The sequence below is a fragment of the Squalius cephalus genome, assembly GCF_949319135.1.
Source record: "Squalius cephalus genome assembly, chromosome: 9".
NCBI lineage: Eukaryota > Metazoa > Chordata > Actinopteri > Cypriniformes > Leuciscidae > Squalius > Squalius cephalus.
In genome coordinates, this window is record NC_137130.1 from 42336513 (window position 1) to 42459431 (window position 122919).

A 122919-nucleotide genomic window follows, 5' to 3' on the forward strand; every position below is an offset into this window, starting at 1 on the left:
ATGCACGGCAAGATACGCAGTACTCGTTCCCTCTACTAGAGAGAACCGAGGTTACGTTAGTAACCGAGAGGTCTCTCGTACTGTGTACGATATCTTACGCTAGGGCACCCAATGCAAGACGCCGTGCGTGCTGGGATCTGACACCAAAGACCCAAGGGCGAAAGCCCGGGGTTAATATAGTGCACAATCACCCAGGGAACTCACAGGGAGTCCGGGAAGAGGGAGGGGCGAAGCCGCACTCTTCCGCGTATAGCAGCACCGCTTAGACGCGAATTACATCATACAGACAGGGCGGGGTACGGCCTGAACTGATGGGGAAATGTGGGTCATATACAGTTTGCCCAAAACACATCTTTGTGCTGTTTTTTTTTTTTTTACACTGTCGATCATTGAGCTGTGCTCAGTAGACGCAGCATTCTGAGCTGATAGCCTCAGGACAGACAATACTGGTTATCTAAACCGACAGCAGCCTGGCCTGCAGGGCGGGAACCTCTAGGTTGTAAAACCTTATAAATGTAGACGGGGAGGCCCAGCCTGCCGCCATACATATATCTTGCAAGGCAATCCCACTTGACCAGGCCCACGATGAAGCCATGCTTCTCGTGGAGTGCGCTCTGACACCCAACGGGCATGGCATGCCCTTGGAAGCGTACGCTAGCGCAATAGCGTCAACTATCCATCTGGATAGGCTCTGCTTCGACGCGGCTAGTCCCTTAGAGCGCCCACTGAATGAAACAAAGAGCTGCTCTGTCTGTCTGAAAACAGATGAGCGAGACACATAAGCTCTTAATGCCCTGACTGGGCAGAGGAGGCTCGCGTCTCCTTCCTCATCAGGGACCGGTAGGGCTGACAGGGAAATGACCTGCGCCCTAAACGGTGTGTTGAGGGATTTTGGAACATAACCGTGCTTAGGTTTGAGTATAACCCTTGAGTCATTAGGCCCAAACTCCATGCACGTCGCACTCACTGAGAGCATGTGTAAGTCCCCTATGCGCTTCACTGAAGCGAGAGCCAGCAGAAACACAGTCTTGAAAGACAGGTGTTTCAGATCAATCGTCTGTAAAGGCTCAAATGGGCCACGTTTCATGGCTTCCAGCACCGTAGAAAGGTCCCATACGGGGACTGAGGGAGGTCTTGGAGGATTCAGTCGCTTAGCCCCTCTAAGGAAGCGGATGACTAAATTGTTCCTTCCTATTGACTGACCAAGCGTTGTTCTCGAGAACGCTGCTATAGCCGCCACATAGACTTTGAGCGTGGAAGGGGTCCTGCCCTTATCCAGCAGCTCTTGTAGGAAGGAAAACACCTCCGTCACCCCACAGTCTGTGGGTGGTACGCCACGGGCTGTGCACCAGCCCGAGAACACTGACCATTTTCAAGGAGTAGAGACGTCTCGTAGACGGAGCTCTAGCCTGCGTGATCGTGTTTAACACTCCTTTTGGGAGTTCAGCGGGTACCCGTTGATGGCCCAAACATGAAGGGACCACAATTCTGGGTGAGGATGCCAAATCGAGCCGTGGGCCTGGGAGAGGAGGTCTCTCCTCACTGGCACTGGCCACGGGGCAGTGCTCGCTAGCTGCATCATAACTGGGAACCAAGGTTGGTTTTCCCAGCACGGTGCTACGAGCAGTACTGAGCATCCTTCTTCCCTGATCTGCTCTATCACCTGAGCCAGGAGAGAGACGGGGGGAAAAGCATAGAGCGGGCGGCGGGGCCATACATGAGCCAGCGCATCCCTGCTCTTGGAGAAAAATTCCAGACAGTGAGCGTTTTCTTGAGACGCAAACAGGTCTACTTCCGCTCTGCCAAATTTCTTCCACAGCAGTTGGATTCGCCTGCCGGAACATTGTTCCTGGACAGTCTGTCTGGTCCTATGTTTAGGAGCCCCGGCACGTGCGCTGCTCTCAGCGAGCGCAGGTTGCGCTGAGCCCATACCAGGAGGCGTTCTGCTAGCCTGTGCAGGTTCCTGGACCTGAGGCCGCCCTGGCGATTTATGTAGGACACCACAGACATGTTGTCCGAGCGGACCAGGACGTGGTGTCCTTTTATTTGGGGACAGAAACGCGTCAGCGCGTTGTCTACTGCCAACATTTCGAGGCAGTTTATGTGCAGAAGCTTCTCCCGTTCTGACCATTGGCCGAAGAACGGTCTGCCCTCGAGCAGTGCTCCCCATCCCGAGGTGGATGCGTCCGTAGACACCACCCTCACCCTCGAGGAAGTCCCCAGGCTTTCACCTGATTGGTACCAGTCGTTTGCCTTCCAAGGTTTCAGAGCTGTGATGCACTTCTGATTGACCTTGAGATGAAGCAGACCGGAGGTCCACGCTCGGCGTGGCACTCGCGCTTTCAGCCAGAACTGCAGTGGGCGCATGCGGAGCAAGCCCAGCTGAAGCACTGATGATGCTGAAGCCATGAGACCTAGCATCTTCTGAAATTTCTTGAGCGGGACAGTTGCGCCGCAGCGGAAAGAGCCCGCTGCGCGCTGAATGTCTACCGTGCGCTGTGGTGATAGCTGTGCTATCATGGACAGCGAGTCCAGCTCTGTGCCCAGGAAAGATATCATCTGACTGGGGGACAGAGAGCTCTTCGCCCAATTGACTCTGAGACCCAAATTCTCGAGGTGATCGAGTAAAATGGCCGTGTGCTCTGTGAGCTCTGGGCGAGATTGAGCTAGAATCAGCCAATCGTCCAAATAGTTCAGTACTCGCATGCCCCGCAGTCTGAGGGGTGCGAGCGCTGCATCCATGCACATCGTAATGTACGGGGTGCTAGGGATAAGCAGAACGGCAGGACTGTGTACTGATATGCCTGGCCCTCGAAGGTGAATCTCAAAAATTGCCTGTGACGTGACTCTGATCTAATCTAAATCTGTATTTGAAAATACGCGTCTTTCAGATCTATTGACACAAACCAATCTCCTCGGCGAATCTGCGCGAGGATTTTTCTGGTCGTGAGCATCCTGAACTGTCGCTTCACAAGCACTCTGTTCAGTTGCCTTAGATCTAGTGTGGGTCTGAGACCCCGTCTTTTTTCGGCACCAGGAAGTATCTGCTGTATAGCCCTCCTTCGCTCTGAACTTGAGAGAGAGGCTCTATGGCCCCTTTGTTCAATAGTTTCGCCACTTCGGCTCGAAGTAAATGTGCTACTTCTGTTTTCACCGTGGTCTCGACGCGCGCCAGCGAATAGCCTCCTTTTATAATGTCTAGCACCCACTTCAAAACCCCGGGCAGCTTTGCCCATGCGTCTGCATGAATAGCTAGGGGTTGAATACGAAGCGCGTTCGCTCGCAGGCTTGCTCACTGCAATATTGACATTTCCAGTCGCTGAACTTCAGAGGGGAATGAGAAATGTGTGAGAAATGGAGGTCGGCCCGGCCGCAGCGGGACTAAAACACCCTCTTCTCCTTTCGCCCGTGATGCACGGGAACCATAGGAACGGTGTTTGGGTGCAGGCGAGCGGGTTGTACAACGGGCTCGTTGGCTGCAAAATGCACATCTGCAGTCGCCTTTCATGGAACTGACAGAGCGAAGCATTGGCGGCATAATTTATCTGCCGTTAGACCGGGATTCGAACACCGGTCTCTCGTGCGAAAAACCTAAGATTCCACCACTGAGCCACAGGGGGGGAACACAAAGGCTTTCAGATGCACGAGCATATAAGAGAGCGTCAACATGTTTTCTTCGGCGTTTGCTTGCAGGCGTGCTTGTAAAATAACAGGCTCGTTTGCTGCAATATTGATATTTCCAGTCGCCTGATCAGGGAACTGAGAAATGTCAGAAATTGAGGTCAGTCCATCCTCGGCGGGACTAAAAAACACTCCTTTCTCCTTTCGCCGGTGAGTGACGCATGAATGGCGCGCAGGGGCAGGGTAGCTTTCTTGTAACGTAAAGAAAAACTAACCCCGACCGTCAGCTTCCAGCCTCCCTTGTGAACGGCGCAGTTTGCGCGGCTCGAACAGAGGGAGAACAGGTATCGTCCCCCAAGCAGGCAAGGCAAGCGGGCGAACCGGCGAGCTTTGCGGGTTGGGGGGGCGGAGGAGCAGTCTCGGAGAAGGATGCCAGGTGAGTCCTAAGAGTCACCATAGGCAGTAACTAGCTCGCAGTGAGGGCAGTCGCCGTCCGCGATCGCGAGAGCTGCGTGATACTCAGGAAAGGGGCGTCTTGAAAAAGACACCCGGCTCTTTTAGTGCAATGAGAGTGTGTGTCGCGGTGGCCAACGGCTTCAGTGTGTCGACTCGTCTCGCTGAAAGGCTTTTTCAGACGGCGCGGCTTCTCTCCAGCTCCAGCGATGCGTGTGCTTCGCTTGAAGGATGAAAAAACAGATATTAGCTGCCTGCGAGCTGTATTTATAGGCCTAGACCACGCCCGTTTCGGCGGGATGTGACGCAGCGGGCGCGAAGCGCCCTCATTGGGTCTGACGTCACCCCAGGCCTCGCTCGATAGGCTTCTGCAGTTGCCGCAGAACAGCCAATAGGCGCGCGAGCTGTCTCGCCTATGTCTGTATGCTGCCGCAATGCGTTTTGCATTATTAAAAAATTAAGGATAATTTTTGGCTTCAATATCTCACGGAAAAAGGATTTCCCCTAGCGTAAGATATCTTACGCAGTACGAGAGACCTCTCGTAAGAGAACCATACTTAATGAGTTCTTCTTGATATTTCCCAGGTTTCCTACAGTGGTCAACGGGGTCTGGTTCTTATGTTTAGGAGAGGTACACGGTTCAGGGGACTCAGGAAGACTGTTCACAATATCCTCAACATTTTTAGACTTGCGAATTACAAATGCATCCATGTTTGCTGTTGCGGTTTCCACGCACAGTTGCGTGCTGCAGTGATAACTACCAAGCAGTCAAAAAACCCAGTCGGCTTGGTGTGTCCCTGGCTGAAACGTTGCTTTAAGTGCAAACTTCAACTAGGAATATCTTCTCAGATGAGCCTTTAGCTACAGTTCGGTCATGTTTATGAGTCAGCTTAGTGTGTAAAACCTGCCAGACTAGTACCTAAGCAGTGCTTCTCAAACTGGTGGCCGCACAGAATTTCTACAACTTTTTTTTAATAATTGAATTAAAAAGATGTAAATTAACTGTTCAATATTCAAATGCATTTACTTTGGATAGTATATTCATGCTCTATATTATTCACTTTTTGTTACGGGCTGTGTAGAGTAGCACCTGCACTGGTAAACCACAACACATTGTGTTGTGCATTGTGCCCGTGAATGCTGTTTTACAAGGATATCAGTACAACGCTTTGTTCACTAAAGAAATGGTCATTTACAGTTACATCACGACCATGGAAACATTTGGATTTGTGCCGAATAGAGGTATAGTATGTGTGAGCACACAAACTATAACAGACCCATATGTCGGTTTATTCTGTTTTGTGATTTTCCACAAACGTAACAATTACCCATTCCATGAATTAGCTTGTTCCTCTGGACTTGGAATCTCTTGTTTCTTTTCCCAAATCCTCACTCACACATTAAAAGCTAAAATTCACCCTTCTGACCTTTTACAATCAGTGTTCATTGCTTTGGACCATTGGGAGAAACACACAGCTATTAGACAAAGCGCATGACAAAGAGCGTGATATACGACCAAACATTTATCTCTGTGGGGAAATATAATTAAACTTAGCTTACTTCCAAAATGTAGTGTAATTTCTATTGCTTTCCATGTTCAAGGACTTTACTTATTGTTTTTATTTTTAATGCACTTTAAAAGTTTGAATCACATTAAAAGCATAATTTCGGCATTGCTCATTTCTGCATAAATATTGCCACCGTCGTTTTGTTGCACTTTTCCAAAATGAAAATTTCTGAAACACTCAGTTTCAACGCAATACCATTTCGAACTGTCAAAACAGTTTCATGACAAATTGTTCCATTTTATGAACTATAATTTATCATAAATTGTGTAATAAAACATCAGAGGAATAAGTCTACCAACCAACAGAATTGATGTTTCAGCATTGTATAATTGAATTGCTTTGATTAAAATTGTAAGTTTGAGGCTGTTTTGTGTCATGAATTTTCTTTGGGGCCCCAAAGTGACAAACCTTCACAAAGAGCCTTGCGCTGAAAACGTTTGAGAACCACTGACCCAGACTAAACCAACTACCTTCACAAGTTTGGATATGAATATTCAGTCTGCATTTAAGCCTGGGAAACACCATCTCGGGCAATGTTGGGTCGTTTTTGAGCGTCGCCGACGTAGTCTTTCAGTGTGTTCCGCTCTTTTGCCCCGTCGCAGGCGATAACACAGTCGGCTTTCATCAGCGCTAGTTCTTTGGCGTCGGTTTGGTGTGTCCCTGCCCTTACTTGTAGTTCTTTATACTAGTACAGGGATGGGCAACTTCGGTCCTGGAGGGCCACTGTCCTACAGAGTTTAGCTTCAACCCTAATCAAACACACCTGAACAAGCTAATCAAGGTCCTCAGGATTACTAGAAAATTACAGGCAGGTGATTTTTTCAGGGCTGGAGCTAAACTACATTAGTAGGACAGTGGCCCTCCAGGACTGAAGTTGCCCATCCCTGTACTAGGGGCTTCATGTCTGGCATTAGCCACATGTATATGGAAGGCAATAGTCTGGTTCAGTTTTTCTGTCTCCTCACAAGACAATAATACCATGAGCTGTTTTGATTCAGATTTCAGATATTTGATTCTTGTTTCTAGAGCCTGGTTACTGACCGAAGTTTGCGCAACAGTGGAAAACATTATATCTGAGGCTATTTTGTAGCTTAGCAGTTATTTAATAATTATATATTTTTATTTTTACAAGTTCACAAACATAAAACGTGTCATTAGATGGTTTGCTGTAGGATGATGGATTGAGGTGTTTACATGACTTCAGTAATCTCAGATCATTCATGCTTTTAGCAAATATGCCAGAAAAATGCATTTTTTCTTTACATAGAAATTTCTTATTCATAGTCAGATTATTGCTGTCTATGTAAATGTAACCAATTTGAGGACTTTTGAGTTTCAGTCAGAGTACAGCTGCCAATGTTCAATTGTCCAATTTCCATTCCTCATCAGAAAAAAAAAAAAGAAAAAAAGATGTGGTTCGAGGTGTTATCTTCAAGAACCTTTTAAAAGGTTGTCTTTACATACAGACTCTTGTTACTGGAGGTTTGCATCTATGGAACCATCATTAAATACATTTTCAGTGCAACATGAGAAAGTGATCATGTACTGTATATAAACATCCTACTGTAAAGTGCCTACAAGCAACACAACATTACACATTCAAGGTAAAAAAGGTGCAAACATTTCTTTAGATGTATAAAAACAATCGATTTAAAAATTAAAATACATAAAAATGTATATCATGCATTTTGTTCTTCAGGACGTTACCCTTCTCAGACCTACATCTGGCAAGCTAAAATTCATATTCATTTTTTTTTTATTGTCATTTATTTGTTTTACTTTATTTTTTACAGTGCAGAAAATAAAAGTGCTTTCTTCAGATTAGTTGAAATGTACATATTGCATGTCCCTACGAAAGAAAAAAGTATTGAAAGATAATCCGAGAGGTCAGAGGAGAGCGGACAGTCGGAACGGATATCTCCGTGTCGTAGATCGTGTACGTTTATATGTGCCGTTCAGTCAGTGTTCATGTATACTTGCATCAAAGGTCCTGCACCTGACTATATAACTGTACATTGACACAGCGATCTGCTGATCTCCAGACCAGTCTGAGCTGCCGTGGTCGAGTGGCACAAGCACAGGAGAGAAGAGTCGAAACTGGACCGTCTTCGGGTTAAATTACGTTAACAAATAGTTTTCTTTTTGTATTCTTAGACTTAGATTACTAAATATATATTTACATAAACTCCGGGCATTATAGTCGTAATAGATCACATTTGTATATGCACCTTGTAAATGCTTTGGAAAGGAAGCATCTGTACATAGTAGTGAAGTCAGTCCCAATCCGAGAGCAACACACTTCATTTACGTCACGTCTGAACGGATTATTGGCGAAACTACTTTATCCAGGCCGAAGGAGGAAGATTCCTGCAATCAGGAGTTTCATTCGGCTCTACACATTCAAAATCGCTCAACACTCTTCGTCCTGCTGACCACAAGCCTTCCACACACTAACGGAGATGATCTGCGCTCTCGTGGTCAATAGCACAAACCTAACGAAAGCATCACTGCTGCTTATTGGGAATGCCCTGAAGTTTTTAATTGCATTGATCTTTTCACATAGTTCGTCTCGTCTAGTTTGCTGCACTACTTGTCTTCCTATGTTTTCCGTGGCTATGTCCTGGACACGAGGCAGTTTGTGATCCCAAATTTGTTATGAGAAGTGTCAGTGTATTTGTTCTTTGTGTGGCTAGACGTTTTGTGTTTGTATCGTTGCCTTTCTTAGATGATGTGTACACACACGTGTTTCACGAAAATCAGTTTTGCTTTGGTGCAACCTAAAGTGAAAGTGTGTGCTGGTGTGATGCCTGTGTTTGCTTGATTGCACGGGTGTGTGTGTGTGTGTGTGTGTTTCAGTTTTGTGGCCCCTGGCCCCAGCCTCCTGCACTCGGGGGACGGCTCGGCTCTCCGCTCCCTGATTGGTCAAGCTCAGCGCTGTCACAGTCCGAGTCCTCACATAATGCGCGAGTCTGGGAACAGGAATAGAGAGCATGATTAAAGTCTTGAACACGTTATATATGATGCTCGTAAGATTGACTACTCAGCGGTGGACTAAACAAACACAGCCATTGAGAAAGAACTGTAAAAAGAAGGCAGAGTTTTTCAGGTCTGGTCCTGGAGGTTCACCGTCCAGAGGTGTTTCACGTACAACGGCGTAACTCGCTGCTTAACTACTATAGTACGATGCATCATTGAAGAAACCAACTAGCTAATCACGACTGTTTCCCGAAACCATAGTGTCGCAAATTGGTGGTTCAACCATGTAATAACTACTGTTAATGAACCTGTTTGAGATCTAACTAACACTAGATGTTTTACTGTGAATTACGGACTGGCATCTGAGGACATTCTCATATTTTTCTCAGTTATTTTGCTTTATTTCCAGATTCAATCATAGGCTTGTTCTTACGCACCAGAGCTCGTTCGCACACGCGCACTCTTTAGAAACAACGCTTTAAATCTCTTGACAAACTAAAAGACATAAATGACATTTGCATGTATTCTAAATTAAAGATACAGATTGTTCTGAATGTCCGCTTGCTTATTTTGCTCAAGATCAGGATTTATTGAGTCCACATGTCATGCAAACGAGAAACTCTTCTTCTAACCACAGGTCGAGATCTGTCGCTCCAAACACACAACTCTGCGATGCTGTTTGCGAATGTTCGGTTTCGGGAAACACCGACTCGTTGAACTATGCTGACAACGACGGAACTTGCGATCATAGTTGGCAAACAATGTTTTCGGGAAACACACCCCTGATCAAACTCATCTACCTCTAGTTTTCCAGTCATCCTGAAGACCTTGATCAGGAGTGTTTAATCAGCTAAACTGCAGGACAGTGGACGTCCAGAGCCAGATCTGAAAAACCCTGCAGCATTTGTTTTTCTCACGGCGATGTTATTAGCTGCGTCTACATGGACCCTAATGTTTGTAATTGAACTAGTAGCCCAGTTCCAATAAAAAGTCACATGTAACCATGTTAATTGGAATGAATTGGCCCAATCCTGTTCTAACCCATTCGATAGGATATGTAAACACTTGATCGGATAGAAAAGTTGAAAAATCATGTAGAAATGGTGAAATGACACACGGAACGAGCTGCTGTTGCTGAACATAGTCTGTCGTGTCCGAGCAGTCCTTTGGATTCTCATCCACAGATGGCTTGTTTTGGGCAGGGACTGCTTGATAAATATACGCAGCGCAGCACAAAGCTTCATGTGCTCGTCATCTCCTAATTAGGACCCAAAATAGATAAATATAAAAAAAATAAGCAATGGTAGGAGGATGGCTAGTATGTGCATTTCTAAACAATGGGAAGCTCTTTATATTGGTGCATTGTGCACATGTCAAAAGATCATACATATAATAGCACACATTAAACCAATCACTTTATTTAGAGTTGATCTAACCCAAGTCTGGCCCTCGAGATCCACCGCCCTGCAGAGCTCATCTCCATCCCTGATCAGACTCACCTCCCTGAAGCTTTCTAGTAATCCTGAAGATCTTGATTAGTTTGTTCAGTTGTTTAATTGAGGTTAGAGCTAAACTCTACTGGAAAGTGGATCTCAAGGGCAAGAGTTAGCCACGCCACGTTCAGATTCATTAATTTCATTCTGACTGAAGCAAAAGGTATCCATGTAAACGTGGCTAGCATGTTAAATGGTTTTACGCAATACTAGTACCTCCAGGATATTTTGCTCCAGGTCAAAATTGGCTCTCTCCTGTTCGAGGGCAGCTGCCTCTCTTTCAGACAGAGTGGGGTCTGTAATATCCACAGGGATCTCAGACCCTTGGGAGATGAGGTCATCGCTGCGGTCGTCCAGACGCTCGTCGGTGTTGGTGCTGACCACGTCTGGTGTGCCGCTGTGGGAGTGGTCAGTGGTGTGGCCCTCCTCTCCCTCTGAAACCGACAGGTTCTCTGAGCTGAAAGTGGATACTGATTGGCACTTGGTTATACTGGTTGGCCGTCTGTAAATTGGACATTAGAGAACATGCAAACAATTAAACAAGGATATATTCAAATAAAAATTTGGTAACACTTTATTTTGTGGTCCACTTTAGTCATTCTACTAACTATAAGTAACTTATAATGGGTTCCATGTCGACCCTATGGGTCGTATCTGAATTAGCCCCAGTATGGGCTCTAAATTGGTTTGTCACATGGAATCGATGTTGATGGCGTTGATATTCTGCAGCAGAGCGATGACATCTCAGATCATTATCTAGTCTCATGTATACAAATATGGTAGAACTATCACATCTACCACTAAAGAATGCTATGGAAATAGTCTTCCTGATCAGTTTCAAGTCCTCAGCATACCAGAAGAACTCAATGTTGCAACAGAAACTATTGAGTCTCTTTTCCAGCACTTTAGACACAGTTGCTCCTTTGCACTTCAAAAAGATTAAAGAAAATAGTCCAACGCCGTGGTATAACGAGCACACGCAGGCCCTCAGGAGAGCAGCCAGAAAAATAGAGCGCAGCCGGAAGAAAGCAAAACTAGAGGTATTTCGCATTTCGTGGAAGGACAGTGTTACTGCATACACAAAGGCCTTAAAAACTAAATTAACGAGAAATAAAGCTTCAACTTCGGACGTTTCCAAACAGCACAGTAGTAATGACTTTATGAATTTATTTAAGATTGATACTATTACAGAAAGAACTATAACTATGCAACCGTCTACTACAGTATCCAATCAGACGTCATGCTATAGACCCCTGAGTAACAATTGCATTCATTCTTTGCTATAAGAAAGAAATAATTGTCTAAATTTCTTAAATCATCAAAATCAACAACATGTTAGACCCTATACCGACTAAGCTACTGAAAGAGATGCCTCCAGAGGTCATAGATCCTCTTCATAATATCATTAATTCATCTTTGTCTCTAGGATATGTACCAAAACCTTTTAAGCTGGCAATTATTAAACCTCTCATTCAAAAAGAAAACTTGATCCTAAAGAATGTTAATTACAGACCGATCTCGAATCTACCTTTTCTGTCGAAGATACTAGAAAAGACAGTATCCTAACAATCCTATTATTCAAATCCGTTAAAGGACTGTAAGGCTGCTTAAATTAGGTTAACCGGAATACGGGAACACTTCCCATAACACCAGATGTACTTGTTACATCTTAAGAGGAATGGCATCTATGTTAATATTAGTCTGTCTGTCTCATTCTTATCCTGAGGTTACCGTAGTCAGCCGTATCCGGGCCGTATGCAGATCAGAAGGTGGACCTGCACCTAGACACGACCTCTTTGCAGCCCTGAATGTCAGCAGAGACTGTGTCTACTAGACAATCCCCTGTGAAGACCTCGTTGACACGGCACAGATCCTCAGCAAAGACCGCAAGAACCAGACAAGTCTTCTGCACAGACCTATGGTCAGCTTCATCTCCATACCAGCGTGATGAATTTGATCTTCAAGCAGAAGGAACTGGATAAAATATTTTGAATGCTATGATCTGACTTCTGACTTGTGATGCAGCTCGAACCATAATCACACCGTGTTCGTTCGTTGGCCAGAGGAGAACTGGATTCTCCCAAGGGTTTATTCTCCATTTCTCTCTAATGGAGTTTGGGTTCCTTGCCACTGTCGCCTCTGGCTTGCTTAGTTGGGGACACTTAATATTCAGCAATATTACTGATTTGACTACACTGACACTATTGGATGAGAAATCAACTGGACGATGCTTTCTGCAGAGCTGCTTTATAGCTGAATTTAAGTCATTTCATAATTGACGTACTTTACACAGTTATCGAACCTGGTCACCTGGTCATGTCGGCCCTATCTGAATTAGTATGGGCCCTACATGAGTTTGTCCATGGGTTCCTTGTTTGCTCTATGTGGATTAGCCCCAGTAAGGGCCCTAAATGGGTTTGTGCGTGGGTTCCATGTTGGCCCTATCTGAATCCCCAAGCCCATATCGTGCCTACACTGGCCCCACCATCAGTTCTCAGGATCAGAATATCTCATTTGAGTCAGGCAAGCAAGCAGCCTTTAAATATCATCAGCTGGCAACATAACTAATGATCAATACCAGTTATCTTCCATCAGAGTTTCCCATCGTAGTGAAATTGCTATATTGCACTGTAGTGTCTGTACTCATATTATAAATATAACCATTTTGATATAACTCAAAATACACAACACTCAATCAGCCTATTTTCATGTGCATTTGCCAAAGCAAGAAGACATTATTTAATTATGGATTTGGAAAGGCAGCTTTACAAATAAAGCAACTTCCAACTATCATAATTCACAAGAAAATACTCATCTTCATTTATATAGCGCTTTTAACAATGTAGATTGTTTCAAAGCGGCTTTACAGTAACAAACGGATAATTTTCATTATTCCAGAAAGAATAAATAATGATGTTCTTACCGTCTTCTTGGTAACTCCACCTCACTGTCCACTTCACCCTCTTCTTCTTCAGAGGAAACACCACGTCGCTGGGGGAATTCAACACACTTCGTTCAAAAAATGTTCACATGATTGAATAAATATCCATTACATGTGTTTACAGCAGGGTTTCTCAAGCTCGGTCCTGGAGGGCCACTGTCCTGCACAGTTTAGCTCCAACCCTGATCAAACACACCTGAGCAAGCTAATCAATGTCTTCAGGATCACTAGAAACTCACAGCTAGGTGTGTTTGATCAGGGTTGGAGCTAAACTGTGCAGGACAGTGGCCCTCCAGGACCGAGTTTGAGAAACCCTGGTTTATAGGAAAAAGGGCAAAACATGCTTAATGACTGAGGCCCAGAAAAGCACAGAAAAAAAAACAAAATAACAAATGTAAATTCCATGTTTGGATTTTTGAACAATATTTTGTATTTTTGCTATGTTTTACTATGTTTTTTATTAGTGTGAAACTTGCAGTTGTACAGTAACTTTTGACACTTTGGTCATGTAACTTGCTTCATGTGGTAACATCTAAATTTATTGGTTTTACTCAAGTTAAATAAAGCTGAATATCAATTGAATTAGCTGAAACAGTTTACGGAGGCTCTAGTTAACTTGAGCAATTCTGAGACAAATAGATAAAAAAAAACTGGCATTACACTCTTAAAATTGTTGACCAACCCCTGAATGTAAATCCTGCAGTTTTTTCTGCACAAGAGGAAATAGAAAAGGTGACGAAAAATGGTGACGGACCTTCCCTTGTAGATCTATTGAAATCTGAACTGAAAGTATGAATATGCAATCTTTTGTCGAAGGAGTAGAGAGATGCGTACCTGTTTGCGTGTGATAGCAGCTCGATACAGTATGGCTGATGGAGTCAGATGACTTCCGCTGGATCCTCTGGGCAGTCGCACGGCGCCGGTGCCCTCCTCTCTCTCCTCGGCGTGGGTTCTGCCCACCGCTCCACTTCTGCCACAGCAGGGGGAATCAGGGCTGCTGGAGAACGGCAGGGAAGCAGCGTCCTCACTGGCCGTGTCACTTCTGGGTGGAGTCTCGTCCAGACCGGCGCCCGCTTCAGCCCCGCCGCTGGTCTCTCTGACCAGGGCTTCAGTCGTGGCGGCACCACTGACTCCATCTTCAGCGTGACGGGTGGAGCACAGCAGATCCGGGCTGGACGAGGACAGCTTCAGCGGGGGTGGCTCCAGCTGGCCCTCCCTCATGGCGCCCACTGAAGCCGTTTCAGCGAGGGGCGCGGCGGGCGCCGTCGTGTTGGACAGCGGGGGCTTTCTTTCTTGGCTAGCAGGGGCAGACGGGTGCTTAGGCCCGGACAGATCCCCACTGCTTCCTTTGCCACCCCTCCGATGACGTGTTTTCACCCTGCGGTTCCGGCTAGGTGAGGTAGGTCCTCGGTTTGCACACGGCGGGACGGTCACCTGCATCACACCGGCGTCCATCTTGGGGAGAATGATCTCTGACCTCAGGAGGTCAGGTCTGGATATGGCAGTTAAAGAGGAAGTCATCAGTTACTCAGTATTCTTTTTGGTGGCACTTTACATATTACAGTGTCCATGTCAAGGCAAATTCACATTGCACTGACAGATGCTGTGTAGTGTAGTGTAGTGTAGTGTAGGCTACCTGGGTGTTTAAAACATACAGAGCCGACAGACATGTTGCAAATACAGTTGTAGTCTAAATTATTCAACCCCCATTGCAAGGTTTATCGGCAAAATGTACAGACGTTCAGCTGTTTGCAATGAACAAATCAAACAAAAGTAATTGAAATTTACTCAACACAACTAATTTTTCAAGTGGACTTGGTCGCCAGAAGTCCTTGAAGATTTTACAGTGGCATCACAGTCACATGACTTGAGCTCCATAGAACATCTCTGGTGGGATTTGAAGAAGGCGGTTGCAGCGGCAAAGCCAAGAATATTACTGAACTGGAGGCCATTGCTCATGAGGAACGAGCTCAGATTCCTCAGAAACGGGGGTGAACAATTTCGATTACAACGTTATATGCAAAACGCATCAGTAATGTCCTTTTTTTCAGTCCTTTTTTTCAGTCCTTTTTTTCTTTTTTTCCACGTCTTTCATAATTCTGCATGTCCGTGTTTGTAGAAAATGTTGAAGATCATTCTTTGTATCTTGGACTTTCTCTACAACTTGCAGTGAAGCAGACTGTTGCTGCGCTGTTTGTTTTATACACAGACACGTTCATACAGTCACATCGAAGACAAAGCCTTCCTACCCTACATAACACTGTGTGTAAGACAGACTATAACCCTGACCCTGTTATATGTCCATGTTATATGTTGTAGATATGACTGAATGAGACTCCTCTTACCTCTTGCCGTGAGACGGCAGTTTCTGAGGGACGCTTCTCTTCTTGATGAGTTTGTCCACTGTGGTCGAGGGGTGATGTTTGAACAGACCGGGATATTTCTTATCCAGACACTGTTCCCTCCTTAATAAATAACACCATAGCATTAGCACTTATAAATAAAGATAAATGTATCTAATTTGGATGCATTTCAGTTATCTGAAGTGAATGATGGGAGCCCTTTCAGACCGGTCGGTCAAGAACACCGGAAAAGAACAAGCATCTTGAATACACACTGCCCATCGCTACAGTAAACACAGTATCTTTGTTCAGTGGTTTATAGTCTTTAGATCAGTCAATAGGCGTGTTTCCATTACAGATTTGCGCAAAACTTTTGCGATTTTTTTTTTAAATGTCGACAAAAAACTATTGTGAATTGACTGCGTTTCCATAAACTGATGTTATGCGACTAAAACTTCATTTTTTCCTCTCGTGATAAGTTAAATCATTCCAAAATCATGGCAACAGATGTTGGTAGGATTATGTACTAATCCCAGCCACTGCACTGGCCATTATTATTAATCGAAGGAGACGTATGTGTGTTTTCAAGCATTAATGGTAGGAACGACCCTTATTATACTTGTGAGCGGCACATATGAGGTGTTTCTGGGTGTTTCTCCCTCATTTCTGCTCTGAGGTCTTGATTGTGGCATTTCTTTGAGGTTTAGAATCCAGTATTCCTGTAATTCTTTCGTCTTATATGAGTTTAATAAAGAACTCTGTCTCGTATTCTGTCCCAAACACACCGCATCATCTACATCAGGTGACCTGTAAATGCGCAAAAACTGTTTCCATTGCAGTTTTGCGAAATATTACTTTTTCGAATTGCCTGAAAAACCCCCTCATGCGAGCGGAAAAACTTTTTTGCGATAAATGGGAGTTTTTGCGAAATTGACGTGTTTCCACTGGGCGTATCTTCAATTCGCAATTTCAATTTGCGCAATTTGACGGGTAATGGAAGAGCGGCTAATCTCTTTTCACTATCAGTTCACAGGATATGAGGTGTAATTAAATTATTATGGTATAGTAATATTGAAAGGGTGAAAAACAGTGTGAATGTCGCGTTTGAGAAGCTCTATTATTATGTTTATTTGCTATGAATCTTCACTCCTCTGCATCTAGAGCTATCAGGACGTCTGGTGGACGCTGTCATGTTGTAAAGGTGATGTTAGAGGAACAGGGAATCACCTGAGCAGCTCCTTCTCTTTGAGCTCCAGCTGCAGCATGACGGCGTTGAGCTCCATGTAGAGGTTATTGGCTCTCTCCAGCTTTCTCTCGTAGTGTTCTCTGATGTCCAGCGCGTGCCTGTGGACATGAGGCGTGCTCAGCAACATCACTGCTCTTTCCTCTCGCTCTTATGACACAGTTCAGGCTCAGCCCTCAACACCTGCACTGACTCTAAACATCGAGTCTACTGTATAACCTCACTATAGAGACGCTTCATATATAGAACCTTTTCCATCATGGGATCATTTTATCGATTTAGTTTTAATTCATTCATTTTGTTTTGATTGATATTTTCATTACAATTCAATTTTATGAATTTAACCGCTTGTAAACATACCTTATCACTAGAAAAATTTAAAACCTGTCAAATATTATAGTATTATGCAATCATTCAAGATGTTTCTTCTCATATAGAACCTTTTTGGTTCGGGATGCACCGATATGAAAACTTTGTCCGATACCGATAATTCTTTATATTGGAAAGCTGATAACCGATATATTGGCCGATAAGTCTAAATCCAAATTTTGGTAACACTTTAGAATACTGTTCCTTCATTAATGAATAACTACACAGGAACAAATGAGTAACGCATTATTAACATTCTAGTAACTACTATTAACTAACAAGAAACTCTGATTAACGAATTAGTACGTCATAGCGCTCAGTTGAATGTGGTAGTTCACTATTAGCTAATCAATAACTACTATTTTTCATACCTCACTGAAGACTACTAAGAACTACTATATACAGGTTCATAATTAATATTAATAATGCATAATATATAATAAGGTAATGGTAACCCACTAGTAATGACTCAAGTATTACTACATCTTTCTAAAGGAACTACTAATTATTTGGATCAGTCTCTAAAGTGAAAAACATGATAACAACCTAATATTGACTGAAGTCACTGTAAGCTTTTAAGGCTTTTGTAAGGTTTTGGATAGTAATGACTAAAGTGTTACCAAATCCATTGGAAGGAATTGATATTCAAAATCTTACAAAAATCTCAAAATCTCACAATGACTTCAGTCAATATTAGTAGTTATCATGTTTTTCACTTTAGATACTGATCCAAATAATTAGTAGTTCCTTTAAAATGATGTAGTAATACTTGAGTCATTACTAGTGGGTTACCATTACCTTTTATTATAAATTATGCATTATTCATGTTAATTATGAACCTGTAGTTAGTAGTTCTCTGGGAGGTATGAAAAATAGTAGTTATTGATTAGCTAATAGTGAACTACTACATTCATCTGAGCGCGATTACTTACTAATTTGTTAATCAGAGTTTCTTGTTAGTTAATAGTAGTTACTAGAATGTTAATAATGCGTTATTCGTTTGTTCCTGTGTAATTATTCATTAATGAAGGAACAGTATTCTAAAGTGTTACCCAAATTTCTATATAATTTTTGAGAGCCTGATTACAAAAACAAAAGCCTCAGCATTAAAAGCCATGTCCCAAACACACAATTATAATGTTCTCATTATAATTTTATGTAGCCGATATTACAGACTTGCTATGCACTTTACTGTATTTTCCTTTTTTGAAGTGATTTCAGTCATATTTCAAGCAATTCAGATCCATCATGATGAACAGTGCGCATCTGAAGTGTCTCAGCTGGAGGAAATAATACATTATTTATCGGCTTTAATATATCGGTCCAATTCTCTTATCAAGCCAATAACGATAACATCAAAAATGAACATATATCGGCCAATATCTATATGATTGCTGATATATCATGCATCCTTTTTTCTGGTATTAAGAGTTCTTTAAAACTGAGTCAATAACCTTAGAGTTCTAAATCAAACCTTTTTTTCTAATATTGAAAAAAAACATGCAAATGAAAAAAAAAAACCTTAGGTTTCTGTGATTATTTGCAATGTATTAAAATGTTTAATCCTAAAAATATTTACACACTGAATCCCTAATTACTGTAGAATCAAAAAAAGCAGTCATCTGCTCTCCTCTGTTCATGTTTCGCTCCTGATCGGCTCTATTAAGGCTGTTTAGGGTCACGTGATCGTTGCTGACCTGAGTTCCTCCCGTCGCCGGTTAATCAGCTCTTCATCCAGACGGTGCAGACACGTGCCCTCCGACTTAATCTTCTCAAAGTGCTGCTTCACCTCCTCACGCCACTCCGCCTAACACACACACACACACACACACAGATTATCATCATTAAATCACTGATCATCTCTTGCTTTAGCTGCACCGTTACAAGGACCAATGACACAGAACTCATTTTTTGTCCTTTCTATTAATGCAGTGACTTCTATGATGAGGATGTTTTTAATTTCTGGAGAATCATTTTTAATATTTGGGGCGATACTTGTCTGCCGCACGTCTCACCTGTGATTTGAAGTAGGTCTCCTGTGGCGTGGACAGCACGTCTGCTGAGGCGATGTCCAAGTGCAGCAGAATCTGCCTGAACGACGGCCGGTTCCTGGGTTTGCAGTTCCTACACACACACACACACACACACACACACACACAGACACACGCATTAGTTTATCGTGTGAGTCCATTAATCATATTATTCTCGTCGCCATCTTTTCCTTGTCATCTATTTCCACATGGTTCTCTCCTGTCTTCTTTCTTGTGACAAAAAGTACACTTTAGCAAACTCATAGGTGCAGTGTGTGATTTTTACTGGCATCTAGTGGTGAGGTTGTGAATCGCACCCAACAGAAGTTACGGTGGCCGACAGGAAGTGATGTCGTCGTCTGAGACAGCAGAGAGTAGCCAGTTAATCAATGAGCTTTCTTTACAAAGATAAATCAAGAAATTATGTTTACTTAATTATTCAGTAAAACGATATGTTATTGCAAATATTATTGTTACTTGTTCATCATTGTGTCAGTGTTTTATTCGCTGACTTTAGCTCGCTTCTCTGCACAAGAACAACAGAGTGACGAAACGCATTTTGTCCGTTTAGGGCCACCGTAGAAACATGTCGATGTAAGCGGACCCGCGGTGTGTGTAGAGAGAAATGACTCATTCTAAGGTAATAAAAACAACGGTTCATTATGTTCATTATGTCTTTACACACCACTGAAATGTTTATGATATTGCATTTCTGTCAACAGATCCTCCTAAATATTACACACTGCACCTTTAAAAAGAGTCTTTATTACACTTCAAAGCAATAAACTCTCTTTCTCTCTCTCTGTCTCTGTCTCTCTCGGTCTCTGTCTCTCTCGGTCTCTCTCTCTCTCTCTCTCTGTCTCTCTCTCTCTCTCTCTCTCTCTCTCTCTCTCTCTCGGTCTCTCTCTCTCTCACCAGCACTGTCGGAGCAGGATTTTGAAGCCGTCCGGGCAGCTGTCAGGAAGAGGGAGCTGAAGACTGTTGTTTCCCACACCCCATATGATGGCGGAGGAGTCCACGTCTTTATACGGGATCTCACCGGTCAGCATCTCCCACAGGACCACACCGAACGACCTGCCGACACCAGATATGATGCATTCATCACCTCATTCTCTGCTGGATTCAACACTTTTATGTTTGATATTAAAAAACATTATATGCATGTCTATTTTCTTTGTAAATTAGGTTCATTATAAGGGGCTTTTGCACCGGGTAATCCTGGTTTTCCTGGTTGCGCCAGTAGGAACTCTGACGTAAGCCGCGCTTGTTGTCGGGACTTTTATTTTGGCAGTGCTGAGAACGCCAGAGCCTGAGCTCACAGCGCTCGCATTCTCCGTCTTCATTAGTTTCCGATCTGTCTAACAGTCCTGTATAATATACGTTATTAGATAGAACTGTCACACACAGAAAGTAGACAGTAATGAAAAGTTATTAGCGTATGCCATGTGGTTGATGTCCAGTGTTGCTGAGCAGAAATACATAATCATGTTTCTCTTGGTCTCCTCAAAGTTGTGTTGGATTTTCTCCTCAGCGTAAAGGTTTAGAGGTCCATCTATCACTGTTTTCCATATTCGTAGAGTTAGTTTGTGGAGTAAATATATAGGCTATAATCTGTGTGTTTACACAGTCTTTTTTAAAAATGGCGGGTACTGGTGTTTCGCGTGCATTCGGCCAATCAGCGAACACTAATGTCACGGATAGTTCCTATAGTGCTGGTTTAGACCCGACTCTGAAGTAAGAGTAAATTAGTTCCTCCAAAAGGAGTTCCTAGAACTAAGATCGTTCCCAGTTCCTGCGGTCCGAACACGCCAAAATCAGGGAACTTCCGCCAATAGTTGTAGGAACTATGAGAAGGTTCCTCCGGTGCGAAAGCCCCTATGGAGAGCACTCCTTTCACAGAACAGGAGCTCTGTGGGAGGCTTGTGCAATAACACAGAGTAGCCGGGGACAAACGCTAACATCTGTGATCTTAGGAGACGAAGTGGTGTTTCACCAGAAGAATGAGCACCTGTGGACAACACACTCCCAGTGTTTCCTTCAGCAGAGCCTCAAAGAGACAACGCTGTACCTTATCTACTTTAATATCCATGTAGTTAATGAAAAAGACGCATTGGGATTGGCATTTGGAGACTCTACTGGAGTTAGACAGAGCATAGAAATGCGCTGGAGGAGGAATATGAACCATTCTGTCATCATCAACTTGAGTGTTCATTTACCAAATCTGATGTGCGTTCACTGTTCAATGTTTATGTGTGAATGAAAGTTTTTGAATCGTCAGAGTTTTGGTTGAACAGGCTGTCCATGGTGGGAATGAAATATGAAATATCTTCATTTGTGTTTCTTACGGTCTGAAACGACATGAGGGCGAGTAATTCATGACAGAATTTTAATTTTTGGGTGAATTAACCCATTTAGGTAATACTAAAATTAGATTTTTACATTTTTCTTCTAGTGTTGATTGATGGTCAACTGGTCTGGTTATCCTAAATTAGGTTTATCTGCTTTAAATTATTGTTTGTATATGCCAACTATAATGTTTTAAATATCTGTGTGAGCTTGCTGCAAACTACTGTCCCTACGGGGATGAATAAACATTACTACTACTTTTATTGAACTGCGTTAAATCCTCCCAGACCCAATCACTACTAATGATCGTACCAGATGTCCACTTTCTCAGACACGGGCTCGTTGCGGATGACCTCCGGCGCCATCCAGGCCACGGTGCCGGCGAACGACATCTTGGTGCTCTTGTCCCTGAGCTCCTTAGACGTGCCGAAGTCTGAGATCTTCACCAGGTCGTCGTGTGTGATCAGCATACTGCCGGGAGAGAGGGTGTGTTATCAGGCGTGCGGGAGGAGGGGACAAACAAGACTACAGCTAGTCAGGCGGTCATACTTGGGGGATTTGAGATCTCTGTGGATGATCTTGTGCAGGTGGAGGTAGTTCATGCCGCCGGCGATGCCCATGGCCCAGTCCACCAGCAGGGAGGGTGTGATCTTCCGTCCGGCCCTCAGGACCTCGTAGAGCTGGCCCTGCGCACAGTACTCCATGAGGATGCAGTAACACGGGGCCTGCGTGCACACGCCCCTGAAACACACACACACACACGCTTTCAACACGCGTCTGCAGAAACGGACTGTGCTGAGAGTGTTTGCTGAGTATCAGCTGCTGATGAGAACTTCAGTTGACCTGTGCTAAGCCCCGCCCCCTTATGTCCTTAATAATGAGTTCAACCAATCATCTCTTCCTTCTATTAATTCATTCAATAAACATCAATGAACATCAGAAGGAATGCTGTTTCAACTGTGGAAAAACATCAATACACACACCATTTTTCAAGTTCAAGTCCACCGACGTGAATCTACTAACTCTACTGTCTGGTTTGTTTGTCAGACAAACATAATATTGGCATTATGATTGGTCAGATTGCCTGTCAAACCCTCTTTAAAAAATTACTGTCAGGATTTACTAAAGACACACAGTTAAAAATTTGCGATAAACGCATAGACAGTTATTTTCACGTATGCGTTCGTAGTTTTCCTCTCAAGACCGCTAAATTTATTATATTGTAGTTTATATCATGAAAAAAAGTGATTTACTAAGGTTTGCGCTAGTCTATTTACTGGTATTTGCGCCGTTAGAAAAGCATGTCTGGACCCAGTTTGGCATTAACATGCTGCGATAGTTTTTGTAGGAGGAGGAGCCGCAGAGAATCTTCTCCACTTGCGCTCATTTATTTGTAATGCCAGAGGACGAACATATCGTTTGCCAAGCTGTGTTATTGTTAATTTGCAGCGTCGGTGTTATTAGTAGATCACACTAATTACCATCAGCTCTGTTTGTGACCTAATTTGCGCCACCAACTGTGCACTGACGTTTATGCTAATAACTTTTGAAAATTCTGATTTCTTGGAATAACATAATTCATTTTACGCCATGCAATTTTTTTCGAATTCATCCAATTGTCAATTGTCATCAAAATTGGTTCAAATAATCTTTAGAGTTCAGACCATGATGGCAAAAAAGTTCTTAAAGCTTTTTCATAACATGAATACGTGAATAATACTTAAACAAATTTAACGAAGAGCATGTGAAATAGATGTGAGGCTATATCTCCACAACGTTTAGCGCATCAAGATTAGTCTGAGGCATTACATGTAGCGTTTTGGCACAGCGCCACCTACTGGTCAGGAGAAATGAAAAATAGCTATTTTTGTTTATAACTATTTTTGGTTAGCCCAAAAATCATAAAATTTGTCTCTTTTTTATTCAGTGCAGCATAGTGGCGAATGATACCCAATTTTCCCTTGTCTGCCATTTTGTGCTTCAGCTATTTTGAATTTCATCGTAAAATTCAGCATTATCGTATCATTACGAAACTTAGTATTTGTCAAGGAACATGTTTGTATGTGTAAGGAACTGAAGAGTTTCGGAACAATGCCACCTTTAGGTCCAAATTTATAATGAAATAATAAATAATAAAATGTTAATGGATTTTTTTACTTTTGCCTATTTCAATTAAACTAGTCTTAATAGACTAACATTGAACAATAAACAATTACAGATTATCGAAACTGCTGTCTGCAATTTTTAAACTAACTCCTAGGCCATTGGTCCGATTTTCGTCTTAGATCATCTTCAGACCATGCCGACATAATGTTATAAAAAGCTTTTTGATTGATCAAACCACTGTGTTTTAAATAACACATTAGCAAAGTTGTTGTCACTCTTGAGGCTGTATCTCTGCAATGCTTTGGCATATTGACACCAAATTTTGTGTCATTATCTCCTCACACTGACCACACCACATCAATTTGGTAACAGTGCCTCCTATTGGTCAAAAGTGATCAGCAATTAAATCATATCACTAGTGAGTTTTCAGCCATTTTGCTTAAAATCATCTAAAAATGTCTTTAATTACTCATTTTTGTAGCTATTGTGCTTGGCCCCATTATTTGCTGCTTGCAACTATATATATATATATATATATATATATATATATATATATATATATATATATATATAAAACATATTGTGCTGTGCGTTTCAAAACAAAATGCGCACTTTGCACACATGATCAGTCTGTTGATACCTCACCTGTGTTGTGTTTGATGCACGTCATCTCTTGTAATGATCTGCGAACCCCGCCTCTAAGCTGATTCGACAGATTTCATAGGTCATTTTATTTACAGTGCTGATTGCTTACACACTTCTGAAATAAATACTAATCCCTAACCTAAACCCTGACCCTAACCATAGTATAGCATTGGTAGCACATCATGATAGATAGCATTACTGTTTGTTGTGATTGGATCCATCCATGATTGTTCTGAGCTGAATCCATGAACTCTCTTGACAGTGATTGAGTTGACCAATGAAATCAGCTATGGGTGAGATTTACACGTAAAAAACACACAGATCATTCGCTGATCAACCGAATCAGGTTGCACTCTGTCTTCCGGAGTGCTAAGTCCAGTTGCATAAAGTACATGCTGGACAAAGACATAGTCACGTTACCCATGTTTGTTAGTCTGATTTCTCAAAAACTGGACTAACTTGAAGCTTGCACATGCCATTTTAAAAGTTAAAGAGGACCTATCATGCTCTTGTACAAAGTCTTGATGTTGTGTCTGGTCTCTACTAGAACAGGTTTTCCTGCTTGAATGTTGATTATTTTCCTCATATTCTCCATTGTTGCGGCTCCTCTCTTCCCAGTCTGTCAGTAACGCTCTGTTTACTTACTGTCTCTATGAAGCCCCTCAAAAATGCACACTATGCTCTGATTGGTCGGCTGGAGCAGTGTGTTGTGATTGGTCAAGCGCTTTGAGAGTGTTTGGGAAATGTCCCGCCCCTTACCATAACCCCAGTTTAACACACTACTAACTCAACCAGGCCCCGCCCCTTTATTCTGCGTTTTAATTATTATAATGAGGAATATTGTGACGTGTTCATTCCTGGAAGAAACGTTCACTCACTTGAAGGTAATGATGTTGGGGTGTTTGAGCTTGCGCAGATGTTTGATCTCAGTCTCCTTGATGTCCCTTACTTTCTTCACAGCCACGTCCTCACCATGAAACTTGCCCAGGAAAACCGCCCCCTGCGCCCCGCTGCCAACCCACTGCAGCTCGGAGATCTCCTCGAACGGCACCTCCCAGGAATCTGGAAGAGACATTTCATTATCCCCGCCTGAAATGACTCTGGGCCCTATCATACACCTGGCGCAAAGCAGCGCTAGTGTTTTTTGCTAGTTTTAGCCTGACACATTTTCACGTCCTGCGCCACATTGTTTAAATAGCAAATGCATTTGCGCCCATCTGTGCGCTCATGGGTTGCTGGTCTGAAAACGAGGTGTGTTCAGGTGCATTGTTGGTGCGTTGCTATTTTGAGGAACTGAAATAGACTCACAACACGTGTAAACTCTGCTTATTACACACACAGGGACGCCGAGCAGCACACAAACATGCCAAATATAAAAAATTCAAGGATTACAATTTAAAAGATTATTATTGTGTACATAAAGATATGGTGGAATCCGGCTTGTCCCGTAGATGGTCTGCTTGCACACTTTAACCTTGCACAAGAGCTTATCCGTTTCCTCTCTGGAGACGCGTTCAGTCTTTCCGCTTGTAGAATCCTCAATGCTAATAGCGAATCCGCAATGTTAATAGCGATTCTGCCATGGTGCGAATGCAACTGGCTTTTAAAGGGAATGGGAGATGAGACCCTGATTGTTTTTTTGCACGTTACGCCCCAAAACACACCCTTTACTCATTAAAAGAATAGGAACAACCCTTTTAGACCATGGGCCGGGACCGCCAACCATTTTTGCCATCGTTAAACTAACAAAAGTGGATTCGGACACGCCCTAAGTGCACTTGCGCTGTGCGCTTTAGACCAAGCGCTTAGATGATTAAAATAGGGCCCTCTAACTCTTGTTGCTGCTTGCTGTCTCCGATTGTGGTACTCACCCTCATGGCTCTGCTTATGCTCTGTTGAGTAGGCTTTCCCTATCATCGTCCACACTGGCTTCAGGCATCCAAACAAGCCTTCCAGAAAGCCCCCTCCGCCCGCCTGCAGCCGGAAGCTGTCGGACTGGTTGCGCACGGCTCCGCCCTCGGCTCCACCCTCCTGCAACTTCAGCACACTGTTGGAGAAGTTGGTGGGCTCGTCGCTCAGGGTGGGGCTGTTGCTGTGGGTGCCGCTGCCGCCCCCGACGGGGTCGATGGAGAGCACGTTACGGAGGACGCATTGGGTCGGGGTGAGTTCGGTGTCTGGGGTGCTCGCCGGCACCTCCGAATCCGGCCGGCAGAAGGGCGGATCAGAGAGTGGGGTGCTGAACCCGGAGAGGGAGGGGGAAGGGGCATGTTGCTCATGGACACAAGCCATGGGGGCAGAGGGGGCAGAGGGGGCAGAAGGGGCGAGGGTGGCCCGCGAGTTACCCACCCTTCAGGAAAGTGGCCCTCACCACTCACTCCGGAGTACAGCTGCTCGTCAACACACCTGGAGAGGGGAATCACAAAGCAAGCCATAAGATTCAAGAAAGACCTTACTTATTACTTATTACTTACTAGGAAAGGCAATCAAATACAATCGCGTATTAGAGATGTGTATTATGGTGGATTAAATCACTATCATTGTGTAGCAATGCCAACAACACGAGGACGCGTTTGTGTATTTAGGAACTGGGGCTGTCAAAATGGCTGAAAAATTAAATTAGAATTTCTTTCTTAAATATTAGCAAATTTTGCATTATATTTGAATTCTGAAGGCAATACTTAAAAGTTAGAGGGAAAAAAGTACTGTTTTGTCTCTTATGCCCACAAGAGGGCGAAAGCGAGCTAAATAAGCAAATATAAACCAAATCAAGCATTGCATCTTTTTTTGAAATGAAATGAGTTTCACTTTTTAAAGTGCATTAACTTTTGAAACAATTGTACTTAAAATATAATTTCCTTAATGTGCATGTAAGTGCATCAGTAACCTGAGAAAACATGCTTCAACAGAGACAGCATAATGTACTGCTTGAACACAAAATAGCAAACTCATTTGACTGGATCAGTCAACAAACACGGTGAGTAATGTCTTCTCCTGTTATTGTCACTTGCACTTCGTGTCACATGTATAGTATAGCATTCTCTGTCAGCAGTGAGGACTTTACATGTGATAAATGCAGGGAGATGTCAGGCTGACAGAGAAGATTTCAGAACTAGAGACACACATCCAAACTTTAATCGAGGTTAATTGTAAGAGTACAAGGGCTTTAGATACTGCTTTGGATGTGCCTAGCTTAGTGAACTCTTCCGCAAAATAATATAGAATTCATAGACAATTGGAAAAGTTTTTGGGGCAGACCTGACCTGTGGAAAAGAGATGGTATTCATCCCTCCTGGGATGGTGCTGCTCTTCTCTCTAGTAATATGGCACATAGTCTTAGAGCTCAAACATGACAATCTGGGGCTCAGGTCAGGAAGCAGACAGACTGGCTAAACCGACCGTCTGCTAGCGGCCTCGCGTCACCCAGGTCAGATAAATCCCATCACATAGAGCCTCTTTCACCTAGCTATCATCATATAGAGACTGTGTCTGTTCCCCGAATTAGGACATACAAAAAACTTCCAAACCCATTTAAGGGTAAACATTTTATTGATGTTCAACAAATAAAAAACAGATATAATACGGATGAACAAATTATAAAGCTTGGGTTGCTGAATATTTGATCGCTTACTTCAAAAACACTTATTGTTAATGATATGATTACAGACCATAATCTAGATATGCTGTGTTTGACAGAAACCTGGCTAAAACCAAACGATTACATTACTTTAAATGAGACCACCCTGCAAGATTACTGTTATAAACACGAGCCTCGTCTGAAAGGCAAAGGGGGAGGTGTTGCTGTAATTTATAGTAATATCTTCAGAATTACTGAGAACCCTTGTTTCAAATATAATTATTTTGATGTGTTGGTGATTAATGTAACACTATCTAGTGTAAATGATAAATCACGTTTGAAATTTGTGCTGGCTACTGTATACAGGCCACCAGGGCAGCATAAAGACTTTATCAAAGAATTTGCTAATTTTCTATCAGGGTTAGTACTGGCTGCAGATAAAGTACTAATTGTTGGTGATTATAATATACTGTACATGTAGATAACAAAAAAGATGCATTGGGATTGGCATTTAAAGACATTGTAAACTCTATTGGAGTTAGACAACACGTGTCAGGACCTACTCATTGTCGTAATCATACTCTAGATCTAATATTATCACATGGAATCAATGTTGATGCCGTTGAAATTCTGCAGCAGAGCGATGACATCTCAGATCATTATCTAGTCTCGTGTAAACTTCATTTAGCCAAGTCTGCAAAGCCGACTCCGTGTTTCAAATATGTTAGACCTATCACTTCTGCCTCTAAAGATTGCTTTATTAATAATCTTCCTGATCAGTTTCATCATCTCAGCATCCCGGATAGCTTAGAAGAACTAGATATTACAACAGAAACTTTTGACTCTCTCTTTTCCAGCACTTTAGACACAGTTGCTCCGTTGCGCTTAAAGAAGATTAAAGAAAATAATCCAACGCCGTGGTACAGCGAGCATACTCGGGCACTTAAGAGAGCAGCCAGAAAAATGGAGCGCAACTGGAAGAAAACAAAACTAGAGGTATTTCGCATTTCATGGAAAGAGAGTTCGATTGCATACAGAGAGGCCTTAAAAGCTGCTAGATCTGAAATAAACAAAATAAACAAAACCCTAGGTATTTATTTGAAACAGTGGCAAAATTAACACATAATAAAGCTTCCACCCCAAACATTTCCAAGCAGCACAGCAGTAATGACTTTATAAACAAGATTGATAATATCAGGGAGGAAATTACAACTATGTAGCCGTCTACTACAGTATTGCATCAGGCAGTGCATTGTAGTCTCCCTGAGGAAAAATTAAATTCATTCATTGCTATAGGAGAGGAAGAATTATCTAAACTTGTTAAATCATCTAAATTGACAATATATATGTTAGAGCCTATACCAACTAAGCTACTGAAAGAGATGCTTTAGTATGGAGTACCACAAGGCTCAGTACTAGGACCGTTGCTGTTCACTCTGTACTTGTTACCCTTAGGAGATATCATTAGGAAGCATGGAATTAGTTTTCACTGTTATGCTGATGATACTCAGCTCTATATTTCTTCACGCCCGGACGAAACTTACCAATTCACAAAATTAATGTAATGAATAGCTGATATAAAAACTGAATGACTAGTAATTTCCTGCTACTTAATTCTGAAAAAACAGAGATTCTAATTATTGGACAAAACTTCCTCACATAATAATCTGTCTACCACTTGATGGCTGCTCTGTCAGGTCTTGGTCGTCGGTTAGGAACCTGGGTGTGCTCTTTGATAACATTCTTTCATTTGAAAGCCACGTTTCTAGTATTGACAAAAAGGAATCATATCATGTGACGTCCATCAATCCATCAGCTGTTCTTCAACAACAGTCTTGGTTACACTTTATTTCGATAGTCCTCTTTAAAAATGTTACTAACTATAAGTTACTCTTATAAGTTAGAGAAGTAGTAGACTCAGACTGAATAAGCTGACATGTAGTTGTCTGTTGGGAGTAGTGGTTCAACGGATCACAAAACCCATGGTTCGGATCATACTACAGTTTTTAAGTCACGGATCGGATCATTTTTCGGATCAACAAGAAAAAAAATGGGGGGGGGGATAGCTTTACTCTCCATTTATTAAGTACTCCGATACCACAGCACAAACTACTTGCCTAACCAAAGTTATATATAAATTTATTACATGGCTTGGCTGAATTCCAATGTAGAATGCGGTCTGTTATTTCTTGATAACAGACCGCTGCAAAGTATAACAGACCGTTGCCATGAAAAACAGCACGTTGCTATGGACGCGGAACGGACTATTTTCTTTAGCGGAAACAATACAATCGTTTTTAAATCAATAAACTCCTTTTTAAATAAATAATTTGTGTCAAATTATTTATTTATTTTGTAGGTAGATTCAAGATCCCGTTCAGCCTGTCGGGGTTGTTATTCACTATAACAACCGGCTCACTATACATTATCCCTTACATAATAATTAAATGTAAAATAACACTATGTTCACTGTATAAATTGAATATAGATTAATCTTTGTAAAAGCTGTGTTTTGTTGTTTGATTAACATGACAGACAACAGCAGGTATTTTATTTCTGACTTGTGGATTTTGATATATACACTCACCTAAAGGATTATTAGGAACACCTGTTCAATTTCTCATTAATGCAATTATCTAATCAACCAATCATATGGCAGCTGCTTCAATGCATTCAGGGGTGTGGTCCTGGTCAAGACAATCTCCTGAACTCCAAACTGAATGTCAGAATGGGAAAGAAAGGTGATTTAAAGGGTTAGTTCACCCAAAAATGAAAATTCTGTCAGTAATTACTCACCCTCATGTTGTTCCAACCATGTAAGTCTTTCGTTCATCTTCGGAACACAAATTAAGATATTTTTGATGAAATCTGACAGAATTTTGACTCCTCCATAGGCTTCCAGTGTGACCGAAACTCACCGGCCCAGAATAGTTATTAAAACATCAATAAAATAGTCCAAGTAACTACAGTGGCACTACATTAAGTTTATCATGCGACGACAATACTTTTTGTGCGGAAAAACAACAAAAATAACGACTTTATCCAACTATTAGTGTTCCTCAATGTGGGCCTCTGACGAGAGTTCACGGGAGCGCCAGGACGCATGCGCGAGAACTGAGCTTACGGCGTTCTTCTTCTACTACTACTTGTTACTGACTGCTCACTCCTTGGGAGTATTACCGCCATCTACTGTACAGGATGATGTCCCGACATTGCCAGGTGCGCAAAACGGTCAGTAACAAGTAGTAGTAGAAGAAGAACGCCGTAAGCTCAGTTCTCGCGCATGCGTCCTGGCGCTCCCGTGAACTCTCGTCAGAGGCCCACATTGAGGAACACTAATAGTTGGATAAAGTCGTTATTTTTGTTGTTTTTCCGCACAAAAAGTATTGTCGTCGCATGATAAACTTAATGTAGTGCCACTGTAGTTACTTGGACTATTTTAACGATGTTTTAATAACTATTCTGGGCCGGTGAGTTTCGGTCACACTGGAAGCCTATGGAGGAGTCAAAATTCTGTCAGATTTCATCAAAAATATCTTAATTTGTGTTCCGAAGATCGACGAAAGACTTACATGGTTGGAACAACATGAGGGTGAGTAATTACTGACAGAATTTTCATTTTTGGGTGAACTAACCCTTTAAGCAATTTTGAGCGTGGCATGGTTGTTGGTGCCAGACGGGCCGGTCTGAGTATTTCACAATCTGCTCAGTTACTGGGATTTTCACGCACAACCATTTCTAGGGTTTACAAAGAATGGTGTGAAAAGGGAAAAACATCCAGTATGCGGCTGTCCTGTGGCCGAAAATGCCTTGTTGATGCTAGAGGTCAGAGGAGAATGGGCCGACTGATTCAAGCTGATAGAAGAGCAACTTTGACTGAAATAACCACTCGTTACAACCGAGGTATGCAGCAAAGCATTTGTGAAGCCACAACACGCACAACCTTGAGGCGGATGGGCTACAACAGCAGAAGACCCCACCGGGTACCACTCATCTCCACTACAAATAGGAAAAAGAGGCTACAATTTGCACGAGCTCGCCAAAATTGGACAGTTGAAGACTGGAAAAATGTTGCCTGGTCTGATGAGTCTCGATTTCTGTTGAGACATTCAGATGGTAGAGTCAGAATTTGGCGTAAACAGAATGAGAACATGGATCCATCATGCCTTGTTACCACTGTGCAGGCTGGTGGTGGTGGTGTAATGGTGTGGGGGATGTTTTCTTGGCACACTTTAGGCCCCTTAGTGCCAATTGGGCATCGTTTAAATGCCACGGCCTACTTGAGCATTGTTTCTGACCATGTCCATCCCTTTATGACCACCATGTACCCAGTGTTGGGAAAGTTCACTTTCTACATGAACTACCGTATTTTCCGGACTATAAGTCGCTCCGGAGTATAAGTCGCATCAGTCAAAAAATGCGTCATGAAGAGGAAAAAAACATATATAAGTCGCACTGGACTATAAGTCGCATTTATTTAGAATTTTTTTTCAGAAAATCCAAGACCAAGAACAGACATGTAATCTGGAAAGGCAAGTTATTCAACTACACAGTAGCACACAGAACAACAGGCTGAGTAACGTTAGGTGTCCGGTATGTTAACGCAACACATTAACAGTTATTCAGCTACACAATAGCATAAAGAACATATACCTGGGAGGCTGAATAGGCTAAATTAACATAAGCCAGCGAGTCCAACAAGCAAGTTACCAGTAAACAAGTTCACAAGCTCCCGCGATCTCATTCCACATCATTTTCTTCATCCTTGGTGTCGCTTCTGAACAACTCCGCCAACTAGAGCGCCCTCTCGCGGCTGTAGACGGTAATGTTTTCTTTTGGTTCATCTCAGTCTGAATTAATTTTGATATATAAGTCGCACCTGAATATAAGTCGCAGGACCAGCCAAACTATGAAAAAAAGTGCGACTTATAGTCCGGAAAATACGGTAGTTCAAAGTTCAGTTCACAAATTTTAAAATGAACTAGTTCAGTTCATAGTTCATACTTCAAAATTTTGAACTAAGTTCACAGTTCCAAAAATGAACTAGTTCATAGTTCTTTTTTTCCATGTTGCTGCGAGATATTATTTTTCAAAATGATTGACTGGAAGTGTCTATAGAAATCTGGCACTCTATTTAATGAAGTTAAACTGAGAGAGCGTGCCGTTCACAGACACCAAAATGAACGTTCATTAGGCAGTAATACAGTACGTTCAGTTCACGTTCACCCAAAATATGAACGCGTTCAGGCACAACACTGCATGTACCCATCCTCTGATGGCTACTTCCAGCAGGATAATGCTCCATGTCACAAAGCTCGAATCATTTCTTGAACATGACAATGAGTTCACTGTACTAAAATGGCCCCCACAGTCACCAGATCTCAACCCAATAGAGCATCTTTGGGATGTGGTGGAACGGGAGCTTCGTGCCCTGGATGTGCATCCCACAAATCTCCATCAACTGCAAGATGCTATCCTATCAATATGGGCCAACATTTCTAAAGAATGCTTTCAGCACCTTGTTGAATCAATGCCACGTAGAATTCTGAAGGCAGTTCTGAAGGCGAAAGGGGGTCAAACACAGTATTAGTATGGTGTTCCTAATAATCCTTTAGGTGAGTGTATAGGCCAATTTATTTATCTATGAGAATGTATTTGTAATTATAATTGTTTTTGATGTTGTTGTTGTTTTCTACAATATAGTTTTGTCATCATTTTGAGAATGCAAGACACACACAAACACATGCCTATCTTCATAATTCTAGTTTTGACTTCTAAAGTTTTTTGAATTTGACCCAAATCCAAAATTTCACTTGCACTGCACTGCAATATACAGTGAAAGTCCAAAGTTTCAATACTGCTAAACACCATTTTTTATTCGTGATTAATATTGCATTGCATATAATGTGTGCTGGTCAACTAGTCTAAAATTAAGAAATCCCTAGAAAACAGTAAAAAAACAAAAACAGGAACATTGTGTGCACATGTGATTTATTTTCAATTGGCTACTTAATTTATTATTCCAATATGCAAATATGATACTAAATCCCACAGGGAAAAGGGGATTTTCTATTTGTGACGTGCTGTCTTTGCATTTGAACATTGCACATTTTAAACAGGACACGCATTAGCTAAATAAACGTTAGCCAATACAAACTAAATTTATAGAAATTTATAGCAAATAGTTGACAATGAATAGACAGGAGTCCTGTCACAGGACCAATAATAGCAAAACGAATCACTTATTCTAAAAAGAATATGAAGTATAAGTTCGAATAAGACGAATCCGACATATAATGAGGGCTGTGTTAACAGTGAAGCGTCCGTCATTTAACGAATTTTAAAAATACGGATGGATAATACAAAATGTTTTCTGACATTTTGACAGAAAAAAACACAAGCAAGAACAAAATTTAAACTTAGCCTGTCAATTTTCATTTTACAATTATCTTCTCTCTCTGTGTGCGCACGTCCGTGTTCACGAGTTCACACTTACAGACAATTAGAGAGAGTAAAGCTTAATGCGTATTTGGCGTGGTGTCTGGGTAGAGACGTCTGCCCCCCCCCCCCCCCAACTGTACGGTCCTCACTTATGACATCAGTCAGACGGCGGGAGTGGAAGGGGGATCGAGCGGAATTCTTTATTGCTGTCGATTTTCAGTCTCTTTTTAATGATAGGCCTTACGCATCTGTCAATCATCCCCGCTTGCTATTTGGGGAATGAACTCAGCGCTCTGATTGGTCGAACTCTTCTTCTTTTGCTGTTGCTTGATTCGAGGACTGCACGCGCACAGAGGCGTCACCAGGTTTTTGCATAGTTTCGAGTGGCAAATCGTACCTGCCTACTTTGAAGTCAAAATGCGTATCCGCTACGCAAAATGCGTACAGGTTGGCAGGTGTGCAAGATGTCCATGTCTGTCTTTCTTCAGTGGAGAAGAAATGAAGGTTTCTGAGGAAAACACTCCAGGATGTTCCTCCATATAGTGTATTCAATGGGGTCCAACGGGTCGAAGGTCCAGATGTGAGTTTCAGTGCAGCTTCAAAGTCTCGACACGATCCAGCCGAGGAATAAGAGTCTCATCTAGACAAACCAGCGGACATTTTATAACAAAATAAACATTTATATACTTTTAACCACTAATGCTGGTCTTGCACTAGCTGTGATGATCCACACATTGTGGATGATCCACGTGATCAGGTTGAAAGGTCAAGCGTGACGTAGGTGGAAGAACCGACCCAGTGTTTACAAAGAGAACGAGCAAAGACTGAGTCAAACGCCATTGACAAAAAAAAAAAAAAATAAATAAAAGGTAAAACAATGATGTCGGACGAGTTTGAAGTTGGAGGAGAAAATGAGAGGGAGTTTATGCCCTACTCTACGTTTTCCGCCTACGTCACTCGTGACCTTGCCAACGTGATTACGTAATGTGTGAAGTCGTGGATGTGCAAGACCAGCATTTGTGGTTAAAAGTATATAAATGTTTATTTTGTAATAAATGTCCGCTGGTTTGTCTAGATAAGACTCTTATTCCTCGGCTGGATCGTGTCGAGCCTGATTCTCAAACTGTGGTACGCTCCCCCTTAAATTTCACAGGTACGATCACACCGGTGTGACTAGAACGATCAGTGCATCACGTGATCAACTGCTACATTTGGTCTAAACTCATTCTGCTAAAAACGGACACGCTCATCGCTTGTCATATATTTATATTAACTATTCAGTGTTTTCAACAACATAATGTTTATTTTAGGATTCACATCAGTAATAAAAAACAATACATTTAGAGTTACACACTGATATCTATGGAAGCTGAATAATAATCCTTTCCATTATAATTAGACGACGTAGATGTTTTATTTATATCAGATACACATTGTGTAAGTAACTTTAAAGTTAACTCTGGTTAATCAGGTTGATTAGATCCACTGTCTGTCCTTTTCTCCTGCAGCTGCACAGCCTGTGTTAAAGTTGTTTTATCTAGTACAGTACTTTTTTTTTTTTTTTTTTTTTTACTTAATATTTAGTTTCTATTTCACTTTTAGGTGCAATTCATTTTCATTTAATCATTATTTAAGTTTTGTATTTACCTGTATGTAAGCAGCACAGTGCAGTGTTAATGTTCAAACTGGGTTTTTACACTGTATAAAAAGGGGCTGACAATAATAAATATTGTTATTAGAAATAAAACTGCCTGAGTTTGAGCTGTGCATAGCTATAGCTGAACAGTTAGGCCCACTACACTACTGTATTTAAATATTGGGCATTATGGTGGTACTTGGAGTAAAAAGTTTGAGACCCACTGGCGTTGAGACTTTGAAGCTGCACTGAAACTCACATTTGGACCTTCGACCCGTTGGACCCCATTGAAGACACTATATGGAGAAACATCCTGGAGTGTTTTCCTCAAAAACCTTCATTTCTTCTCCACTGAAGAAAGAAAGACATGAACATCTTGGATGATGAGGAGGAGAGTGAATGGTCAGGAAATGTTCATTCTGAAGTGAACTCCTCCTTTAAAAGAGCAGGAGCTTGTACAGTAGTGCTGTAGTTAACCGGTGAACTCTGACCTCTGAGGATCCTCGTGAACAATCTGAGCAAGAGTTCAAGCATACAGGAACATGATTCATCTGCACATCCACACACTAGCACAGCCTTTCATCATATTGTTTCGGTCATTTTGTTGTGTTTTGTCATCTTTATTAATTTTTTTTTTTTTAAATATCTAGTACTTAATAATGAGAAATGTTGCATTAGCATCCAGCTGAAGTAATTTAATTAATAGTTTTATTTATTTCAGCAATTATTTTATTTCAAGTACTGTATTTCTATGTTTTTAGTTTTAGTTAACAATAATAAACCTGATAAGAGGTGTGTATATATTAATCACATCCAAAATAAAAGTTGATGTTTACATAATATGTGTGTCACACTATGGGATTAATATATACACATATATTAATATGTGGTTTATATATCAGGTTTATAATATACATGATAAGGTATACATTATATAATGTACTGTGTATAATTATTTTGTATATATAAATACACAAATGTGTTATTTATATATAAAATATTTAGCTCTATATTTAATATAAATTATATATAAATACATATACAGTGTATATATGAAAATATGTATTAAATATATAAATGCATGTGTGTGAGTTTATATATAAATAATTATACACAGTACACACACATACATTATGCGTAAATATACATTTTTATTTTGGATGCTATTAATCGTTGCACAGCCCTAGTTCGTTTCATATATTGTTGAGGTCTTGTAAATTTTATCACAGTTACAGTTTTGTATTGTGTTTACATGGACTAAATGTTTCTACATATTTATGTTGGTAGCTGACATGCAAGTTTCAAATATTAAGCTAAAACAATTTTAAACCCCATGCGTTTGTCCAATTGTACAATAAGATTGTTATGGACTCATATTAATCACTTGCTAATCCTGTCACACTTCTAATTATAGGAACTGCTGAACAAATGAATGGTGACCAGTCATAGCACCTATACACTTATCCCTTACATATTATTACACAATCATGTTATTCCTCAGCTATAAACATCCTCGAATCTACACACGCATCTGCATGAGATATATTATGAATATTGACGTGCCGTACAGAAATCACGGCGCTTCTGCTCGACGCTCGCGCGCGCGTCACGCCGCTCTCTGCACAATATGGCAAAATTGCATAACAAACGCACGCGTGCGCTCCTGAACGACGCGATTCTTCGCGCGTGTCGTGTAATTACACCATTGCGCGTGAACAGGCAAAAACAGCGCACAAACGCACGCGACGAGAACGCGCGGATGAAAGGCAGTAAATGGACGCGTTTGTTGAGATGTGATGTCATTGGCGTCAATGGCGCGCGCGAACGCGTCCAGCCGCGCGAAGTACCGCAATGAGTGAGGAGAGGATGCACACACACACACACACTGCACGAACACACACTGATCTGATCTGATCTCTCCCGCTGGCGTGTACAGGCTGTGCCGCGCGGAGAGGCACGCGTCGCGTCGCGTGTGTGTGTAGATGAAGAGCAGTACCGTGTCTCTGGAGGATGGATGCTGTTGTCAGTGACGGGCGGTTGATCCGATGTTCCGCGGTAAACGCGTCTCTGTCCTCGATCCCCGCGCGCGCGCGCTGTTCTCTAGGCTCGGCGAGGTGTGTGTGCCGTGTGTGGTGTTTTGGCCCGGTCCGGTTCGAGCTCCATCGGCTGGTGTGCGCGATCACGGATTCGGGTCCATTAGTCGAGCGGAAGGAGCTGTTCTCCTCTACGGTGCTGAAGTGACGTCACGGGGCGCGATGACGCCCGCTAGAGGGCGCGCGCGCGCGTTACCGTGAGAGCGAGCATGACGTCAAAGCCACAAGCGCTGAATGTGTGTGTGTAAATACGGCCTGACCTTCAGTTTATATTTTAAAGCGTTTAAAGGAAAACCTCCTGTTTTTATTGTTGGTGCACGCGATAAATATGACGCACGTCACGCGTGACGTCGAGAACGCTTGGAGAATCTGTTCCAGTGTGAAAATAATGGATGTTTCATACACACACATGCTTTACTATCCAAAGAGATTTCTGATCATAAAAACAGCGCATTTGTCCATAAACTGCGTTTGATTCTGCTTCATATCACGGTGTTATATTCAGTGTTTATTTAATAGTGTGTTTAATAAGGTTTGCTTCTGGGTCATCTCATGGCAGATCTCCTCTGTGTGTTTCACTAGAGAAAGAAATACATAAATGTTGATGAAAGCTGACCTTTATTTACTAAGAGCTTATAAAGAAAACATTTTAAATGATGTTAAAATGACATATTTTGTTGAAGCAAAACTAGAGTAGAGGACTAAAACAAAACGGCTGTATCTTCATTCATTTTCATGTATTTGTAGGCCTGAACAAATGAAGTAGCTGGGGGTCAAAATCAGTAAAACACATTTTCTAGTGTTTATAATATGTATATTCTGGTTCAGAACAAACCTTTCTGTTGCTTAATATATATGTGCGACTCTGCATGGATTGCTATTTTACACTATTTTACACAGTCTCAATGATTGAGAAAAGGTCGTCCTATAAAACAGAGGTCGTAGCCTACACTGCAGATCTTTGAGAGCGTAGTAGTTTAGTAAATGGTGTGCTGGAATCATAAAAGTAGAATGTTGATAATATGATAACTGTGATGAAACATTGGCTTGTGTGTAAAGTTACTATACAAAACACAGTTTGTAGAAGAGTTAAAATAGTTTTGAATGAAGTGTTTGCTTTAGAGATGTGTGTGTTTTGCATCTTGTGTGTGTGTGTTTTGTGGCCTTAGTTTTGCAAAAATGAGCCATAGTTTCAGAAATCTCAGCAATTTAAAAAAAAAAAATGTAATATAGCTGTTCTCTATATCTAATAAAGTGTAATTTATTCCTGTGATCAAAGCTGAATTTTCAGCATCATTACTCCATACTTTAGTGTCACATGATCCTTCAGAAATCACTGTAATATGAGGATCTGATGATCAAGAAACATTTATGATTATTATCAGTGTTGAAAACAGTTCATACTTTTGTGTAAACACAAAATACATTTTATTTCTCAGAATTGTTTGATGAATAGAATGTTCAGCAAACAGTATTGATTTGCATTTATTAAATTTATATATTAAAGCATGTTTTAAATAGAAATCTTTTGTAACATTATAAATGTCTTCACTGTCACTTTTGATCAATTTAATGCTGAATAAAAGTATTAAATTCTCTCTCCTTTTTTAATCTTACCTGTAATGTTTGAACATTGTTGAAGTCGTCCACTTTCTGCTTCCCGCAGCGACTCTTACTCAGGGCTTTCTGTCTTTACTGCAGATGAAGATGAGTATAGATGTATTTCTCAGCATGTGTCAAATAAACAGACGCTTAAATAAACAGGAAGACTTTCATTCAGTTTATTTACTGCTTAATTCACTAGATGTACAATGTATGAATGTCAACATAAGCGTATTCTTTTTTTATCTTTTTTTATTAATTTTCAGTAAGTGTTATACAAATATTGACAAAACCACACACGATACCAAACGCAAACAAGGTGTAAAAGACATAATACGTACAGCATACAATGATTATTTGATATTATAAAAATATATATATAGACAGCCTGTATCACACATTCAACATAAAACAAATAAGAACAGTAATTTACAAGACAATAATTTTTTTTTTAAAAAACATAAAATAATGGGGGGGGGGGGACTCAATCCAGAGGCACTCGGTGCCAGAACCCCTCTCCACTTCTGATCTCCCCTGCCCCTGCCGTCAGTTATTGTCATACTGACGGGCCAGCTCATCTACACACCCCACTATCCCTGTGTTATGTCTTCTAGGGTCTAAATGAAGTCCAAGTGCATTAAAAGAGGTGCGGCGCAGGGGGTAGAACTTATTCAGAACCACCTCAAGCACCACCCATTTCCCTACCTATTGATTGATTGTGTGGTTGAATGTGTGATATGAGATGCATTAAAAAAGAGGTGGGGGGCAACAGTGCAGGACCTCTTCAGGCCCTCCACACAGCACACCTTAATTCTTAAATAGGAATGTGAATGTTGGCCATCTAGCATGAAGAGCATTAAAAAGTGAGGTGTACAGAGTAGAGCCGGCCCCAGCAGTTGCAGTGGAGGAGGAGGTCCGTGGAGGTGCGGTGAAAGGGGAGACATGTTCTCCCTCAAGATAAACAAAAAACAACAACATATTGTATGAAATATAGTGTTGCTAAATGTTGGATATTTAAGTAATTTTAAGATAAAAACAACAACATTTTGTCATAAATATAATACTTTGATTTTTTACTAAAATAAATGTAGATTCTGGGCAAACAAATTACAATAAAGTGTTTGTTTTACACCAAGGTGGAGACAGTTCTGTTTGTAATATGAGGCCAGAACAAGTGACAGGTGAAGAAGTGACAGGTGAAGAAGTGAGGTGAAGAAGAGACAGGTGAAGAAGAGACAGGTACAAGAAAAATACACACACTTTATACATACATACACACACACACACACATATATATATATGGTCATGTTTTAGTTTAAATTTCCAATAACACTAGTACTCCACTTTACTTAGTGTATGAGGCTGATGATACTGGTGGAAGGGAGAGACAGAGAGATATTAGGGAAAATGAAGAGAAGGAAAAGGGAAGTAAGGGAAACTAGGTAGTTCGTGGGAATTTTCCCATTCATTTAAGTTGCCATTGTCACCCTAGGCACTCCGAAGTCCGCGTGCTCGAAATGGACGACACGAGCTGCTTAACCTAATGGTGACGTGGACGTTTTCTAAAATCGCATATAAAGTAGCCCGAATTAGCATAAATTACCATAGGCCCTGTGTGGACGCCTCTGGGGGTGCCAGTGCACTACGGGCAGGTCCACCAAGTGCTTTTGGGGTCCGCCAACTACCTACTCTTCACCATAGTCCTCCTCAGTGCCACGAAGCCCCTATTTGGACCCCTAACCACCTATTTCTTCTTCATTGCCACAAAGTGCCTATGGTGCCCCCTGACCACCTAAACTTCACCATAGTCTTCCTCATTGCCCACGAAGCGCCTATTTTGACCCCTAACCACCTATCTCTTCTTCATTGCCACAAAGTGCCTATGGGGTCCCCTGACCACCTAAACTTCACCATAGTCTTCCTCATTGCCCACGAAGCGCCTATTTTGACCCCTAACCACCTATCTCTTCTTCATTGCCACCAAGTGCCTATGGGGTCCCCCTGACCACCTAAACTTCACCATAGTCTTCCTCGTTGCCCACGAAATGCCTATTTTGACCCCTAACCACCTATCTCTTCTTCATTGCCACAAAGTGCCTATGGGGTCCCCCTGACCACCTAAACTTCACCATAGTCTTCCTCATTGCCCACGAAGTGCCTATTTTGACCCCTAACCACCTATCTCTTCTTCATTGCCACAAAGTGCCTATGGGGTCCCCTGACCACCTAAACTTCACCATAGTCTTCCTCATTGCCCACGAAGCGCCTATTTTGACCCCTAACCACCTATCACTTCTTCATTGCCACAAAGTGCCTATGGGGTCCCCTGACCACCTAAACTTCATCATAGTCTTCCTCATAGTCCACGAAGCACCTATTTTGGCCCCTAACCACCAAGTGTTTTTTTGTGAGTGTGTGTAGACGTTCCCCTCTCTGTATGTTTTTGGGGGCCGTGTGACGCAGCTTTCTATGAAGTTTCGGGCCCCTAGCACCTCCAGGGGCCGAACGAGGTTCGGTGTGGTCTGATCGCCGTGAAACTGACACACGCGTCCCGTCACGGGCCCCTGGGATGGTGCCCAGAGTTCCGTGTCCCTCTGACCTTTTTTCGCGCTAATTGGCCACCAACAGCCCAATAGAATAAGTTGCAGGTGGGACGTCAAACAAACAGGGGCCAAAAGGGGTCAAAAGGTCGCAGCGACCCCAAATTCGACACGGTGCTAGTCCAGGGGCCCCCGGTTCTAGATCATGGGTCGCAGGGTTCTAGATCGGTTCTAAGTGTGTGTTTCAGCCAAACGGTTTGAAGGAAACGCCCGATCGTCCCGAAACTGACATATGCGTCCCGTCACGGGCCCCTGGGACGTATTCTAGAGTTCCGTGTCCCTCGGACCTTTTTTCGCGCTAATTGGCCACCAACAGCCCAATGGAATAAGTTGCACGTGGGATGACACATAAACAGGGGCCAAAAGGGGTCGAAAGGTCGCGGCGGCCCCGGATTTGACACGGTGGCAGTCCAGGGGCCCCCGGTTCTAGATCATGCGTCGCGTGGTTCTAGATCGGTTCTAAGTGTGTGTTTCGGCAAAACGGTTTGAAAGAAACGCCCGATCGGCCCGAAATCGACGTATGCGTCCCGTCACGGGCCCCTGGGACGGGTTCTAGAGTTCCGTGTCCCTCGGACCTTTTTTCGCGCTAATTGGCCACCAATAGCCCCATGGAATAAGTTGCACGTATGACGTCCAATAAACAGTCGCCCACAGGGGTCAAAAGGTCGCAGGACCTCGAAATTCGTCACGGACGACCGCCACGGGCCCCCGAGTCGGGCCCCAGAGTTTCGTGGCTCTAGGTGCTGCCTGAGCCTAGAGGGCCCTCTAATCCTAACTGCTGAATTAACCCTAGCAGACACATGCTCCCATAGAGATCAATGGGAGACAGAGAGGTGCATAAAAAATAGCAAAAAATAAACCGGGCGCGTCTCGACCTGGCCCGCTCGGTATGTCGCAGAGGGCCACGTGACGCAACTTTTTGCCGAGTTTGGGGCCCCTCGGACCCCCGGGGGCCGCGCGGGAGCCACTAACACGTGCCACTTATCCCATTCATTTTCATAGGCGTTTGGTGAACATCCCACCTGTAACTTATTCAACAGGGTTCCTTTAAGCTGTCCGTGGACATGTCATTTTAAGGCTAATTATGCATAATTATGAACTGTAAAGAGCCCCAACATGTTAGATTGTCTTCCCTGTGCACTGTACTGCATGTTTTAAGTAATAAAACATTAATAATCATGAATTATGACCCATTGATGCATTGACCACGGACAGCCTAAAGAGGTCCCGTCGAATAAGTTACAGGTGGGCACTTCCTGTGGTCTTACAGGAAGTGCCCACCTGTAACTTATTCAACAGGGTTCCTGTAAGCTGTCCGTGGATATGCCATTTTAAGGCTAATTATGCATAATTATGAACTGTTAAGTACCCCAACATGTTGCATTGTCTTTCCTGTGCACTGTACTGCATGTTTTAAGTAATAAAACATTAATAATCATAAATTATGACCTGTTAATGCATTGACCACGGACAGCCTAAAGAGGTCCCGTCAAATAAGTTACAGGTGGGCAATTCCTATGATTTTACAGGAAGTGCCCACCTGTAACTTATTCGACAGGGTTCCTGTAAGCTGTCCGTGGACATGTCATTTTAAGGCTAATTATGCATAATTATGGACTATAAAGTACCCCAACATGTTGCATTGTCTTTCCTGTGCAATGTACTGCATGTTTTAAGTAATAAAACATTAATAATAATAAATTATGACCTGTTAATACATTGACCACGGACAGCCTAAAGAGGTCCCGTCAAATAAGTTACAGGTGGGCAATTCCTATGATTTTACAGGAAGTGCCCACCTGTAACTTATTCGACAGGGTTCCTGTAAGCTGTCCGTGGACATGTCATTTTAAGGCTAATTATGCATAATTATTGACTATAAAGTACCCCAACATGTTGCATTGTCTTCCCTGTGCACTGTACTGCATGTTTTAAGCAATAAAACATTTACAATATGAATTATGACCTGTTAATGCATTGACCACGGACAGCCTAAAGAGGTCCCGTCAAATAAGTTACAGGTGGGACCTTCCCGTGCCCACCTGCAACTTATTCGACAGGGTCCCTGTAAGCTGTCCGTGGACATGTCATTTTAAGGCAAACTCTGCATAATTATGATCTGTAAAGTACACCAACATGTTGGATTTTCTTCCCTGTGCACTGTACTCTATGACTTAAGCAATAAACCCATATCTTTCCAAAAACTCACCCATATCTTTCCAAGAACTCTCCCGTATCTTTCCAAAAACTCACCTGTATCTTTCCGAAAACTCACCCGTCCATATCTCTGCACCTGGTGTCTATGATTTATGCAATAAATCTTTTAGAATTATGAAATATGACCTTTTAATGCATTGACCACAGACAGCCTAAAGAGGTCCCATCAAATAAGTTACAGGTGGGCCCTTCCTGTGCCCACCTGCAACTTATTTGACAGGGTCCCAGTAAGCTCTCCGTGGACATGTCGTGTCCACAGACAGCTTGCAGGGACCCTGTCATATAAGTTACAGTTGGGCACAGGAAGGGACCACCTATAACTTATTTGATATGTCCACGGACAGCTTACAGGGACCCTGTCATATAAGTTACAAGTGGGCACAGGAAGGGCCCACCTGTAACTTATTTGACATGTCCACGGACAGCTTACAGAGACCCTGTCAGATAAGTTACAGGTGGGATGCTGTTTTATATTTTGATGGCAAGATTGATTCAAAATTAATAAAATTGATTAAATATCAATTGTATGGTCATCTTTGGGCCCCCCTGAGCGATTTGCAGCCTTCAGAACCCAGAAATTCCACTGTCCACGAACAGCCTAAAATTTTGAATGGGATAAGTTGTAGGTGGGACGTCCAGATCTCAGCCCCTGGACAGAATTTGGAGACGAAACCTGCGCTCCTGCGCTCGTCTGGACGTGCCCCGACAGCGCTGTGAATTTCAGGGAGTTTGGAGAAACTTGAAAATCGGACTGAAAAATTCTCCAAGGGATACAAAATATAAAAAAGATCCCACCTGTAACCTATATGACAGGGTCCCTGTAAGCTGTCCGTGGACATGTCCATTTAAGGCTAATTATGCATAATTATGAACTGTAAAGTACCCCAACATGTTGCATTGTCTTTCCTGTGCACTGTACTGCATGTTTTAAGTAATAAAACATTAATAATCATAAATTATGACCTGTTAATGCATTGACCACGGACAGCCTAAAGAGGTCCCGTCAAATAAGTTACAGGTGGGACCTTCCTGTGCCCACCTGTAACTTATTCGACAGGGTCCCTGTAAGCTGTCCGTGGACATGTCGTGTCCACAGACAGCTTGCAGGGACCCAGTCATATAAGTTACAGTTGGGCACAGGAAGGGCCCACTTGCAACTTTTTCGACAGGGTCCCTGTAAGCTCTCCATGGACATGTCGTGTCCACAGACAGCTTGCAGGGACCCAGTCATATAAGTTACCGAACGGAAGAGCCCCCACTGCATTCGAACGGGAGAGCCCCTACTGCATCCGGACGGGAGAGCCCCCACTGCATCCGGACGGGAGAGCCCTCACTGCATCCGGAAGGGAGAGCCCCCACTGCATCCGAACGGGAGAGCCCCCACTGCGGCCGAATGGGAGAGCCCCCACTGCATCCGGATGGGAGAGCCCTCACTGCATCCGGAAGGGAGAGCCCCCACTGCATCCGGACGGGAGAGCCCTCACTGCATCCGAACGGGAGAGCCCTCACTGCATCCGAACGGGAGAGCCCCCACTGCGGCCGAATGGGAGAGCCCCCACTGCATCCGGACGGGAGAGCCCTCACTGCATTCGAACGGGAGAGCCCTCACTGCATCCGATCGGGAGAGCCCCCACTGCATCCGAACAGGAGAGCCCCCACTGCATCCGAACGGGAGAACCCCCACTGCATCCAAACGGGAGAGCCCTCACTGCATCCGAACGGGAGAGCCCTCACTGCATCCGAACGGGAGAGCCCCCACTGCATCCAAACGGGAGAGCCCTCACTGCATTCGAACGGGAGAGCCCTCACTGCATCCGAACGGGAGAGCCCCCACTGCATCCGAACGGGAGAGCCCCCACTGCATCTGAAAGGGAGAGCCCCCACTGCCCCCACTGCATCCGAACGGGAGAGCCCTCACTGCATCCAAACGGAAGAGCCCCCACTGCATCCGAACGGGAGAGCCCTCACTGCATCCAGACGGGAGAGCCCTCACTGCGGCCGAATGGCAGAGCCCTCACTGCATCCGGACAGGAGAGCCCCCACTGCATCCGGACGGGAGAGCCCCCACTGCATCCGAACGGGAGAGCCCTCACTGCATCCGAACGGGAGAGCCCCTACTGCATCCGGACGGGAGAGCCCCCACTGCATCCGGACGGGAGAGCCCTCACTGCATCCGGAAGGGAGAGCCCCCACTGCATCCGAACGGGAGAGCCCCCACTGCGGCCGAATGGGAGAGCCCCCACTGCATCCGGATGGGAGAGCCCTCACTGCATCCGGAAGGGAGAGCCCCCACTGCATCCGGACGGGAGAGCCCTCACTGCATCCGAACGGGAGAGCCCTCACTGCATCCGAACGGGAGAGCCCCCACTGCATCCGAACGGGAGAGCCCCCACTGCGGCCGAATGGGAGAGCCCCCACTGCATCCGGACGGGAGAGCCCTCACTGCATTCGAACGGGAGAGCCCTCACTGCATCCGATCGGGAGAGCCCCCACTGCATCCGAACAGGAGAGCCCCCACTGCATCCGAACGGGAGAACCCCCACTGCATCCAAACGGGAGAGCCCTCACTGCATCCGAACGGGAGAGCCCTCACTGCATCCGAACGGGAGAGCCCCCACTGCATCCAAACGGGAGAGCCCTCACTGCATTCGAACGGGAGAGCCCTCACTGCATCCGAACGGGAGAGCCCCCACTGCATCCGAACGGGAGAGCCCCCACTGCATCTGAAAGGGAGAGCCCCCACTGCCCCCACTGCATCCGAACGGGAGAGCCCTCACTGCATCCAAACGGAAGAGCCCCCACTGCATCCGAACGGGAGAGCCCTCACTGCATCCAGACGGGAGAGCCCTCACTGCGGCCGAATGGCAGAGCCCTCACTGCATCCGGACAGGAGAGCCCCCACTGCATCCGGACGGGAGAGCCCCCACTGCATCCGAACGGGAGAGCCCTCACTGCATCCGAACGGGAGAGCCCCCACTGCATCCGAACGGGAGAGCCCTCACTGCATCCGAACGGGAGAGCCCCCACTGCATCCGAACAGGAGAACCCCCACTGCATCCAAACGGGAGAGCCCTCACTGCATCCGAACGGGAGAGCCCCCACTGCATCCGAACAGGAGAGCCCCCACTGCATCCAAACGGGAGAGCCCCCACTGCATCCAAACGGGAGAGCCCTCACTGCATTCGAACGGGAGAGCCCTCACTGCATCCGAACGGGAGAGCCCCCACTGCATCCGAACGGGAGAGCCCCCACTGCATCCGAAAGGGAGAGCCCCCACTGCATCCGAACGGGAGAGCCCTCACTGCATCCGAACGGGAGAGCCCTCACTGCATCCGAACGGGAGAGCCCCCACTGCATCCAAACGGGAGAGCCCTCACTGCATTCGAACGGGAGAGCCCTCACTGCATCCGAACGGGAGAGCCCCCACTGCATCCGAACGGGAGAGCCCCCACTGCATCTGAAAGGGAGAGCCCCCACTGCCCCCACTGCATCCGAACGGGAGAGCCCTCACTGCATCCAAACGGAAGAGCCCCCACTGCATCCGAACGGGAGAGCCCTCACTGCATCCAGACGGGAGAGCCCTCACTGCGGCCGAATGGCAGAGCCCTCACTGCATCCGGACAGGAGAGCCCCCACTGCATCCGGACGGGAGAGCCCCCACTGCATCCGAACGGGAGAGCCCTCACTGCATCCGAACGGGAGAGCCCCCACTGCATCCGAACGGGAGAGCCCTCACTGCATCCGAACGGGAGAGCCCCCACTGCATCCGAACAGGAGAACCCCCACTGCATCCAAACGGGAGAGCCCTCACTGCATCCGAACGGGAGAGCCCCCACTGCATCCGAACAGGAGAGCCCCCACTGCATCCAAACGGGAGAGCCCCCACTGCATCCAAACGGGAGAGCCCTCACTGCATTCGAACGGGAGAGCCCTCACTGCATCCGAACGGGAGAGCCCCCACTGCATCCGAACGGGAGAGCCCCCACTGCATCCGAAAGGGAGAGCCCCCACTGCATCCGAACGGGAGAGCCCCCACTGCCCCCACTGCATCCGAACGGGAGAGCCCTCACTGCATCCGAACGGAAGAGCCCCCACTGCATCCAAACGGGAGAGCCCTCACTGCATCCAGACGGGAGAGCCCTCACTGCGGCCGAATGGCAGAGCCCTCACTGCATCCGGACGGGAGAGCCCCCACTGCATCCGGACGGGAGAGCCCTCACTGCATCCGAACGGGAGAGCCCCCACTGCATCCGAACGGGAGAGCCCCCACTGCATCCGGACGGGAGAGCCCCCACTGCATCCGAACGGGAGAGCCCCCACTGCATCCGAAGATAAACAAAGATAAACAAAAAAAAATATTGTATGAAATATAGTGTTGCTAAATGTTGGATATTTAAGTAATTTTAAGATTTATTCTGAAAAGTTTGAAGGCTGCGGAATCGAAAGGACCGATCATGAAGCCGGAATCGACTTCTTTTTAACGAGGGTCTCTGCTAAATCTGACTGTAGATTGTCACAGATTATACCATGGTCTGGGTGAATACTCGATTCTGATTGGCTGCAGGGTGTCCGTTAAAAAGTAATAATGGACACCTAGGAAAGGCGTCCCGTCAATTTGCCTGATGACAGTTAAAAATGATTGCGCTGGCTCAAACTCACTGATCAACTGCTGCGGTCGGGTCGCTGTGGCCACATTACTTGTTACGCCTGTATACGGGAGATATTAAATAGTGCGATCTGCACCTGAAAGATGTGAAAGTTGGGCGAGAGAGTGGCTGGAGTGGAGGTGTCTGACCAGTGTAGGTTGCAGAGGTATGAGAATGAGAAATAGGAGGAAAAGAAAAAAGTGGGACCGACTGCGGAGGCATCCTCACACTGTGGTCTTTGCCAGAAGGAGAGGGAAAAGGTATGGGGACGGGATATTCAGCGGAGGCAAGATAGCCGAGACAGGAGCGGACGTGGAAGAACGAGCGGTCGCTATGGGAAGTGGCAGCTATTCTGATGAGGTGGGGAGGAACAAAGGGCTGAGGTGCGTTGAGTATGTTTTTTTGGTGAAGGTACAGGAGGGCTGGGGGAGTTTTTTGGATACCAGAATTAACGGTCCATTTTGAAATAGGGGTCTAAAGGGGTCTACGAGTAGGTAGAGATGAAGTCTGAGGAGGAGAAGGAGAAGAATGTGAGACAGAGGAAGCTGACTGTCTTGAAGGAGGAGGAGAACACGATCTTCTTGACCGCGGCTTGTACGAGCGCTTCAGCTGACGGTGGATAACGATCCGAGGTGGAACGACCTGGTCTGGGTTGAGGATGAAAAGCTCTGGGACGCTGAAGAGTTCGTCATCTGACGGGAATAGCTGGAGCTACGGAAGATCCGACATGTTTCGGTAATGGAAACTTCCGGAAGACGCCAGAACAGCTGATGCCGGAGCGAGGTGAGCGGCTGCTTATGTGCTCTGACAGTTAACTGAAAGATTAGATGGGTTCACTCCTCTCGATATTACATTGTGAAAATAGTATAAAATAATTTCCCATAGTAAAAAAATAATATTATATATATCACATCATTGTTTGCAGGATTTACACAGTATACTCACTGTTCCATTCATAGCAGTGTCAAATCATTTTTTTATCAGCAATTATCAGCATTTTAAGACCTTTATGGCATCTATGAAAATTAGAAATTTAGGGCTTACACCTTAAAAATGCACAAAGAAGAATACGCTAAAACACACACACAGGCTTGATAATACTTGATACACACTAAGCTTGCTTACACACATGCACACACATTTTATTGTAGATACAGATATTGGATCTAAATGATGGGTAACAAAATGTTTACAGCAAATCTCCTCTGTTTAACACCATTTTCAGGTTTCACATTAATCATAATGAGGCACAATTGTTGCTCAGTAGCTCAGTACAAATAAAGTGATAAACTCTGACAAAATGTGAATGTGTTATAATAGTGATTTTATAATTCAATTGATTGATATTACAAATATATCAATGAGTAGAATTATGATTGTAACCAGCAGATGGCAGCAGAGGATCACTTTCATTTTAAATGGGTTTTTCTAACAGTAATCTCCACTAAAGCAACACACACACACACACACACACACACACACACACACACACACAGACAGACAAATGTTTTCAATGTTATTGGGGATATATTGTAAAAATATATTTTAATCTTTCATTGTTAATTTCATGTGTTTCTTTCTTGTATTATATTGGTACTACTGTTTGTTATTTGCATCTGTGTTCTTATTTTTAAGAGCAAGTGAAGATTCACAACTCTAGTGATTAAAAGTGTGTTCAAAGTTTGAGACTGACCTGTTAACCTGGGGCTTCTTCTTTTTTTGCGTCATCCCGGATTTACTCCAAATCACACAATAGCCCAGAAAGAGATGAATGAGATCTTCTACTGTCATGTTCATTTACATTTTTATGCATTTGGCAGATGATTTTATCCAAAGCGACATTATATTTCAAGGTACACATTTTACATTCTTATCAGTTCTTCATTTCAATTCATTTTCAGTTACATAGAAGACAAAAATAAATCTCCAAAAGGGTCAAATAATAAAAAAAACACACACACAGGTTAGTAAAATAACATTATGCACATTTATTGGAGTGAAAATATAGATATAAAAAGCAATAATTACTATAAAGATTAAAAAAGATTATCAGAAGTCAAAGGAAACCTAACTCTCCCATTAAGTTCCAATGGAAAAGGGAAGAGGAGGAGTCAGAACAGGAAGTTCATGGACACTAGTATTATATTTCTCCTGTAGAAGGGCTCATTTTCTGCCATGTTGCTCCTCCATCTTGAAACTATATTAGCCAAGGAGGGACAGGTCTGTAAATTCAAGCTTCGCCTTTTGCGTTTTACACTCAGTGACACAGAGACGAATGCGAGGGGGAGATTACTCGCGACTGCCGGCAGATTTGAAAGATTGCTGATGGAGGATCACGCCTATTTTCGAGGACATGTAGCAGAGTCACCAAGGAAGCAAAAGAGAGAATTAAAACGTCAACGCGACAGGCAAATCAGCAAGACCAAAGTCAATATTGGAGTAACTTTTCCCAGATGGAAAGAGCTCATGAGGAGCAAAGATTTTAAAATAGACGCCGAAGTTGCCTGCTTTCTTCTCGAGGTAATTCAGCCTATTTGTTAAATTCAAAGTTTTATAGTTGCTTGTCTAACCATGGCGTGGTTGTGCATAACGCCAGAACGACCTCTAGTATAACTTGCGTTACTTTTCCTCGTGTCAATGGTGAAAAAGTATTGTTTACCTTGTAACATAAATCTGTGCTGCGACGGATCACAGGTGATAGTTTTAAAGGCGCAATTGGACGAAGTCGAACTGGAAGCCATGTTAATCTTGGAATAATACGGCCACCGTAGGAGTTAAAACGCCCTCGAAATTGAAAGGAACAGAAACTAATATTCACTGGGTAGTCATATACAATTTCACCGCTAGATGGGGGAAATTATCACACAGTGTAGCTTTAATGAAACAAACCCACACAAACCCTTAAACATGTAATTAGCATAATAAGCCTATCTTAGAATGACTATTTGCTCTGACATGTGCCAGACCAAAAGCTTAATCTGCAGACTTATTAATAGAAACCATTCACTGCATAGTTTCATATCAAATACACGTGAGCTTGTCTAATCACTCTTCTCTACACTCTTCTATTATTAGTACAGTTCAGAGTCAGTGTCACACGAAAATGATCAGACAGATCTATTTTCTTAAGTATTTCACAACTTTTGACATATTTCATATCATTCTCCAATATGAAAATATAGTCTAATCTGGACTCTGTTCCACTGAAATGCTTGCGCGTGTATTTACACATTCTAGGATGTTTTTTTCTAAAGACATCTGACAATTTCAATACACTCAATAACGCGTTCAGTGTTTTTCTCTGTGCAGCGTGTTTTGAGTTATCTGAGGTTGCATCCAGTTTAGGGTCAAGTGTCGTGTTAAAGTCTCCACCAATCACAAGCCTGCATGTAGAAACATCTAACCCTTTTGTTAAGAAGCTGTAGAAAATCTCCAGCATGAGATTACCTATCACATTAGGACCACGACTATGATAGTACACACTAACAAACGTGTACTTCTGCCCATCAATCTCAACATGAACCCAAGCATAATCTCCTCCCTCACTAAACGATGTCAGAAGTGTGTGTGGTTTATTGACAAGAATGGCGACTCCTTTGCTGCGTGAGCTGAAGTACGTCATGTACATCGTCGGAATCCTCGTTCTCGTCCTCCCTCTCGTCTCCTCCTGGATGTCAGCTCTTTCTCTGTGTATCTGATCTTCCAGTTTTTCTGGGGCATATTTCCCCAATAAGTTTGTACTACCAATGCGAGTCTCTTGCAGAAGAACAATATGATATTTGTCAAAGATCTTCAGTAGGTGTTTTTTTTTTTCAGGGTCATCAAGTTTTGCTTTCAGGCCATTAATATTCCAGCAGAGAACTTTGATGTCAGACGCCATTATGAGGAAGATGTTTTGATGTTGTTTGTGAAGTTTACTGTAAACACACAGACACACACACTTTATTTAATATATTGGTAACACTTTACAATAAGGTTCATTGATGAACTAACAATGATCAGTTTGTTACAGTATTTATTAATCGTTGTTAATGTTAGTTAATATAAATCCCGCTGTTCATTGTTTGTTCATGTTAATTCACAGTGCAGTAACTAATGTTAACAAATACAACCTTTGACTTTAATAACATATTAGTAAATGTTGAAATTAATATTAACTAAGATTAATAAATGCAATAGAAGTATTGTGCATTCTTAGTTCATGTTAACTAAGGTAGTAAACTAATGTTAACTAATTAACCTTATTGTAAAGTGTTACCAATATATGTTTGGTAAGTGAGCTGAGATTCAACACTAACGTTTATTCAGATTGAAGTTTAACTGTATTTCTCACTGTCATTTAAGATTCTTGCTTGTAGTTTAGTAGTTTAGTAGTTCAGTAGTTTAGTAGTTTAGTAGTTCAGTAGTTTAGTAGTTCAGTAGTTTATAGTTTATAGTTTAGTAGTTTAGTAGTTCAGTAGTTTATAGTTCAGTTGTTCAGTAGTTTAGTAGTTTAGTAGTTCAGTAGTTTGTAGTTCAGTAGTTTAATAGTTTAGTAGTTTATAGTTTAGTAGTTTAGTAGTTTATAGTTTAGTAGTTCAGTAGTTCAGTAGTTTAGTAGTTCAGTAGTTTAGTAGTTCAGTAGTTTAGTAGTTCAGTAGTTTGTAGTTTATAGTTTAGTAGTTTAGTAGTTCAGTAGTTTATAGTTCAGTTGTTCAGTAGTTTAGTAGTTTAGTAGTTCAGTAGTTTGTAGTTCAGTAGTTTAATAGTTTAGTAGTTTATAGTTTAGTAGTTTAGTAGTTTATAGTTTAGTAGTTCAGTAGTTCAGTAGTTTAGTAGTTTAGTAGTTCAGTAGTTTAGTAGTTTAGTAGTTCAGTAGTTTATAGTTTAGTAGTTCAGTAGTTCAGTAGTTCAGTAGTTTAGTAGTTCAGTAGTTCAGTAGTTTATAGTTCAGTAGTTTATAGTTTAGTAGTTTAGTAGTTCAGTAGTTTATAGTTCAGTAGTTCAGTAGTTCAGTAGTTTATAGTTCAGTAGTTCAGTAGTTTAGTAGTTTAGTAGTTTAGTAGTTCAGTAGTTTATAGTTCAGTAGTTTAATAGTTTAGTAGTTTATAGTTTAGTAGTTTAGTAGTTTATAGTTTAGTAGTTTAGTAGTTCAGTAGTTCAGTAGTTTAGTAGTTCAGTAGTTTAGTAGTTCAGTAGTTTATAGATTAGTAGTTCAGTAGTTCAGTAGTTTAGTAGTTCAGTAGTTTTGTAGTTTAATAGATTAGTAGTTCAGTAGTTTAGTAGTTTAGTAGTTCAGTAGTTTAGTAGTTTAGTAGTTCAGTAGTTTATAGTTCAGTTGTTCAGTAGTTTAGTAGTTCAGTAGTTTGTAGTTCAGTAGTTTAATAGTTTAGTAGTTTATAGTTTAGTAGTTTAGTAGTTTATAGTTTAGTAGTTCAGTAGTTTAGTAGTTTAGTAGTTTAGTAGTTCAGTAGTTTATAGTTTAGTAGTTCAGTAGTTCAGTAGTTTAGTAGTTCAGTAGTTCAGTAGTTTATAGTTCATAGTTCAGTAGTTTATAGTTTAGTAGTTTAGTAGTTCAGTAGTTTATAGTTCAGTAGTTTATAGTTCAGTAGTTCAGTAGTTTAGTAGTTTAGTAGTTCAGTAGTTTATAGTTCAGTAGTTTAATAGTTTAGTAGTTTATAGTTTAGTAGTTTAGTAGTTTATAGTTTAGTAGTTTATAGTTTAGTAGTTTAGTAGTTCAGTAGTTCAGTAGTTTAGTAGTTTAGTAGTTCAGTAGTTTAGTAGTTCAGTAGTTTATAGATTAGTAGTTCAGTAGTTCAGTAGTTTAGTAGTTCAGTAGTTTAGTAGTTTAATAGATTAGTAGTTCAGTAGTTTAGTAGTTTAGTAGTTCAGTAGTTTAGTAGTTTAGTAGTTCAGTAGTTTATAGATTAGTAGTTCAGTAGTTCAGTAGTTTAGTAGTTCAGTAGTTTAGTAGTTTAGTAGTTCAGTAGTTTAGTAGTTTAGTAGTTTAGTAGTTCAGTAGTTCAGTAGTTCAGTAGTTTAGTAGTTCAGTAGTTCAGTAGTTTAGTAGTTTAATAGATTAGTAGTTCAGTAGTTTAGTAGTTCAGTAGTTCAGTAGTTTAGTAGTTCAGTAGTTCAGTAGTTTATAGTTCAGTAGTTTATAGTTTAGTAGTTCAGTAGTTTAGTAGTTTAATAGATTAGTAGTTCAGTAGTTTATAGTTTAGTAGTTCAGTAGTTTAGTAGTTTAATAGATTAGTAGTTCAGTAGTTTAGTAGTTTAGTAGTTCAGTAGTTTAGTAGTTCAGTAGTTTAGTAGTTTAATAGATTAGTAGTTCAGTAGTTTAGTAGTTTAGTAGTTCAGTAGTTTATAGTTTAGTAGTTCAGTAGTTTAGTAGTTTAATAGATTAGTAGTTCAGTAGTTCAGTAGTTTAGTAGTTCAGTAGTTTAGTAGTTTAATAGATTAGTAGTTCAGTAGTTTAGTAGTTTAGTAGTTCAGTAGTTTAGTAGTTTAGTAGTTCAGTAGTTTATAGATTAGTAGTTCAGTAGTTCAGTAGTTTAGTAGTTCAGTAGTTTAGTAGTTTAGTAGTTTAGTAGTTCAGTAGTTCAGTAGTTTAGTAGTTTAGTAGTTCAGTAGTTCAGTAGTTCAGTAGTTTAGTAGTTCAGTAGTTCAGTAGTTTAGTAGTTTAATAGATTAGTAGTTCAGTAGTTTAGTAGTTCAGTAGTTCAGTAGTTTAGTAGTTCAGTAGTTCAGTAGTTTATAGTTCAGTAGTTTATAGTTTAGTAGTTCAGTAGTTTAGTAGTTTAATAGATTAGTAGTTCAGTAGTTTATAGTTTAGTAGTTCAGTAGTTTAGTAGTTTAATAGATTAGTAGTTCAGTAGTTTAGTAGTTTAGTAGTTCAGTAGTTTAGTAGTTCAGTAGTTTAGTAGTTTAATAGATTAGTAGTTCAGTAGTTTAGTAGTTTAGTAGTTCAGTAGTTTAGTAGTTTAGTAGTTCAGTAGTTTAGTAGTTTAGTAGTTCAGTAGTTTATAGATTAGTAGTTCAGTAGTTCAGTAGTTCAGTAGTTTAATAGATTAGTAGTTCAGTAGTTTAGTAGTTTAGTAGTTCAGTAGTTTAGTAGTTCAGTAGTTCAGTAGTTTATAGTTCAGTAGTTTATAGTTTAGTAGTTCAGTAGTTTAGTAGTTTAATAGATTAGTAGTTCAGTAGTTTAGTAGTTTAGTAGTTCAGTAGTTTAGTAGTTTAGTAGTTCAGTAGTTTAGTAGTTTAATAGATTAGTAGTTCAGTAGTTTAGTAGTTTAGTAGTTCAGTAGTTTAGTAGTTTAGTAGTTCAGTAGTTTATAGATTAGTAGTTCAGTAGTTCAGTAGTTTAGTAGTTCAGTAGTTTAGTAGTTTAGTAGTTCAGTAGTTTAGTAGTTTAGTAGTTCAGTAGTTTAGTAGTTTAGTAGTTCAGTAGTTCAGTAGTTTAGTAGTTTAATAGATTAGTAGTTCAGTAGTTTAGTAGTTCAGTAGTTCAGTAGTTTAGTAGTTCAGTAGTTCAGTAGTTTATAGTTCAGTAGTTTATAGTTTAGTAGTTCAGTAGTTTAGTAGTTTAATAGATTAGTAGTTCAGTAGTTTATAGTTTAGTAGTTCAGTAGTTTAGTAGTTTAATAGATTAGTAGTTCAGTAGTTTAGTAGTTTAGTAGTTCAGTAGTTTAGTAGTTCAGTAGTTTAGTAGTTTAATAGATTAGTAGTTCAGTAGTTTAGTAGTTTAGTAGTTCAGTAGTTTATAGTTTAGTAGTTCAGTAGTTTAGTAGTTTAATAGATTAGTAGTTCAGTAGTTCAGTAGTTTAGTAGTTCAGTAGTTTAGTAGTTTAATAGATTAGTAGTTCAGTAGTTTAGTAGTTTAGTAGTTCAGTAGTTTAGTAGTTTAGTAGTTCAGTAGTTTATAGATTAGTAGTTCAGTAGTTTATAGATTAGTAGTTCAGTAGTTCAGTAGTTCAGTAGTTTAATAGATTAGTAGTTCAGTAGTTTAGTAGTTTAGTAGTTCAGTAGTTTAGTAGTTCAGTAGTTCAGTAGTTTATAGTTCAGTAGTTTATAGTTTAGTAGTTCAGTAGTTTAGTAGTTTAATAGATTAGTAGTTCAGTAGTTTAGTAGTTTAGTAGTTCAGTAGTTTAGTAGTTTAGTAGTTCAGTAGTTTAGTAGTTTAATAGATTAGTAGTTCAGTAGTTTAGTAGTTTAGTAGTTCAGTAGTTTAGTAGTTTAGTAGTTCAGTAGTTTAGTAGTTTAATAGATTAGTAGTTCAGTAGTTTAGTAGTTTAGTAGTTCAGTAGTTTAGTAGTTTAGTAGTTCAGTAGTTTATAGATTAGTAGTTCAGTAGTTCAGTAGTTTAGTAGTTCAGTAGTTCAGTAGTTTAATAGATTAGTAGTTCAGTAGTTTAGTAGTTTAGTAGTTCAGTAGTTTAGTAGTTTAGTAGTTCAGTAGTTCAGTAGTTTAATAGTTTAGTAGTTCAGTAGTTCAGTAGTTTAGTAGTTCAGTAGTTTAGTAGTTCAGTAGTTCAGTAGTTTAATAGTTTAGTAGTTCAGTAGTTCAGTAGTTTAGTAGTTCAGTAGTTTAGTAGTTTAGTAGTTCAGTAGTTTAGTAGTTCAGTAGTTCAGTAGTTTAGTAGTTTATAGTTCAGTAGTTTATAGTTCAGTAGTTTATAGTTTAGTAGTTCAGTAGTTTATAGTTCAGTAGTTCAGTAGTTTAGTAGTTTAGTAGTTCAGTAGTTTATAGTTCAGTTGTTCAGTAGTTTATAGTTTAGTAGTTTAGTAGTTTATAGTTTAGTAATTCAGTAGTTTAGTAGTTCAGTAGTTTAATAGTTCAGTAGTTCAGTAGTTTAATAGTTTAGTAGTTCAGTAGTTCAGTAGTTTAGTAGTTCAGTAGTTTAGTAGTTCAGTAGTTTAGTAGTTCAGTAGTTCAGTAGTTTAGTAGTTCAGTAGTTTAATAGTTTAATAGTTTAGTAGTTCAGTAGTTCAGTAGTTTAGTAGTTCAGTAGTTTAGTAGTTTAGTAGTTCAGTAGTTTAGTAGTTCAGTAGTTCAGTAGTTTATAGTTCAGTTGTTCAGTAGTTTATAGTTTAGTAGTTTAGTAGTTTATAGTTTAGTAATTCAGTAGTTCAGTAGTTTAGTAGTTCAGTAGTTTAGTAGTTTAGTAGTTCAGTAGTTTATAGTTTAGTAGTTCAGTAGTTCAGTAGTTTAGTAGTTTAATAGATTAGTAGTTCAGTAGTTTAGTAGCTTAGTAGTTTATAGTTTAGTAGTTCAGTAGTTTAGTAGTTCAGTAGTTTAGTAGTTTAGTAGTTCAGTAGTTTATAGTTTATAGTTTAGTAGTTCAGTAGTTCAGTAGTTTAGTAGTTTAATAGATTAGTAGTTCAGTAGTTCAGTAGTTCAGTAGTTTAGTAGTTTAATAGATTAGTAGTTCAGTAGTTTAGTAGTTTAGTAGTTCAGTAGTTTAGTAGTTTAGTAGTTCAGTAGTTTATAGTTTAGTAGTTCAGTAGTTCAGTAGTTTAGTAGTTCAGTAGTTCAGTAGCTTATAGCTCAGTAGTTCTGTAGTTCAGTAGTTTAGTAGTTCAGTAGTTTATAGTTCAGTAGTTTAGTAGTTCAGTAGTTTATAGTTTAGTAGTTTAGTAGTTTAGTAGTTCAGTAGTTCAGTAGTTTAGTAGTTCAGTAGTTTATAGTTTAGTAGTTTAGTAGTTCAGTAGTTCAGTAGTTTATAGCTCAGTAGTTCAGTAGTTTAGTAGTTCAGTAGTTTATAGTTTAGTAGTTCAGTAGTTCAGTAGTTTAGTAGTTCAGTAGTTTATAGTTCAGTGGTTCGTCTCCGGTTACTTAACTGTAACCTTGTTCCCTGAGAAAGCGGAACGAGATGCTGCGCTGCTCAGCACATTGGGAACATATTTTATCGTGACCAGCTGTGAATATTGTGTATAACATGTCAATGAAATTGACCCGGAGGTAATATAGCCTCGGTCGGTGACGTCATCGCCGCGCCCCCGCGACACGAGGCTATAAGTAGATGAGCCACAGGTGCATCGTCAGGATATTTTGTCTGAAGAGCAGTCCTGGGACATCTTCAGCACGGCAAAGTAGCGCAGCATCTCATTCCGCTTTCTCAGGGAACAAGGTTACAGTTAAGTAACTGGAGACGTTCCCTTTCGAAAGCTACAATCGATGCTGCGCTGCTCAGCGCATTGGGAACGAGAATACCCACGCCACCGTGCTTGAAAATGTCTGGACCCCCAAGGTTATGCAGGTGTGTTTCACAAGAACGCAAGAAGGCCTAGACATTAGCTTGTGATGTCGACTCAAGGACATGAGAGCCCCGGAGTGGCATGAACATCCAAACTATAAAATCTTATGAATGTGTGCGGAGAGGACCAGCCTGCCGCATCACAAATAAACTGCAAGGGGGCACCTCTTGCCAAGGCAGCAGAGGAGGCGACCCCTCTGGTGGAGTGAGCCCTTAAAGCTGTTGGCGAAGCTTGGCCGTGCGCCTCATAGGCAAGAGCAGTAGCATCCCTGACCCAATGTGACATGGTCTGCTTAGTGGCGGCAGCCATCGGTTGCGGCCCCCATAACAGACGAAAAGTAGCTCTGACTTACGCCACTAGCTAGTGCGGTGGACGTAGGCCTGAAGAGCACGGACTGGACATAGTCTATGAAATCTCTCCTGTTCCGGCGTCGTGAACGGCGGAGAGCAGAAGGCCTCAAGCGTGACAGGATGTATAGCCGAAAAAGGCACCTTAGGCAGGTAATCAGGATGCAAAATCACTTTCACCATTCCTGGGGCAAAGTCTAAGCAGGGTGGCGAAATCGACAGAGCCTGCATATCCCCAATTCTTTTCAAAGAAGTTATAACCCCTAACCCATAAGAAAAACCATCTTAGAGTCAGAAGTTTGTCAGACGCTGATTCTAGAGGTTCAAAAGGAGTCTCAACCAGACCCTCTAGGACTAAAGCTAAGTCCCAAGATAGGATCTTGGTTTTATGAGATGCCTCAGTCGTCTGTCCCCATGAATGAAATGAACAAACAGAGGATGTCTCCCGAGTGGCACCCCTTCAACCAAGGCATGGCAAGCCGAAAGAGCGGCCACATAAACCTTAAGAGTGGCGGGGCATGTGCCTGTTGATAATCTTTCCTACAGGAATTCCAGAACTGAAGCAATCTGGCAGTTGACCGGATCTGCATTATTTATGACACACCACCTTTCAAAGACACTCCATTTGTTGACATAACTCTTTCTAGTGGAGGAAGCACTAGCACCGAGAATGGTCTCAACAACAACAGGCGAAAAGCCCAGTGCCCCTCAGTTGGTACCCATCAGGGGCCAAACATGAAGGTTATAGAGGTTGGGTCTGGGATGGAATAAGTCTGAGACACAAGGTCCCTCCTCTCCGGAATCGTCCAAGGCGAGCTGTTGAGGAGAGATATTATCTCGGAGAACCAAACTCTGGCTAGAACTCCTGGGAGCAGAGAAAACTGGAAGAAAAACGCATACATGCAAATTCTAGGCCATGCGTGCGCCATCGCATCCAGACCCAGGGGCTGGGTGATTCAGAGATAAGTAGAGGGAACATTGCGCTTTCTGATAAGAGGCGAAGAGGTCCACCTTCGCTTCGTATCCAAATCTGTTTGACTACTTCTGGGTGGAGTTTCCATCCCCCTCTCAGTAGTTTCTGTCTGGACAGTAAATCCGCTCCCATATTCAGGTGCCCTGAGATGTACACTGCCCTGAGTGACAGGAACTTTTCCTGGGCCCAGAGAAAGATGAGCCCCGCTATTCTGTTCAGATTGCGTGAGCACAAACCTCCCTGGTGATTATGTGAGAGACTGCCGCTGTGCCGCACTAGGACATGACATTCTCTCAACTGAGGGAGAGAGTATTTCAGGGCCAGAAATACAGTCATCAGCTCGAAGCAGTTGATAACCTTCATTCACCTTGAGCTGGACGACCACTTAAGACCGCTCCCCAGCCCATCAGGGAGGCGTCTGCCATTAGCATTCTGCGACAGCAAGACACACCTAAAGTGGGACCCAAAGCAAGGAACCGGGGTCTGAACCACATAGAAAGGGAACGAAGCCGCAGCGCGTAACCCTTACCATAAACATGGATTTTAGAAACTGCAAGAAGCGTTCAGCGCGTGACTCATCATAAACATGGATGTTAGAAAGGACACAAAGCACTCAGCGAGTGTTCTTGCCTTTATTTGCCCTTGGGGATAGAAATCCCCCGTTTTGAGCCACAACTGACATGGTCTCATGCGCAAAAGGCCCAGAGGAATCATAGTGGACGCAGCTGCCATGAGACCCATGTAAAGTCCTGACCTAGCTAGATGTTGCTTAGGGTGTTAACATTGGTCCTGACACGAGCGGGAGACAATTATGCCTAATGGTGACAGAGTCTCATTTAACCCCAAACATGTTACCCTCAGGGTGGGAGAGAGAACGCCCTTGGCATTGACCTCAGCCCCCCAGAGATAACATGGCTAGGTCAAATGGAAGGACCCAATATTGGTAAGCTTTGCCCCAAAAAGCAAACTTGAGAACCTCCTGTGTTGTGGCAATATTCTGTATGAAAATATCCGTCCTTCAGATCGATCATGACAAATCAAACGTGATGTTGAATTTGCGACACGATCGTCTTTACAGTTAACATCTTGAACTTGAGTGCTTTAACTTTACGGTTTAAGCCTTGAAGATCGAAGATTGGACGCAACCCCCCCATCCTTTTTGGGGACCAGGAAGTATCTGCTGTAATAGCCTGACTCTCTCTCTGGAAGAGGAACATGTTCTATGGCCTCTTTGCTCAGCAGAGATTGTAGCTCTTGTGACAGTACATGCGCCAGTTCGGTTTCACGGAAGTGAATACCACGCCGTTGAAACGCAGAGGACGATTAATAAATTGGATTCTATCGTATTTGTACTGTACTTAATACCCAAATAGAAAAACCTGGCAGAAGTTTCCACGCTGCCAGACTCTCTGAGAGTGGTTTCAACTTAACACTTCCTTTTGAGGGGATGTTAGATGTTTCGTGTCCTGGATGACAGCAGAAAAGCAACAGAAAATCTAACATTTCGCTGGAAACCGCTGCTCCCCGAATCACCAGAGGTGGCGAGGAAGTACAGTGGTTTCGTGAGGGTGTCAGGTAGGAGCTGTTTGATTTACATGTCTCGTCCCGTAGGGGCACACCCCCACAGACATGGGACAAAACAACCCTCAGGATTTTGTCTTAGGTCTATTACGCAGCTGCTGAGTACAACGAGCAGGTCCCAATTTTTTCTCGAGGGAGAGCGCAACTCGTTACACTCTGCTTTTGAACCCTCCTAAAATGACGATGAGCAAAAAGAAGAGAAGAAAATGTCTCTTCAGACTGGCCCATCATCGTATAACCACACACCCCTGCACCCATGATAGTCTTAATGCGTCAAGGGCACAAAGATGCACGAAGAATAGGGTTTTCCCATGACCGAGTTAACGTCATGGAGATCCTCAAGGAGGGCAGTCTAGCTGTAATCCGACCATCACACAAGTCGCCCCCTCGAGAACCTCTCAAACGTTTTAACATAACGAGAGATGTGTTCAGAGGCAGCTTTAATTCCTCAGAACTAAATGTGGCCGGAGAACAGCCAGACAATATTATATTATATATAATACATACATATATATATAATTATATTATATAAATATTATATATATAAATATAAATATCAGTTCCTCAGCAATAAACACATCCCAATCAGACAAGCAAACACGATCTGGATGATAGGCTGTGTTTAAATCTTTCATAAGATCAACCTGGTATGCCTTTAACACGGCCATGGTGTACAACGCAGTACCAGCCTAACCGCTGAAAATGCATCTGATAATGTGATCCGAGGGGAGAGATAGCCCGCGAGCGTCTCTCCAAACTGAGGCAATATCATATAATCGCGTGCCCTCGCACCCGCGATAGTAGAATGGCTCGATGTCGAGGACACAAGACATAAATATTTACAATCTTTATTTATTAATAGACTGTGTTTTATGGGACTCTTTTTGTTGTGATCAGATCAATTTGGCCACAGCACGAGCGATCGCCACGAGCGATCTCCTTTTATCATCACAGGAGAAACGCTCGGAGGCGACAAACCCACAAGATTCAATGTCCTCTGCCCGAGCCGAAGAAGCGCCGAGGCACGCTTCGGTAGTCAGGCAAAAGGACATTGCGATCTGGAGAGAGAGCGAGCGATAGGGAACCACCGTCTCTCGCTTCTCAGCCAGATCGCACGCGAGCCCCACAATCATTATAGGCGCTACCCCCTTTGAAATAAGCAAAGCGAACGCGAAGCACTTTAACTGTGAACATTCCACAGTTCTCGCAATCACCATGCTCAAATGCAAGGGCAGCATTCTTTCCCAAACAAACAAAGCAGTAAGTGTGTGTATCTTATTGTTTTGTTGGCTCATTTCTCCTCTTTTTTTACTTTTTAAACTCTTTGATGTACGAGAGAGAAAAAGGCTTGAGAAATGAGAAATTTTCTGCACACTGCCTGAATAAACTAACTCCTAGCAAATATCTGTAGCAGATAAAAGGTAGAGAGAGAGTTTTGACGTTCACACATGCACAGTAATGGTCTGAAGACAAAAGACCTGACGATGAACCTGTGGCTCATCTACTTATAGCCTCTTGTCACGGGGGCGCGGCGATGACGTCACCGACCGAGGCTATATTACCTCCGGGTCAATTTCATTGACGTGTTATACACAATATTCACAGCTGGTCACAATGAAATATGTTCCCAATGCGCTGAGCAGCGCAGCATCGATTGTAGCTTTCGAAAGGGAACAGTAGTTTAGTAGTTCAGTAGTTTATAGTTTAGTAGTTTAGTAGTTCAGTAGTTTATAGTTTAGTAGTTTAGTAGTTCAGTAGTTTATAGTTTAGTAGTTTAGTAGTTCAGTAGTTTATAGTTTAGTAGTTCAGTAGTTCAGTAGTTTATAGTTCGATAGTTCAGTAGTTCAGTAGTTTAGTAGTTCAGTAGTTTATAGTTTAGTAGTTTAGTAGTTTAGTAGTTCAGTAGTTCAGTAGTTTAGTAGTTCAGTAGTTTATAGTTCAGTAGTTCAGTAGTTTAGTAGTTCAGTAGTTTAGTAGTTCAGTAGTTCAGTAGTTTAGTAGTTCAGTAGTTTATAGTTCAGTAGTTCAGTAGTTTAGTAGTTCAGTAGTTCAGTAGTTTAGTAGTTCAGTAGTTCAGTAGTTTAGTAGTTCAGTAGTTCAGTAGTTTAGTAGTTCAGTAGTTTATAGTTCAGTAGTTCAGTAGTTTAGTAGTTCAGTAGTTCCCATTCAGTCGGTCAACTCGGTACAACACATAAGACTATGGGATATCGCGCTCTAGCTCCATCTGCTGAAGATACCTTTATTTAGCCTGAAAGGCAAATAACGCATGACGACGTGGGCGGGGCCACCTGCCCACAGCATATAAATGCAGTCGTATGCGTCATACCCTTTGTTCTTCAGCTCTTCACCGTGCTGCTAGAACGCCATCACGCCACAATCTTCATAGGACAAAGCCAACGGTGGTGATTCCTATTGAAAGGCACAACAAAGTAAAGTGTTAAAAGCATAAGTTTAGCATTGCTAACTAAAAGCTAATAAGTCTTTTTCTCGGGGAGAAATGGCTAACAACAAGAATTCTCGCCCATGTCCAATGACATGTGGGTACTTGTTGTCTGAAAAAGATACACACGAGCACTGCCCGGTATGTTTGGGGATTGTCCACGCTAAGCTGGCTCTCTCCAACACGGGAACATGTATACATTGCCGACAGCTTCGTCGTTCGACACTCGAGCGACGTGTAGCGTTTGTTGAACGAGTGCTCGAGAGTACAGCGGATAGACACGGTCCGCTTCTGTCTTCAGGTGCTGTTCCAGATATGGCACTATCTGTTTTTGAAGAAACCCCAGATACTTGGGGCGACCGTATGGAAGCCGGGGAGGTTATGGATGATTTCAGTAATGTTTCCCTGATAGCTTCGTTGGAGTGTCGGAAGGAGGACTCTGTCTCGCTAGAAGCGGGCGAAGAGTTCTTTGACAATAGTTTTCAGCCAGAGCAGGTCACGGCTTCCCCCTCACTCTCCGTGGTGATGGGGGGAAGTGAGTTTATGGAGGAACCCTTCCTTGAACTATATCGAAGGGCGGCAGCAAAGTTGTCGGTGGAGTGGCCTGCCCCTCCCCCGGTTCAAAAAAGCTTGCGTTTCGGCGGGTTCTATTTATCTCAGGTTCAAACTGTGGTAAGAACACATCTGCCAATTTACCCAGACTGTTTAGCAGAACTTACAGCTTCATGGTCGAAACCAATGCCTTCTCTTTCCCTGGTGTCGGGTATGAGTAAGTTCACCGACCTCGAAGGAGCACAAGAGGTAGGGTTAATGTCAGCTCCACCAATGGAGCATTCGCTTGCGACTTACTTGGCTCCAATGCATAATAGCGGTATCGCGGGCATCCCCACTCTCCCGTCGGGACCGTATAGGTTCTCGTACAGACAGCTTAGCAGGATTTATAGTATTCAGGCCTGCACGGCTAGAGCCTTGAGCACAATGTCCCTGCTACAAACGTATCAGGCTATTTGCTTGGGGGATCTAAGCGGGGCTGTGTCAGAGGGAAGACCGTGTGACGAGCTCATGGGGGAGGTGAGATCCACCACTGATTATATACTGCGCACAACACGTTGTGCGTTGGTATCGTTAGGTCATGCGATGGCCAGTACAGTGGTGGCTCAACGCCATCTATGGTTGACTCTGGCGAACCTGCCGGAACGAGATCGGAATGCGTTCCTCGGCGCACCAATCTCTACCTCGGGTCTATTTGGAGAGGGTCTTGACGCGTTTCAAGCGCGGTTTGAAAATTCAAAGAAACAAGCAGAATCTCTTAGGGGTTCAATGCCTAGAAGGTTTAACAGACCAACACAGTCGGCTGCTCAGCCAGGGTTTAGGGTGTCGTCTCGACCGCCGCCAGCTAAGAGACCGGCTGCGGTAGCAGCGCCGAGACACAATGCTTGGGAGGCTAGATCTAGGCGAACGTACCCACAACCTAAACAGCAGGCGGGGTCGGGGAAGAAAGACCCGCCCCCAGCGAAAGGGAAATTTTTCTCCGCAGAAAGGAGGGGACGGCCAAATTCCTAGCTCGCAGACGAGGGAGGATCATCGGCCCAGAGGCAGCCACATTCTTCTCTCAGTGAAAAAGAGACCTTGCAAAAGAGCGGTTTCAGTTTTAAGTTCAATTTCAATAAAGAAACTTTGTGTTCAGCATTCAATGCCTCATGTTATGATTTGTCAAAACAATCATGCAATGCCTCATGTATTGATTTGTCAGGACAATCAAAGTGTGTTGAAACCACCAGACTCACAAATAAACCATGTGTTGTCAAAGGGGGGAAAGGCAGGGATATCCAATATCCAGCAATGCTCAATAAGAGAGGTGGGGGTTTCCCTGGTGATGCCGGGAATCCTTGCTGTCAGCCTGGAACGGTGGCGTGCATGCGCACCAACTCCATGGGTTCTTCGCACGATTCAGTGCGGTTATCGGCTGCAGTTCCTCTCACACCCCCCCCCCCCCCCCCGTTTTGGCGGGGTAATTACGACATCAGTGTCGGGGGAGGCTTCCCCAGTATTAAGAGAAGAAATTTGGGTTCTTCTCAGCAAAGCTGCAATTCAGGTGGTTCCACAGGGAAAGACGGAGGAAGGGTTTTACAGTCGTTACTTCCTCCTCCCAAAGAAAAGTGGGGGCTTACGCCCGATTTTGGATTTATGGCAGTTGAACAAACACCTCAGACGTTACAAATTCAAAATGCTCACAGTACGTCATCTACTATCCTCTCTGCGTCCCCGGGAATGGTACACATCGGTAGATTTGACCGATGCGTACTTCCATGTCACAATTCACCCGGATCACAGAAAATTTCTGAGGTTCTCCTTCGAGGGGACTGTATACGAATTTCAAGTCCTGCAGTTCGGGTTGTCCCTGGCACCGCGCACATTCACGAAGTGTGCAGAAGCGGCACTGACTCCGCTGCATCATCAAGGCATGAGAGTATTCGCCTATTTGGACGATCTACTCCTGGCCGCAGATACCAGGGAACAGGCAGTATTGCAAACACAGACCCTTGTCTCCCACCTACGAGATCTGGGATTTTTAATAAATCTCAAGAAGAGCTCCCTAGTTCCGTGTCAGCCGTGTCAGATTTCATATCTTGGTTTAGAGATAGATTCGGTAAAGAACACAGCTATTCTGTCACTTCAAAGAGCCGAGAATTTTCGCAAATGCCTGAGTCTCTTCCGACTAGGAAGGCGAATACGTTTTCACACAGTGTTAAGGCTGCTGGGGTTGATGGCCTCAATAATAACAGTCGTTCGGCTCGGTCTCCTCTTTATGCGTGCGTTCGAGCTCTGGTTCCCTGGGGATCCCTGAGTCTAATGACAGAGGGAATCCCTCTAGGCAGAGTTACGTCACGTGTAGTAGTGACGACAGATGCATCCCTACATGGATGGGGAGCCCTATGCAGGGGGAATTCTGTGAGAGGAGAATGGTCGTCAACACTGAAGGAGCGCCATAGAAATTATTTGGAATTGCAGGCAGTTCTTTTGGCACTGAAACACTTTGTGAAGCATCTGCATGGCGTTAGTCAGAACGGACAACACGACGGTAATGTCATATATAAACAGACAAGGGGGCACACGCTCTCTTCCACTGCTGCAACTGACACAGACACTCCTAATATTTTATACCAGCGAACACTTAGCGTCGCTCAGGGCAGTGCATGTCCCGGGCCACCTGAATGGCGGAGCAGACCTGCTATCCCGGGGAGGTCCACAGGTCAGGGAATGGCGTTTGCACCCGAGAATAGTGGCGCAGATTTGGGTTCGGTTTGGCAGGGCCGAGGTCGATCTTTTTGCGTCCAGGGAAAACACGCACTGCCCGCTGTTTTTCTCGATAATAAACAGCAGCGCCCCGCTGGGCATGGATGCGCTGTCTCATGTATGGCCCAAAACTCTTCTGTATGCATTTCCACCGGTAGACCTGATACAGCCCACTCTGGACAGAGTGCGTCAGGAGGGTCTGTCACTAATTTTAGTGGCCCCGCGCTGGCCAACGAAAACATGGTACACATGTATCATGACATTGCTGTCCGGAACACCGTGGTGTCTTCCCCAATGCAGGGACCTGCTGTCCCATGCAGAAGGACAGATTCTACACCCCCGGCCAGAACTGTGGCATCTGTGGGCCTACCCGCTGAGAGGGTGAATCTAGTGGCAGCAGGGCTCCCAATTAATGTCGTGGCCACGATACAAAGTGCTAGAGCACCATCAACAAGGGGGCTTTACGCATCGAACGGCTTTACGCAGTAGTTCAGTAGTTCAGTAGTTTAGTAGTTCAGTAGTTCAGTAGTTTAGTAGTTCAGTAGTTTATAGTTCAGTAGTTTAGTAGTTCAGTAGTTTATAGTTAAGTAGTTCAGTAGTTTAGTAGTTCAGTAGTTTATAGTTTAGGAGTTTAGTAGTTCAGTAGTTCATGTTCGCTTTACTCAAGAACTCATTCACTGTTTCTCTCCGTGCAGCGTGGGCTAGGTTATATGGGGTTACATCCACTTTAGGGTCAAGTGTCGTGTTAAAGTCTCCACCAATCACAAGCCTGCTTTTAAAAGCACCTGACCCATCTGTTAAAATCTCCGACATGAGATTACGGATCTGATTGTTGGCATCAGGATGATAGTACACACTGACAAACGTGTACCTCTGCTCATCAATCTCAACATGAACCCAAGCATAATACCCTCCCTCACTAAACGGTGTCAAAAGTTTGTGTGGTTTATTGACAAGAATGGCGACTCCTTTGCTGCGTGAGCTGAAGTACGTCATGTACATCGTCTTCGGCTTGTCTTCTTCCTCATCTTCGTCTCCACCTTCTTCTACTTCTCCTCCTTCTTCTTCTTCTTCTCCTCTTCTTCTTCTCCTCCTCCTGCTTCTTCCTCCTGGTTGTCAGCTGTGTCTCTGAGTGTCTGATCTTTCAGTTTTTTTAGTTTATATTTATTTGATAAGGCCTCAGTGATGATTTCCCAGTTTTAATTATAATCTTTATCATCTTTCATTTCACCAATTTTAGTCTCTTGCAGAAGCACAATATCATATTGGTCAAAGATGTCCAATAGTTTAGTTTTACGCTCCTCCTTCTTAAGCTGCTTCGTCTCAAGGTTTGCTTTCAGGCCATTAATATTCCAGGAGAGAACTCTGATCTCAGCACTTTCTGCCATTATGAGGAAGTTTTGATGTTGTTTGTGAAGTTTACCACACACACACACACACACACACACACACACACAATTTATTTAATTGCTAACACTTTACAATAAGGTTCATTAGTTAACATGAATTAACTAACATAATCAATTCATTTGTTACAGTATTTATTAATCGTTGTTAATGTTAGTTAATATAAATCCTGCTGTTCATTGTTTGTTCATGTTAATTCACAGTGCAGTAACTAATATTAACAAATACAACCTTTGATTTTAATAACATATTAGTAAATGTTGAAATTAATATTAACTAATGTGGCAAGGTGGGTGACGTAGTTCAGTTTCATTGGCTCATTGGTACATGATTGTCACCCACCATAGCCTATTGGAGGTGGCACTGATGGTATTTTAAGGCTGGAGTTAGATCGCCTGGTGTGCGTCACGACTGGGACCGCCCATACTGAGTGCGCTGGTGTAGACGGCAGGCGCGTCGTTAGACATGGGCATTCAGCCCCGGATCTCAAAAAATTGAATTTATTGATAATTATTATTTTTTAATAATTTTGTATTTATTTTTAAAAAATTGACCGGGTCTTTTAATATATCCTTCGGAATCAATCATGTATTAAAGACGATTAAAATGTGTTCAAGCAGATCAAAGTTACTATGGTTACTCTCACACAGAGACGCACCACGTGAGCGATTTAGCTATCCAAGTTCATCTCCAGGATTTGCGCGCAACAGCAAACAATCTCACAGCAATTTAAAAAAAATAAATAAATAACGCAGTCAGCACCGCCGCACAGTCTTCTGTCAGACCAGATGTTGTCAGGCTATATGTCAGTAAAACTCAGAAAAACTAACTTACTGTCGTGTCAGCCGTTTGCTCGCGGCGCGCACTCTTCAATCACGCGCAAATGCGGCGCGCCTGTATCACGCAAAATAAACTACTAGCATGTAATGTCGTGTTCTGTCGTCAATTAAGTATTGAAATAACCAAAAGGGAGATTAAATGTCGGGGCTTTTGTATTCCTTTGTATGCTACATAACAAGTTACACATTTTGGCGTAGCCCTACTCATTTTTCATTATTAATATTCTAATATTTTATCAATATTGCAAAGTCATCAAAACTGACTAAATATTTTGTGACCAAAAATGTGATAAATAGGCCTACATCTAGCCTAAATGATCGTTCATGACATTCTTTTAACTATAAGCAACCCAATTTGTCTAGATCTGTATTTCATTTGTATGATGAGCTTAAATATTGCTGCGCAGTCGTGTGATTTAGTCTGCTTGATTAACATTATTACAATGTATTCCTATTTAACTCTGATATGTAGCCTATATAAGGTCCTCGAATGTGTTCGAATATTTCACCAGCATCAGCCTTTTCACAGTTTCTATCACTCCGCTTGTGTTTGCGCAACTTGCATCATTAAGCCAGTAGGTGGTGACAAGTGAGTGTCTTTATGAGTGAACAATTGAAATTTAATTTAACTGATTTAATAGTGCCAAAAACATTGATTAACTCAAGAAAGAAACAAGTTGCTGAAACCAAACTTTAATGCTAAAAAGTTTACATATGCAAAATAATCCTTGAAAGATTTCTCATTTAAGGCCATTCCTGTTTGGAATATGTGATTGTGTATTGTCAACTATAAGCAGAAACATTTTGCATTTCCATTTTCTAGTGTGGATCATTAATTTCAACATTTATCCTCATTCTCATGTTTAAGAATCTGTTATCTGCTTGACAAATAATTTATGTATACTGCCCACTGACATGCTTTTAAAGCTATTGTTATCAAAAAATGTTGGCCTTCAAACACCTTAAAATGCACATATGTAGGTCCGAGAAATCCAAATTTTCTCGGGGGAGCATGCCCCCGAACCCCCCTAACTACCTCACATTTGAATGTATCTGTGTGGTAATATGGCCTGGTGTGGCAACAGTGCCAGGACTGAATTTTTTAACCAGTCTGCCCCCTGCATATAGGCCTAAAATATACATTATTCTCTGTATCGAATCATGTTATCTTATTACCCACCCCAGCCCCTGATGTTTCAGGCTCAGCCCCTGATGTTTTTAAAACCTAGAAACGCCCCTGGTAGACGGTACGTGGTTTCTCTTGGTTTGTAGCTGTTTGGCTAATAGACGTGAGCATGTGGATTTTAAATGTAGACTTTCTCTTTTTTCAGTGCGTTTTATGCCTGGTTGGGTCATAGGCTGTCCACTGCATGTTAGGTATGTGCGCGATTCTGTTTACCTACTGTTATTTTGGCGTCGGGTGATTAATTATCTGTTTAACTCTTAGCCGTGAAATCAGTGAAAAGTCTTCCTGCATGTTAATTCATTATGAGCTGTGAGTGACCATACACCCCGTGTGGCACGAGGAATTGCGTGGGGTAAGTGTGATTTAATCTGCTTCCTCTTTTTCACAAGACCATATCTAATTAAGCATTCTTCCTTAGTGCGCTGAGCTGTCTCTTCCATCGCGTTTCTTGAAGGCGGAAGTTTATATCCGTTGTTAAAGGAGGATGCGCTGCTGTTTTTCCTTTCCTGCTGTTTTTGGGGCTGGTTTACATCTAGGGCATTATTAATGTCATCGTTCGTGCCCTGTTAAGTGTTTACGCTCAGGGAACTCTGATTCTGGGACCTGCTTCAGTGATCATTCGAACTGTTGTATTCATTTCATTTTGTGTGTTTATGTTGTTGCTTACTAGTATTTTGTTTTGTATATTTTCAGTAGTTCAAGCTTGTTATTGTAATAGCTCTTTATAAATGTTTTTGTTTACTTTGATGGAAATATTTCCACTGTATTATTGAACTTAATTTGTTTTGTTTGCTTTGGTGTATTTTAGGCACTGCTGGCTCGAGGCTGGGAGGCTAGCTAGCTAGTTTGGAGTACTACAGGTGGTGGTGCAGTTGTGTGGAGTGCAGTGCTGCTTGGATTCACCTTTCACTGCGTGTGTGTGTGCGTGTTACACAAATCCACAGATAGGGTCTCCACTCCATCTAGCCTGCCCCAGCCACTGGAAAGCCTGTGTCTTTTATGTCTTTTGTTTATTTTTTTTTTGTTGTGACTATTTTCTAATTGACATCTTTATTTTTGTCCAGTACACAGAGTATCTGATCGCGACAGTGCTTGATGGTGACCAGACATTGATTATCATGGAACATTTTAACTATAGGGCTTGGGCGTCGTGACGTCATACTTGGCGTGGCGGCCATGTTGATGGCCTCGCGAATGTAAACATACAGCAAGTCAACGGGGAGAAGCGGAGTTGGGAGAAAGAAGAAAGATGTTAAAATCCCGAAAAGGATGTGGAATTTACGGGGATACGTTAAATAGGGAAAACAGGGACCAGTAAGTTATGTGGACAAATTTTCCTGTAAAATATCCGGTATTTTAATAACTTACTATCATAACATTAATGTTAGCCCTTCCATCGGACCTGTCAGTCTCTGTACTGTTGTCCTGTTGCTAACTTACCCCCTTGCCCTTCCAGAAAAACAGATGTTTTCAAAGCATCGTTTTGCTTACTTGAAGGCAACCTTAGCGTGATATTGGCCTTTTTTTAGATAACAGCGTGGTTGTTGTGAGAGCACGATTTCACGCCAATCTGTAAGCAAACTCACGTTAGACCTAGCTTCACAACTCGCTTAGTTAATGCTGCAGTTTTGCAGAGGGATAGCAACAGAAAGATGAATGTTGAAATTGTAATTTTTCGGGATATTTTATAGGTAAATACTAAAACGGGAAGACAGCGGGAAAAGAGCTCAAATACGTGATAAACCCGGAAAAAACGGGAGGGTTGACAGCTACTAACTACACTTTTTTTCCGATTTTGTCCACATACTGGTCCCTTGCTTCCCTATTTAACGTAACCTATCCCCGTAAATTCCACATCCTTTTCGGGATTTTAACATCTTTTTTCTTTCTCCCAACTCCGCTTCTCCCCGTTGACTTGCTGTATGTTTACATTCGCGAGGCCATCAACATGGCCGCCACGCCAAGTATGACGTCACGACGCCCAAGCCCTATTTATGATGATTGAATAAAGTCTTTTTGTACATTGTTCACACGCCTCTCTCGGATTATTTCAGCCTACGAACCTGTGTCCCTTATTTTGGTCATTTCCCCGTTTTATTACGGGGTGGCGTAGTCGGATTGTATTTGTTCAAACGTACTTAACGTTGATTTTCCCCCTCCCCCTTCCTTCAGCATTGCCACACTAAGATTAATAAATGCTGTAGAAGTATTGTGCATTCTTAGTTCATGTTAACTAAGGTAGTAAACTAATGTTAACTAATTAACCTTATTGTAAAGTGTTACCAATATATGTTTGGTAAGTGAACTGAGATTCAACACTGAATTTTATTCAGATTGAAGTTTAACTAATATTTATTTCTTACTGTCAATTCAGAGTCTTGCTTCTGATTTGGTGCAGTAAACTAAACTAAAATGTGTACAATTCAAACAGAGAGAGAGAGAGAGAGAGAATGAGTGTCTATGTGTGTTTATTGTTTTACAGTAGACTGTAAGAGTCTTTGAAATAACAGAAGTAGTTCAGTAGTTTAATAGTTCAGTAGTTTAATAGTTCAGTAGTTTAATAGTTCAGTAGTTTAGTAATTCAGTAGTTTAGTGGTAACTGATGTGGTAATGTGCTCAAGACCTGGAATTACTTCATTTCTAGGCAGTTACAAAATAAGCCATATTCTATTATGAAGATAATTAAAGATATAACAGCTCAACCATGTTAAAAGCTGTAACAATAACAAACACTTACTCAAATGTTTCTTTATATCACTGTAGACCTCATGACAGCTGACCATATGAAGTTCACTAACTCAAAGTCATTAAAGACACACATACCTTGATGTTTTTCCTGGAGTGAGAACAGTGTGATGAGCACGAATACACACATCTGAACACAACACAGGTTATATATGATGTTCTGGGTGTGGCGAGTCTGTCGTGTCATTCATGCCATGGTTACAAATATGCTCTTCACAATTCTTTCATTACTGATGGGCCCCATTGTTGGTCAGGCATCTGATCTGTTGCTTTCTTTGTTTCCTCATAATTCCCACATTACCATAACATCTATAATCTACGATCTTCGCAGCTGATGCATTTGTTTGGTGTACATTTGTTGTCACTAATGTGACCCTGGATCAGTAAACCAGTCTCGAGTCGCACGGGTTTATCTGTGGCAATATCCAACAATACATTATATGGGTCAAAATTATCCATTTTTCTTTTATGCCAAAAATCATGAGGATATTGAGTAAAGATCATGTTCCATGAAGGTATTTAGTAAATTTTCTACCGTAACCATAAAACATGTATTTTTGTGAGTGAATGCTGCACAATTGCCAACATAAATGAACAACTTTAAAGGAGATTTTCTCAATGTTTCGATTTATTTGCATCCTCAAATTCCAGATTTACAATAGTTGTATCTCAGCCAAATATGGTCCTATCCTAACAAACCACACATCACTGCAAAGCTTATTTATTCAGATGATGTATAAATCTCAATTTCAAAAATGTACCCATGTGACTGATTTTGTGGTCCAGGGTCACACATGTTGTCATTGAATTAAAAGACGGATGAGTTTAATTCACAACTAAAACTGCTTTCTCAACCAAATAGTCTATTTTTTAGTAGTCTTATTAATATAATAGTCTTATATTTGACAATCATGACCTTTCTTGTTGTTAAGTGCATCTTTAGTCATTTCTCCTGTTATATAAGAACTTCAATAGGACGTACAGCTCTGAGACACGAAGGTTGAGGATCCAAATGCAGTATTTATTAATCCAATAATCCAAAAACATAATCCAGATAACAGGCGAGGGTCATACACAGACAAACTATCCAAACAATAACAGATCAGGACTGAGGAAAAGAGAGAAATCCGAGGAAAGGCAGAGAATCAAGAGAACCAGGACACGGGAGAAACGGGATACAAACACTAAACAAGACTGCGCAGAGAATGAATGAGAAAAGCAGGCTTGTATAGTGTGAGCTAAACCGGATAATGAGACACAGATGAAGGTGATAATGGATAATGGTCTGGGCAAAGGATCATGGGGAATGGAGTCTGTGGAGCGCCCTCTGATGGTCATCCCGGGCACTCTCACTGGTGATCGTCACATTTATATTATTATGAGTCGCATGTGAGTGTGTTAAAGGAATAATCTCCGGGAGAATCTCTCTGTCTACTCACTGAACTTCAGCTTTGACTGCTGGTCTTCATATATTAGTGTGTTTATGTGGTGTAACTGCTCTCGCCCAACCATTAGTCATGGCCTGCTTCCTCGTTGTTCATAACAACACCATTCAAGACTAAAATATGTGAACATAATCTTTTATACATTCCATTTTTGTTCCAGTAGACAATTGGCCTACACACACCTTTCTCCTGTTTAACTTTCATTTCTGCACAAAGTGTCTATTACAGGAAACCTCTTTGACAAAAGCAGGAATAACAGGTTTGTTGTGTGACAGAAAAACAACTGTGTTGTCGCTTCACATGTTTTCAGTGGGTTGTACATTGACATTACCTGAGTGATTGAGTTAAATACTCTATGAAACCTGACTCATAAATATGCTGATCATAACGTTAAGGCCCGATACCGTTACCGTGACATTCGAGGGAAACATGTATCACCCCTACAGTTACAGCAACATAATATTGAAACCTATAACATTTGACAGTATTAGCAGTAGTTATAGTGTTTTATCATGGAAAACAGTTAATACTAACCTAGACACGCAAGTGTAGTTTGCTTGTAGTGTAAAGTTGTTTGACTTGTTTATAGTGCTGTAGTCGAGATTGAGTCCAACTGAGACAGTGACGACAGAGACAGAGAGAAGAGAATGCTCTTCAAGATCACTTACTAAACTAATGATCATTTATGTGATGCAAGACTCACATCTTCCATTCTAAGATAATCATTTTGCATTATTAGTAATGATCAAAAAGCATGTGCAGAGTACCAACACTGCAGGATCACATTAGGCCATTTTATCTAGTGTAGATATAGCACTTTCACTAACGTCAATTACACCTGAAGTGCAACTTCACATTATCAGTCTTTTCATTATAGTGTAACAATCACATTCTGGGCTGCCGATGGGAAATGTTGTGTAACAAATAACAAGCAACACACGTGTCACTGAAAAAATGGGACATGTTCACCATTCTTATTAGCTCTGTGTGTGTGTGTGTGTGTGTGTGTGTGTTCTGTTTGCCTTTGGCCATATTACAACATATTCAGGACTACTAGTCAAGTCAAAATCCCACAGGAGATTACCATTACAATTTTAATGCAGAATGTGATGCATGTATGGGATCCTGGCCTGAACTGGTTCTGTATCTAATCCTCATACTGTACACGCTTCTCTGTGTTACAGAAGTCCACTGTGGCATGAGAAATATAAGAGATAAGAGCATTTTGATCCTAGGGTTGCTGGATGTGTCCTCATAAGAAGTCCTCCAGCACTACAGACTCTCTCAGCTGGAGATGCAGGGACTGCAGAAACAAAACATTGACAAAATTGATTGATTGACAAAACATCTGGTAACTAAACAGAATTGTATTAGGTTTAGTGACAACATGTTATAGTGTTTAGATGGTACAATGACTGGTAGGCTGCTGTTTTTATTAGTGCTTGACACAAATTTCACAATTTCAATTCAATTCTTGTGATTTGATTTTTGGATAAATATTAGGTACAGTCGATACATGTTAATTTTTCTCAAGAATAAAATATCTCACCTAATGATGTAAACATAGAGAGAGCCCTGTCAGTTGGTGTTATTAAAGGTTAAAAATAACAACTAAAATCATAATGCGGTTTTTATTATAATAACAACATTATTTAATGATATAAGTAAAATAAATATAATGTAATATAGTGCACATATTTAGCAAAATACTCGTCTCTATAGCTATTTTTTTCTAGCCAACTAACGTCCTATGGTCATTAATGGCTTTCCTGGGGTAAATGTAACATTGTGATATTGTTCTCCAGCTGTTTTATTGACCTCTTTCCGCGGTTGAAAAACACTGACTGATCGATTATGTATGAGGGATATACATTTCGGTAAGTTGTACTGTATCTTTCAACACACCATTGTTCATTCGTGTTTATTTACTATATTAACTAGTAGTAAGAGTAAGAGCTCATGAGCTATCCAGTCATTCTATAGATCAGTGGTCACAACACATTTACTAGCGACCAAAACTGTATTTAATGTTTGAATTTTGTAACAAAATTGACAGAATCGGAGTGCTGAGTATTTGCTTCATATCAAGTAACCTGCTCTCTCTTGTCTGTCGGTGTCTTCTTTGCTTCGCGATTTTTCTCTGCGTGATAGCATATGAAAAGTGGCAGCCCGAACACAAATTTTGATTTCATGGGGACTTTAAACATATGATGATTAAAGTAAAAAAATAAAAAAAATAAAAAATCTGGCAAAACAAAACATTGCTACAGTTCTACTATAGTAACACCATAGTTAAAACCGAAAGTGATCATTCTAAATTAGGCAACAGCTTCAGGACTTTTGTTATGAAAACGCGTTGTTCGTCAGTGTGGTGTTGTGCTTCCTCGGGGCTTCCGTAAAAGTAAAGGCGCGAGTTTAGCTTTGTACAGTTCGGTCCTATATTTACCTCATCGGGGCGTGAGTAACACACAACAACACACAACAACACACTCGTGAAGCGAAAATATCATGTTTAAACCCTGACTATGCTTTTCTGGTCGCACTTGTCTATGATCCTCTTGCGGAAGTGAATGTAATGTGTGTGTTTTGTGCAGGTGTGTGTAATGTGTGTGTTCTGTCCAGAGATGTGTGTGTTCTGCGCAGATGTGTGTTTAATGTGTGTGTTCTATGCAGATGTGTGTGTGTAATGTGTGTGTTTTGCACAGATGTGTTCACTCAGCCTGTTCCCCGCGCCCGTGACCGCCGGACTGACACTGCGCGAGCACAACAACGAGCTCGTGCCCGGACAGCCCCACACACAGGTGCGCGTGACACACACACACACACACACACACACACACACACACACACGGTGACCGTTCACTTCACACACGTCATGCAGTCTGTCAGTGTTTATGACCTGTTGAATGTCCGATACTATAGTTGAATAGACAGTGAATATCATGTAACGTTATCAGAATTCGATCAGAGCTACAGAACACAGTTTGAACAAACAAAAAAAGAAAAGATTTGTACAAACTACAGAAATGGATAACTTCTTTTAAAGTTATCTGCAAATATAAAGATATCTTCTCCTTGATTATGTACACACTCTAACAACTAATATTGTCCACATGAGGATTCGATTAGAGAACTACAAACATGGATAAACAGTGTTAGAAACTACAAACATGGCGGATGTGCGAGACGGACTGTTAAAGGGATAGTCTCCTCCCCCCCCCCCCCCCCCCCCCCCCCCCCCCCAAATAAAACTGAAATGACCAGCTTCCGGCAGACGGCCGTATGCATCGATTTATGCCAAAAGAGTAGCAGTTGAACTTGACGCACAACATTATAACAGTGCGGTTGCCCAGCGCTGTTTGTGTGAACCACAAGAGGCTCAAAGCTTACGCAACTCTTACATCTAGCGTTAGCATTACACGAACGCATCGCTTCACTTCAGAAGGCCTTTATTAACCCCTCGGAGAGCCGTTTCGAGCACTTTAATCATGAGTAGATGCGCTTTGATGGACTTCCAAAGACATACAGCCCTTCACTGCCATTATAAAGCTGGGAAGAGCCAGGATATTTTATAATATAACTCTGATTGTGTTCGTCTGAGAGAAGAGTGTCATACACACCTAGAATGAGTTCAGGGTGAGCAAATCATGGGCTAATGTTCATCTTTGGGTGAACTATCCCTTTAATGCCGAGGGATATCAGTCCAGCCGATCACACGTCACGTCCACACGTTGACCACATGATTTTGCCACTACACAAGGAGAGCTTATAGTGCTTTTGTGTCAGAACATGAATAACGTGATGTGTGTGTGTGTGTGTGTGTGTGTGTGTGTTCAGTGGTCGGATCTCCCCAGTCCTCAGTTCACCAGAGACTCTCTGAAGGGCCACAGTCGCCCCGAGAGCAGCAGCAAATCTGCCTTCCTGGACCAGAGGGACACGCTGTGGAGGAGGAGCGCCGGCGCCTGGTGAGTGTGTGTGTGTGTGTGTGTGTGTGTGTGTGTGTGTGTGTGTCTCGTCCTGGACCAGAGGGACACGCTGTGGAGGAGGAGCGCCGGCGCCTGGTGTGTGTGTGTGTGTGTGTGTGTGTGTGTGTGTGTGTGTGTGTGTCTCGTCCTGGACCAGAGGGACACGCTGTGGAGGAGGAGCGCCGGCGCCTGGTGAGTGTGTGTGTGTGTGTGTGTGTGTGTGTGTGTGTGTCTCGTCCTGGACCAGAGGGACACGCTGTGGAGGAGGAGCGCCGGCGCCTGGTGAGTGTGTGTGTGTGTGTGTGGGGGTTTCAGTGCAGCCTTAGCTTTCATTGTGTTGAATATGCAAATTTTGATTGGGTAGGAGCTGATGTTTCATTGGTCTAGTTCCGCCTATCAGATGCGAGCACTCCTAGCGGCGCCGCTATTGGCTGGCTGTCTCTTCCGTGGCTGGTGTGGCTTGGCAAATAATGAAACGACTCTTAGTGAAACTTTCATATACATGCCATCGGCTCTCTCTGGGTCAGAACACAGATCTGAGTCACTGTCGTGTGGAAATCAGATCGAGTGTGTTTGAGTCGAGATCGTGATCTTTTAAAGCTCAATCGTGGCTCTCTGACTCTCTCTCTCTCTCTCTCTCTCTCTCTCTCTGACTCTCTCTCTCTCTCTCTCTCTCTCTCTCTCTCTCTCTCTCTCTCTCTCTCTCTCTCTCTCTCAGGCGAGATGCGGGCCTGTACGGTCTCTTAGACGAGATCACGAGCAGTGCTGATGAAGGTGAGTCCCGGTCACATGATCACGATGTCTCCGCAGTGGCTGTGTGTGTGAGACGTGTGTGTGTGTGTGTTTCAGTGCCCAGGTGCCTGTCGGTGGGCTCGGCCTGTCTGCTGGCTCTGCTGAGATGGGCGTCCTCGTTCCACGGCTCTCTGTTCCCTCATCTGACTGTGAGTACGAGCCGTCCTCCGTCTCCTCAGTGCCACACACACACACACACACACACACACACACACACTGTTAAACACACTGCTCTCTGCTTCTGTTCGCTAGCTGAGCCGCGACGAGATGGTGGCAGAGTTCTCACAGATGCTGGACTGGTACGTCTTATTTCAGCCTATGATCATTCACGTCTGTCAGGAGTCCTCCTCAAGTGTTGATTATAATGGTCATCTGATCTGATCCCTTCTGCTGAAACTCAGTGCAAGCATATGAGTGGGTCCTGAACTGAGAAGGATTATGAGACTCTGGTCTGAAGCACTTATGATTGTCATACAGAAGCCACAGGTGGCGATGGTGTGTGTGTTTATTCAGTGTGTGTGTGTGTGTGTGTTTCAGGTCTGATGGCGCTCTGAGGAGCTTCGCTTGGCATCCGCACACGGATAAGTTCGCTGTGGCGTTACTGGACGACTCCATCAAGATCTACAAATCCCACAGGTACTCCAGCGCACACACACACAGCTCTCACAGCATAGATATTACACAGGCATTCAGATTCCCAGACAGCAACATAGTCTCGGCCCAGATCCGGTACATGTGGCCCAGACAGAGACTGTGTTGCTGTCTGGGTTACCATTACAGATACAGATACACCATAAGTCATGTTACAGTGGTTTAAAGCAGCGGTCCCCAACCTTTTTTGCGCCACGGACCGGTTTAATATCAGGCGATATTTTCACAGACCAACCTTTAAGGTGTGGGGGATAAATACAACAAAATAAAATGATACGACCGGCATAAAAACTGGGGTATTTTTTTAAATATAATAATAAACGTGAATCTAGTGTGTAGGCCTACTCGCAACTTTATTAGCAGCGTCCTCGTAACATCGCGCCTAAAGACAACTGAGAAAGCCTGAACACAAACAAAATGCCCCCCAAAAGAAAAAAATGTTTTCGGTGGTGACGCCTTCATGTAACATGTAAGGGTGGCGCTGCCAATAAAGTATCTAAAAGCTGTCACAACAAACCGGCAAAATTAATGATTATGAATATGTAAAATATAGCAGGAGACATTTGAATTGTTTACTAATAAACAATTGTTTTCTGTGTCAGTGTCGGCTGCAAAGATGAAGTTGATGATGCTGACACGTGATCTTCGCAGTAGTGAACGCACCAGAGAGAAATGTGCATTTCATACGGATTACATAAGCAGAGAGCAGTCTGTTTTCTTTCGTTTTCAATTGTTCTGTTTAAAAGTAGACATTTCAAGCTATCTATTTATGTCTCAGGTGTGTGAGGCGAGTAGGCTACCTTATACGCTGAGTTTCGGTCAATTTGAGACGAACTCCAGTTCACGCGCCGGCGCCTCCGTGTCCTCATTATCTATTTTCTAATATATTTACTTCTTATTTATTAAATCCAGGCAATTGGTTGATGAAACATTGATTAAAATTAAGATACAATTAATGCAAAACGAAATTTACTTTAAAGACAGGCTTTGTGCTTTCTGTTTGTGCTTTCTGTCTCTGTGATAGTTTTGAAGCAGTCTTTTAGTGCCGCTTTCAGAGCGCTCACGTCCGTAACGGAGAACTGTCCCGTCCGTAACATTGTTTTTTTTTTTTTTTTTTGGTGAAATAAATGCAATTTATGGTCCAGTGCGACTTAGGCTATATATGTTTTTTCTTCTTCATGGCGCATTTTTTGACTGATGCAACTTATAGTCCGGAAAATACGGTAAGTTATTTATTCTTTATGTGCGGCCCGGTACCAAATGTCCCACGGCCCGGGGGTTGGGGACCCCTGGTTTAAACCACACTGACTGTTTGTTCAGAAACATTCATTTAGCACCAAAACAGCTTAGACTTTTACCTGTGTTTTGTTGCACCTATAACATTAGTTTAGTCAGAGTTAAATGGACTTGAATGAATGTGACATGATGAAATATTTATTACACTTATAGGATATTTGCATCAGAAGGCAAAAAACTATGTCTGAGAGGCTTGGTTTATGCTCTTTGTTGAACCGTATAGTTGTCTAAAACACAATGCGCTGTTGTTTACAGTCAATAAACAATATTAGACGCTGATATTTTCAAGATCAAAGTGCAGATAAATCAGGAGTTTTTGTCTCCCAAAAGAAAGAAGTGATTCTGAACTGAAACGAGTCGTCAGTAATTCAGTCTCCTGCTGATCCTGTGCAGGTTTGTAACTAATTAGCATAATGCCAGCCTGTGATCTTGATTGGCTGAGCAGCGTCTCTTAGCCCCGCCCTCAAACACTGTAGTGTATCTGAGACTGGAGGAGTTTGGTTCGTGTTGTTCATGTGGAGAAGACGCTGTTTTCTGCTGCCGAAGCAAATCCACTTTGGTGAGATTGATACGGTAAAACCATAGACTAAAAAACTCTGGTCGTAGTGTGCGTGACGTCACCCGTTGGTTTCTGAAGAGCAAGCTCAAAGTGGGTGGAGCCGGCATCTTGGCCACGTGTCACTCCCGGATAAACGAAAATGTGCCGCGAGGCGGATTAGCTGAGGTGACGTGACGCTAACAGACAGCAGACAAACAGCTACTCGTGACATCAGCAGCAATCCACCTGTCAAGTGGCCACGCCCTTAATTATGCACAACTTTAAGGCTTAATATAATTTAAACGGATGAGTTATAAAAATACCCCCCCCCCCAAGATTCAAGATGTGATCAGATGTGATAATGAGCGTTTGGTTTCTGACCAATCAGAGCAGAGCAGCTCTCAGAGAGGTGGGGCTTAGAGAGAATAGAGCTGATGCTGCAGTGGATATTATGAGGAAATCAGTGTTTTTTTACCTTGTTATAGGAGACTCAGAAACAACATTAGCAACCTTTAAAATAGCATAACGGGCAGTTTAAGTGTGTATTTCTCAGTGCTGAGTGTGTGTGTGTGTGTGTGTGTGTGTTCCTGCAGCGCGACGAGCCCGACGCTGAAGCACCGCTGCCAGAGGTCTGTGTGTGCGCTGCAGTGGAAGCCTCTGTGTGGCTCTGCCCTCGCCGTGGCCTGCCAGTCCTGTCTGCTCGTCTGGCACGTGGAGCCCACCTCTCTCTCCACCAGGTACTGCACCTCGGACAGCTTAGCTGCTGGATTCAGCCAATCAGAAGAGCGTGTGGGTGGAGTCTCTCTGCGAGCGCACCGCACTCACATCCAAATCAGATTCATAAATTAATTATTATTAATTATTCTTTTTTATACCATGGTCTGGGTGAATACTCGATTCTGATTGGCTGCAAGGTGTCCATTAAAAAGTGATAGAGGACACCTAGTAAATAAACCGTCAGGCGTAACCAGGGAAACCAAGTTATTGTTTGTAAAAACTTTAGATTTCGGTTGTAAAACTAATTAAAATATAAACTAATGTTTTAAAAATGTGTTATTTGGCAAGTGACCATGGTATAAGCGGGTTAATGCCCTTCGAGGTGTCCATTGTCAGGTATTAATGGACTTCGGCGGAGGCAACCGTCCTCCGCTGCGCGTCGAACAGTTCACGCCTCGCCGTCGTCCATTAATACCTGACAATGGACACCTCGAAGGGCATTAACCCTTACTTAACCTATTGAATGCAGCAGGTCAAGGTTAACCTTACTGTATCAGAGTATATGTATTCATTAGTGTCTCGACTCTCTTTATGATCTATACCAATGAGTGTACAAGTTCTGATCCTAGTAACCTCATGAGACAATATTCCCATGATACAGCTTTGCTTAGCCTCTTCTATGATAATACTAATCTTTCTGTGTATCGTTCAGAGGCAGAAAATGTTGTCAAGTGGTGTGACCTTAATCATCTCATTATAAATGTAAAATAACAGGAAATTATTTTTGATCCGAGGTCAATAGGAAACCACTCGCCGATATCTGTTCATAAGATACCCATTAAACAACTGTGTTCTTATTGTATGGATTTCATAAGAGTTTACAGGGTAGAACAGAAAGTAATGTATTTAATTAAAAGTATTATACATTATGGAGATCACAGTTTAGTTCAAAGCTAAACTTGCCCGCCTGGTAAAGATGGCTATGAAAATGATTGGTTTATGGATTATGTTTTGGTCAGAGCATGTGTATGTAGGCACCAGAGTCCAAGACAGATTTCCCAATCAGGGACAATAAAGTGTATTGAATGTAAAGCTTTGCCATCTCAGTGTTTCTATGAGCGCACCAGAACAGAGAGTAGGCATGAACGCTGATCGAGTGTGTCTCCCTCAGGCCGTCGTCCGGCTGTGCGCAGGTCCTGTCTCATCCGGGTCATTCTCCCATCACGTCCCTGGCCTGGTCCCCCACCGGCTCTCTGCTGGTGTCTGCGTCTCCTGTCGACACGGCCATGATGGTGAGCGCCTCTGCTCAGTCTGTGTACACATCTCTGTGAGCTCGTATTATAGAAATAGCTCCTATTTATTTTGTAAACAAAGCTTTCTGCTTCACTCCTGTCATAATATTCATGTAGAACCGCATTCACATACAAAAAAAATAGTTTTGGCGGACCACCGCCGGTGCTACTCGGCCACTGCGGTGTGCTTTACGACTGCTGGTGGTGCGGTTGTCAGGTTTACCGGAACAGCCCTATTAAAAAACAATTCTGGCCCAGATTTCATGCCGAACATTCATGTTGGTGTGAACCGGCCTTGAATCAAAACGTTGTTTATGTTAGACTATGGTGTGTGTGCAAGTGTTGAGCATGTGATGTGTGCAAGTGTTGAGCATGTGTTGTGTGTGTTGTGCATGTGATGTGTTGTGTGTGTTGTGCAGGTGTGGGACGTGGCGGCGGAGAGCTGTGTTCCTCTGCAGCGAGTGGGTGGTGGAGGAGTCACGTACCTGTCCTGGTCTCCCGACGGCAGCCGCCTGCTGGCCGCCACACCGTCAGCTCTCTTCAGGTGCAACACACACACACACACACACACACACACACACACACGGTCAGCTCTCTTCAGGTGACACACACACACACACACACACACACACACACACACACACACACACACACACACACACACCGTCAGCTCTCTTCAGGTGCAACACAGACAGACACAGACAGACACAGACACACACAGACACACACAGACACACACAGACACACACAGACACACACACACACACGGTCAGCTCTCTTCAGGTGCCGCACACACACACGGTCAGCTCTCTTCAGGTGCCGCACACACACAGCTGACCGGTGGCTTACAGGACCAATATATCGCTCTATCACGGTGACGATATACACTGACAGTGTGCTGTAGGACTACTAGGGTTGGGAATCGAATACTTGTTATGAAATTAAAATGTCGATTCCTCTTATCGATTTCTTTGTGTGCATTTTAATGTGACTTTAAACAATTAATGCGTGAGAGACTCTGTTTTCTGTGTTTTTCACGTGTTTTTCACAGCAGGTATAAAGGAATTCTTATATGTATTTGATTTGCACAAGGGGAGTTTAAGTCCTGAGGGAAGCAGTTGAAGTTCAGTACACAATGGGTGAGTGACGTCAGAAAGGACTAACTGGCCCTTCCTAGTCACGCTATGCTCATAAATGTGTGTGATAGTCCTTAAGTTGGTCCCCACTATCTTGCTGCACAACTGTTCTAGTCAACTTCCTCCTATTCTTGACATTAAGATTGCCATACCAATAAATAATGGAAAAACTTAAGACAGATTCAATAAAACAAGTATAAAACATTTTCATAAAGGAAGCATCCATATTAAAAGTTTGAAGATTCCTTAGAAAATACATACGCCGAAGAGCTTTTCCTCTAATAATATCAGTGTTTGCCTTGAATTTTAGTTTATCATCAAATACAGTCCCTAAATATTTGTGCTGCTTGACCACTTCTACCTGATGTCCCTTTATGACAGAAGGCAACACGGGTACAGAGCTCTTCTTACGAAAGTGGACTCCTTTCCTATGTTACGGGGCACCAGCCAAGCAGTTTCACCTTGACCGTAAAGAACAGTCATGGGAGATTGTTGACTGAATTAGAATTATATAAATTGGAGGAAGTTCGTCATCTGACCAATCTGAAGGATTTGTGAGATATCGTTAACTTGTAGAGCCTCTTATTGTATTATCAACACAAGGAAGACACAATTGTAATAAAAGGATTTTATCAACAAAAGGATAGACAAGAGTAACTATCAACTACTGAATGGATAAAGTGCAAAAAGATTGATAAATGCAAGTGACTGAGTTGGATGGTACTATGGCAGTTATAGGTGATCTTATGGAAAAATAAACTGTAGTTCCTCTGAAAGTAATAAGGTAAACCTTATTCTGAATTCAACAAATACATAGAGATTATTTGTTAACTGACATCAGCAAATCTAATGCAAATTAGATAATCATATACTGACATTTTACACTAATGCTAAGGTCTCTGGAAAGAGGTTTGGTGAAGTGATGTTCACGTTCCGCCTGGTGACGTGCTGAGTCCGAGCGGCGACGTCCTCCACTTGCTGAGCTTGGCCATGTTGCAGTGGGAAGAAAGAAGTTGGAATCAGTTCTACAGACTTGATCACGCAGTACTTGTGAACGATGAACTCCTGGAGCAAGGAGAAGGTCCTTATTCTGGAACACGCAGATGAAGAAGCCTTGAAGTTGAAGGTTCGAGCGTCTGTGCAGATTATCCTTATAATCTGGAACACGCAGATGAAGGATCACCGGAGAGAAGATTCGGAAGAGAAGAAGGAGGGAATTGCAAATTGGCACCTCTCAGATCCAGTGTTTTGATTGGCTGATGCCGTCAGAGGTGGCCAGTGTATAGCCTCTCTTTTGCAGGAGGTTAATTCGCATAGCTTAAAGTTCATGTTTAGAACAATGTCCTTAAGGTTTTTCCTGTGAATAATTCACTTTCCAAACCAATTTCAGATTAACCTAGGCATCATGTTGAAAACAGTCCAAACATCATCAGGTTTTGTTGAACTTTTATCTATGAATTCATGTATACCTCAATAGATAAGTTTGTATATTTTGCATGTACACAAACATAACTCATTAAGTATACACAGTTCTGTTGATAGAAATGGACAGGATTTGCTCCATTTTGTCCGTTGTGTGTAGAAAATCCATAATTTGTGGCTTCAAGCCACATGGGAAAACCGGTTTGGTGAGTCTGAGAGTCTGTGGTCATTCACACCTTGGTCTCAGGACTGAGGGATTGGGGTAAACAATGGGCAATGGTGATGGGGTCAGTCTATGATCATTGGCATGCTAATGTCATCATTCTTCCCTTGGTCGAATGGTACCTAGCAACTGTCTCTGCAGGCTCATCTCCTAGCCTAGTTCCTTGCCTGTGGACCTTCTTTAGGAGGTGTGAGTTTTAGAGTCCTGTCCTTTTCATCAAGGCTGAAGAAAGGAGACTCGCGTTGTGATGAAGGGAGTCTGCCCTCGTGTTTACCTGCTGATCACTACAAATGCTTGACATTTATATCACTTAGGCTAGTTTTACTACGATTTTTTTAAACCACATGCAAACGCTCCTTGTGTAAGTGTACTTTAGCCTGTTGAATTTTGTTACAATTAAACATTTTACAATTATTTTTTTTTTACCTTATTGGAATTGATTTTAGGAATCGATAAGCAGAGTCGAAATCAGATTAGTTAAAATTCAAACGATACCCAGCCCTAAGTACCACTGTAAAATCCTCACTGTTATCTGCACACCGATCGCTCAGATGGCCAGTGACGTTACACATGAGCTTTTAACTATAGGTTGTGTTCTGTGTGTTGTAGGGTTTGGGAGACGCGCATGTGGACCTGTGAGAGATGGCCGTGTCTGAAAGGCAGTTGTCAGGTAAGAAAACGTCTCGGTTGCGTATGTTACCCTCGTTCCCTGAAGGAGGCAATGGGAGACGTTACGTCGACATGCTGATGTAATTGGGATCACTTCAGGAAGCCCTATCATCTTCGAGTATCTACAGAACGAGCCAATGAACGTTGGCATGCGTGAATCAGTTCATGTGCCCCACTGTGTGGTTATAAACACGGAAGCGGACGCACACACGAGCCGAGATCGTGATGGCTGTACAGCGATGGTCGTCAGCATGTCGATGTAACGTCGAACGTGACCGACTGAAAGGGAACTCCTCTAACTAGTGTAAACATCAGCACACCTGCCAGGAAGAGTGATTGACGGGTGGTTAAGCATCCCTGGCTCACTCACTGTGTGTGTGTGTGTGTGTGTGTGTGTGTGTGTGTGTGTGTGTGTGTGTGTGTGTGTGTGTGTGTGTGTGTGTGTGTGTGTGTGTGTGTGTCAGTCGGCCTGCTGGAGTCCTGACGGAGGCTGTCTGCTATTGAGCATTCAGGGAGAGAGGCTCGTATACGCGCTCACCTTCTCTGACCTCACAGGTATGAACATCAGCACATCGTCTCCTGACTAACCGCTAGTGTGAAAGAGGCTCAACAAAACATGTTTAAATAAACTAGTTTCATTCATATTGTCCTGACCTAAACTAACTGTGTGGAAAAGCTTTCTTTAATTTAAGCTCATTGAACAATTTAATTTGTTTAGTTTTATTCATTATATGCAATGTACAGTGTATAATGTACAAATAAGAAGAGACTAGTGTCAGCACTGGCTTTAGTGGGATTATTTCTAATTAAGTGAAGCAACTAAATATTACAGGAACACAACTGAACATTAAACACTTGCATGTCTTTCCCTTCACTGAAAAACACACAAGATAACTTACTCCCCTCATGCAGTTCCCTTGCAAAGCATGCTGGGATGCTTGATTCATGTAGCACAAATGGATTCAGTAAACTTCAGTTTTAAATATATTCGGTGGACTGAATGAACATTTTTGAAATTAAGTTGACAAAATGTTCAAGAACCCTGTTGCTTTGGTGGCCGATATATCATGCATCCCTACTGATTACACTTGCTATGTCATATCAAGAAGTTTAGGAGATTATTAAGGCTTTGAACACATGATGTTAGCGTGAACGCTCATGATCTGAGAGTGGTGTTTGCTCTGCCGGTGTTTCAGGCGGTCCTAAAGCCGCCACAGTGGTGGCCGACCTCTCCGAGACCAGCTTCCCTGGACCTGATGGAGAACTCACGTAAGACTTGCACTCCTTACACCCTTACAGAGTGGTTCAGGTGAACTGCACTGATGAGAAGAGCGAGCATAGAGCAATGAGGGCTGTAGAAATACTGTGAACAACTGAACCTCATCAGAGTGTGTGTGTGCTCCTGTTCCCGTGTGTTTGCCAGTGTTGGGGGAGAGGTGTGCTCGCTTTCATGGGACCCGAGAGGAGAGAGACTTGCTGTGCTTCTGAAAGGTAAAATACCCAACAACTGTGTTTATGATGCGGTCTGTCTAGCTTAAACGCTGGAAAACACTCATTCATGTTGGAAGGTCAGGAAACCGATAATGATGATAAGTAGCAAATGACCAGGAACATGAATAGGTTTGTGTGATTAAATCTGATGCTATCGGTGTTATATTTCATCTTGTAGTTAAACTTCAACATGCACACATCATCACGTACAGTGGATGATCCCGATTTAATCATTTAAATAGGAACAACTATTTAAATGATGCCAATTATTTCAAAGGCTGTAACTTTTGATTTCTTTGCGCTATCAACACACCATATGATCCAGATGCAGCTCACATGTAGGGGAACTTCTCAGAAAAGATGCATTATAGTTATTGCATGTCAAATATGTAAAAGAAATTTCCCGGAGCACACTTTTTTTTTCTTTTCTCAGCATGAGAACGTCCAAATGTAATGATGTTTTTTCTTTTCTTTTCTTTTTTCTACCAAACGATACCTGCCCTTTGACTCTATAGTCATGATTCTTTACCTTTGTGTATGTCACTCAGAAAAACAAAACAATTCTAAAATCCTTCAGGGCTTATAGGGTTAAATCAGGATTCTGGATTCTGATTGGCTGTCAATTTTAAATTGTTCATCAACTGTAAGAAATCACTGAAAGTGAGTCCAGTGATCACGTTTCAGTGGCTAAGTTTCCATCCACTTGTCAATCGAATTATCTGAAGTTCGGTAAAAACACTCATGCGAATAAAGCTGGTGAAACCTGTGCGTAATGACGTCACACGCTGTTTTGCGATCAAATTGGTATATCGAATTGATTTGAGACATTTTAAGGTGTTTCCATTCATTTTCGCACTGAATCGCACAACATTCAAGCAAACATTTGCGAACAAAGTTTTGCTAGACAAAATGGATCGCATTATTTATTCGGCAAATGATGTTTCCATCAGTGTTTATCGCATAAGCCGTATATCGATCAAGATAAAATCCGATGAGACCGAACGCGTTTCATTTGAGTCGATATTCATGAAATTCAATCGAATTTGACTGTTTCCACAAGGCATTTTTCATTCGATATCACTTAATTCGGATAAAAACGTGTGGATGGAAACAGCTAGTGTTGTTATATTTGTTGTGTGCAATCTGATAATATATATTATACATTTATAACGATTTTTAGACCAATTTATTGTTATTATTGTATAGTTATTGCCCTTGGTGGAAACAGGCCTTTGGGGTTTTTCTGCACACTGAACCACATGATTTTGTTTTGCTGGTCAAAAGTTGTTTAAATGTTTATAATATTTAAACAGAACCTCTTCATAGCTTTGTCCCCCTATGATGATATTAATAATAAAAGATAATGGCAAACTGCTCTCCTGTTGAAGCCTCTCTTTAAACCGGCTGTGTTGTTCTTGATCTGCTGTGCAGGCGACTCTGTGGCCGATAATCACCCGTCAGTGATCGCCGTGTTTAAAACACGCTCCGTGCCCGTCTTCGAGCTGCTGCCCTGGTGCGTATGAGGCGAACTCTGAGCAACACCACTGTGAACATTTTGGCTGATACCGATAATTCTTTATATTTTAAAATCTAAATTCAAAATTTTTGTCCCAAGCACACAATTATAATGTTCTCATTATGATTTTAAGCCGATATGACAGACACTTCACTGTATTTTCCTTTTTTGAAGTGATTTCCAATCATATTTCAAGCAAAAAGTGTCTCAGCTGAAATAATACATTATTTATCAGCTTTAATGTACCAGCCCAATTTTCAATTTCAGAAATGATCATATATCGGCCGATGCCGATATGGTGGCTGATATATTGTGCATCCCTTGAAGTTACTAGATGCACATCTCTGGCAGGGTTTCTTTTACCAACTAATATTCCAGTTATGATATTGTGATGCATTGTTGTGTTTGTTTTATGTATAGTGATGTGTATCACAGTCAATCATTTCGAGCATTTTTTCACATTTGATAGTGGCTTGAGTCTAAATCTGATTTGTCTTTTTTCCACCTGATAGAGCACAAGAAGTGTTTGGTTTTAGCTAATGATCATGATGAAGTATCAGAGCACATGTTCTGAGCCAGGTCAAGTGTTAACCTCTGCGTGTGTGCGTGTGTGTGTGGTGCAGTGGTTTTGTGATGGGAGAGGCCGGAGCAGAACCCAGATTCATGCAGTTCCACCCGCACTTCCAGCACGGCGCGCTGCTTACTGTGGTGAGTCTCAGCGGCACCAGATGCAGATCATGCAGCGCTCATCCAGAGGGAAACTATCCCTGCCGTCTGCTGGGATCGGCCCGTGGATCGAGCGCTCCTCACAGTAGCCTCTTTCACAAATGAACACAAATTACAAGAAAATTCTGTCATTAATTACTCACCCTTTTTTCACTCCAAAGAGGGTGCTTTGTTTGAGCAAAAAAACATAATTTACCACTTTATTTGCATAATATTATTGTCCAACACGTGTTCGCAAGATGTGTTGTGTGCAATATTTTGTAACTTGAGTGGTAAATTAATTTTTTTGCACAAAGAAAGCCCTCGCATCACTTCATAAAGTTGAGGCTAAACCACATGGATTAGTCACATGTGTAGAGTCACATGGATTACTTTAATGATGTCTTTACTACCTTTCTGGGCCTTGAAAGTGTCAGTTGCGTAGCTATCAATGGAGGGACAGAAATCTCTCAGATTTCATCAAAAATATCTTCATTTGTGTTCCTGAAGAGGAACGAAAGTCTTACGGCTTTGAAAACATATGAGGGTGAGTAATTAGTGACAGAATTTTTTATTTTTGGGTGAACTAACCCTTTAAATGTGGTAAATCAGTGTAATTACCAGATTGACTTTTCCGGTCCATGCACAAATAGGCTTGGGTGTCGCTGGAATTTTAGTGATTCTGATTATTTTTCGATTCCCAGATTCAGTTCCTATAAGGCAAACATTTAACATTTAGATAAACATATTTATTCTGTGCCTTTTTGTTGTAGCTGAATCCCATGAACGGACATCAGAAAACAAAAACACCACAGCAAAAACAACTAGACTTTACTCGTATATATTTCAAACATGTTGAAAGACAAGCAAACAGTCAGTTATAAAATAAGAACAAATTAGCAACAGCTCAAACAAACACTTAAGAACCAATTTCTGTACCTGAACTTTGAATCACATGTAAAATAACACTGCTTAGTTTTATTTTCAAGTGAATTAAAGTATAGATTAATCCTTATTAAAGCTACAAAAGTCAGTCAGAAGCAGTGAGTGATTTTCTCTTTGCCTTTTATTGTTTGACTAACATTAATGACAGACCGCAGCAGGTTTATCAGGCTACTGTCGCTTTAAGAGTGACGTGTGCACAGAGAAAAGGGTTTTCTTCCGCATCTTCTTGTGCTTTAAAATGCGCACACAGGAATCAATACGCAGAATTGAAATTTTCGAGAATTGGGAGCGATTTCGAGTCCTAACCCTATACACAAATGTGCCAAATTGGACGGAGAGTGAAACTAAAGCTCTTCTCGTCCGCGTGTCTATTCCTAGAGGTAGACCTGATTCAGAACTGATGCTGTTTGATTCACACAGAAATGCCAAATGCAGTGTACATCACACAAGCTTAAGTCTCTCTCTCTGTCTGTCTCTGGCAGTGCTGGTCTGACGGGCGGATCTCACACGTGCCGTTTTACTTCAGCAGCGCAGGGCTTTTGGGAGAGTCACAGAAGCAAGTCCTCGCCAGCAACACAACCCATGCTCCCGCCAACAAACTCTACACTGATATCATGTCATGAACACAACACAACACAACTCTACACCCAGATCGTTTCATCAACACAACACAACACAACCCACAACCAACAAACTCTACACCGAGATCATGTCATGAACACATTCACTAGCTCCACTTCACCTGTCAGCTGTCATAATAAACTATTTTTGCAGCATATTGTGTATTTTTGTGTATTTTTGCAGGTGAGCCCTTTGTATTTAAGTGGATTGTGCAGAGTGGAGGGACATCTGGAGCCAGAAGTTAGTTAACCTGTAGTCCAGATCACAGAAAATCATTTGCAGATCGACTGCAAGCTCTCAGCTGCAGATGATCTTTTGGTTTGGATCAAAAGTATCCTAATCTTATCAAAACGTTTTGGACAACACTGATCCAGATCTAAACAAAGACTGGATTTTGTGATATAATCCAATTTCTGGGGTTTTTTTTCTCTGTTGAACAACCGGTGAACCGGTATTTGTTTTTCTCTGTTGAACAAATAACTGAAAACAATCAGATTGCTTTTGAACATCTGGGCCCAGGAGCTGTTACTGAATTGTTCAAACAATTAACTGGAAAAATTTGTAAATGTTTGTACCCAGCCCTTAGGTCCTAAATGTATTAACCACTCTTATAGCGTAACTCTCGCCAAAATTTAAAAGCATAATTAGGATGGAAACGCCACTTTTAAGATTGACCATATTTTCGTTTTGGGTCAAAATGCCTTGTGAATGGGAGTGAAGATCGACCACTTTTGATAAGTCGACAGCATTGCTGAGTATTTCCTCCTTAAAACTGCAGTGAACCAAAGACAGTCTCAAAAACACGCTTTGAAGTCGCTGGTGTTTCTGACGTCACAAACTACCTTGTAACCAATCAGATCAACGTGTGATCGTCAACCAGTGGATCTCTGAGCTGAGTGAGTGAGTGGAGGCGGGGCTCATTTGCATATTCATAGAACTGCGCATACTAAATGAGACAAGGGTGTCGAGTTACATTCAAGATATTTTAAGGCATAAAGGAACTTTTTTCAAGCAAACAACATTTAAATATGTAATTTTGGTGATCAAAGATTAGTTTTAAGGGATAAAATTATTGAATACCGGGAGACATTGAAATTAGTTTTCCGCTTCCCCATTCTGCGTTTATATCTGCAGTGAAACGAACCCCAGACTTCGCATCATCCAAACAAACCAAACTCTGTCTTCAAATGAACAGTGCAGTGTAGCGGCCGAGTTAATGATTAAAAGTTGGACTCTACAACTTAAACAATTGGATAGACCAGTGGTTCCCAAACCTGTCCTGGAGGACCCCCAACACTGCACGTTTTCTTTGTTTAACCCATGTGATAATGAGCTGATGAGTTGAATCAGGTGTGTTTGATTAGGGAAACAAAGAAAACGTGCAGTGTTGGGGGTCCTCCAGGACAGGTTTGGGAACCACTGCGATAGACCATTTAGCATGCCTTTTTATTTTTCTTCTCTACTATCAAAAACATGCACAATAACCCTCCAATGAAGAGGCATCAATCAATTCCTAGTGTAACGTGCAGTCTGCATTATGGATCTAGCGGCAGTTCGTATCCTCCTCTCCCAAGAGGAAAGCTTGAGAGACACACACTGGCCTTCCTGGATTTATGCCATCTTGTCCACTATGACGACGACAGGCTGTGTGTGTTTTTCCGGGCAGGTCTCGACACAGAGTTATGAGCACGTCTGCCCAGAGACGAACCTCAGGGGAGCTTCCTGGAATATATGGACCGGGTCCTATTTCATTGCGGATCCTTCTTTACCATTGGCGAGATGGAGGATCACCACACTACAGCCCACTGTTCACCAGCTCGGCCCTGGACTGCAGATCCATTTGCTCCACCTAGTGCCTTCGTGAACGTCCCTCCTCCTCGGCACGTTGGCTCCACCGTGGCTCCTTGCCCCCTCAGCTCCACCTGAGACTGTCGTCAGTTCGGCTCCACCGTGGCTCCTTGCCCCCTCAGCTCCACCTGAGACTGTCGTCAGTTCGGCTTCACCGTGGCTCCTTGCCCCCTCAGCTCCACCTGAGACCGTCGTCCGTTCAGCTTCACTGTGGCTCCTTGTCCCCTCAGCTCCACCTGAGACCGTCGTCCGTTCGGCTCCATCATGGCTCCTTGCCCCCTCAGCTCCACTTGAGACAGTCGTCAGTTCGGCGCCACCGTGGCTCCTTGCCCCCTCAGCTCCACCTGAGACCGTCGTCCGTTCGGCTCCATCATGGCTCCTTGCCCCCTCAGCTCCACCTGAGACAGTCGTCAGTTCGGCGCCACCGTGGCTCCTTGCTCCCTCAGCTCCACCTGAGACCGTCGTCCGTTCGGCTCCACCGTGGCTCCTTGCCCCCTCAGCTCCACCTGAGACCGTCGTCCGTTCAGCTTCACTGTGGCTCCTTGCCCCCTCAGCTCCACCTGAGACCGTTGTACGTTCGGCTCCACCGTGGCTCCTTGCCCCCTCAGCTCCACCTGATACCGTCGTCCGTTCAGCTTCACTGTGGCTCCTTGCCCCCTCAGCTCCACCTGAGACCGTTGTACGTTCGGCTCCACTGTGGCTCCTTGCCCCCTCAGCTCCACCTGAGACCGTCGTCCGTTCGGCTCCATCATGGCTCCTTGCCCCCTCAGCTCCACCTGAGACAGTCGTCAGTTCGGCGCCACCGTGGCTCCTTGCCCCCTCAGCTCCACCTGAGACCGTCGTCCGTTCAGCTTCATCGTGGCTCCCCTTCCCCTGGCTTCCTCATCCCTCTGGCTTCGCCTTGGGCAGTCGTCGCTCTACCATCGGCATGGGCTTATGGGCCTTCATCTGTTACTCGTCCTCTTTGGCTCAGTCGGGCTCCACCTCAGTCCTCGGGCACTGGCTTCACTTCGGCCACTCATCGCTGCAGCTCCGTTTTTGTCTTAGGACATTCTGTGTCACCCGGTCTCGTCAGTTCCGTCTAGGACTCAATCAACATCAGCCTCATTCATCTCAGGCTTTCATCTCCCTGGTTCCGTCTGATAATTCTCCACCATGGCTCCTCCCTCTCGACTTCGCTGTTGGCTTACGTCGTGGGATTTCGCCCTGACTCCTCATCCCGTTAACTAATCCTTGGCTTCTATCTCTGACGTCTCCTCCCTGAATTCTCCCTCTGTTTGCTCTGCCCTGGTTTCTGTGGTCTTTGCTTTTTTGACCCCCTCCGGCCCCTGGCTGCGCCTAGAAATTCTGTCCATAAAAATTATGAACAGAACCGGCGACAAAGGGCAGCCCTGCCGGAGTCCAACATGCACCGGGAACAAGTCTGACTTACTGCCGGCAATGCGAACCAAGCTCCTGCTCCGGTCGTACAGGGACTGGAGAGCCCTTAGCAAAGGGCCCCGAACCCCATACTCCCAGAGCACCCTCCACAAGATGCCACGAGGGACACAGTCGAATGCCTTCTCCAAATCCACAAAGCACATGTGGATTGGTTGGGCAAACTCCCATGAACCCTCCAGCACCCTGTTGAGGGTATAGAGCTGATCCAGTGTTCCACGACCGGGACGAAAACCACATTGTTCCTCCTGAATCCGAGGTTCTACTATCGGCCGGATTCTCCTCTCCAGTACCCTAGCATAGACTTTCCCGGGGAGGCTGAGAAGTGTGATCCCCCTATAGTTGGAACACACCCTCCGCTCCCCCTTCTTAAAAAGAGGGACCACCACCCCGGTCTGCCAGTCCAAAGGTACTGTCCCCGACCGCCACGCGATGCTGCAGAGGCATGTCAGCCAAGACAGCCCCAAAACATCCAAAACACTTGAGGTACTCAGGGCGGATGTCATCCACCCCCGGTGCCTTGCCACCGAGGAGTTTCTTGACTACCTCGGTGACTTCAGCCCGGGTGATGGACGAGCCCGCCTCTGAGCCCTCAGCCTCTGCTTCCTCAATGGAAGACGTGACGGCGGGATTGAGGAGATCCTCGAAGTATTCCTTCCACCGTCCGGTGATATCCCCAGTCGAGGTCAACAGCTGCCCACCTCCACTGTAAACAGCGTTGGTAGGGCACTACTTCCCCCTCCTGAGGCGCCGGACGGTTTGCCAGAATCTCTTCGAGGCCTACCGATAGTCCTTCTCCATGGCCTCACCGAACTCCTCCCAGGCCCGAGTTTTTGCCTCCACAACCACCCGGGCTGCAGTCCGCTTGGCCTGTTGGTATCCGTCAGCTCCCAATCACACCCCTCCAGGTGTCACTGTCGTTGCCCACATGGGCGTTGAAGTCCCCCAGTAGAACGACGGAGTCCCCAGTCAGGGCACTTTCCAGCACCCCTCCCAGAGACTCCAAGAGGTCCGGGTACTCTGCACTCTGACCTATCCCTGACCCGAAGGTGCAGGGAAGCGACCCTCTCATTCACCAGGGTGAACTCCAACACATGGCGGCTGAGCTGGGGGGCTATAAGCAAACCCACACCAGCCCGCCGCCTCTCACCATGGGCAACTCCAGAGTGGTGAAGGGTCCATCCTCTCTCGAGGAGTGTGGTTCCAGAGCCCAAGCCGTGCGTGGAGGTGATCCCAACTATCTCTAGTCGGAATCTCTGAACCTCATGCACAATCTCAGGCTTCTTCCCCGCCAGAGAGGTGACGTTCCATGTCCCTAGAGATAGATTCCGCGTCCAGCGATCGGGTTGTCTAGGCCCCCGCCTTCGACTGCCACCCGATCCACTTAGCACCGGCCCCTTACGGTCCCTCCTGCAGGTGGTGGGTCCACGGGAGGGTGGCCCCACGTCACTTCTTCGGCCTGAGCCCGGCCAGACCACATGGGGGAGGCCCGACCACCAGGCGCTCGCATACGAGCCCCAACCCCGGGCCTGGCTCCAGGGTGGGGCCCCGGCTGCACCATGCCGGGCGACGTCACGGTCCTCGAATTTATAGTCGTCATACGGGTTTTTGAACCGCTCTTATTCTGACCCGTCACCTAGGACCTGTTTGCCTTGGGAGACCCTACCAGGGGCAATATAGCCCCAGACAACATAGCTCCAAGGGTCGTTCGGGTACTCAAACCCCTCCACCACGGTAAGGTGGCAGTTCAAGGAGGGGCTTGATTTATCCGTGGACATCATAATTGTGTTAATCTTGGATCAGAATAAGTTCCTCTTGCAGCATCTCTTCTCTTCTCTGATGACGAGGGCGGGGCAACATGTCACTCACATGAGATCCACCAATAGCAAACCACAACCATCCAATCAATTAGTCACGGTCAAAATCAAACCCCGCCCACATTAGTTCTTGTTCCAGAAGCGTTTCACTCAGATATACAGCATTATAGAGAAGAAAAGACCAGCTCAACTTGTTTCATGAATTTAAAAAACAAAATATGGGGTTACAGATGGATGTTCATTGGCCTACTTTACTCATGTCTGAAGTGTATGATTTTGTCAGGCTAATTTGTAAGTGAACAATGTAAAATTAAGCGCCATTAAATGCCATTTATATAAAGGTGTTGCATTATAGCATAGGCTACCCAAATACAACTCACTAAAAATTCTGGCAGAAAGAGAACTTTACCGTTCTTACAAAAAAAAAAAAAAAAAACAAGTTACATAATTTCTAATATTTTAAATGCTCATGTGTGGAAGTTATTATTGCTGACTATCCATCTATCCATCTATCCATCTATCCATCTATCTATCTATCAATACGTCCTCATTGAATATCAAAAAGAGGCGGAACCTTTCTCTAGAATGAACGTGACCAATGTGCTGCAACAGTGGAGATCAGCAGCAGCAAGCATGCACAATGCATTTTAAATGTTAAATATATTATAAATAATCTTGTAGGAAAATATTACTGGTGCACCAGTGCATGTGTGTGTGTGAAGAGGGGTGATTCCGATATGGGATGTTCACGGTAACGCGCTTCATCACACACACAGGGCAGCGCTGGTCACGTGATCTCCAGGAGTCCCGGCCGGACCGGAGAAATGTCCGTTCATCCGAGCATCGGTGATTCAGCTCGAACTCTTCAAACATTCACCCTATCTCACTGTAGATCCTGTTTAGTGAGGTATAAATGTGACACGGTGGAGTGCAGCGAGCAGCGTCGGTGAAGAGAACACGCGTCGCGTCGCGTTTGCCGCAGGTAGGCTGCGGTGTTTCGTGCATTAGTATGTGCTTCATATACCAGTCCAGTCATGAACTTTCAGCACAGTTCCTGACTAATGTAGAGTTGATTCGCGGTGTGTAACTCAGCTAATGCGGGATTGAGCGCTTATTAAAGCCTGTCATGATGTTTGTTATTCACTGATTTCAGCAGATGGGATGATGACGCATGTGTTTCAGGATGGGGCAAGATGTCAACACACACACACTTGCGTTCAGCATCTAAAGGGGTTTAAATCAACCTCTTTCTTCAGGAGAACACAATATGAGAAATTCTGAAGAATGTTCACGCTGCTCTTTTACATACAGTAAAACGGTAACACTTTACATTAAGGTTCATTAGTTAACATAAATGTATACTAACATTAACAATGATAAATATATTTGTTACAGTATTTATTAATCTTCGTTAATGTTAGTTAATTAAAATACAGCTGTTCATTGTGTTTATGTTAGTTCACAGTGCATTGTTCTAATGTCAACAAATACAACCTTTGATTTTAATAATGCATTAGTAAATGTTCAAATTAATATTATTATTAACTAAGATACATGCTGTAGAAGTATTGTGCATTCTTAGTTCATGTTAACTAAGGTAGTTAATTAATGTTAACTAATGAACCTTATTGTAAAGTGTTGGCTGTTTTGGCACCCAAGACCAAGTCCTGTCTAATTAAACGAGGGAATCCTGAAAACAGCTTGGCAAACTCACATTTAAATCATATATTTCAAATCAGCAACAAAATCTGGACATTAACTGTCCCATAAATCTGGTTTCTTATGCTCGAATAGCATTAAAATGTGTATTTTTCCGTCTGGAGCAGCCAATGCACTACTCTCTCGAGTGGGTACTTATTTTGAGTACGTAATTACTTCACGACTACTAAAAAAGTTATATAGTTATATATATATAGTGAATGTAATCTGGACGTACTATATCCGCCATGTTGTGATTATCATGTGATCTACATGTGTCAGTTGTGTCGCTTCACTGCCGTTCACAGATCCTCTCCCGCATCCTCACTAAAACTTTGTACAATTGACCAATTGCCAATCCAGAGAGATGCAGCATGGGTGAACTGGAGATGTTCATGTCTGTAGTTGTCAGTGCATTGTATGTGTTATGCTGTTTTTTTAAACTTGGCAATAATCACAGTGTGAAACAGAGCAACATGAACATTCTGCAGAGGTTGGATTGAGATCATTCTGGCTGAACTATTCCTTTAATATTGAAATAAACTGCTACTTTTTTTGTTATTACACTTGAATGGTCATTTAATTATCATCATCCTTAGTGCTTGTTAAATGGGCACTTTTTGACCAAATCCGTTTAATTCTACACACAATTCTGGTTTTCTGCCTTCTTACTGCTACTTGTTAACTCTTTACTCCCTGCTCTTCATTCAGATCCACGGCCAAAAGCCCAAATATGTCTCAGGTTCTGAGTAAACTTATCATAAAACCAGTGACCGATAATCTTCCAGCACAGCAGCTTTGAAGAACACAGATTCTGCCGTTCAACACACACATTTATTCCTCTACATGAACTGAAAATCATTTCAGTTCATAATTATAGTATAAGGGACAGGTTCGGTTCACTTAGTTTTAATAATATAATATAATATAATATGCTTTGGTCGTTGAGGCGAAGGAGACAATTGAAGTGAAGATCTATTTTCAGAATTTATTTATAGCAAGGAGAAAAACACAAAAAAACTCATATTGTAGCTTCATGCATTCTTTTCTTTATCCACACTTGAATGTGGGCAAGTTCATTAAAAAAAGCAAAAATTTGAACAAAACGTTTTTATCAAAGACTACGTCTGAATCAGATTCAGAGCGATTATAAAAACACAGATGGAGTAGATTGAGTCCTGCTCGTAAAGAACTTCTTATATCTTCTTATATCTTATATCTTCACCTCTGTTTTGATCTGAAAGTTGCTGACTTGCATTTTTAAGTACAATCCACTAGGATGTTTAAGTCATTTAAACTTAAATTGCATTTAACTAACTTTTAAAAAAATGATTTGAATCTTAAGTAACATTTAAAAAAAGTAGAAAATAGCTTAACTTATTTTGATGAGTTAAAGCAATGTAAAAACATGTTGTAATAACTTATTAATCATATTTTTTTTACAGTGTGTAGCGCCCCCTACTGTACAATGAAAACATGGATTACCGGGAAAAACCGTCAGTGTCAAAGAAAGAGTAATATTTGTGGCAATGAGAAAAGGATTCCATCCCCTCAACAAACGATTCGAGTCGACTTCACATTAACATAAGGACTAAATGATCCACGACAGATTACATTCCCAAAACAATATCTGAACCGAACCTGTCCTGTTTGAGTGACGGTACTGAGCATTTTATATCCAGCTGCTTTATGAAGAGCTCAGATTGTGGATTTACTGAATGTGCACATGTGACTGAACCCACAGCATCCTTGATGGACCGCATGAAGATCATTAAAAAGCGCCTGTCCATGAGCTTGCAAAGCGTTCGGCGTTTGGACGAGAGTCTCTCGGAGCTTCCAGAAGACACCGGACTGGACGAGCCTCCCTTGTCCCGAGACATCGGTGAGAACAGAAACTGCGTACAGACAAACTCTCACTCTCATACACTCCTTTAATCACTGATGAGTGTTCACACAGATGCATTAAATTATATGATAAATGTTTACTCAGAACAGCAGAAGTAGCAGAATATAAAAATAGAAATTAGAAGTAAAAAAGGAAATATCCGATATAGGACAAACCCATTATTTTCATTATGTAACATGGCACTTTTTTTCAAAACTTTTGATCTTTGGATTTTTTTTTTTACAGCTTATGAGAAAAAGTGATCATCAAAACATTTAACATTAACAGACATTACAAAAACCAACACTATATTTCTGTCCACGTTTGGGATAAATTCACAAGTTCTTGTTTAGGATGGTCTGACTGCCCCAGAATGCTCTCTGTTCTCCACTGAGTTTGACACATTAGCTCAAACCCTGATCACACGCACCTGTAATGTTCTTCTGTAACTCTCGATCGCCTCGCTCAAGTGTCTTTGATTGGGGATGGAGATGAACTCTGCAGGGCTGTGATTTGAGGAACCAAACTTCTCAGAAATGCTCGTAAGAATAGTCTTAAACTTTGACTTAAGTGTCAAAAAAGTCTTAGTAAAAAGTAGGACTTTTATAAAGAAGCTAAAAGCAACTTTCAGTAAAGTCTTAGACTGATTGTGAACTAAAGGCTGATTTATACTTCTGCGTCAGACCTACGCCGGAGCCTCTACGCTGTAGGCTACGCGTTGGTTTTCATTTATACTTCTGCGTCGTTGTCCGTGTTGACGCTAAATTACACGTGCAGAGTACACTTTTGAAGAGGTGCACGTCAGGGTACGCCGAAGGGTACGTGTGCTACACACAGATTACGACGCAGCTACGGCGTAAGTTTGACACAGAATTATAAATTGGGCTTAAGGACTACAATGATGTCAACTCAAAATGGCCGCCCTCAACCTCTGAATCATCCAATAGTGAGCCTGCAAGGGTGAGGTCACAGCAGCATGACACCAATCATTTCATGTAGTTATAATAAAATCATTTAATTAAGAAACATCATGAAAAAGTATTGATGCTGTGGAATCCTTTTCTATTGATATATGCCTCCTCATTTGCAGTTAGAGCGATAAAACGATTTCCATCAACGGCTCCAACAACTCCAGGGAAGCCGGAAGTCCTCATAAAAGTGGCTTGTTTTTGTCAGTGCCGATAGCCTCGTGGACAGCGTTGATATAGCGCCGTTGTGCTTCAGGCGACCCGAGTTCGAGTCCCGGCTCGCGGACATTTCATGATCCCGTCCCCGCTCTCTATCCCGTCTCACTTCCTGTTCACTCTATACTATCCTATCAAGATAAAAGGAAATAATGGCAAAAATTTAATCTACAAAAACTAAAACCAACTTTTACAGCATGGTTTGAAGATTCAGTTGGAAAGTCAATGAACTGCCAAACAGTAGTGGCCAAAAGTGATGTCCGGCCCAGAAAAATTGACATATTCAAAAAAAAAATACATAAAATATTTTCCTAATGTTTTGATGGATTAATCAAACTTGTAGGGTCATTAAAACAAATGTCGCCTCTGGACATCACTTTTGGCCACTACTGTATGTTTGGTGTGGTCAGTGACACAATAGTGCTATTTCAGACCCTGCTTACTGTGGGCCGATGAGCCTAAATCTGCACCGGTGCACTGCTGCATTCTTACACTTGCCAAAAAACTCATTATTACTTTCATTTCTGCAGTTAGAGCATTGATTTGTTGAGTGGGATATGGTATCAAATATCTTAGAAGGTCAGTTACAAAAAGAATACCTTGATGATGACGCTTGTATCGTTTTACCAACACCCTGCTATCAAATAACTCCTACTTCGTTGGTAAGTGTGTGTCTCCTCTCCATCTTGTTACTCCTCTCCACTACCTCTCCAGCACTCTTAAATTATTTAGGATCTGAGACCTAGTCTTAACAGTTAGAACCCTAGAATTTTGACACACTTAAGACTAAAATATTAGTCTGAGTGGCTTTATACATATGGCCCCTGTTCTATTGTATGGGACTATTTTGGAAACAACCTTGTGAGGTGTATGATTTGCGATTAACAACTTATTACAATAACACTGCTTTTTTATCTGATGGGCGTCGATTTGCTGGATCTGAAACTTCTGGCCTCTAAGCCAGAAAATCAACTATACTATAACAAAGTTCAAGTAATTAAATAAATTAAATAAATTAAATAATAAAATAAACATAAAAAAGAAAACGAAAGTAAGCGGCAGCCCCTCATGGACGACTGTCACATAAACTAAAACAAAACCACAACATAAAGTGCCAGGCCTGGTCCTCTCTCGTCCTTCACTGCTGTCACTCCTCCTTTATCCTTCAGGAGTTCCTCCGTGGGACTCGAGACCGGTGCGGCGCATTAACACTCGCTCTGTTCCCACGGCTCTCGGCCTCGCCCTTCTTCAAATTTATTGTACTGTAATTTCCATCTCCTGGCCAACTACAGTAGCATCATATTAAAAACAAATGTTCTGTTTACTCTCTTTCTTTTTGTATTGTTTGGATTCACACAACCAATTATATTTTAACAATTAATATTAAGCTTTTAGTTTAAATGCAGAGTACAGTATTCATTTATACAGAGAATATGCAATAACAAATTAGCTTTACACAAAATAGTCGCTGTGGACTTATATATTATCAACTGAATAAATACCTTGTTTCTCTTCCACTGATATAGCCGGATGTTTTCTTGTAGTTGTTCCTTTTTGTGCACAGCTCTTTTCTTCTTGCTATGTAAATGTGTTTAAATAGAGGGAGGTCCAGTTGTTTGTTTCAGCAAATCACTGTCAGCTTGATTTTTACTCCAGATCAATTACCTGAAATTTTGGTCACCTGACATGGTTATTCAACATTAGAATAGGTGAAATGTCATGGTCATCGCTGGGTTTTAATTCTTTTCACTTGTTTGATGTGCAATGTAATAAAGTACAAGACATCAGGGGTTATAAAGTGTGTGTGTGTTTACAGGTGTAGTCCATGGGAAAATGTGGTCAGATGGAGAAAGTGATCAGGCTTCAGGAACCTCCTCTGATGAAGTTCAGAGTCCTGTAAGAGTGCGAATGCGCAACCTTCAGCAGCGACTCTCTAATGAGGTAATGCATGTACAATCATAAGTGAGTAACAAACATTCCAACAGGTAGACACACACACATAAATTGAGCCGAAATTATAAATTAAATTAAGCAAATGGTGTCTCTCAAGAATGGCATTCTGCTATATCCCATGGAGGATCTCAGTGTCCGAATTGTGGTTCCTCAGTGCCAAAGGGGGTTATGCTCACATATGCCCGCAACACACCATATGTCGGACATCACAATGCCAAAGCCACCTATAAAATCATACTTCCTCACCATCGGTCTATGAATTCGCCAAATCGCTAGAATGCCTCCCTAGCCCCTCCACAGCTCAAACCACAGATCAGCCTATCTATAACCTACACCTCACTGACATAAGACCACCTACCATAGCCGATAAGCAGATCATTTGACACCAGTCATAGATAAATTATTATATTAACCCTAACCCTAGGGTTAGGTAACCCTAACATTATTATGGATACCTTATTGTTTGTCGCCAAAAAAACGCCAAAACAAACTAAAGAAAATCAGGTCAGAAATAAGAAAATAAGATCAGGTGCAGGCTGTGATTTTGGGATTGTCCCCTACATCTAATACTCAGGAGCCCACCTGAAGCTGATTGTGGTTCAGAAAATGCAGTGTTATAGGTTATGTCACTCTCTCTTAGGACTCAGGTTTGATTTCTCTCTCTTTGAAGAGATGAAGTTTCCACTATTATTTCAGTCCCTTCCACTATCATTCCAGTCCCCAAAAAAGTGAGTCGCTCTCATGTCTGTGGTCATGAAGTCATCAAAATTCTTCAACACCCCACTGTCATAGGCCTCATCCACAACGGTGACGAGTCTGCATACAGACAGGAGGTTCAGACAACTGGCTGTCTGGTACAGTCATAACAACCTGGAGCTGAACATTCTCAAAACAGTGGAGCTGATCGTGGACTCGTGAACACCCCATCTCTCCCCCAACTCACCATCATGAACAGCACTGTGGAAGCAGTGGAGTCGTTCAGGTTTCTCTCTCCGCTTACTCTTGTCATCTGCCCAGTTACTCTAATGGAATCATATCTTCCCAAATACTCCATCCATTGAATTACCCACACTGGTGGTGACTCTTGGCATTGTCCCTGGCGCTGGTTTTTGGATTTCCCCTTTACTGCAATCACTGGGTTATACTGTCTATTTCTGTTTGATCCATGCCTGCCTTTGAACTTGGTCCTCAACTGCCCCTTTAACCTCTCCTGCTTGCCTGGTTTTGACCTCCCTGCCTGTCTGACTCTTCTCTTACCTCCTACTTTGTTTTGGTTGCTGTGTGGACTGTCTCTGATTTTGACCCATGCTTAACTCACTACTCTTCGCATACCTCCTCTTGTCGGAGTTTGGCCCTGAGCTGTTTTTAAGGGCTTTTTAAATTTTCAACAAAGCCTGTGTTAAGCATCTATCTGCTTTTGGGATCTTCTTTCTAGAAAGCCTGACATCACACATTGGCCAGAGATGGACCCAGTGGATGGGTAGCCACATTTTTCATCTCGCTCCTCGCCTTGTGGGCTTGTGACTGGGGTGCTGCAGTCTGGGAGTCTCAGTCTCTCTGCAGTGCAGATTTCCAGCTCTTGAACTGAAATTATTAAGGTATTGAATAGGTCCGTCTTCGGTAAGGAGGCATCTTGGCAACATGGCTACTCTTCAGTAAGGTAGAAGAGTTCAGGACCCTGTGTTGTACCCAGCAACACTGGTGGCACGCATTTTGGATGAGTTGATTAAGGAGGTTAAAGATTAAATCTATGTCCGTGACCCCCCAGAATTCTTAGATGACCTCATTGGTCTTGCCATTCATCTGGACAGCCGCATCGAACTAAGACACAGAGCCCTGCGGTTTTACATCAGGTCATGGGCCAAACGCTCTGCAAACTTCTCCGATTCCTGAGCACTTGAAGTAGCAGATAAGCTGGAGCCTATGCAGATGGGCAGACATTGTCTCACAGCGGAGGAGAAGCAATGTCGACTGACATTGGGTCTCTGCCTTTACTGTTGTGTACCAAGGTCATGTTAATGTGTTATGTCCTGTAAAAGCCACGGCTCGCCAGTAAACAGGGGGGTCCGGGTGAGCGGTACGTCTATCTCCCCATCTCCCGGTGCCCGTAAAGTCCCTCCTGCAACTGTTGTTGTGAACAGCTCTGTATTCAAGTGCTAAGAGCTCTTCGACTTGGAGCAGAATTTCATCAATGAAGACTGCAGTAGGGCCTTCCCATTTAAGATCACTATTCTTCACTCACAGCTCACTCCTTGAGCGGTCTTTGCCTGATGACCATAACACAAATTACTGGCCCAGTGAGTGTCATTACTTAGGAAACCACAAAGAGGAGTTCCTTTTTATTTAACCCTCTGGGGACCAAGCTGTTTTTGGGGTCCTTGAGATGTTCTGACATGCCTTGACATTTGTGCTTTTTTCAGTTATTTATAAACATGTTAATGGCAAAGGTGTAAATTCACTCTATATAGCACAAACAGGGCTACCATAATATGCGAGCAACGTGTATGTAGATGTTTGTATTTTTAAGAGAATAATGTTTATGCGTGGTTATTGGAAAAAAATAAAATGAAAGTTGCTGAATTAAGACCACAAAACACATATTAAATATGTGTCCACAAGACTTTTGACTAATGGATGTTGTCCCTTTGAGTTCTAGCTTCAAAATTATGTGAAAATAGTCTTGCTTTATCGTTCACAAAAAAAAAAATACATTGATTTAAATGGTGTAAAACAGGTTTTGCTTGGAAAGCCAATATGCGAGGGGGAGGAGCAGTTTACACCTTAGATTACAATGTCCCACCCACTCTGCATAATTAGCCATTCATTCAGGTGTGACACCGACTGAGCCACAATGCAAGGACAAAAGATGTATTTAGAAGAAGACTTATATTGACCATTTAAGATTTCGCTTACATCTCTCTTGTAAATATGTTTTGCTATTTTATTAAAAATGTTACAATTACAACAATAATTACAATTTCAACAATATTTCAAGTGTACTCTTTCTTTGTAAAAAAAAAAAAAAAAAAAAAGATTATAGGCCTACATTTTATCATATGTATTCATTAGTTTGAATATAGCCAACATTGGAACATCTAACATCTTAGTCTATGAATTTATTTTTGACAAAAATAGTATATTTTGCTTATACAAATACATTTTATTTCAACATATTCCAGTCGATTTTTACTCATCTCAGTAGGCTATAGCAAAGCAGTTTATTCTTTCACACACAGACGCGCGATTCATATTTAGGCTAAACAGTCTTTACAAATATGTCCCCTTCATTCATCTCACAGAAAGGTGAGTCATATTATAGAAATGCGATTCATCTTTTTGCGGTTTACATAGGCCTACACTAACGTTATTCCATAACGTTATTCCACACGTGAGAAAAGAAAACAGCCTACCTCACTCCTCAGCGGAATCTGCTCCTCATATCAGGATATATTGTTCCTCATATCAGCACTGTTCTGAGGAATCGTTTCTCCATAAGGTAGGCTATAATGTCTCACTCGCGAGGAGTCGCGACGCGCTTTGTTTACAGCTGATGTGGGCGTTTCACAGCTCTGAAATAGTTCTCAGAATTTGCGTTTGAATAGCACGCGCTCTCCGGGGCGTGGTCACATTACAGTGAATTAGCTCGTAATGAGCTCGAGTCGCTCTCTTTTTATACAGATTACAGAAGCTGATAATATTTGTTTTTTATATAAATGACTTCATTTAAAAGATGCGATCTCAAGCTTTATGCCCGTGGGTCTGTTTGCCTTTTGACTGAATTTTCGTGGAGTTATAGATCATTATCGAACGCGTTTCAAATGGGAGTTTACTGACAGAGAGAAGGCAGAAATCGCATCATGTTAATTTTTCTTTATTTGTCAAAAAGCAAAACACTTTATTTTTATTGTGAGTATACAGAAAAAAAATAGAAACTGAACAGGATCGATTGATGTATAACACGAAAATGAAAGATCAAAATTAACAGAGCATTTAGTGTTTATTTTCATTGCTAAAAAAAAAAAACGAGCAAAACGCGCGTGCGCGTTTTTGGTCCCCAGAGGGTTAACCAGTGGTTCCCATTATACTGGGTCATCCCTGATTATTGCTCCATAATCTACATATTGATCTGTCCCTCCTCTTCTCTGGCTTGTGCGGGGTTCTTCTTCGTAAAGAAGAAGGATGGTTCTTTGAACATTGATTATCGGGGGCTGAAATACGTAATGGTTAAGAACTGGTACCTCCTGCCGCTTATGTGTTCAGAGTTTGAGATCTTGCAGGGGCAAAGGTGGAAAAGAGGACCTTTAATGCCAGTTGGTTCCGTTCTTGGATGCATATTGGACCCTGCAAAGGTGAAGGTCGTTTCAAACTGGCCGCTACCTGTCACGCAAAAATGCCCTCCAACAGTTCCCGGGCTTCGCTGTGTGATGCTGTGGGAGTTCTTGTGGAATTCGAAGGGCATGGAGGGAAGCCAAACTCCAAACTCCAGCTGCTTTGGAAGAGTTATGCCTGGCCACAGGGAATTATTTTAATAATTTGGAAGATGATGTTTCCCTTTTTCTCCCGTCCCCACTAGTCCCGCCCAGCTCAGTGTTTCCTGTTCCCCTGCTGTTTCCACCAAGTGCAGAGATCCCTGTGTCTCCAGAGTTTCTGCCCAGCCACCCTCTTCTACCTCGTCTTCCAAATTCAGCCAGTTCCTCAGCCCCGCATCCGCTGGTTCCCTTCAGCCCTATGACTTCTCATTTAACTCTACTCTGTGTGGCTCTACCTCGGCTCTTCCTGTCTCCAGCTCCACCCAGTCAAGAGGATCCCCTGGGTCCGCATTTAGCCACTGATCCTGTCAATCCACCTCGGCCCGTCAACCTGTCGGCTCTACCTTGGCACTTCCCTCCCTCAGCTCCACCATGAGCCATCATCCTTACGGCTCCACCGGGCTCCCTCATCCCTCCAGATTCGCCTTGGTCAGACGTCATCCTGCCGGCACCACTATCTGCTGCACTCCATCTCTCCACTCCTTCCATGATATTCTGTTATGACTACGTTCTCTCTGTTTGCTCTGGTCCTGTTGTGCCTGCCTGAGAACTTATGAAACAGGTACACCTTATGTTCGAACATGGTGTTTGTTATGGCCAATCCATGCCAAGCAGAGAAGTCCAATAATACCATTTGTGTTTGGATCAGGCAAGCCGTCCCTCCCAGTCACTCTCCTCCATATCTCTCTGTCGTCCCCAACATGGGCATTAAAGTTGTCCAGCAGTATTATGTGGTCACCAGGTGACATTTATAAGTGCCCTTCCATCAGCACTCTATCAAGATACATTCATCTGCCCCACACAACTGCTCTTTGACACATTATATGTCTTCTCCCCTTCCCTTTCCCCTTCAGGAAATCAACAAACGTCTTTCACTGCCAGCGGATATTCGTTTGCCAGAGGGTTACCTAAAGAAATTTGCCACAAACAGCCCCCCATTTGACAAACCTCTAAGTCGAAGGTTTCGCAGAACGTCACTTGTAAGTCTTTCTTTGTCATGATCTATTAGTATGACATCATCAAATGTTTAGAATGCGTTTCTATTCTATATCTGTATCTATTCTGTCAGACAGTGCTTAGATTAATCCAGGATTAGGCCTAAATTCAATTAGGACATTTAAGGAGCTTTTATAAATGTTAGGGTTAGGGTTAGAAAAAACATTTCTCAGTCTTAGAAAAAAACATTACTCTGGTGTGAATCTTGAGAAAAACAATGGCAGTGTTATATTTTATATATATATATATTATTAAGATATGCTTTCAGTTGAAACAGCTCAAACATGCATTTTAGTCTGGAAATATCTTAAGCCCTGTCTGTGAAACTGGGAGTAAATGTCAGATCTCTTTGTGCTTGCCAAGGTTCATTACACCTTTACTTAATGTTTACATTAGATCATAGACAAAAATATCATCTTTGACACGATCAGCTAATCACTGAGATCTGTTTCCTTTCAGTCAGAAATCGGCTTTGGCAAATTAGAGTCATATGTCAAACTGGACAAACTGGGAGAGGTGAGATTCTGACCAGCTCCAATCTTCTCCACAGTTGATGATACAGTTTCTGTTCAACTAAACTAAATACATTTTATTGAGTGTTTGACCTTGCATTAGAATTGTTTAATATGTCGTCAATAGAGTTGAGTGGGTTATCCTTATCTTCCTTTTGGCCAATTGTCGGTTGATATTGTTCTGTTCAACTAATTGTACAATTTGTCATTTTTATATAAATGCAAAGGCCATTGCACATCAGTAATGCTGCTCAACAGCTGATTGTGTGTGTGTGTGTGTGTGTGTGTGTGTGTGTGTGTGTGTGTGTAGGGCACATATGCCACAGTGTTTAAGGGTCGTAGTAAATTAACGGATAATCTAGTGGCTCTGAAAGAGATCCGGCTGGAGTATGAAGAAGGCGCACCCTGCACCGCCATACGAGAAGGTACAATATCCTCTACCATTCAGAAGTTTGGGAACATTAACTAATTCACTCTATGAATTCTGAGCCCTGTGCATGTATATACAGTAGCTATTGTGATTATACCACACAGTTTTCTTAGCAACACTGGAGTAACAGTGCCAGACTGTACAAGTGTAGAGAATCAGCACTTCTTGTGACGTTTTAATTCATGCTGATTTGATGATATTTCTCTCTCTGTCAGTGTCTCTCCTGAAGAACTTGAAACATGCCAACATTGTCACGCTCCACGACATCATCCACACAGAGAAGTGCCTTACACTAGTCTTTGAGTACTTGGTGTGTGAGATATTATTCATCATCGCATCTCTCATTTTGTCCATCTACTGTATTTCTGAAACATTTGTGTGTTTTTCAGGAGAAGGACCTCAAACAGTATTTGGAGGACTGTGGGAGCATAATGAGCATTTATAATGTAAAGGTTAGACATATCCTCAAACTGCCTGTCATTTTAGTTTAAATTGAGTATAACTAAAAAATAATACTATTCATCAGGGAAAATGACTGAAAACAATTTCATGTCATAGCACAACACAACTTCATGTGGCCTGAATAGATTAAGACAGAGATTTATTGTGAATATCAACTACTAATACTTTTGTAGATTGAGTCTAGTAGAAATCTAAAAAGAGTACTTCTACGGTTTGGTGGAGCAATATTTAATCTGGGAATCGGTGCCTTAACTGAAGAAAGTTTGTGTCCACCACTGCTGACAGAAGAAAGAAAAAGGGCATTTTTGCTACACTAAAGGCCCTGAAATCGAGATTGAAGAACAAACTGGTGTGACGTCGTTTATAACAAAATCAGGCCAAAACGAAGTTTGTTTCTGGAGTTGCTTTACAAAGCAAACTTTCTGGAAAAGATGTCCCTGGCTGGTGAACAAAAACATTTAATCTGGACTAAAATATGCCCTAGATATTGACTGAATATGTTCCGATTCTTTATTGTTCAGTCAGACTTTACAATAAGGCTCCACTAGTTAACATAAGTTAATTCATTAGTTAACATAAACTACTTCTGAAGCATTTATTAATCTTAGTTCATTTAATTTCAACATTTAATAACACTTTATTAAAATCAAATGTTGGAACTGTATTATTAAATGGATCTGAGCAAACATCTAACAGAACTAACAGATTAACTAACTTTAACAAAGATTAATAACTTCTGTAACAAATGTAGCTGCTCGTTGCTAATGCATTAACTAATGTTAACTAATGATACCTTAATGTAGAGTTACCTATTGTTCTTCTTTATAATTTTTTTGCAATTTAATCTGTTTGAAACATTCGTTCACTCCATACAGTTTTGTGGATTGCTTTATTGTATTTAAATGTTCAGTTATTTTAGTTACAAGAAAAAGTTATTAAACCTCTTATACTATGACAAAGCTTTTTTTGCAACTTATTTCAATATCGTGATAATACCGTATACCGTGATAAAAGCTTCAGCAATTATCACAACATGAAGATTTTAAACCGTCACATGCCTAGTAGAAACTGAAGCTGTAATTCTAATTGAAAGCGACGCTGACACTGTTTTTTCATGTTTAATACTGTAAAACTTCTGCTTTAAAGTGATTGATTGTATAAAGTGCTGTATAAATAGAGTCCCAAATTGCAGAGCTGGTGCAAAAATACCCACATGTCTATGATCAGATGCTTTCTAAACAGCTGTTTTCTCACTGCTGGCATTTTGTTGTCTGTTTATTTGTTATTGAGAGGAAAGAGCGCAGCACATATTTACATAATCATCTAGACATCACCCTCAGCAGTGTGTACAACAGTATATTGCTGGTCACATATACTGAACTTCTTTTTACCCCTAAATAGAAGAAAGAACTTCGCCATGAGTATATGAGCGCTTTAACTCAAGTGCTGACTGGCACATTAGCATTTAAGTAGACACATTTATTGCTATGAAAACATTTTGGAAACATGGTTTACCACAGTAAAGGCACAGCTATTGGAATGACTTCACTGTATTCATGTTTCCACCCTGTAGATATTCCTGTTTCAGCTATTGCGAGGTCTAGCTTATTGCCATCGGCAGAAAGTTTTGCACAGAGACCTAAAACCTCAGAACCTTCTCATCAGCGACAGGGGAGAGCTCAAACTGGCTGATTTCGGTAGGATCTATCACTCACATACCCAAATACTCATCTGTTGATAGACAACTGGCATTGATTGTATAGTGTGAAATCAACCAGAATCATGACGTTTACAGATTTTCATCAGGTTTGTTTGTGTCTGCTGTAGGTCTTGCACGTGAAAAGTCAGTGCCCTCGAAGACTTTCTCTAATGAAGTCGTCACTCTCTGGTACAGACCTCCAGATGTGCTGCTGGGATCAACAGAGTACTTCACCTCCATCGACATCTGGTGAGGTTACTCACACACACACACACACACACACACACACACTCGCTGCTGTGAGCATGTAAGATATGCTGCTGATGCTGCATGAATAGACATACATACAGTTGTAATCAAAATTATCACCCCCCCCCCCACCCCATTGGCAAAATGTACAGACTTTCAGGTGTTTGCAATCAACCAAAAGTAATTGAATTAGTTTAACACAATAAATGTTTTGAGTGGTTTCCCCGAATTCACCTGATTCTGAGCCCGTTCCTCATGAGCAATGGCCTCCATCACAAGCTCCTCATGCTGAACTGTAGACAGAGTTCTTCACAGCTGATGCTTCATGCCTCCTCCAGACACACCGCTGATCCAGAGGGACGAACAGCTCCAGTTCTGTTTCATCGCTCCACAGAACAGAATCCCAAAACCTCTGTGGCTTATTTATATGATTCTGAGCTCTTTTCTTGTGTGTTTGGGTCAGTAGTGGTGTAGTGCTGGAGTTCTGGCTTGTGTTTAGTGCGAGCTGAAAGGTCTTGCTGCAGGTCTTCTGCAGTCGCTCCAGGGTTTTTCTGAACCCTCTCAGAAATCTGGTTTCAGCCATTGATATCTTCCTTTTTCTGCCCCGTCCATGGAGAGTAATCACTGTTCTTTTAACTTTGAACTTGTGAACTATGCTTCAAACGGTGTCTCGAGGAACATTTAGTGCCTTCACTATCTTTCTGTATCCTGTTCCTTGTTTGTGAAGGGCGATGGTGTCTTCTCAACTTTTTGGACCATTCTTTTGACTTACTGTATTTCTAACAACTCGACAGACCTATCCAGTTCAGATATGTCTTGTGTTCTAGCTCAAGCACACCTGGTGCAGCTAATGAAGCCCTTGATTAGTGAGACAGCACCTGTTTTCCAGATTTGTGCTGTTGTAAGGGATTATTAAAAGTTGCATTTTAAGTTGAATTGTTAAGTTGAAGCCACTTGAAACATTTGTTGTTTTGAGCTATTTCAATTGCTTTTGTTTGATTCATTCATTCCAAAAAGCTGAAAGTCTGTACATTTTGCCAATAAACCTTGCAATGGGGGTTGAATAGTTTCGATTACAACTGTACAACAGGTGTGTTTGATTGGAGTTGGAGCTGAACTCTGCAGGACGGTTACTTGGTTGTCAACACCCTGACCTAAAAGAAAACCCTAAATTGTGTGCATGAGTGTTTCATGGGTATCGTTTTAAATTCAGCCAAGTAGAGAAGAGCTTTGATCAGTGGTGTCAGGCTGGATGTTACTCTGAAGACTATTTCAACTCTTTTCCATCATTCTTTTCTACAACGTGTTTTGCTGACTTATGTTAACCAGCTATTTGGCCTGGGCTGCATATCGAGATTTTTCCTTTCATGCATTTCTCAAAAAGACATTTTATTCTTTCTGTCTGTCTGCTTTGTTTCATTAACACAGGGGTGTAGGTTGTATATTCTATGAAATGATCACCGGACGCCCCCTCTTCCCTGGGTCGACAGTGGAGGATGAACTTCATCTTATATTTCGTATCTTGGGTAAGAGCTGTGGTGATATGCATGTTAAAGGTGCTCTCAGTTTTTGCTTATATAGCCCTCATTTCTCAAGACAACTACAGGCTGGCGTTTTTCATTAGAGGTTATTTCTTGCCATTTTGAAAACTGCAAACACTAGACTAGATGTGTAAATGCCTTATTTTCATTTTTCGTTTCCAAACATTTGACAGTCACGTTTTACACATCTGAGCAACTTTACCATTTTTATTTCGATGTCTACCTTTTACTGGTGACTCTAGTGATAGCAAGTAAGTGTAGTTGCAGTCTGTTTTGATTATAAACTCATGTCATCTCCAGGTTCTCCTACTGAGTACTCTTGGCCAGGAGTCAATACCAATGAAAACTTCCTTTCATTCAACTTCCCCCATTATGACGGGGAACCTCTGATCACGCATGCACCCAGGTGTGTGAAAAGCCTTTCTGTGTGGCTGCTTTGGGGATATTATATATTTTGGGATCTATATATGAGGTGTATTGTTAGATAACATTTTTTGTCGGGAAAGGTTTCTAGTGCCCACACCTGAACAGAGTCTCTAATTGGTAATGTTTGACACACAGAAATCAGTTAAACAGGAGAGACAAACGAGTCCAAATTCAATAGCAAAGGAAAAAGCCGAGGACAAGAACAGGAACAAGGACACCAGATTAGCCCACAAAATACTACCACTAAAATGTCTTAACATTGGGACTGGAAGCTATAGCTATAATATGATTTGTGTAATTTTGTTCTACAGGATCACCAATGATGGTCATGATCTGCTATGCCAGTTTTTACAGGTAAAGTACGAATTCGCTTTTGCCCTTGCAAAGAAAGCCTCAGAGATCAAAAGGTTTTTCGATGTCGATGTCTACTTAAATAATTCATATTTTGCTTTACCAGATTAGTATGTTCATTATTATGAAAGAGACTTTTGGACTTTCATTGATACACCTGTCCTTATTTAATTCTTAAAGGTACACTATGTAACCTTTGGCCCTCTAGCGGTTAAACAAAACTGCATGGATTTTGTAGAGGAACATTGTTTTGGTGGTGCTTTGGCTCTGTAAAAGAAACATATTCACTCCAGATGAATGTGTTTTTGTAGTTTGAAGCAAGGCGGCGTATTTCTGCAGAAGTGGCTCTTCGGCACATTTATTTCAGAGAGTTGGGAGACAAAGTGCAGGACCTGGATGACAGTACGTATTTAGTACTAATAATATTAAAGTGATATAAGCTTATTTTAAAGTTCATATTTAGTAGTTTCACAAATACATGTTTGTAAGATGTGATGCTACACGTATACATCTCATTCATCAAAGCATTTGGGAACATCATAAGTCAAGATGGCAGTTTCTGCTTGTAAGAAACAATCCTGAACACAACTATTTCTTACACATTTATGTCATACATTCACTGTTGAAAGGTTATAATTATTATAAACAGTTTTTAAATTCTGTGACCACAGCTACCTCCATCTTCTCCGTGAAGGAGATTCGACTGCAGAGGGACCCAGGAAAACACTTTCCAGCTCAAAGAGAGTTGTGTGAGTTAAAGTATTTACCTAAATCTTCAGTTCCTTGAACATGGTGAAAAAACATTCAAAATATTAGATCAAATAGTGTGTAAATCACTACATTTTGTAAAATAACACACCAGCAGCGATTTACTGTTTACCGAGGATTTGTTGACTAATGTTTCACAAGGAATGTGATTATAAAAAATAGGCAGACAACCGCAACAAATGAACGTACACACTTCACCGGTGACCTGGTCCAGGAAGGATGTTCCTGCAGAGTGTAGCTCTGACCTGGAGGATTGTGAGCAGTGCCTACAGGAGGCACAGTTCATTTGGGAAGTTTTAGACTTTACAATAGCATACCAGGTTTTCTGTCTTCACAAATAAACTTAGAAGGTCCGCTAAAGATGACATAGTAGTATGTCCCAAAGCTTGCCTACTCTTTTGCTACACACTCAAAAGTATGTACTTTTTCTTCACAAAAAGAGTACGTACTTTTAGGGCGTAGTATAAGTAGGCGAATTGGGACGCAGCGCTTGATCAGCTGCTTCAGGTGTGTTTAATGAGAGTTGGAGCTAAACTCTGCAGGAAGGTTGGAGACTCCTGAGACTAAAGTATGTTCATATAAATTAAAGTATAACATGACAAAAGCACAATCTATTGTTAGAGTTTTTGTTTGTTTTAATAAGTCATTATGTATTTCAGCGGTGGTCCATCGAATGGGCTCTGCCCCACCGGAACATTTTCTCTCTGAAGGAGTGAACCGTCTTCTACACCCAGCCCCGCTCTCTTCATAGACCTGCTCATACCGTGTGTTCTTTCCTTTGCAGTTGCTGTGTAACATTTTGATTGTCTTCCTTTGTTTACAAAGTTCTCTCTTATCTTTTATCATCTTTTTTGTTTTGCACATATTTTGTCTCCGTGTGTAAATATCTGAATCAAAGACAAAAAAATCATTATAGGCATCAAGTCCCAAAGATGTGTAATGCCCCAAAAAGTGTTTGTTAGTCTCTTTTCTTCTGCCATGGGAATGAATCTATGGCAGCCCAAATAACCACAGGGTAACAGGTTGTGAAATGGCATAGCCATGGCATGGTCTCTAATCGTCAACAAATTTAGGAATTGCCCCTCAACGTCTCCAGTTACACTACATTTTCTGCTGCTATCCGGTTTGCCGTCTTTCCCATCTTCCAATTGGGCCAAGCCAAACTCAGTGCACTTTCACTGTTAGCCATATTGCAACGTTCTCGGGTAACTTGGATTTTATCTGAAGTTTAGCCAAATTGTAGCTGTTTTTTCTTCTCCGAAAAACATGTCGAATCTTGACCATTTTTCATCCAATCTTGAGTCCCACATCATGGCTACAGACTGTGTTTGAGATCAAGCACTTTCAATTACTACTGTATATGAAGTGTATTACAAAAATAAACTTGCCTTGGCGGTGCAAAACTAATCAAATGGATTTTTATAATGCAACGATTCAGCAATGGCTTGGCAGTATTGGATGGTGAAGAAGCCAAATAGGTAAGCAAGCTGCATCTTTTCAATACTATTGAGTGCTGAAGTTTGGGTCCTTCTTAATCGGCAGGCTGTGTTCTATCAAGTGCCGTCAAAATTCGAAGGATCCTTGGAAGGCGGACAATGTTTTGCGTCCTTCATTCAGACGCATTATGTGTACTCTAAAAGAATTGGCAGAAAATGAAGCACCCCAGATTTAGGTCTTCACACCATGAGATTGCTGACTTCCAATAGGGAGATGACCAACAATACCAGTATTTTCAGAAGCTTCCATAAGCCCTGTGGATCTTAACTTTTTAAAATAAGCAAATAGTTGTTTGGCATCATTACCAATTTTTGTTGTTGTGGTTGTTTTTCACTTTATGTCTATCTTCAACTCAGGGGAAGTCTCATCAAAGTGTTTTGTTTTAACTCATATTGGGGTGTATGTGATGATGTCACAGGCACATGTGCAAAGAGCATGCAATCAACATACAAACGAAAAACTCGAATAAAAGATTCACCATATGGGCATATTTGAAGCATGGAGTTCATTTATACATGTAAATATGCACAATCATGTGTGCGCATATGCATACTGTGGTATAAAAAAACATTTCTTTCAAACATAAGGTGTTAACTTAGGGCTGTGGAAAACAGTGTGGTAGTGGTGGTTAAGCTCTGGTAACCCAAAGCTGTCTGGTATAGTGTCAGCAAGGAGTGATCCATGAGCCATAATCACTGTTTACATGCACGAATGAATCTAACTGCAGCTTACAACAGTAATGTTTTATATTTGAATATATTTATATAGGTCTTTGCACTTCCGGTTAGATGCTTCTGTATTTCATTGGCTCTACTGTACTCTGCACAATGACAATAAAGTTGAATCTAATTTCATGTAATTACACAAACCTGTTGTGCCTTAGTCCCAGGAGGAATCCAGCAGGAACGAAGCAGAAAGTAAAGTTGGCTCTTCTGTGTCTGAGATAAATCAGGGTTCAAACCATTTCACACACACACTGGTTTAGCAAATCACAAATCATCAGCCAAAGTTAGTTAGCTAAATTAACTAGTAATACAATACTTTACAATAAGGTTCAAGGTTTGCTAAAATGTAAGTATTTAGCATTATGTACTAACAATGAATAATACAACACTAAAAAAACTCAGTAGTGCTTTTTTTACAGTCCTATTACTGTTGATTTCCAGGTTTGTTTGTGTTCTTGGGTTTTCCCTGTTTCCTTTGTTCCTATGTTTCCCACCATTAATTTGTCACCATAGTTATCCAATTATATTCACCTGCCCTTCCTCCTTATCTCCTTTAAGCCCTCAGTTTTTTCACCATGAATGAGGTAGTCACTCAGTCACTCAAGCATCAGACTTGGACCCAGAGCCCACCGCAGACCCGGATCCATAGGCCGCGTGTCCACCAAAGCGTCTTTAGCCAGCTGAAAACGCCTAGCTGTGGGCGCTTGAGAACGTTTTGGCAGCACAGCATTTTTTTTTCAGTTGAGACGCTTGGCTTGTTATGACATGAAATATCGGCGAAAGTGTTACTAGTATCTCATTTCACACATATTTTGTTTTTGACAATTAGACTGTCGGTATTTGATCTGGCTCTTGTTTTAAATTATTTTGTCCGTTATTATGCTTGTTGTTGTCATCTGTTGACGTTGTACAAGTAGAATGTGCTTGTGTGGTATTTGTCCCACCCCTCCTCCATTGTCATTTGATGGCTGGGTAAAGACTGACAGTAATGAGCACTTTTTGGTTTTACCCAAAGTTGAACATTCTTCAACTCTCGGTGACCGGTAAAAACCGCAGAGCGCTCAGCACTTCAGCGTGAAAAAGACGCTCAGCGCCTCGGTATATTCTATAAACGCGGCGCTCCTATTGAAAACAATTGGAAAAAATACGCCAGCCGCGTGAAAAAATGCTTTGGTGGACACAGGGCTTAAGCCCGTACCCGCCACGAAGCCGGAGCCAGAGCTGATGCCGAAAGTTCACAATGCCTCCAGTTTCCGCTGTCTCCCTCACCGCCAATGGTCCCTCCCTCTCCCTCCTCCTCTGCAAACCCCATCCAGCTCCTCACCTTCGTCTCTGCAGCCTCCCTTCAGCTCCTGGCTCCAGCTTGGGCCTCCGAGCACGACTCCACCTCGGCCTGTTGACCCCCTCGGCCTGTTGACCCATCAGCTCCAGCTTGGGCCTCCGAGCACGACTCCACATCGGCCTGTTGACCCATCAGCTCCAGCTTGGGCCTCCGAGCACGACTCCACCTCGGCCTGTTGACCCATCAGCTCCAGCTTGGGCCTCCGAGCTCGACTCCACCTCGGCCTGTTGACCCATCAGCTCCAGCTTGGGCCTCCGAGCACGACTCCACCTCGGCCTGTTGACCCATCAGCTCCAGCTTGGGCCTCCGAGCACGACTCCACATCGGCCTGTTGACCCATCAGCTCCAGCTTGGGCCTCCGAGCACGACTCCACCTCGGCCTGTTGACCCCCTCGGCCTGTTGACCCATCAGCTCCAGCTTGGGCCTCCAAGCACGACTCCACCTCGGCCTGTTGACCCATCAGCTCCAGCTTGGGCCTCCGAGCACGACTCCACCTCGGCCTGTTGACCCATCAGCTCCAGCTTGGGCCTCCGAGCACGACTCCACCTCGGCCTGTTGACCCATCAGCTCCAGCTTGGGCCTCCGAGCACGACTCCACCTCGGCCTGTTGACCCATCAGCTCCAGCTTGGGCCTCCGAGCACGACTCCACCTCGGCCTGTTGACCCATCAGCTCCAGCTTGGGCCTCCGAGCACGACTCCACATCGGCCTGTTGACCCATCAGCTCCAGCTTGGGCCTCCGAGCACGACTCCACCTCGGCCTGTTGACCCCCTCGGCCTGTTGACCCATCAGCTCCAGCTTGGGCCTCCGAGCACGACTCCACATCGGCCTGTTGACCCATCAGCTCCAGCTTGGGCCTCCGAGCACGACTCCACCTCGGCCTGTTGACCCCCTCGGCCTGTTGACCCATCAGCTCCAGCTTGGGCCTCCGAGCACGACTCCACCTCGGCCTGTTGACCCATCAGCTCCAGCTTGGGCCTCCGAGCACGACTCCACATCGGCCTGTTGACCCATCAGCTCCAGCTTGGGCCTCCGAGCACGACTCCACCTCGGCCTGTTGACCCCCTCGGCCTGTTGACCCATCAGCTCCAGCTTGGGCCTCCAAGCACGACTCCACCTCGGCCTGTTGACCCATCAGCTCCAGCTTGGGCCTCCGAGCTCGACTCCACCTCGGCCTGTTGACCCATCAGCTCCAGCTTGGGCCTCCGAGCACGACTCCACCTCGGCCTGTTGACCCATCAGCTCCAGCTTGGGCCTCCGAGCACGACTCCACCTCGGCCTGTTGACCCATCAGCTCCAGCTCCATGCTCCCTCGTCTCTACCGTGGGCTCCGGCTCCGCCTTGGTCAGGTGTCACCCTGGTCTGTCCACAGGCTTCCAGCTGTGCCTCATCCCTCCACCCCTTCGGCTCCACCGGGCTCCATCTTCCCTCTGGCTCCACAATTGTCCTCAATTGCCTTGGGCAACCGTGGGTTTTCCAAGCCTCTGGCTCTGTCTCGGGCCCACAAGCCTATCAGCACTGCCTCTGCCCTTCAGACTTATGGTGTCACCCGGTGTCTTTGGCTCCTCGGCTCAGCCTGGGTCTCCATCTCTCACGGCTCTGCCCGGACTCACTGCTGAGGCTTCACCCGGTATTGGCTTGGACCTGGGTCATTCCCTGGCTCCTCCGTGGGCTTTTCTTTCCCATGGCTTGGACCTGGGTCACTCCCTGGCTCCTCCGTGGGCTTTTCTTTCCCATGGCTTGGACCTGGGTCACTCCCTGGCTCCTCCGTGGGCTTTTCTTTCCCATGGCTTGGACCTGGGTCACTCCCTGGCTCCTGCCCAACTTTTTAGTAAGATTGAGAAATACAGAATTATCCTGATCCCAGGAAAACAGTGAATTTCAGGAACAAAAATGTAATAAACCTTGATAAAAAACAACAACATTTGTATCATGTAATACACACATTTGTATTTTGCTCTCAAGTAGTTTAATATAACTTCACAATTTAATAGTAAAGAGTAACACAAACTTTGATCTGATGGTAAAGGGTAATTATTATTCAAATGATTGGTAATAAATACATATTTGTTTTTCTATATATAATAATAAGTGAAGAGTAACACAAACAATAATCTGGCGGTAAAGGGTAATTATTATTCAAATGATTTGTA

At 42.6% G+C, this 122919-nt stretch overlaps 3 protein-coding genes across 7 annotated transcripts; 2 read left to right on the plus strand and 1 right to left on the minus strand.

Annotated features, from left to right (window-relative positions):
- Window positions 1–6728: 6728 nt before the first annotated feature.
- On the minus strand, window positions 6729–38075 carry map3k12 (mitogen-activated protein kinase kinase kinase 12). The gene is made up of 14 exons (XM_079882163.1): window positions 37781–38075; window positions 26005–26536; window positions 25012–25195; window positions 21932–22123; window positions 21695–21853; window positions 19952–20110; window positions 19022–19130; window positions 18704–18813; window positions 16622–16738; window positions 15398–15517; window positions 13887–14544; window positions 13035–13102; window positions 10328–10613; window positions 6729–8611 (listed from the first exon to the last, which is right to left on the minus strand). The coding sequence occupies exons 2-14, from the start codon at window positions 26420–26422 to the stop codon at window positions 8495–8497; spliced, it is 2697 nt and encodes an 898-aa protein (XP_079738289.1). The 5' UTR covers window positions 26423–26536; window positions 37781–38075; the 3' UTR covers window positions 6729–8494.
- Window positions 13195–93567, plus strand: aaas (achalasia, adrenocortical insufficiency, alacrimia). Of its 5 annotated transcripts, XM_079882198.1 has the most exons (18): window positions 13195–13199; window positions 77877–77894; window positions 78143–78238; window positions 79275–79402; window positions 80121–80176; window positions 80252–80343; window positions 80447–80493; window positions 80732–80830; window positions 83273–83416; window positions 84568–84688; window positions 85108–85232; window positions 88079–88139; window positions 88603–88693; window positions 89335–89407; window positions 89562–89629; window positions 91061–91142; window positions 91769–91853; window positions 93278–93567. In XM_079882198.1, exons 3-18 carry the CDS (start codon window positions 78143–78145, stop codon window positions 93416–93418), a joined length of 1509 nt encoding a protein of 502 aa, XP_079738324.1. In that variant the 5' UTR covers window positions 13195–13199; window positions 77877–77894; the 3' UTR covers window positions 93419–93567. The 5 variants fall into 5 exon arrangements, with proteins under 5 accessions (XP_079738324.1, XP_079738326.1, XP_079738328.1 ...); XM_079882200.1 differs by lacking the exons at window positions 13195–13199; window positions 77877–77894 and adding an exon at window positions 76548–76788; XM_079882202.1 differs by lacking the exon at window positions 13195–13199 and having other exon boundaries at window positions 77801–77894.
- Window positions 93568–99288: 5721 nt separating this feature from the next.
- LOC307165156 (cyclin-dependent kinase 16) lies at window positions 99289–118589 on the plus strand. The gene is made up of 16 exons (XM_079882502.1): window positions 99289–99500; window positions 101961–102098; window positions 105102–105226; window positions 110622–110747; window positions 111223–111279; window positions 111586–111700; window positions 111921–112015; window positions 112095–112157; window positions 113741–113864; window positions 113995–114115; window positions 115544–115641; window positions 115957–116062; window positions 116394–116436; window positions 116745–116835; window positions 117105–117182; window positions 117861–118589. Exons 2-16 carry the CDS (start codon window positions 101969–101971, stop codon window positions 117950–117952), a joined length of 1464 nt encoding a protein of 487 aa, XP_079738628.1. The 5' UTR covers window positions 99289–99500; window positions 101961–101968; the 3' UTR covers window positions 117953–118589.
- Window positions 118590–122919: the final 4330 nt, after the last annotated feature.

What these genes read in the sequence shown, in the direction of transcription:
- map3k12 (XM_079882163.1), bottom strand. Translation starts at nt 26,422, where the DNA reads ATGGCTTGTGTCCATGAGCAACATGCCCCTTCCCCCTCCCTCTCCGGG. An exon ending in CCCAACATCATTACCTTCAA is followed by an intron (nt 22,124 to 25,011) that starts GTGAGTGAACGT and finishes TGTGTGTTTCAG; the next exon opens with GGGCGTGTGCACGCAGGCCC. An exon ending in TGGAGCAAAATATCCTGGAG is followed by an intron (nt 8,612 to 10,327) that starts GTACTAGTATTG and finishes TCCTGTTCCCAG; the next exon opens with ACTCGCGCATTATGTGAGGA.
- aaas (XM_079882198.1), top strand. Translation starts at nt 78,143, where the DNA reads ATGTGTTCACTCAGCCTGTTCCCCGCGCCCGTGACCGCCGGACTGACA. An exon ending in CTGTCGACACGGCCATGATG is followed by an intron (nt 84,689 to 85,107) that starts GTGAGCGCCTCT and finishes TGTGTTGTGCAG; the next exon opens with GTGTGGGACGTGGCGGCGGA. An exon ending in GTCTTCGAGCTGCTGCCCTG is followed by an intron (nt 91,143 to 91,768) that starts GTGCGTATGAGG and finishes TGTGTGGTGCAG; the next exon opens with TGGTTTTGTGATGGGAGAGG.
- LOC307165156 (XM_079882502.1), top strand. Translation starts at nt 101,969, where the DNA reads ATGGACCGCATGAAGATCATTAAAAAGCGCCTGTCCATGAGCTTGCAA. An exon ending in TCCCTTGTCCCGAGACATCG is followed by an intron (nt 102,099 to 105,101) that starts GTGAGAACAGAA and finishes GTGTGTTTACAG; the next exon opens with GTGTAGTCCATGGGAAAATG. An exon ending in GCTCAAACTGGCTGATTTCG is followed by an intron (nt 113,865 to 113,994) that starts GTAGGATCTATC and finishes TGTCTGCTGTAG; the next exon opens with GTCTTGCACGTGAAAAGTCA.